This window comes from Primulina eburnea, chromosome 12 (assembly GCF_022965805.1).
Source record: "Primulina eburnea isolate SZY01 chromosome 12, ASM2296580v1, whole genome shotgun sequence".
Taxonomy (NCBI): Eukaryota; Viridiplantae; Streptophyta; class Magnoliopsida; order Lamiales; family Gesneriaceae; genus Primulina; species Primulina eburnea.
Genome location: NC_133112.1, coordinates 8,279,838 through 8,424,016, shown reverse-complemented (window position 1 = coordinate 8,424,016; position 144,179 = coordinate 8,279,838). Strand labels below are relative to the sequence as shown.

Below are 144,179 nucleotides of genomic sequence, written 5' to 3'. Positions count from 1 at the left end.
GACATAGTATATTGATATATTAGGAAAAATGTCAAAAGTATGACTTATGAACTGAAATTCAATCATTAGAGAAAATTAAAAGATAGGTCAACTGAAATCTTAACAATTTGTTGTTTATTATTGTGATTTAAGTTATTTATATTGTGTGTCGACTTATTTTATTTGACTTTCAATTTAGTTTGACTTGCTGGTTTGGTATGCTGATCTTGGTTTGGCGGTTTTACCTATTGACCTGCTGGTTCTGCCGATGTCTGCTACATTTTATCTCAAAGATATTAATTTTCTTATAGGTATGAATTTCGTCGACCCGTCTCAATAATATAGACTATTGCACAAGATACCTGCTCTTTAAAAATGTATTAAAATGTATTACATAAATTTATAGACAACAAAATGATAAAATTCAGGAGATTAGTATAATTATTTTAAATTTTTGGACAATTATCGGCGATATTATTATTCAAAGTTCAGACACAAAAAAATAAGGATAAATATGTTAACATTAAAAGATTTATATTTCCTAACTCGTCAATTTTTTTATTAGATTATTTTTAACATAAATTCGGTCCTCAAACAAAAAAATTTGACTACGACATTGTTCGGCACTACTAGAACAAAAAGTCAAAAACAAATTTTAAAGAAACTAACATTTTAAGTCTCCTAACTTGTAGCGTTGGTACACTAACATATTACTTTTTTCGATTTCTTTTTCATCGGAATGCTGACATGACGTCAGAAAATGCTGACATTGTTAGAGTAGATGTCCTGCAAGTCAACGGTTGGTTAGAGAATTTATTGACTCAAGTCAAATAAACAATATTTATTTTAATATAATTTAACTTTTAATGGTTTCGTTATACTTTATCTGTATACCCATGCAATCAGCATAGATAAAGTCCTTGATTATGCTTTAATACAAATGAATCGTAATTCAATGTTGAAACTCATTTGTAAACACTGCATATTCTAAATTCGTTCCTAGTCGATTCAGCTGCCTAAAACAGGGATAAAGGTCGCTTGAGCTCGAGAATAGCATATGTGATGTTGTGTACTGCGTTTCTTGGTAAGGGCATGGAGATGTCCAAACACGCAGATGTGTAGCCATATGATGATTATACCGAACAACCCTCTCTCGGACTTTCCAAGTGGTTATCATTCATCGAGAAGATAAGTTCGTGGTTATGATTGTACACCATTAGTCCTTACGATCCGGTACAACACTGAGGCTCTATATGATAGGGCTGTCCTTTGACTCGTTTACCGGCTCCAGGAGAGTCATCAGGTGGCGAGGTTGGGTACAGTTGCGACACATATAGGAGCCAGTGAATTGTAGTCGGGGATTCACAGCTCACCTATGGGTGTGGATATCCTGTGTGATCTGATGAAATAATAGTGCATGGAATCTCTGGCTAGAGTATGAGATGTACGTTAGAGAAGGAGTTCTCAAATAGTACATGCGATGCCACTATTATAGTTATCACATAGTTATCGAATTAATATGCAACACTCGATGGACCAATGGTTGCAGATTCGATCGGGATATATGAGATGAAGGGACCGTACTGTACGTTAATCATAATCGACTGGTTCTTGCAGGAACTATCAGTGATACCTAGGGGATCATGGGGCGATGCTACTAGACGCTCTTACCATGATCCGATGGGTGCAATCAAAAATGAGTTCTGACATTCTTGATCAAGGTGTTGATGGAAAAAATGGGGTTAACTAGGGTAAGCCCGAATAAAGGATTATGTCTTGAATCACAAAGAGTTGTGAACCCACGGCTAGCTGTATCCCTGAACCATTGAGGGTCACACAAGCACTGGATCGTCTGTTCCCGTTGAGAAAATAAATTCAAGAAGTTGAATTTATAATTAAATGAGTTGAATTTATGATAATTAAATTTTGAGAGAATAAATTCAAGGAGTTGAATTTATATTATATAGTAAATTCAAAGATTTGAATTTATAATAATTAAATTTTGAGAGAATAAATTCAAGGAGTTGAATTTATAACATTTGAGAATTTAATTTATTAAACTCAAAAGTTGAGTTTATTAAATATGAAATTTTGGAGGTGATAAAATTCAAGGAGTTGAATTCGCAGTTTAAATTAAAATGTTGAATTTATAATTAATTTAATTTATTAAACTCAAAATTTAGGTTTATTAAATATTAAATTAAATATGATGGGAGGTATGTTTAATGGGCTTGTAAGAGTACAAGTCAAACATATTAAATGATTAAAGTTAGAAAAACATTAGCTCTGATACCACTGTTGGATCTTGGTTTTCTATACGCCCAAACGCAGCGGAAGTTTTAAAATTTTATTTATTTTGACAATCAAAATATGTTTTGCTTTGGGCGCTCGTATAATTTTAATATATTCAATAATTTGTTTCTAACCACAGAAGAAAATTTTTCAGAAAATTTATGCACCATAAAAATTATTTTTTCCAAAAAAAAAAATTTCGGACCGCGCAGGGCCCTGCGCGCACAAACGCGCACTGTGCGCGCACGGAGCGGCGGAGCGTCCGCACGGTGTGCGCGCAGGCCTACCACTGCCCAAAACGTTCGAGCATCGGGCATGCTCGGGCAGCGGGCGGGCACCGAGGGCGGCTGCCCGGGATCGTCTCGGGATGCGTGTTGAATGGTGGGTTTGAATTATTTGGGCTCAGGGTGCAATTTTCTGATTTTTCAAAGTTTTGGGTAAAATTGATATTTTTTTAAATTGGTTCAATTTTTCTTTTTGAAAATTAATTTTTGGAAAATTAATAATTAACTTGTGAAATAAATAATTAGAATATGATTTTAATTATTTATGATAAAAATGAGTTTTATAAGAAATCAACTATTATTGATTTAATTGGAAATTAAATAAAGTAGTTTATTTAATTTATTAAATTCTTTAATAATTGTGGTGGTTAGTGATAAAATTATTAGATATATGATTAATGAATTAATTAAATTGTTTAATTAAATTGATGTTAATATTTGATATTAAATGCATGAAGGATGAACGAGAGCCTTGACCAATGTCTTAGGTGTATGTTAGGATATTTTACTGTTTTATTCGTTTTTTTAATATTTGATATTATTAAAGTGGGCCTGGTTTATGGCCCGTTTCCACCTCATGAGATGTATCCATTATGTGTCATGGCTATTTAAATGTAATTATTAGAAATAGTGGGAGATCAAGACTGGAAGATGGTAGGCCCAATGAACGAGATGAAGACATGTAAAATATTGAAAGCTCTTGTGATAGGTGCATTTGCATCCCTGCATTCACCTAGGTTTTGGACATGGATCCATGTATGGCTCACATGGATCTAATAGTGTTGGCGATCGATCATCCTTATTTATTGTTAAATGTCATATTATGATATATGTGATATATAGTAGTATGCATGTATGTATATTAGTATAAAATATAGTTGCATGAATCCGGAAAACATACAAACTTGTGGCACGCGATTTTTAAATTAAAATGATGAGACAATTTTAAAATTAAAATCCCTCAATTTGAATAAGATTCAAAATTTATATCAAACCGAAAAAGTAAAAATTAAAAGAGTTTAATTTTTCCTTGACTTCCATCAACCGTGGTTGCATGTTGATCGCTACCCACGGACAGTGTCTGGCTCATATTATTGGGGAGGCATGTACGCCGGAAAGCTGTGACTTCCACCGGACATATGATGTGAATTGAGTGGAACTCCCATGACTTCGGCTCATATTATTGGGGAAACTCATGGCGACCGTCCACTACAATATTGATGGGTTGGTTTGATACGTGAAAATAAACGGCGTCATATTATTAGGCCCTTATTAAACGTGAGGCAAAACACGCGGAGGTTGCATAAGGATGCAATTGGACTCTACCTTTTAGAAATTATAATTGGCTGATATTATTCGGGATTATAATTGGCTAATTGGACTCTACGTGCCTATTAAGGAAATACGATTTCCTTTTTTCATCAGAGGGTGGTGGAAATGTCAAAATAGTGGGAGGGAATTTATAAAATAAAATCCATATTTTATATTTTAAAATAATCAGCAACCATTATTCTGTTTTCATATCATTATATTTTTGATTTCATCACGTAATCAATTTTTATTATTAACAAGCTAACCAAACATAATTTTCAAGACTGGTTGGAAAAATTGTTCTGAATTCAGAGAAAATAGCATACACACTAATGTCAGTACTGTTGAACTGACAAAGCATGCAAGATGGTAGGACCATAGTATGCAAACTAAAGTGTAACATGCTCGCTTTTATGTCAAATGAACTGTAGGGACAGATTGAGGAAATGTTAAATGCTGCTGACATTCGAATACACATGCAAGAGTTGCATGGTGCCTGAAACTCGTACAGTGATGCACACCACTTTTAAAAGCTCATGACTACACGTATGCAAGACAAGGCTTTGGCCCATGAGCGTGGTGTATATATGACTGGACTTATTGAGAAAGTGGTGGGCCTGTAATATGTGATTCCTAACGAGTTACTAGATAACATCAATTTGTTATCTTTATCTTCCTCATTTGACGGGGATATGGTGAACTTCAATTTGAATAAGATAGATGATAGCCTTGAAGAGGTAGTCAATACGCTTATAACTTATGAGATCACCATAAAACAGGGAATTGTTGTTTTTCTAATGGGCCTCTCGTCAGACGAAAAATGACCCACAAGATAAGGGAAAGAAATGTTCTTCCCCTCACAAGAAAAGCAATCCCAATAAGAGGCAAACTCTGATGGACACTTAAAAGGCCTACATAAGTCAGAAAATATTTCACTGCAAGAAGTCCGAACATAAGAAATTGTATGCACTAGAAATGTTCTGGAAATGATAAGTGAATGTCAAAGTAAACATGATTTCAACAACAAACAAAAGAAAGTTAGATGATCCAAATCCGCACAAATATGGCACGCTATACTAGGTCATATTTCTCAAAGAAGGATGCACAATCTAATGGGAGAATGAATGTTTGACTTGTCAGACATAAATTCTCTACATACTTGTAAATCATGTCTACAAGGAAAAGTGACAAAGACTCCATTCAATGGAAACGTGGAACGTGCATGGTCTACTGGATTTGATCCATGCAGACGTTTGTGGCCCGCTAAATGTTAGTACAAAATATGGGCAATCCTAATTCGTTATCCTTACTGATGACCATTCGAGGTATGTGTGTGTTTATTTGATAAAACACAAATTTGAAGCATTTGAAAAGTTCAAAGAATTCAGATCTGAAGTAGAAAATCAGCTGGAAAGAAGTATTAAGACACTTCGATCTGATCGAGGTGGAGAATAATTAAGTGCTGAATTTTGGGTTATATAAAAGAGAATGGGATTCTTTCACAGTGGACTCCACCAGCAACACCACAATTGAATGGTGTTTTCTGAACGTCGTAATCAAACCTTGTTGGACATGGTTCGATCTATGATGGGATTTACTGAATTGCCTACATCGTTTTGGGGCTTTGCGCTTGAAACTGCGGCAATGTTGTTGAATAATGTCCATACTAAAGTAGTGGATAAAACACCATATGAGATATGGATGAGAAAAACTTCCAAATATTCTTACGAGAGAATATGAGGATGTCATGCTTACGTGAAGCAGACAGTGAGAGACAAATTGGATAGTAGATCCATTTTGTGCTACTTTGTAGGATATCCAAAAAATTCTGTTGGATATCATTTCTATCATCCCAATGAAGCAAAAGTGTTTGTTTCAAGAAATTCCACCTTTTTGGAAAGGGAATTTCTATTAGATAGAAAATGCAAGATGGTAGAACTTGAAGAAATTCAAGATACTCCCTCAACTATAGTTGTTGAACCTACTCCCCAACAACCAGTAATTGAAGTACAAGCTCCTAGAAGGTCTGATAGGGTTATTAGACCACCTGCAAGATATACGCTTCTTCATGAACAAGGCCATGTTGAGTCTTGTGTTGGATGTGATCCAATGAATTTCAAATAAGCAATATCTGATACTGATTCAACCAAATGGCTTGAAGCCATGCAGTCAGAAATGAACTCTATGTATTCAAACCAAGTCTGGACATTGGTGGATCAACCTGATGGAATCATTCCCATAGGGTGCAAATGGATCTACAAAAGAAAGCTTGGGGCGGATAGGAAGGTAGTGACCTTCAAAGTAAGATTGGTTGCAAAATGTTATACTCAAAGACAAGGAGTTGACTATGAGGAAACTTTTTTCACCAGTTACTATGTTTAAGTTCATTAGAATACTATTAGCCATAGCAGCATGGTATGACTATGAGATATGACAAATGGATGTAAAGACTGCATTCCTCAATGGAGACATCAAAGAAATTTATATGTCTCAAACTGAGGGATACACATCAGTAGGAAGTGAGCATAAAGTATGCAAACTTCAGAGATCAATATATGGTCTCAAGCAGGCATCAAGGAGTTGGAACCTCAGATTTGATAGCACTATCAAAAGGTTTGGTTTTGCTAAGAATCCTGAGGAACCGTGCGTGTACAAGAAAGTTAGTGGGAGTGCAGCGACATTCCTATTAATTTATGTTGATGATATCCTGCACATTAGGAATGATGTAGGATTATTGCAATCAACTAAAGTATTGTTAGCAAATAAATTCTCCATGAAAAACACGGGTGAAACATCCTATGTATTGAGAATACAAATCTATAGAGATAGATCAAAAGGATGTTAGGACTCATCCAAGTCACTTATATCGATACCATTCTGAAGCGATTCTCTATGGAAGAGTCCAAGAGAAGATACTTACCAATGTGTCATGGTGTTACTCTATCTAAAGCTATGTGTCCCAAAACTGATGAAGAGATAGAGATGATGACACGTATTCCATATGCGTCATCTATTGGTAGTATTATGTATGGTATGATATCGACTCGTCCTGATGTAGCTTACGCTTTGAGTGTTACAAGCAGATATCAGGCGAACCCTGGTCCAATGCATTGGAAGGCCATGAAAGATATTCTTAAGTACTTGAGAAGGACTAAGAACTTGTTCATGGTCTATGGGGGTGGAGAATTGAAATTGGAAGGCTACACAGATTCTAGCTTCCAATGTGACGTAGATGATTCGAAATCGTCCTCTGGTATTGTATTCATGCTAAATGGTGCGGCTGTCTCTTGGAAAAGTTCCAAGCAAGACACCGTTTCGGATTCCACCATTGAAGGTGAATACATTGTTGCATATGATGCAGCCAAAGAGGCCGTTTGGATGAGGAATTTTGTCCAAGTGTTGGGCGTTATTCCTAATGGAGTTGATCCAGTCCCCATTGCGCAAGCAAAGGAACCAAGGTCTTATCAGCGATCCAAATATGTACTGAGGAAGTTCCACATCATACGGGACATTGTGGGAAGAGGAGACATATCAGTCGAAAGAGTCTCCTATGCAGATAATGTTGTTGATCCACTTACATAGCCCATGCCAGGACCATTGTTTCAGAAACATTGCGAAGCAATGAGTTTAAAGTTAAGGGTATTTGGCTCTAGGGCAAGTGGGAGATTGTTAGAGTAGATGCCCTGCAAGCCAACGGTTGACTAGGGAATTTATTGACTCAAGTGAAATAAACAATCTTTATTTTAATATAATTTAACTTTTAATTGCATCGTTATACTTTATCTGTATACCCATGCAATCATCATAGATAAAATCCTTGATTATACTTTAATACAAATGAATCGTAACTCGATGTTGAAACTCATTTGTAAACACAGCTTATTCTAAATTCGTTCCTAGTCGATTCAGCCGCCTAAAACAGGGATAAGGTCGCTTGAGCTCGAGACTAGCATCTGTGATGTTGTGTACTGCATTTCTTGGTAAGGGCATGGAGATGTCCAAACATGCAGATGGGTAGTCATATGATGATTATACCGAACAACCCTCTCTCGGACTTTCCAAGTTGTTATCATTCATCGAGAGGATAAGTTCGTGGTTATGATTGTACACCATTAGTCCTTACGACCCGGGACAACACTGAGGCTCTATATGCTAGGGGTGTCCTTTGACTCGTTTACCGGATCCAGGAGAGTCATCAGGTGGCGAGGTTGGGTACAGTTGCAATACATATAGAAGCCAGTGAATTGTAGTCGGGGATTCACCGCTCACCTACGTGTGTGGATATCCTGTGTGATCTGATGAAATAATAGTGCATGGAATCTTTTGCTAGAGTACGAGATGTACGTTAGAGAATGAGTTCTCAAATAGTACATGCGATTCCACTATTATAGTTATCACATAGTTATCGAATTAATATGCAACCCTCGAATGAATCAATGGTTGCAGATTCGATCGGGATATATGAGATGAAGGGACCGTACTATACGTTAATCATAATCGACTGGTTCTTGCAGGCACTATCAGTGATACCTAGGGGATCATGGGGCGATGCTACTAGACGCTCTTACCATGATCCGATGGGTGCAATCAGAAATGAGTTCTGACATTCTTGATCAAGGTGTTGATGAAAAGAATGTGGTTAACTAGGGTAAGCCCGAATAAAGAATTATGTCCTGAATCACAAAGAGTTGTGAATCCACGGCTAGCTGTATCTCTGAACCATTGAGGGTCACACAAGCACTAGATCGTTTGTTCCCGTTGAGAGAATAAATTCAAGAAGTTGAATTTATATTATATAGTAAATTCAAGGAGTTGAATTTATATTATATAGTAAATTGATGGAGTTGAATTTATAATAATTAAATTTTGAGAGAATAAATTCAAGGAGTTGAATTTATAATATTTGAGAATTTAATTTATTAAACTCAAAAGTTGAGTTTATTAAATATGAAATTTTTGAAGTGATAAAATTCAAGGAGTTGAATTTTAAACTCAAAAGTTGGGTTTATTAAATATTAAATTAAATATGATGGGAGGTATGTTTAATGGACTTGTAGGAGTACAAGTCCAACATATTAAATGATTAAAGTTCTTAATGGACTTTAATATAATTAATTAAACTAATTTGACTAGTCCATTTAATTTACAAAACCCATTAAATTTAATTTAGGAACCTAAATCCATAATTATGGAATTTAGGTTAAAACATTTTTAACATATAAAAAAAAAGAGTAGCCTCCAATTGATACAAATGGGATTTTCGAGAATCTCAAATGACAATCCCTCATATTTTCGGCCATATGCTTTTGAATAAAAAAAATAATTTGAGCCGTCTCTCATATTTTGATCTCAACGTTAAAATCTCTTCTAGTTTTTCTAGTGCAAATCAGAAGAGGAACAAACGTTCTAGTCGTGGACCTGATTAGAAGATTAAAGAAGGAGTTCCTTGAAGAAAGTTCGTAGGGATTCATCAAGAGCTAGATCCGCCTTTACCGGATCAGTTGGTGCCACGTGATTTATTCACCAAAGGTATAAGTTTTAAACATCCTATGTATGTTTATGTTAAAATTATACGAGCGCCCAAAGCAAAACATATATTGATTGTCAAAATAAATAAAATTTTAAAACTTCCGCTGCATTTGGACGTATAGAAAACCAAGATCCAACAGACATAGCACCCAAAATTGTTGTTGTAGCGTCAAATATTGTTGACTTTTATAATGTCATGTCAACACTCTGATAAAAAATGACTAAGATTGAAAAAATATAAGATAGTGGATTAAAATTGTGAATTGAATTATAACACAACCAAAAAAGAAAAATGTACAAGTTAAATGACCAAAAATGTTATTTTCTGAATTCTTTACTTCTGCTTCCAAAACGAGCACTATTGTGCCACTCTCTTAACATATATAAAGAACAAGAGCTTTGTTCGGAACTCATTCAACCACTTTGATAGTTTGAGGACGACAACATTTAATCATTGTAGGATAATAAATGATTTTACAAAAATCAGACAACAAATTTCTTAAAAAAATAGACTAATATCTATACTTATATCGGAGATCCCAATATCTACTGTCATGCAATCAACCTATAAAAAAATATATACATATGCACGTGCACGCACACACAGACATATATGCTACAAATTAACGTTCAATATTTACAGTAAGTGGAGAACGAATACGCATATTGTGAGGATTGATCCGACGATAAGTTTCATGAAATAAATTATTGGAATGTTGTGTTTAGCAGTAAAGAATATATTCCTTTATTCAACTTGCATGAAATATTTTATTAATTGGTGGGAACGTAATCCAAAAGTTTCAAATTATTGATGTGAACGTAATCCAAAAGTTTGTGAATTTTGAATGGATCGGTATTAAATCCATTGATGGGGTAATGTCACCATTGATTATCTCAACATGCATATATGAACTTTTCTACTTGGGATTTTTGCTTTATATATATTCCATTTACAAAACGCCAAACTTCAACATGCTTTTTAAAATGAGATATATCATTTCCAAATATATATATTGATATAAATTACAGGAGAGTGAACACTTTTTCTTCTTATATTTTATCTACTGTTTCACACACGATGTATGTGTTGAATGAAATGTATGTTAGGATAATTTTGATGCTTAATGAATGAAAATTAAGCAAATTAATCAATATTTTTTATTGGAAAAATTCGAAAGGAAAAACTAAGCTTAATGAACAAATATTAAGTTCGCTGGTTCTGAATTAAATTCGAAACGAGTTCATCAAATGTTGAAAGAACTTCAAATGAGTAGTCAGAACATGTAAATGACGGAAAAAAAAGTCGATCGTGAACAGTAGCAGGCGCGCTCATACGGGCGGGCCTGCACACGCTTGCCACATGTGCACGGAGCTGCGCGCATGTGCGTGCGGTTGCCGAGAGATCTCGGCAGGTCTCGGCAGCGCGCGCGCAGGGGAGCCTGCACGCGCCTCTTCGTGGTTTTCGTGTCCCTTCGGATTTTCTGGTATTTATTTATTTCCATGACATTGTTTGATGATTGTGGATAGTTACAATGGCCAAGGGACACCACTATGAATGAAAGATCATGTCTTTTCATATTAACACTACAAAAAAAATTGTTTCTAGAAGCGGTTTTTGAGGAGCACTTCTAAAACCGTTCGTGCAAACTGAACAACAAAATCGGTTTTACTTAAACCGTTTCTATTTCCTTACTTTTAGGAGTGGTCGCATAACCATTTCAGTTGCGCAATTTTTAGTACTGATTTGTATCAACCGCTGCTATATATTGCTCCTATTGATTTAGTTATTAGAACAATTCTGGAAAATACTGTCATTGAATATTTTTAACAGTGGTTTCACAAAACCGTTATTGTGGATTGGCGATATATCTCTAATATTTAGCGACGGTTTTTGTTAAAACCGTCGATAAAAATAGCGACGATTAAACATAAACCATCGCAATTTTAAATCTGCGACGGTTTTATTTATTACCGTCGCTATATTTAGCGACGGTAATACCAAACCGTCGATACATTTAGCGACAGGTAAAATCAAACGTCGCATGTATTTACTTAGCGACTATTTTGCTAAACCTGTCGCTAATATTAGCGATGGTTCTATCATAGCTATCGCTAAATATAGCGACTGTCACCAGAAAAACCGTCGCAAAATTTAAATTTCGAAAAATCCGCCACAAATAGCGACAGTTTGGCATTGTTAGTCGCTAATAGCGACGGTAAAACCATTAACTGTCGCAAAATTTTCTATAAATACACCCCTTCTGATCCATTATCTTACACTACTTCACAATACTTACCATTTTCCTCTCTTACACATTTTTACCACTTCACAACACATAATTTTTTTTTTTTCACGATTTTAGTTTGGATTCAATGTAAATTTTTCTTTTTAATTTTTGGTAAATTTTTAAGTGTTAGTTAAGATCAGAAATTTTGTTATCATAGTAATTTTGCAAGTTTTTTTAGATTTATTAATTTTTTTTATTTTACCGAAATATTAGCGACGGAAATCATGATATAACGGTCACTACAGTTGCGACGGAATTTATGAGTCGCTAATTTTAGCGACGGTTATTGATTCCGTCGCTAAAGTTGTAGACGACTGTTTTTTAATCCGTCACTAAGTAGCGACGGTTATAATAAATATGTCTCTAATTTTGTAGGCGACGATTTCTATTAAACAACGAAAACAAAACCGTAATGAATAATAGTACGAGCATTATCAAACCGCACCTAAAATAAACAATAGAAGCGGTTCTTCAACTTGTACCACCGGTTGACAAAACCGCTTCTGTAAGATATAAGGTCATCAATAAGAGGAGCGATTTTGCAACCGGTGGTACAAGTGCTGAAGCGGTTAAAACCGATCTTAAAATTGAAAAAAATCGCTTCTGTAGGAGTATTTTTTTGTAGTGTAAAAACATTATATGGTTGATTTATTGAAAAATCAAAAACACATATACAAACATATCATTTTGCATATTGTTTTCTTCCTTCTTTAACAAGGGAGAGTTCATTCATTTCCTTGTGATAGAACTTGAATATTTGAGTGCTCACTATTCAAGAGTTGTAGTCGTATCTTAGGAGAAGATTGCCACAAACCTTAAGCACATTGTGAGGGGTAAATTTTTCTTAAGGAAAAATCGTTCAACATTTGCCTCTATAAACCATTTTCATTGTTTACTTCTTGCTTTTCCTCTCAAATTTGAACACCACAAACAACAATCTTAAGAGGAATTTGGTTTTTTAATCATTTGCAAGAAGAATCTCAATGGCATCATCATCTACAACACCACATGGAATCGTTGCACCAGGAGAGAAACCAGAAAAGTTTTCTGGTGCAGATTTCAAAAGATGGCAACAAAAGATGCTTTGCTATCTCACAACCTTTAGTTTGTCAAGGTTCTTGAAGGAGGATCCTCCCACCGTTGCTGAAAATGAGACAAACATCAGCATGAAGGCCGCTTTGGGTGCATGGAACCAAAGTGATTTCTTGTGCAAGAACTACGTCCTAAATGGACTTGACAATGCATTTTACAATGTGTATTGTCAAGTCAAGACCGCCAAGGAACTTTGGGATATGCTTGATAAGAAATACAGTATGGAGAATGCGGGCTTGAAGAAGTTTATTGTTGGGAGATTTTTGGATTACAATATGGTGGACTCAAAGTCCGTAATGAGCCGAGTGCAAGAATTACAACTTCTTTTACACGAGATTCATGCGGAAGGAATGAGTCTAAGCGAATCCTTCCAAGTTGCTGCTTTGATCGAGAAACTCCCTCCATTGTGGAAGTACTTCAAGAATTATTTGAAGCATAAAAGGAAGGAGATGGGATTGGAGGATCTCATTGTGAGATTGAAGATAGAAGAGGACAACAAGAGCACCGAGGCCAAGACAAGTAAAATGGTAGCAAGGGTGAACATTGTTGATTCGAGTTTCAAAGGGACAAAAAGAAAGTTTGAAAAGCAACCACAACAAGGCCAACAATCACCAAATAAGAAGAAGTTCAAAGGCACTTTTTATAACTGCGAAAAACAGAATCACATGGCTAAGGATTGTAGGAAGCCAAAGAAGGGAAATCCTCAAGCCAACGTAGTTCAAGAAAGGTCGGTACCATTTGATTTTTCTGAACTTGATTTATGTGCAGTTATTTTGGAAGCAGACTTGGTGGAAAATCCCAACGAGTGGTGGTGTGATACCCTTGTCCCACACCTGAAAAATTAAAGATTTAAAATGAGTTTATAAAGGAATACAATGGACTTCTATAGCAACTTTGGTTAATCATTTTCGTAAAGCGAGGACGAATACGAAGTAGTTGCTATAGGGGCCCATTGTGCAGTTACGTAGGCGCGGGCACAGGCTTGGGGCGACACAGAATGGTATCAGAGCCGGTCACCGGCATGGGACACCGAGAAATAAGTGCTATGCGGGACAACGTGCTACGTGCATGGGAGCCACCTCTTGAACCTACGGGACAAAGTGCTACATGACGGGAGCCACCTCTTGAACCTGTAGGAGCCACCTCTAGATTCTCGGTGCTGGTGGATCGAATGGTCAGGCCACGACGAGGACGTCGCGTTCTAAAGAAGGGGTGATTGTGATACCCTTGTCCCACATCTGAAAAATTAAAGATGTAAAATGAGTTTATAAAGGGCTACAATGGAATTCTATAGCAACTTGGGTTAATCATTTTCGTAAAGCGAGGACGAATACGAAGTAGTTGCTATAGGGGCCCATTGTGCAGTTATGCAGGCGCGGGCACGGGCTCGGGGCGTGATAGGTGGGTTGATACTGGAGCAACTCGACACATATATTCCAACAAGGGGATGTTCTCCACATACACTCCATCGACCGGGAGAAAACAATACATGGGGAACTCCACTACATTTGAGGTGGTGGGCACCGGAAATGTGGTACTGAAGATGATATCGGGTTTGGAAGTAACCCTTGTTGATGCACTTCATGTATCAGACATAAGAAAGAACCTCGTGTCGGGTCTCTGTTGGTCAAACACGGTTTTAGACTAGTATTTGAGTCTAACAATGTTTTATTGACAAAGAATGGTCATTTTATTGGAAAAGTATATCTCGATGAGAACTTTTTCAAGTTGAATGTAATGGCTATAAGCCAAAATGTTGTTGAAAATAATAAAGACAAAAGTTCTATTTACTTGCTTGAGTGTTCTCATTTATGGCATGTTCGTTTAGGACACGTAATTTTAATACCTTGCAACATTTAATGAAACTTGAATTATTGCCTAAACACAACGTCGATCCAACACACAAATACGAGATATGTGTTGAAACAAAAATGACCAAAGCACCTTACCACTCGATTGAAAGTTGTAAAACTCCTTTAGAACTAATACACACCAATCTTGGTGATTTAAAGTTTGTGCCAACTAGGGGAGGGAAAAGATACTACATGACATTCATTGATGATAATACAAGGTACTGTTACGTATATCTTTTGAGGTCGAAAGATGAAGCTCTTGAAGCATTCAAATGTTATAAGACCGAAGTTGTGAATCAACTAGATAAACAAATAAAGAGGGTTCAAAGCGATAGAGAGGGCGAACACAGAGCACCGTTTGATGAATTCTGCACATCTGTGGGTATAATTCATGAAACGACTGCTCTTTTTTCACCACAATCAAATGGCATTACCAAAAGTTAGAATCGAACTCTGAAAGATATGATGAATGCTATGTTAATAAGTTCAGGACTACCCCAAAACTTGTGGGGGAAGCAATACTATCGGCTAATCACATCCTGAACAAGATACCCCACAAGAAAAATGACAAGTTACCTTATGAATTGTGGAAAGGTCGTAAGCCTTCCTACAAGTACCTTAAAGTGGAGGGGTGTCTAGCTAAGGTTGAAATACCAAAGCCTAAACAAGAGCGAATTGGACCAAAAATGGTCGACTGCATATTCATCAGATATGTACATAATAGTAGTGCCTATAGGTTTATAGTGCATAAATCTGAAAATTCAGAAATGAATACGGGCATGACAATTGAGTCAAGAAATGCAGTATTTTTTGAAAATATATTTCCTTGTAAAAAAAGGAAAAAAAATAGTTCTCGCAAGCGAAAACTTGATACAGAGCATGCAGGTCAAGTACCTACACATGAGCCAACTCTAAATGAAAATGTTATACCATTGGAAGGCTCTTCAAATGAGTAAAAGCCAGGAAGAAGCAAAAGAGATAGAATATCAAAGTCCTTTGGTCCAAACTTCCATACTTTTATGTTGGAGAATGAACCAAAGGACATACAAGATGCTCTGGCTAGCCCTGATGCCGGCCCCCTATTGGAAAGAAGCCATCAACTTTGAAATGGATTCTATTTTGCAAACCATACTTGGGAACTGGTGGATCTTCCACCAGGTACCAAGTCATTGAGATACAAATGGATATTGAAAAATAAAATGATTGTTGATGGAAGTATTGAAAAATACAAAGCCAGGCTTGTGGCCAAAGGCTATAGACAAAGAGAAGGTCATGATTTCTTCGACACGTATTCACCAGTTTCAAGAATAACATCCATTTGTGTGCTCATTGCTATTGCAGATTTGCATAACCTTGAGATACATCAAATGTATGTCAAAACGGCATTCTTAAATGGTGAACTTGAAGAGGAAATATATATGGAGCAACCTGAAGGCTTCATAGTTAAAGGATAAGAAAGAAAGGTATGTCGTTTAATTAAGTCACTATACGGACTTAAACAAGCTCCCAAACAATGGCACAAAAAATTTGACAAGATAGTATTGTCAAATGGGTTTAAGACTAATGAGTGTGACAAGTGTGTTTACATTAAAGACACTTGAGAATCTTATATGATAGTATGTCTATATGTGGATGACATGCTAATAATGGGGAATAGCCAAAATTTGATAAGGGTACAAAGAAAATATTGACAAAACATTTTGATATGAAATATATGGGTATTCCTGATGTAATTCTAGGGTTAAAATCTTTAGAACTCCAGAAGCAATAATCCTATCTCAGTCTCATTATGTAAAAACAGTGTTGAAGAATTTTAACGCTTATGACTCTACCCCAGTAAAAACGCATGTAGATATGAATTTCCATTTGACGAAAAATCGTGGAGACCCAGTTTCCCAACTGGAATACTCCAGAATTATTGGAAGCCTTATGTACATCACTAACTGTACTAGACCTAACATCGGTTGTGCAGTTAACAAGTTAAGTCGGTTTACAAGTAATCCTACTGATGCACACTGGAAGGCGTTGACAAGGGTGCTTTGATATTTAAAGCACACCTCAGAATATGGACTAAATTACACAAGGTATCCTGCAGTACTTGAAGGATACTGTGATGCAAATTGGATTTCTGACACCAAGGACTCCAAATCCACCAGCGGCTATGTATTTAGCATTGTTGGAGGAGCAGTCTCTTGGAGGTCACTTTCATTTCTATATCTACTATGGAATAGGAGTTCATAGCGCTAGATAAAGCTGCAGAAGAAACTGAATGGCTTCGCAAGTTTCTAGAGAACATTCAATGTTGGACAAGTACAGTACCAACCATCTTGATACATTGTGACAGTCAGTCGACAATTACAAGGGCACGAAACAGTATGTACAATGGCAAGTCTCGACACATTCGTCAAAGACATAATACTGTGCGACAGTTGATCTCTAATGGAGTTATATCAATTGATTATATTAAATCAAAGGATAAGTTAGTGGATCCGCTTATAAAAGCATTAAATAGAGATCAAATGTATTGTCTGTCAAAAGGAATGAGTTTAAAACATACCAAATAAAGTTTTCATATTGGCAAACCAACCTTGTTGATTGGAGATCCCAAGATCTTGGTTCAATGGGACAACTAAGTTATGAAAACTTGAGGAATCACTCCTCATTTCTAAGACGATGAGTGAAGTTGCCTACAAAGGTAGTGAGGTTAAGTATTGTACTTTTAATGATTTCATAGCTTGCAAAAGCGGTGTATGTAGGATACCCTTTTACAAGGAGATCACTTATATATGTGTGAGGACGGGCCGCCTCAATGAGTATGAAGCCAAGATGTGTTCCATGGCCAAAACGGACACAACCAATAAAACAAAATGGAAGTGGAAGAAAGGTTATCTTGTGGGTACAGTTGTCTGGGTTTATATGAACTGCCAAGAAGTTCAAGACATCAAGTTCACTTCGTGGCCTAGTAAATCCGATTGTATTCCAATAGGGAAGGTTCAAAGCCAAAAGCCACCTCTCTTAATGCGATAATTTTTTGTATATACTCTCTCTTATGCATCACAAGCATTCATGAATTAATTTAATTCATGTGGGGCATTGTTGGATAATTTTGATGCTTAATGAATAAAAATTAAGCAAATTTATCAATGTGTTTGATTGGAAAAATTCGAAAAGAAAAACGAAGCTTAATGAACGAATATTAATTTCGGTAGATCTGAATTAAACTCGAAACGAGTTCATCAAATGTCGAAAGAACTTCAAACGAGTAGTCAGAACATGTAAGAGATGAAAAAAAATCAATCGTGGACAGTAGCAGGCGCACGCAGCCGAGTGCGCTCGGTAGCGTGCAGAGGGGCGCCTGCACGTGCTCCTTCGTGGTTTTCGTGTCCTTTCGGATTTTTTTGGTATTTTTTCATTTCCTTGGCATTGTTTGATGATTGTGGTCAGTTAAAATGACCAAGGGACACCATTATGAATGAAAGATGACGTTTTTTCACATTAAAAACATTAAATGGTTGATTTATTGAAAAATCAAAAACACATATACAAACATATCATTTTGCATATTGTCTTCTTCCTTCTTCAACAAGAGAGAGTTCATTCATTTTCTTGTGATAGAACTTGAATATTTGAGTGCTCATTATTCAAGAGTTGTAGTTGTATCTTGGAAGAAGATTGCCACAAACCTTAAGCACATTGTGAGGAACAAATTCTTCTTAAGGAAAAAGTATTCAACACTTGCCTCTACAAACCATTTTCATTGTTTTCTTCTTACTTTTCTTCTCAAATTTAAATACCACAAACAACAATGTATGTGTATGTGTGTTGTTAATTACAAACTAAACTGACATGAATTAAGTTAAATTGATAAATACAGATCACCCAAGAATTTTATTTAAATGAACTGGCAAGGCTATTGTTAAAAGTTCATCAAGCCATATCAAACATGTGATAATCAACTACAATGATACAAGATGAGACGAACAAACAAATCATAATGTCTAATTAAAATGATATAATGGTATTCCCTGAATACAAATAATGGTTATCTCTGTGAAAAATTTGGTTGTTATCCTAAAAACAGAATAAATGACCTGTTGATTATTCCTTTCAGCTATTTTATAAGAAATTTAAATTGACCATTATTATTTTCGCAAATACGACAATAACATGTGGCACCTTCTGTGTAATTGTATGGCATCCAATACATCTGTGAATCTCGTATCTATTTATTAACATTGGGGACCAACACCTATAAAAAAAGATGCAACAGAATTGAAGAACAAGGTTGTTACATTGATTATTATTAAGCATTATCTATCTCACCATCTCTGAAAAGTTTCATATTCAAGCTTTAATCGTACACGCTGAATTTTTTTTATCAAACCATCTTAAGGATAACTTTGTGCACAATCTGTTCTTACTTATCATTTGTATGCACATACTTACCTGTTTAGTGAAAATCATTGTAACTATCAGACGTTTGTTTCTGAACATATTGAAATTTTTTGAAGTAGTTTCTATAAGTTTCATCTTATTAGAGCTGATGAACCGAGCTGAAGTGCATTTTTACAAAGAGTTGTACCGGTCTATTTAATAACAATCAAGCTAAAGATACTTAAAATCCAGTCTCATTCAATGAATGATACAAATCCACTTGGGCCATTACACAGGTGGAGCAAGAATCATCCACCTAAGCTAGTAATAGGTAACCCTTATGCTCCGTTAAGAACTAGGAAATAAATCATTGATGAATTTTTATATACTGCTTTCATTTCTCAAATTGAACTTGAGAATATTGATGAAGTCTTAGCTAATTCTAATTGGATAAATTCTATGCAAGAAGAATTAAATCAATCTGATAGAAACAAAATTTGACATTTAGTTCCTAGACTATCGGATCGGTCTGTTATAGGTACCATATGGGTTTATAGAAATAAACTAGATGAAAATGGTACTATCATTAGACACAAGACTAGATTAGTAGCACAATGATTCAGACAAGAAGAAGGAACATATTTTGATGAAACTTTTTCACCTATAGCCATATTAAAAACTATCAGCTTCTTGCCTATGCTCCATTTAAAGATTTTAAAGTATAACATAAGGATGTTAAATCTGCATTTCTGAATCGCCTACTTAATGAGGAAGTATATGTAGAATTTTTTCCTGGATTTGTGAATCATATATTACCTGATTATATATTTAAATTAGTTAAAGCTATGTATGATCTGAAGCAATCCCATCGAGCTTGGTATGACACATTATATAAGTTTCTGATTGATCATGGTTTAATTGTCAGCATAGTTGACAAGACATTTTATTTCATGAAAGGTGATCGTACTCTACTAATTCAAATTTATGCTGATGATATTATTTTTGGGTCAACTAACTCCAAACTAATATGAAATTTTTTATAAACTGTTGGAGGATGAGTTTGAAATGAGTGTGATAGATAAGCTGACATTTTTTCTTGGATTACAAGTCAAACAGCTCAATAATGTAACCTTTATCAATCAAGTTAAATATACCAAACATCTTATCAAAAAGTTTGGTATGAAAAACTATTCTGAAGCTTCCACTCCTATGAGTTCTTCAATCAAATTAGATAAGGATGAAAGTTTACCATCAGTTGAGATATCTATATTTAGAGGTCTGATTGGATCACTGTTATACATAACTGCTAGCAGGCCAAACATCATGCTTGTTGTCTGCATATGTGCTAGATTTTAAGAAAATTCTAAGCACTCACATTATGTTATTACTAAAGGAATATATAAATATCTTAAGAGTATTCAAAATCTTGGACTTTGGTATCCAAAAGATTCTGTTTTCAATTTTATAGGTTATTCAGATGCAAACTATGTTGATTGTAAGATAGACAAAAGGAGCACAAGAAGAACATGTCAATTATTGGTAGATAGACTGATATCATGGTTCAGCAAGAAGCAGACTTCCAGTGTAACATCAAGAGCTGAAGAAGAATACCTAGCTGCTGGAAGTTGCTTTGGATTCAACAACATCTCGGACACTATGGTGTTCAAGCTAATGAATCTCTAATCTTTTGTGACAATACAAGTGCTATAGCAATTACTTACAATCTAGTATTGCACTCAAGAACAAAGAACATTGAGATCAGACATCATTTCATAAGAGATCGTGTCATAAAGAAGATATCAGACTAGAGCATGTTTAAAAAAATTTGCAAGTGGCTCATATCTTCAAAAAGCCTTTACTCGAGACTAAGTTTTCTCATTTTGGAAATATACTTTGATTTGCTGATTTAATGGGGAATTTTAGATTGAGCTTGTAAGATAATGGACAAAAATTTTTATCTGAGCTGAATGTCAGCTCATATTTAAAATCAATTTGATCTTATCCAATAGCTCTGAAATGATCACACCCGACACAAAACAATATATGTCACGAACGGTCGCATTCTCGACACATTTATTTCAAAATGTGTTTATGCATATATTTACTTACCCCCTTAATTGTATGGCTCATTATTTTATCTTTATAAATTTTCAAAATTCTCCACAAACATGCTAACACATGTTTGTCTTCTACGCAACCGTGTATATGCTCATGCATTTTCACCAACTCAGATACAATATTCAAATTATGTTCTCTATAATCTTTTACATTTTTAATCTTTTTCACTCACAAATCTTTAAGAAACATGAAGCAACTGGATTGAAAGGATTTTTAGGTTGTACAAGTTACATCTATGAAGAAGGTATTTCTCAATTTTTCGCCTCAACCAAGATTGAGAATGAAGTCATGGTTTGCACAATCAATGATCAGATATCTCCTTTGATAATAAGTTCTTCACTAAAACCTTCAACATGCCAATAAAAAGAATCACTGAATTCAACAGACTATCCTCCATTACCATTGAAGAAACGAAGATCAAATTATCTCTATCTGGAGTGCCTATCAAATCTTTTGGAAATAAGAAGGAAACGAAGATTGAGTAGAAACTCTTGAATGACATTGTGGAAAAATCATTCACTGCCAAGGCCGGATCGTTTGATGCCTTCATTTTCGAGAGACTCAATCTGATGATATCCATCACACCAGAAGTCAAGATCAACTGGGTTTTCTTCCTTTTCATTATTATGGTAGCAACAATATCTATGCCAGATAAACATTATTATGGTAGCAACAATATCTATGCCAGATAAACAACACCAAGGATATGTTGTGCCGATCTGTCGGGTACTAAAAGAAGAGAAGCTCAGATGGAACAGTACTCTGTTCTGTATGTTCATGAGGTACTCAATGAAAACTCTATCGTGACTTACAAGGACAAAAACATCATCATTAAAGAAGATCTGTTGCAATTGAAGCTGGAGAAAAAAAGAAGAATAAAATTCCAAAAAAACACCAGTTAAGATAAAATTGGTTGTTGAAGCTTCCAAGTAAGAAGAGACAGACTTAGATCGAAAACAGCTTCCATTAACTCAAGTGTTCTCACCTGCTCTTGAGAAGAAGAAGAGAACAAAGAGACTTAAGCTGATCAAGAACTTTAATGAACTTGATAGGATCAGTTCTAGGCACCTACGAGGTGCTTCAAACACAATATTCTCAATGAACTAAAATAGCTCATGTTCTAAGAATGTAAACACATATGAAGCAAATCGAGTTTGATTTTAAACCAAGTGGAAAATACTCGAAGTAATCCTTCGTTAAAAAATTTGATCAGTTTGAAGCTTTTAGCTTGTGTCAACTGATTAACTGAAATAAGGGGGATCAGTTCTTGTTTATATCAGTCCAGTTATGGTAAGAACTGAACTGATATGAACTCGAACAGATCAAATCAGTTTAAAACAATAGTTAAACAGTTAAATATACAAGATATGTTTATTGATGTTCGGAGACTTCAACTACTCCTACGTCACCCTTATACCACCTCAGGTAGGATCCACTTCAATATGTTTATTATATTCTCTGCAATCGAAACTCTCAAAAAGTTCGAGTATCTAATCGAGTTTGAAAAACATATTCTCGAATGTACTGAAACCAAAGTGATTTTAGAAGCCCTTACCAGACGAGAACTTTTAGAAATGATGATGAGCGAAAGTTCTTTGTGACTCGTGCTGACAAAACAATTAGAAAAATTTGATCTTCACAACACAACAACAAGAGATGATGCAACTGTCATTAGCCAACTGGAGATGGATGCACAAGGAATTTCAATGAATGTAAAGGTTCTATGCGAAGATTTAAAGTTTCCCCTTCCTTTACAATCACCAACCAGTAAAGCCAAATCATATCTGTTTTATTTGGAATGCCAAATGAAAAAACTTGATCAGGCAGAAGAACCAACTCCTTCCACTGAACAAACTATGTCTGATGTGAAGCTACCTCAGACAGAGATAGCTCAAAAATCCTTGAATGATCCTATACCATAACTTTCTGAAATAGTTCACAACAAGATGATGTTCAGACTGAAGAAATTCAAATGCCTTTGCACTTCTCTTAAGCTCTCCCTGAAGTTCCGTTAACCACAACAGCTGAAGTGCTTCAATCTTTGGACATCACAGTTGCTCTGGAACTGTCTCAAGTCATTGTCCCTCTGTCAACAGAATCAATCATTATCACTACTTTTACTTTACAACGAGATGCAACAGTGGAGCCTGCATTTGATCCATCCTCACCAATTGAAATGACCTCGATTTTTTTTCTCCTAATCATAAATCATAAATTCTAAAATACTAAATAAAATAACTTACCATTTCTAACAATCATAATAAATTAACATATAAAATCTCAAATGCATAAAATAAATCATAAATCTTCACTAACCAAAATCCTATATCGACCTTCACAAAGATCAACAAACAATAAAACAAAGCATAAAAATTATCTCTAATAAAATCACTAACATAAATTCTTAAAACATAAATCTATAGCTAGTGCGTAAACATAAAGGTCATCGGATGTGTACTGCTGTACTCGATTCACTCAATCGTCAGTACCTCCATAAAATAATCAAATCATGCATCATACAAACCTAGTGAGTCTAAAGACTCAGAATGTTCTAAATATGAATATCAAATAATACATATACATTCACATGCATTTAAAAATCATATTTTTATTTAAAATAATCTTTTGAACATAAATAAACCATTTAAATTCATTTAATCATAAATCGTAAAATCATTTTAAAATAACTTTAAGCATAAATAAATCCTTCAAAAATAATTTAAAATAAGCTTTGAGCATAAATAAATCATTTTAAAAATAACTTTAATCATCATCATGAATCGTATATCATAAAATCATTTTTATCATAAGCTTTCAATTATATATCATTTTGGGTGAAGTTTGATCCTTGAAAGTGACTAGCTTTTATCCTTCGGTCGACTGATCAGTCTTTTACTCCAGATGGCCATGGGGTATGCACTAGACTCCACCATGGAAGTACGATCGTTCGGGTTCTCTCGGGAGCCTTCTACCATATACGGGCTTCCTCTAGGGGCTTTTTCTCGTAAATGGACTCCTTCGGGGGCTTTTTCCCCTCACGACATCCCTATAAAATTGTAAGTTCATCGTTCTTTCTTAAAACGGATCCCCCAAAAATCAAATATCATATGTCATAGTCAATTCACATCCCTCAAAATAATTTTCCTTTCTTTAAAAATCATAAATAACATACTTTCCAAAAATAGCATTTTAAACAGTAGAAATTGCACAGCGTAATAATAAATCATAAAATAACATATTTTAAGCAAAATCACATTTTAAATCATAAAATATCATTTAACATGCATTATGATTCTTCGGGATGCTGCCAAGCGTTCACGTATTTTCCTAAGTGTAAAATTACTGTTTTTTCCCTGGACGTAAAATTTCTTGATTTTATCTTTTTTCTCATTTTTAATGACATGGAATTATTCTAAATAATTATTTAAGCTTAAATACAATTTTTCATAATTTTATAAAGCTTAAAACAAGGCTTTTCAATTAATTCTTTCATTAACGTTTAGTGTGATGATTAAATCCCGGATAAATTCAAAACTCATTATTTTGCTCCCAAATTTAAAAAAAAAACGTTTTTATTATTTATCCTACCCTTGGGAGCCATGAACTGCACCCGTGGACTCATGGTTCTAATTTTACTTCGTAATAATTCGAAATTGACCCTTGATCGAACCACCCAAGCCATCTCCCAATTTACTCGAGCCATGGTCGAGCCACCTCAAGCCAAACCCGAGCCAACCCACCTAGTCACCCTCCTGACCAAGCCCATACCATGGAACCTAACCCTAGCTCGCTCACTCCTGGACAGAAGACCCGAAACTGCTCATGCTTGCTACTCATGCCTATAGACTCCTAGCCAACCTAGGACATTTCCAGTCGAGCCACCACCGAGCCACCTGACCATAACCATCCCTGTACCACGCCCAGACCCAACCCAGAGCAGCCCAGACCATGGAACCCGCTCAATGAACCCCCTGGATCAGAAGACAAAAGCTGCGTGTTTCACCCTTCATGCGCTTCTGGAGTTGTAGCCTAACTAGGACTCTACCACAACAGCAGCCATCGAGCCCATCGCACCCCAGCCATCCTTAGACCTCGCCCAGACCCAACCTAACCAAGCCCAAGCCCCTGAACCCAAGTAGCGAGCCACCTGAACACGCAGCAGCCTACGCACCCCCTCCCTTGCACTCCCTCACGCCCTCTCAAGCCAGCGGCCAGCCCATCCACTCCTGCCCCTTTCACAGCCCTTGCCCATCATCCTTAGACCCTATAGGACCTACCTAGCTCGCCCAAACCCCAGCAACGAGCCCCCTTTTCCTGCTGTCACATACACGAGCATGGGGGAGAGTCCCTCTTCACGTGGACTCTTCCCCAGCCCAAAGCTCGAACCCTAGTCGACCTAGTACCCTTCCCAGGACCTAACCATGACCCCTAGGACCCAACCTCTAGACCTGATCGAGCCACCTGCCCCCATGCATAAGAACCGAGCCCTTGAATTTGCAAACCCAACAACAAACCCACGGCTCCTTCATGATAAATTCCTATGGTTTCGAGCTTGCTATTCCTTCAATATCATATTTTGTTCATGTTTCCTTCATATTTTTATCATGTATTGGCAGCGTGTCCGTCAGATTCAAAAAAAAAGTTTTTCATAATAGCGCAAAATCGTCGTGTTTTTGAAAATATACGATCTACCGTAAAAATAATTCAACAATCATATTTTTCATGCATAAACAATTAAACACACACATATTGATTTTTATGATGTTTAAAAGGGTTTAGGAAACGTGCCTTTGCGTTAATAACGCTCAAATATACGATCTTCGGCGAGGGTGTGATGTTGAACGACCGGACGACGAAGAATACAAGCTTTTCTTTCCTCCTATTTTCGAAATTATTGAAGGTGTGTGCAAGGTCTTACACGGCTGTTTGGTGGCTGAATTGGCGTGATAAAAGACCTAGGTTTAGTTATTTATAGATTTAATTTTATAGGGCTTTGATTTTGCGATTGCAAGCTTAAGGGTAATTGGGCCTACTTAAATAATTAAATTGGGCTCAATAACACTTAATTAATTAAATAATAAAAGTTTATAAAATAAGTTTACATAAAATAATATTTTTTATCTTTTAAAACTCCTTATTTGCCCAAAACCCACTTTCCGGGAAAAATTGAGCTTGACTCGTAAAATAATTCGACCTCCAACATTTTTAGGAAAATTAAATCATTTTTAAATCATATTAGGAAGCCTTGCCATTAATTAAATAAAAATACATATTCTTGTCTTGGTCGTCCCCGGTCTCTTTTCTCCTGCCTATTATCGAATATTCGGGTAAAATCCTTAATTTCATGTAATCATGTCATATTATCATTTAATCATGCCCTTACATATTTAATCATATAATAAATATCATGCTAGCATTTAAAATCAATTAAATAAAACAATTAAGCAATTAAAACAATTTTGCATGCATGCGATTTACGTAGGTAAGTTTTTCGAACGTTACACTAATTACACCAAAGGACACCGAAACAAAAATAGAACAAAACAGAACAACAAAATATTAATTCTCCTCCTTTGATGCCATCTATCGAATATTTGATCTAAAATATGTTCCAAGCTCATCCTCCTCCATCCCCATACAAGCTTCAAGCTAACCATGATGTTCAACATATCAAGTATATCAGTGTGGAACATCAGTTTGAATATCAAATATATCAACACAATCATATTGATCATACTATATTGCAGACTGAACCATGTCCAACCTCTTTGATTCAGTCGCCACCACAAATCAACTTCATAGAATAGGAAAATATCTCTCAAAATACCCTGTGAAATCGACATTATTAATAAATCTTGTCAAATATTCATAATGAGATAGCTAGACTGCGAATGGATCAAATGGCCACTTCAATGGATCTTGAACTGTTCAAGACTAAGATAAATGCTCAGTTCCCTGAAATTCTTTGACTTGTGAATCAACATCTTTGACAAGTACATGATTTCAAAACAATCTATCGGAGATCCAATGCTGATATAGTCTTCATGATTGAGAGAAAAAAAAGTTGAGCTAACATGACATATGGAAACTATTATCAAACAAATTTCTGAAGTTGTTGACTACCTTCAAAGAGAGAAGAATGATGTCAAAAAATGGCGGAAAACCCAAAGAAATAGAAAATCTAAGCCCTATGCCTCCTCGTCTCAGCAAAAGAAACTCCTGGTGGAAGTTTTGGTGATGATCATCATAGCAGCTCAAGTGGCGGATACAAACCAAGTCACACTTCTCATCAATCATTCAACATGAGATTGAAATTTATTTTTGTCTTTGTTTGTTTTTTATTTATCATTATTGCGCATTATCATCTTAATTTATAAAAAGTCCGGTTTCTGATAAAATTCAGTTTCTATTAATATTTGCAAAACAACTCAGTTTTGACATCACTATTAAAATTGTTAAGATAAAATTTGAACTTATGTTTTGGTGATTAAAAACTAAATCGATTTGACTTCAGCTAAATTGACAAATGCAGATCGCCCAAGAAGTTTATTGAACTGAACTGACAATACTATCACTAAAAAATCATCAAGCCAAATCAAACATATGCTGATCAACTACAATGATACAATTTGAGATTGACAGAAAAACTGTGATGTCTAATTAAACTGATTTGATGACATTCTCTGTAGACAAATAATAGTTATCTCTGTGAAAGATTTGTTTGTTATCGGCAAGGAAAGAATAAAGGATCTATTGGTTACACGTTTCATCTAGTGTCTAAGAAATTTATATTGACGGTTACTATTTTCGAAAACACAACAAGGACACATTGCACCTTCCGTGTAATTGTCGAGCATCCATTACATCTGCGAGTATCATCTCTATTTATTAATGTTGGGGACCAACACCTACAAAAATTGATGCATCATAATTGAAGAAAAAGACTATTTTACTAATTAGTATTGAGCATTATCTATCTCAGCATCTCTGAAAAGCTTCATATTGAAGCTGGTATTGCACACACTCAAAAGTTTCTTATCACATCACCTTAAGGATCACTTTGTGCACATTTTGTTTTCAATTATCATTTGTATACACAAAGTTAGCTGTTTCGTGAGAATCATTGTAACTGTCAGTTGTTTGTTTCTGAACATATTGAAATTTGTTGAAGTAGTTGCTAGGAGTTTCAGCTCATTAGGATTGATGAACCGAGCTGAAGTTGATTTTTACAAAGAGTTGTACTGATTAAATCTTCTAGTTAAATCCACATGGAAAGAGAAGAATGAGAGACATAGAAGTTTAGTTTTCGAACTTATATAAACAAATCATCGCCCTTATTTATTTGCAATCATTTATTTTATGATATATAATCTGATATGATTATTTAATATTCACTTTGTATTTTAAGTTGTTTCCGCACTGATCTGTTTAGTTGCTCTTATACTTAATTTTGATTGAAAAATCAACTTGAGCTTCTCACTAAGCTTGAGTTATCTCATCTGTCAGTTTAATTTTAAAAAATTTATTCACCCTCTGAACTAATTATTTTATCCTAACATGTGAGTATATAAATTGTAATATTTTGTTAATCAAGAAGTTAGCCTACAATTTAATGAAGAATAAAATCGAGAATCACTATTTTGTATATATATTCTTCCCTCAAGAAGACGCCAAAGTTCAATTAAAGTGGTCGATATTTTCTTATAATCAGGTATAATGTTCAAATTATTCAACTCCATCAAAGAACGAAAAATATGTGCTCCGATCAAAGATTAAGGATCCGCCCTTAATTAATCATTTTTAACGTAATGTGTTAATTAATATTCAAGAAGAGCGAAGAATTTAAACTTGTAAATAAATAAAGAAATAAAAAAAAAACACAAAACAACTAAATTTCAAGCAAATTGCGTAATTAAAATTTAAAATAAAAAATTATATATCTCGTTTTTTTTAAATGGACATTGTATATCTTTGAATATATATAACTTTCGATCGTGGTTGGAGGATGATTTTCTTTATGCAAAAGATAAAGAAAAAGATAAAGCTACTGCCCGACCGCAAACCCATCAACCAATAGAAATTGACAGAGATGGAGTGGCATAAACCCACGCCTGACGCCTGTATCTTATACGGCGCCCGAAGTATGAAAGCGTAGTTTTGTGTACTCGTCCCCACCACGCACGTCGAGTTCCCTCATTGGTTTTGCATGCATGCATGTAACTAGTGGATCCTAATGGCTTAATTACAATGATATCAAAATGGATTACAGGCTATTCTCAAATATATGCAATTTATCAAATCTTAAATTTCAGACAAATATCACGTTTGAGATCGCGGTATACTAGATATATATTGTAGAAAAGTATTTTAAAAATATCGATATTATTTGATAAAATATATTTGGTTGGACTCTTAAACCAATTATTTGTGTCGATCTAGAACGATATGATTTGTGTTGGTGAAGATTTCTTCATAACACCTTCACGGGATTTGCAATTTAAAGATAACAAGACTCAAGAAACTATCTTAGCAAATTCGAAGTCAATGCAAGAGAGAACTCTTTGTCTTTATGACGAATTTGCCCCGTACTTGGTATTCACAAGATATGACAATCGTCTCCCAAGATACAAAAACTTTCAACTTTTAACTGTAGTACTACAAATCACGAGTTTTAGAACCAGAAAATAAAACAAACTCTCTTTTTAGAAGAAAAAAAGAAGTTCAATATGAATGCAAAATGTTCTTCCTCTCTTTGATCCTCTAAAAGTTCATATTATTTTGTCTCTTAATTAGTATGTTAATCTTGTCACAAATCTCAAAAATATGATCAAAATACTTTTTGGTGACAAAGATCTATGAAAACTCGCAACACTTGTCAAACAGCGCTGCCAGGCACTTAGGCGCCACTTTACGTGCACCTAAGCGCTTTCCTCATGGCCTTGGAAAATTATAGGGCACAAATGGGAGCTTAGGCGCCTCCCCTACGACTCTGATTGTTTCAATCCGCATTTGGGGGGCTGAGGAGCCCCTTCCAGATGCCTCAGCTCCTCCCCTGATTCATGGAACAATATGTCTTGAGTTTTTTATGCTTCTTAACTTAATTTCCATTCATTAAGTTTTAAATTTATCCAAAAATCCTCCACATTAATGAAATTAATTAATGCATGAATATACGTGATGTTAAAAGAGAGTTTACATGGAAAATCATCACATCAGGAGAGGTAGATTTTTGTTTTGAATCTTTCTTACTAAAATACTATCGGATTTACTAATCCACAAAATGAACATAATGTCTTGAACTTTTTCGCAGTTTGTGTAAAACAAGACAACGGTACCTATACGACAAATTTTGTATCATTTTTTTGGTTTTCGGTTGGTTATGTTTTGTCCGTGGAACAAATCTTGACTCCATAAGTGTTCCAATGAGGTACCTCGACCTCACACTTACATAGGTGGTCTCCCGTTTGAAGAGTATCCAACCACACTCCGCCATTTACAAGTAAAGGAACCATTAGAAGTAAGAACAACACTTTTCGTCCTAGAAATGAGAAAAGAGTAATTCTCAAATGCTAACACAAGTTCTCATATTTTAGTTGTCCAATTAAACCAAATTCTTGGGATTTCCCATCAAGGTTGTGTTGCTACTATGAAAACTTTTTTTTTTAAATTTTAAACTCATTCCTCTTGACAGGCTATAGAATTGTTCTACATCAAAAGATTTTTACTACGGATCCGTCTAGTTATCTTATGATTTCACTCAATAAAAATTGATAATACTATTGGAGATCAAGTTTGGCATGGTATTCTGTATTTGTACACTTCCAAGCCTATCATCATTCATTTAATTTTCTTCGTATTTTAACATGATACTTCTACATTAAATATGTAATCTCATACTTCGAGTTATTTATAGGATTTTATGACATTTTTGAAGTTACACAAACTTTGAAATGTATATAGTGCTATTAAACTTGAATTCTAAGCATTAAAACTTATAAATCCAATTAAATAAAACAATTAATTTTTTTTCAAGCTTGGTTTAAACGTAATTGCTTAAAAATTCGAAATAACTCTCTAATATAATTTTAAAATTTTTAAACACAACTTAGAAAATCCAAACTCAAGAGTTTATATCTTATAAATTTTGGATTTTAGCGCGAAAGCTTGTAAGAATCACATGTAAAAAATTAAATTAGAACGGAAAAAGAAAGAAGTTGATGTAGTTCAATTACAGTTGTCAAAGGATTTCTCCCACAAATTTGAGTAAGCATACTTTATCAATTTTAGGCGACAAAACTTAGAAATTCAAATTCAATATTTTATATCTTGTTAAGTTTGAATTTGAGTGCAATTGTTTAAAGAATTTAAAATCAGAAGTTATTATAAATCCAAATTCAAGATTTGACTATCTTGCTAAATTTGGATTTAAGAATGATTGTTTAAAAAACTTAAAACTATATCAAATTCTAAGCAATATGAACTTATAATCTGAATTCAAGATTTCATATCTTGTTAAGTATAGATGTAATGCCCAAGAATTTGATTACCGTAATCTGAGATGATTTATTGATTATGAATGGATATGAGTATAGTTGGACCGTTCCGAGACCAAATTAGTGAAAACATATGAGTTATGTGATTTTCGGGCAGAACCTGTGGCGCCCGAGCGGTAGAATGTTACCGCCCGAGCGCCAATGGATAACTAGCCAAATAATCGAACAGAGTGTTCGGCGCCCGAGCAGTAAAGATTAACCGCCCGAGCGCCGACTGAAGTTCATGAAAAAAAAAACACGTTTCTCTAGCCATGCAAGTGGATGTATTTATATATATATATATATATATATATTTATATATATATATATATTTATATATATATATATATACACACATACGAATATAGTCTTCAAAAGAAAAGAAACGAGAAGAACAATCGAGAAAAGGTTTCTGGAAAAGGGTTGAAAATCCTTACGCCTTTTGTGAGAAATCCGTCCGTCTGATTTTGAATCCGACTTCGGTATCGAGTTCCTATCGACGTAGGCTATAACTGGGCGTAAGTTTTACTACGTTTTGACATGCTTTGAAATTATGATATTGTCAGAATTGAATGGAACTCATATATGTTGTTCTTGACATATTAGACATCATAGAATCGAAGTCAGATTAAGAAACAGACTGATTATGGAATTGTTATGATTTTCGGAATAGTTTTGGAGTCGACTTGATATCAGAATGTAATTATCATCGATTATGAGGTGTTAGAATTGATATCTGACTGATATGATATGGCTGGATATATTGAGATTATATTGTTATGATATTGAAACAGAATTTGATTAAATTCTGATTATATCCAGTATTGGTTGAGTGGTATATTGATATTGTACCCTCGATATTGTTATTGTCAGATTGAGTATTGACAGACTTTGTATTCGAGACTTCGACAGAGTCAGAATAACAGAAAGAAAGGTATAAATTAATGCTGTGTCGGGATTGCACAACTCGAGTGAGGTTTGACTCGAGTTTCCCTAAATCACATACTTAATTTATTACATTGATATTTGTAATTGATAAGATTGATGTTTGTTGTCTATTGATTTATAGCTCTGCATGTATTGACTACTGAGTCGTTTAGTCACCGGCTGATTCGCCTAGTTACCGGCTGATTCGCATGGTTATTGGCTGATTCTTCTAGTTATTGACTGATTCGTCTAAACTTTGGCTGATTCGCTTAATTACTGGCTGATTCGTCTAGTTATTGGCTGATTCGCTTAATTCTTGACTGATTCGTCAATTCTGCGGCTGTTTCGCCCAGACACTGGATATATGAATTATATCGATGTCGTGTAGGAATTGATTCATTCTTATCGACTGAGACTCGATATAATTATCAATATCCAGACATCGGGATCCCTAGGTTAGAGTTTGAGTCGAGTCTGAGACGACGCGTTGTTTGAGTCGAGTCTGAGTCTGAGTATGATTCATTGCGTGATATTGAATTATGTGTCTGATTTGATACATGTTATAAATATTTGTTATTATGCTTTTATATATGTTTTTATATGAATGCATGTATACATTGTTTATACTGGGATTTATTCTCACAGGAGTTATCCGGCTGTTGTCTTGTTTTGTATGTGTGCATGACAACAGGTGGGGCTGGATCAAGGTCAAGAAGAGGATGAGAGAAGATTAGATAGCGTGGAGATCCGGGCTTTGAAGCAACATAGGATTCAGCACTGACTTGTAGTTGAACCTAGTTGGATTATTGTAGATCATACAATAATTGTATGTCATGTTTAATATGTAATTTGAATTTAATTACATTACGTTCCCGCTGTGTATTTTAGAAAAAAATTTAGACCTTGTTTTACAATTGATTAATTAGTCCCAATGATGATTAAGAACATGATTAGCGTCCGGGTCCCCACAACAGGTGGTATCAGAGCGATAGATCCTTTAGATTGAGATAGAAGAAGCTAGTGAGCGGGGTAGATTGAATTTTCTTTCCTTGCTTTTGAATGCTAGCATGACTTACTGCTTTGACATACATGTTACTTGATTTATCTGATTTGATATAGTAATATGTATTATTGAGAACGAATCTGAACCGATTCTCGATCAGCAGTAAGATGATCGGAGGAGAGAATGAATTGAAACAGGTTTGTTGGATTGGGTTACTAATCCTAGTGATATTCAGATATGCCTCCCAGAAGAATACCAGAACAGGGTAGTACATCGAATCCTCCAATGGATGTAACACCGACTCCAATGGAAACCTTGCTGAAGAGGTTTCAGTCATTCAAACCACCCACTCTGAAGGGTACCGAGACATCGGTCGAGTGTGAGAGTTGGTTAGGTAATATTGAGATGCTGTTTGATTCACTGGAGTACAGTGATGAGCGCCGAATTAAATTGATTGGGCACCAGTTGCTTGATGTTGCAAAAAGCTGGTGGATTACGATGAAGAGCGCCTTGGAGCAACGAGGTACGATTATTACTTGGGATGTATTTAAAACTGAGTTTTATCAAAGATTTTTCCCAGTATCGTACAGGAAAGACAAGGGGGCGGAGTTTGTCAATTTGGGACAGGGTCGACATTGAAGAATATGTGACCAAGTTCTCTACCTTGTTGAAGTTTGCTCCTCATGTGTCTGAAAATGACGAAGCCGTTGCTGATCAGTTCATCAATGGCTTGAATCCCAATATTTTTACATTGGTGAACACAGGGCGACCGAATAATTTTGCTGATGCCATGAATAGAGCAAAGGGCGCTGAAGCGGGCCTGATAAGGCATAGAGGAGCTGAATTTGTTCTTCCAGTGTCGAGACCACAGCAGCCATCTCCCCGATTCGAGAGTGGCAGTAGCAGTGGTGGAAGGAAAGATTTTCTGAAGGCTAGAGGAAAGCAGTTTAAGAAGCCTGGTGGCAGTTCTTCTAGCTCTAGTGGTTCTCAGCAGAGTTATACCGGCGTTTACTGCGGAAATTGCGGAGGGAGACATTCCACTGAACAATGCCAAGGAGTACTTGGTAGTTGCCACTTCTGCAAACAACAGGGACATTTCGCCAGAGTATGTCCACAGAGGGGTTCCCAAGGATCCCAGGGAGCCGAATCATCTGGATCAGCAGCACAGTGGAGTAGACGATCAGCGGTTGTCCCTTCATTTCAGCCAGCACCATCTCAGTCACAGCAGAGTCCAGGAGGAAGCCAGACAGTTGGCCAGCCTCCTAGACAGCAGGCCAGAGTATTTGCTTTGACCGAGGAGCAGGCTCAGGAAGCACCAGATGATGATATTGCAGGTAACTGATTTGTTTGATTATCCTGCATATGTATTGAGTGATGCTGGTGCTTCACCTACTTTTATTTTTGAAAGATTTGCATTGATGCATGCATTATTTGTTGAGTCTCTATTTACTGTAGTAGTTGTTTCTTTCCTTTGGGAAAAGATCTTGTATCAGTGATTTCTGTTAGATCTTGTATACTACAGTAGGATGAGAATGATATCGAGTTAGATCGTGTGGTAGCTTGTGTTGTGCTAGTTTTCTATGATTTTGGAACTGCATTATTGATATTGATATGCTGACCAAGTACAGAGCTACCATAGATTAGTTCCAGAAAATGGTGAGAATCAAACCTGAGATGGTCAAGGGATGGATATTGTACGATAAGGACTCTAGATTAAGAATTCCTTTAATATTCATACTAGCTATGACTCGATTATCACAGAAAGGAGCAGAGTGACTCCTTATGTATTCAGTTGATTTACGGAAGTTGAGTCTATCATTGGCTGATTTACCAATGATAAGAAAATTCTTGATGTTTTCTCAGATAAGACTTCAGATTTGATTCCAATCAGAGAGATTGATTTTAGTCTTGATTTGATATTAGAAACTGTTGATATGGTAAATCCTGATTGAGACAGATTGTGTTCAGGGATTGTTATATCTGAAAATGAGGTATTTGTTGATTTTAGCAGAATTAAACCGTAATTAATTGGCCGAGGTGGATATCAGTGTCAGATATTTGCAGTTTTATGAGTTTAACAGATCAGTACCGATGAGTAATGTTTTTGAATCTGATTGAATCTTGCTGTTGTTCTGAATTCGTGTTTGTGTCAGGTAAGTAATACGGTATTGTATGTTAATAACTGATTTGCTTGTACCGATATTTCGAATGTGAAATGACAAAGATTGTCAGAAAGATGCAATACTTGATTCAGTAAGCATCCTGATAGCAGAAAATGTTTTGATAGAAACAGATGAGATTAGATATGGCAGAGTTTGGACTGAAATGTCAGAACTACAAACAGATAAAGATAGAAAAAGAGAAACCAAGAGATGGGTTATATAACTTGTCGGTTCCTGAATGGAAATGAGATTACATTTCCAGGGATATCGTGATGAAGTTACTACATTCCTCTCGGAATTGAGTATTGATTGAGTTAGGAATGACAGACTGACCCAGTCTGCGAGTGCTAAACTGTACATGAAGATGTACAAATATGATATATTACTGAGATTCTGTCAGAAAAGTGATTAGATTTCACGGAGTGTGGAGAGTTGAGTATATTAGACCGTGATTTTGGTTGATTTTGCACGTGGGACAGAATGTACCATAAGAGTTAGATACTAGATTATATCTGAATACGGAATAGTATTCACTATCTGATGGACAGTCAGAGTGGATTATCCAAATTTCGGAGAATATGCTGAAAGCTATAATGTTTGATTTTAACACTGAATGGCATGATTTATTGTCATTTTGTGGGTTTTCGTACAACAACAACTATTAAATGAGTATGGAGATAACTCATTTCGAAGCGGTGTACGGAAAGATATATAGATTTTCTCTGTATTGAAATGATATCTCTGAAGTTCTTGAGATTGGATCTGAAAAAATCAGAGATATGACTGAAAAGATGAAGCTAATTCAGAAGAAAATGAAAACAGCGCATACTAGACAGACTGGACTATGCCAACGTCGGACGATGACTGTTGGTATCTGAGACCAAAGATCGAATATAGCTTGATTGAGATAAACAGACTTAATAACAGTTCATAGTGTTGAGCTGTTACGAATTGTTAGTCGGGTATATACAGATGTTGTATAACCAGTATTGCGAGATTGATTTGATCAGAGCTATTTTTGGAAATAGAATTTTATATAAGATTGAGATTTCAGAATAGATTCATTGAGATGAGTTTTGATTTAAACTCTATATACATTTCTTCTGATATATCTGAATTGATTACTTACGAGTTCGAGAACGAACTCAGATCTAAGAGGGGGAGAAATGTAATGCCCAAGAATTTGATTACCGTAATCTGAGATGATTTATTGATTATGAATGGATATGAGTATAGTTGGACCGTTCCGAGACCAAATTAGTGAAAACATATGAGTTATGTGATTTTCGAGCAGAACCTGTGGCGCCCGAGCGGTAGAATGTTACCGCCCGAGCGCCATATATATATATATATATACACACATACGAATATAGTCTTCAGAAGAAAAGAAACGAGAAGAACAATCGAGAAAAGGTTTCTGGAAAAGGGTTGAAAATCCTTACGCCTTTTGTGAGAAATCCGTCCGTCTGATTTTGAATCCGACTTCGGTATCGTGTTCCTATCGACGTAGGCTATAACTGGGCGTAAGTTTTACTACGTTTTGACATGCTTTGAAATTATGATATTGTCAGAATTGAATGGAACTCATATATGTTGTTCTTGACATATTAGACATCATAGAATCGAAGTCAGATTAAGAAACAGACTGATTATGGAATTGTTATGATTTTCGGAATAGTTTTGGAGTCGACTTGATATCAGAATGTAATTATCATCGATTATGAGGTGTTAGAATTGATATCTGACTGATATGATATGGCTGGATATATTGAGATTATACTGTTATGATATTGAAACAGAATTTGATTAAATTCTGATTATATCCAGTATTGGTTGAGTGGTATATTGATATTGTACCCTCGATATTGTTATTGTCAGATTGAGTATTGACAGACTTTGTGTTCGAGACTTCGACAGAGTCAGAATAACAGAAAGAAAGGTATAAATTAATGCTGTGTCGGGATTGCACAACTCGAGTGAAGTTTGACTCGAGTTTCCCTAAATCACATACTTAATTTATTACATTGATATTTGTAATTGATGAGATTGATGTTTGTTGTCTATTGATTTATAGCTCTGCATGTATTGACTACTGAGTCGTTTAGTCACCGACTGATTCGCCTAGTCACCGGCTGATTCGCCTGGTTATTGGCTGATTCTTCTAGTTATTGACTGATTCGTCTAAACTTTGGCTGATTCGCTTAATTACTGGCTGATTCGTCTAGTTATTGGATGATTCGCTTAATTCTTGACTGATTCGTCAATTCTGCGGCTGTTTCGCCCAGACACTGGATATATGAATTATATCGATGCCGTGTAGGAATTGATTCATTCTTATCGACTGAGACTCGATATAATTATCAATATCCAGACATCGGGATCCCTAGGTTAGAGTTTGAGTCGAGTCTGAGACGACGCGTTGTTTGAGTCGAGTCTGAGTCTGAGTATGATTCATTGCGTGATATTGAATTATGTGTCTGATTTGATACATGTTATAAATATTTGTTATTATGCTTTTATATATGTTTTTATATGAATGCATGTATACATTGTTTATACTGGGATTTATTCTCACCGGAGTTATCCGGCTGTTGTCTTGTTTTGTATGTGTGCATGACAACAGGTGGGGCTGGATCAAGGTCAAGAAGAGGATGAGAGAAGATTAGATAGCGTGGAGATCCGGGCTTTGAAGCAACATAGGATTCAGCACTGACTTGTAGTTGAACCTAGTTGGATTATTGTAGATCATACAATAATTGTATTTTATGTTTAATATGTAATTTGAATTTAATTACATTACGTTCCCGCTGTGTATTTTAGAAAAAAATTTAGACCTTGTTTTACAATTGATTAATTAGTCCCAATGATGATTAAGAACATGATTAGCGTCCGGGTCCCCACAACAGGTGGTATCAGAGCGATAGATCCTTTAGATTGAGATAGAAGAAGCTAGTGAGCGGGGTAGATTGAATTTTCTTTCCTTGCTTTTGAATGCTAGCATGACTTACTGCTTTGACATACATGTTACTTGATTTATCTGATTTGATATAGTAATATGTATTATGGAGAACGAATCTGAACCGATTCTCGATCAGCAGTAAGATGATCGGAGGAGAGAATGAATTGAAACAGGTTTGTTGGATTGGGTTACTAATCCTAGTGATATTCAGATATGCCTCCCAGAAGAATACCAGAACAGGGTAGTACATCGAATCCTCCAATGGATATAACACCGACTCCAATGGAAACCTTGCTGAAGAGGTTTCAGTCATTCAAACCACCCACTCTGAAGGGTACCGAGACATCGGTCGAGTGTGAGAGTTGGTTAGGTAATATTGAGATGCTGTTTGATTCACTGGAGTACAGTGATGAGCGCCGAATTAAATTGATTGGGCACCAGTTGCTTGATGTTGCAAAAAGCTGGTGGATTACGATGAAGAGCGCCTTGGAGCAACGAGGTACGATTATTACTTGGGATGTATTTAAAACTGAGTTTTATCAAAGATTTTTCCCAGTATCGTACAGGAAAGACAAGGGGGCGGAGTTTGCCAATTTGAGACAGGGTTAATTGAACATTGAAGAATATGTGACCAAGTTCTCTACCTTGTTGAAGTTTGCTCCTCATGTGTCAGAAAATGACGAAGCCGTTGCTGATCAGTTCATCAATGGCTTGAATCCCGATATTTTTACATTGGTGAACACAGGGCGACCGAATAATTTTGCTGATGCCATGAATAGAGCAAAGGGCGCTGAAGCGGGCCTGATAAGGCAGAGAGGAGCTGAATTTGTTCTTCCAGTGTCGAGACCACAGCAGCCATCTCCCCGATTCGAGAGTGGCAGTAGCAGTGGTGGAAGGAAAGATTTTCTGAAGGCTAGAGGAAAGCAGTTTAAGAAGCCTGGTGGCAGTTCTTCTAGCTCTAGTGGTTCTCAGCAGAGTTATACCGGCGTTTACTGCGAAAATTGCGGAGGGAGACATTCCACTGAACAATGCCAAGGAGTACTTGGTAGTTGCCACTTCTGCAAACCACAGGGACATTTCGCCAGAGTATGTCCACAGAGGGGTTCCCAAGGATCCCAGGGAGCCGAATCATTTGGATCAGCAGCACAGTGGAGTAGACGATCAGCGGTTGTCCCTTCATTTCAGCCAGCACCATCTCAGTCATAGCAGAGTCCAGGAGGAAGCCAGACAGTTGGCCAGCCTCCTAGACAGCAGGCCAGAGTATTTGCTTTGACCGAGGAGCAGGCTCAGGAAGCACCAGATGATGATATTGCAGGTAACTGATTTGTTTGATTATCCTGCATATGTATTGAGTGATGCTGGTGCTTCACCTACTTTTATTTTTGAAAGATTTGCATTGATGCATGCATTATTTGTTGAGTCTCTATTTACTGTAGTAGTTGTTTCTTTCCTTTGGGAAAAGATCTTGTATCAGTGATTTCTGTTAGATCTTGTATACTACAGTAGGATGAGAATGATATCGAGTTAGATCGTGTGGTAGCTTGTGTTGTGCTAGTTTTCTATGATTTTGGAACTGCATTATTGATATTGATATGCTGACCAAGTACAGAGCTACCATAGATTAGTTCCAGAAAATGGTGAGAATCAAACCTGAGATGGTCAAGGGATGGATATTGTACGATAAGGACTCTAGATTAAGAATTCTTTTAATATTCATACTAGCTATGACTCGATTATCACAGAAAGGAGCAGAGTGACTCCTTATGTATTCAGTTGATTTACGGAAGTTGAGTCTATCATTGGCTGATTTACCAATGATAAGAAAATTCTTGATGTTTTCTCGGATAAGACTTCAGATTTGATTCCAATCAGAGAGATTGATTTTAGTCTTGATTTGATATTAGAAACTGTTGATATGGTAAATCCTGATTGAGACAGATTGTGTTCAGGGATTGTTATATCTGAAAATGAGGTATCTGTTGATTTTAGCAGAATTAAACCGTAATTAATTGGCCGAGGTGGATATCAGTGTCAGATATTTGCAGTTTTATGAGTTTAACAGATCAGTACCGATGAGTGATGTTTTTGAATCTGATTGAATCTTGTTGTTGTTCTGAATTCGTGTTTGTGTCAGGTAAGTAATACGGTATTGTATGTTAATAACTGATTTGCTTGTACCGATATTTCGAATGTGAAATGACAAAGATTGTCAGAAAGATGCAATACTTGATTCAGTAAGCATCCTGATAGCAGAAAATGTTTTGATAGAAACAGATGAGATTAGATATGGCAGAGTTTGGACTGAAATGTCGGAACTACAAACAGATAAAGATAGAAAAAGAGAAACCAAGAGATGGGTTATATAACTTGTCGGTTCCTGAATGGAAATGAGATTACATTCCCAGGGATATCGTGATGAAGTTACTACATTCCTCTCGGAATTGAGTATTGATTGAGTTAGGAATGACAGACTGACCCAGTCTGCGAGTGCTAAACTGTACATGAAGATGTACAAATATGATATATTACTGAGATTCTGTCAGAAAAGTGATTAGATTTCACGGAGTGTGGAGAGTTGAGTATATTAGACCGGGATTTTGGTTTATTTTGCACGTGGGACAGAATGTACCATAAGAGTTAGATACTAGATTATATCTGAATACGGAATAGTATTCACTATCTGATGGACAGTCAGAGTGGATTATCCAAATTTCGGAGAATATGCTGAAAGCTATAATGTTTGATTTTAACACTGAATGGCATGATTTATTGTCATTGTGGGTTTTCGTACAACAACAACTATTAAATGAGTATGGAGATAACTCATATCGAAGCGGTGTACGGAAAGATATATAGATTTTCTCTGTATTGAAATGATATCTCTGAAGTTCTTGAGATTGGATCTGAAAAAATCAGAGATATGACTGAAAAGATGAAGCTAATTCAGAAGAAAATGAAAACAGCGCATACTAGACAGACTGACTATGCCAACGTCGGACGATGACTGTTGGTATCTGAGACCAAAGATCGAATATAGCTTGATTGAGATAAACAGACTTAATAACAGTTGATAGTGTTGAGCTGTTACGAATTGTTAGTCGGGTATATACAGATGTTGTATAACCAGTATTGCGAGATTGATTTGATCAGAGCTATTTTTCGAAATAGAATTTGATATAAGATTGAGATTTCAGAATAGATTCATTGAGATGAGTTTTGATTTAAACTCTATATACATTTCTTCTGATATATCTGAATTGATTACTTACGAGTTCGAGGACGAACTCAGATCTAAGAGGGGGAGAAATGTAATGCCCAAGAATTTGATTACCGTAATCTGAGATGATTTATTGATTATGAATGGATATGAGTATAGTTGGACCGTTCCGAGACCAAATTAGTGAAAACATATGAGTTATGTGATTTTCGGGCAGAACCTGTGGCACCCGAGCAGTAGAATGTTACCGCCCGAGCGCCAATGTGTGATAAGGAAATGCTCGGACAGAAAGTATGGCGCCCGAGCGGTAGAATATTACCGCCCGAGCGCCAATGGATAACTAGCCAAATAACCGAACAGAGTGTTCGGCGCCCGAGCGGTAAAGATTAACCGCCCGAGCGCCGACTGAAGTTCATGAAAAAGAAACACGTTTCTCTAGCCATGCAAGTGGATGTATATATATATATATATATATATATATATATATATATATATATATATATATGTATATATATATATATACACACATACGAATATAGTCTTCAGAAGAAAAGAAACGAGAAGAACAATCGAGAAAAGGTTTCTGGAAAAGGGTTGAAAATCCTTACGCCTTTTGTGAGAAATCCGTCCGTCTGATTTTGAATCCGACTTCGGTATCGTGTTCCTATCGACGTAGGCTATAACTGGGCGTAAGTTTTACTACGTTTTGACATGCTTTGAAATTATGATATTGTCAGAATTGAATGGAACTCATATATGTTGTTCTTGACATATTAGACATCATAGAATCGAAGTCAGATTAAGAAACAGACTGATTATGGAATTGTTATGATTTTCGGAATAGTTTTGGAGTCGACTTGATATCAGAATGTAATTATCATCGATTATGAGGTGTTAGAATTGATATCTGACTGATATGATATGGCTGGATATATTGAGATTATACTGTTATGATATTGAAACAGAATTTGATTAAATTCTGATTATATCCAGTATTGGTTGAGTGGTATATTGATATTGTACCCTCGATATTGTTATTGTCAGATTGAGTATTGACAGACTTTGTGTTCGAGACTTCGACAGAGTCAGAATAACAGAAAGAAAAGTATAAATTAATGCTGTGTCGGGATTGCACAACTCGAGTGACGTTTGACTCGAGTTTCCCTAAATCACATACTTAATTTATTACATTGATATTTGTAATTGATGAGATTGATGTTTGTTGTCTATTGATTTATAGCTCTGCATGTATTGACTACTGAGTCGTTTAGTCACCGGCTGATTCGCCTAGTCATCGGCTGATTCGCCTGGTTATTGGCTGATTCTTCTAGTTATTGACTGATTCGTCTAAACTTTGGCTGATTCGCTTAATTACTGGCTGATTCGTCTAGTTATTGGCTGATTCGCTTAATTCTTGACTGATTCGTCAATTCTGCGGCTGTTTCGCCCAGACACTGGATATATGAATTATATCGATGCCGTGTAGGAATTGATTCATTCTTATCGACTGAGACTCGATATAATTATCAATATCCAGACATCGGGATCCCTAGGTTAGAGTTTGAGTCGAGTCTGAGACGACGCGTTGTTTGAGTCGAGTCTGAGTCTGAGTATGATTCATTGCGTGATATTGAATTATGTGTCTGATTTGATACATGTTATAAATATTTGTTATTATGCTTTTATATATGTTTTTATATGAATGCATGTATACATTGTTTATACTGGGATTTATTCTCACCGGAGTTATCCGGCTGTTGTCTTGTTTTGTATGTGTGCATGACAACAGGTGGGGCTGGATCAAGGTCAAGAAGAGGATGAGAGAAGATTAGATAGCGTGGAGATCCGGGCTTTGAAGCAACATAGGATTCAGCACTGACTTGTAGTTGAACCTAGTTGGATTATTGTAGATCATACAATAATTGTATGTTATGTTTAATATGTAATTTGAATTTAATTACATTACGTTCCCGCTGTGTATTTTAGAAAAAAATTTAGACCTTGTTTTACAATTGATTAATTAGTCCCAATGATGATTAAGAACATGATTAGCGTCCGGGTCCCCACAATAGACCTAATCGTTCTTACTTAAAGAATTCAAACCTTATACATTATTCTCAAATTTGTACATTTGAATTCATGATTTCATATATTATAAATCTGAATTCAAGATTTCATATCTTGTTAAGAACTTATACCAAAGTTTTTCAAATTTTAATTGTTTTAACTTAGAACCTAAATTCAAGATTTTAATATATTCAAATTTATATTTAAGCGTATTTGCTTATAAAATTTAAAACTTGAATCCCGATTTATTCAAAATTTAATTTTAAACATAAAAGCTTATAAAACTTAATTCAAGATTTAATATCTTGCAGGTTTGAAGTTTTAAGTGTACAGAATTTGAAACATTCAACTAGAATCAAACAACAGAGAGTACGACAATTTGTCACAACATATATAATAAGTTCTATATAATCTATACATCATTCTCATGTCAAATAAACATCTCATATCTTATATTATCATCAATAAATATATGTGATGAAATATTATTTTCTCACATTTAAGGAGCCATATAACTATAAATTGATTGATACCATTTATATTCCAATGCATATCCTATTAGATGTTGTAAAATTTTAGACATATGATTGATTATATTTTTCAATCCATACTCTAAATTTAAGATCTCGAATCTCATTTCTATTTTTTGTTTCTTTAGTTTCGAAAATTTTCTTAAAAGAAACACACAAAGTATTGAATTTTTTAGCCAAGAAATTAACTACTTAATGGACTTGTCTATATTCATATGTTTAGCATAATCCTCGTAATTAATAATTTACAAAATTTGCATATTGCAGAGAAAAATCAATATATTTCTAATTATTTAATCAAAAAATTGGAAAGTAAAAAAATGAAAAGATTATAACTAAAAGACGCAATGAAAATTTTCAAAACATGATATTTGAAATTCAATTATACACAAGTCGTCATATTTTCTGAGACTGCAATATTTGAAGTCGTTCATAGTCAACACATCTTCAAATTGCAAACCATAATTGAATAACAATAACAAATTTTGTCTTAAGATTATTGGTGAGGATTTCTTCAGAACATGGGATCTAGCAACCTAAAAAGATAACAAAACTCAAGAAATTATATTAGCAAATTCGAAATCGAAGTAAGAGATAACTATTTGTCTTTATGAAGAATTTGTCCCGCAAATGGTGCTCATGAGATATGACAATCGTCTATCAATATACAACGACTTCCAACTTGTAATAATAGCACTACAAATCACGATTTTCATAATCAAGAAATTAAGCAAATTCTTTTTTAGAATAAAGAATAATATGAATGCAAAATGCTCTTATTATATTTATTACGCTTTAAATTTATCCAACAATACCCCAACATAAATGAAATTAATGCATAAACGCACGTGCCATTAAAAAAGAGTTTACAGGGAAAATCATCGCATCGTGAGAGGTAGATTTTGGCTTTGAATCTTATTTAGTAGAATATTATAGGATTTATTAAGTTACGAAGTGAACATGGTGTCTTGCACTTAAAACTAGATAACATTACTTACACAACAACTTTCCTATCATTTTTTTTTTGGTTTTTCGGCTGTGTCCGTTTTGTCCATGGAACACATCTTATCTTCATAAGTGTTTAGGTGAGGCGACTCGTCCTCAGACTTACATAAGTGGTCTCCCTTTGAAGAGTATGCTACTATACTTTGCCTTTTACAAGCAAATGGACAATTAAAAGTACAAAATTATCTTCACCACATTTATAAGAACAACACTTTCTGCCCTAGGAATGAGAAAAAATTAATTCTCAAATTCTACCACAAGTTCTCAAATTTAATTATTTCATAGAACCAAGATCTTGAGATTTCCATTAGAAAAGGATTGGGTTGCCACTATGAAAATTTTATCATGTAGATTTTAAGTTCAATTCTCTTGAAAATCTATATACTTGATCTTTATCCAAAGTTTTTTATTACGGATCTGTCAAGCTATTTTATGATTTCACTCAATAAAAATTGATAACATTACTCAAGATCAAGTTTAGCATGAACTTACGTATTTGACTAGACATCCAGATCTATCGTCATTAATTTAATTTTCATGTCGTATTTTAACATGGTATCTCTACATTAAATACGTGACCCCCAAACTTCGGGTTATTTATAGGACTTTATGAAATTTTAAATTTACACAAACTTTTAAATGTATAGAATGCTATTAAACTTAAATTAATATCATTAAAACTTATAAATCATAATCCAAGAATTGAATTTTTTCCAACTTAAATTTAACCACAATTGCTTAAAGAATTCTAAACAACTCTTTAGCATAATTCTAAAGTTTGAATTTTAAGCATACAGCTTAAAAAAATTCAAACTCAAGAGTTTAAATCTAGTAAATATTATATTTTAAGCGCGAAAGCTTGTAAAATTCGCATGTTGTATTAATTTTTTTAAAAAAAAAACAGAAAGGAGAATTATATAAGTCAATCACAATTATCAAAGGCTTTTCCCCACAAATTTGTGTAAACGTAACTTTATCAATTCTAAGCGATATAACTTAGAAATCCATATTTAAGATTTCATATCTTATTAAATTTACATTTGAGTGCACTTGCTTAAATAATTTAAAGTATTCTAAGTTTTTATAAACTTAAAAATCCAAATCAAGATTCCAGTATCTTGCTAAATTTATATTTAAGCTTGATTGTTTAAATACCTTAAACTTCATCAAATTGTAAACAATATGAACTTATAAATCTGAATTAAAGATTTTATATATTGCTAAGTTTGGATTTTATGGTTCTTAAATTCAAATCTTATATATTATTCTCAAATTTATGACATAATATTATCTAGGTCCATCACTTCCTTTGTCATCGGATTGGTATTGTATTTTGATTAAAGTCAAATGATTGTGGTTGATTAGTCAAGTCTACGCTATTGTACTTAGTAATAGGTCGCTGATCGAATGATGACATCATGTCGGTACCATTTCAGTTATTTTATTTAAATAAATCTAAACTTCTCCCTTTATGGAAGTGGCCAACTCCTCCAAGTGGAATTAGGGTTCCCACCACCACTTCACATCTTTTTTTAAAATTATATATATTTTTTATTCGATGTTTTTAAAAAAATTACTGGAAATATATGAATTAAACAATATCTGATACACGCTTCAAAAAAATTATATTTGAAAATTTATATGCTTTTACTCTTCTAAACTTAGGAGATAAATTAATTGCTAGATAATTATTACTTGTAAACACGATATTTTAACTTGTATACATCACTCATACGTGATTAGGTTATAAAATGAACTTGTAAAAAATTGTCTGGAATCCGAGTTCAATAATTACGGCCTAGAGAGTGTTCGAACCGTAATCCTTGACCTTGTTATAAATTTAAAATATTAGAGTTGTACATTTACCACCAGCCAAGGACGGAGCCACATGTATGTCCTCCTGGGTTGTAGTTCTATTTTTAATTTTTTTAGATTTAGATTGAGATTCTAGCTCTACTTATATTTAGCTCAAGTAACGCAAGTAGAAAAACTAAAATTTTTATATTTAGCTCAGACAACCAAAGTAGAAAAAGAAAGACAGAACTCATAAAAATTCAGATTTTAGCCCAAAATATCTAAGAAGTTAATTGACATATATTATTTTATATTTTGTTAAGAAAAGTTCTGGACCTTTTAGTATCAGATTTATGACTACAATACTAAAATACAAATTATAATTTTTGATAAAACAACGAACATTCTCTAGAATGAATGATCCAAATGTGAGAATGATGTGGGCGTACGTACATTTACTCTATATATGTGTGTGTTATGACTTATTACAGTATTTCATAAAACACACATGTTTCATATGTCCATAAAATCAGAAGAAAAAAATATCGTTGACATAGTAAATTTTAATAATTTTATTTCACTATTTTTTAACAGAACATTTACACCTAAATTCGAGGAGAAAATTTTACCGATGTCGTAAATTTGTTCAGTACCATCAAGCCTGGCTTTATATTGATTTCATACAAAATTTCCACTATATAAGAAAATCTAAAGAACAATTATCCTAGTCCACAGCCCGTACGTGAGTCTAATATTAACATATAGATTCATATATCTAACATTTGACTGAAGTTCTATCAAATATGAGAGATATAAATCATATTGTTATTTATATATATTGTTTAATCATTCACATATCAAACATTTTTATTATCTCATTCTACGAGCCAAACGACGTAATAGGTAAATGTTAGAAATGTTCCACAACTGAGGTTCAATCTTCTACGGCAAAAACTTGTGTGAGACGGTCTCACGGGTCGTATTTGTGAGACGGATCTCTTATTTGGGTCACCAATGAAAAAGTATTACTTTTTATGTTCAGAGTATTATTTTTTATTGTGAATATGGGTAGGGTTACCCGTCTCACAGATTATGATCCGTGAAACGATCTCACATAAGACTCACTCATCTTCTACATGTTATGTTCATACTTGGTCAACTGGTTGGAGTGGGCATGATATTTATAGGCCCAAACCTGCTATTTGGGCAGATCCATGGTAATATTTATATGGGCTTTTGTGTAACTGATTGGGCCTAAGTGACTCGATTTCGTAAGGAAATATCAGATTGTTAAGGTCTTTATTGTGAACATTTTTCTTTGTTTATTTTTCTAAAATAATCTCCACTCTTTTTAATTTTGAATAAATTAAGGAGAGGTCGTTAATATGCATATACTTTACGTATATCAAACAATTTACTATTTTATTTATAATTTAATTTCTTCTGACTATCATTTTCATTTATAAATTTTCTATTTTCATAATTTGGATGTTAAAACATTAATGATTTATTCATTATTTTATACGCCACACTTGAAATAAATTTCTAGTTTATATTATACAAAAAATCAACATCCTTATCATATATTGGCATAAAATTCTTCCAATATAAAAATACATCAGCGTCAAAACATCAAAACTGGACATATTAAAATAGGTTAGAGAGATGGACCGACCTGTCTTTTGTGATCGATCGGGAAATTATTAATGAAAGCCGCCTCTTGTTTAGGTAGCAAGCACAATTAGATGGACGGATTAGAAAATCAATCTAACCTACTTATTTTATCACATGAGGTGTGGCGGTACATCGACTTAATCCATTTTGACATTATTGATCAAAATTCAATAAAAATAAATAAAAAAAATAAAGAGTGTACAAAAATTTTTGAGTAGGATTCAATCATTCCAAAATATTATCTCCAAAGATAAATCGCATTATAAAATAATGATGTAGATGATTGAAATCGTGCTATCCATGAGCTTAGTTTATGTGCCCACCGATGTATCTGACGATACGGGCCTCGGTAATACGACGTCGGAGAGCAAGGACAACACAGGAAATTCACTGGGAAAAAAATCTAGGCTCTCAATCCCAATCTCTAACATCGCACAACTGAGATTTCACTGCCCCTCAACTCCGAGGCGAGACCCGAGGAGTTTCCTTTGATTGCTCACGCTTTAAGTCTTTTTTCAGATCTTCCTGTGAATCGAGCTTTTGCTTCCATCAGGTAACAGAATCGTCAAGTTTATTTGGTGATCATATGAATTATTTCGAACTTCGATGATTGAGCGATAACGAAGTTGAGAATTGTTGTTTTTTATTTTGTGGTCAACTTGTTTGATTTATTGTGTAAGTTCTTGTTTTTGTTTTAAAATTCCAGTGTACCCGATGATTTGGGGGCTGTTTTTTGTTGTCGATCTGTCTGTTCGTGTCATTGCTTGATTTTTCTTCCACGTGATTGAACCTTTGAATCACTTTTCATATTCCAACTCATACCAGGTCATACCTTGTATAGAGTGTTGAGATTCGTGTACTCTCGTATCCAGACGCAGTTGAAGTTTTAAAAAAATTTAAATCTTGACATTCAAGATATTGTTTGAGCACGAATTGAATAAACATACATATGATAGTCAAAACTTTTACCGTATTGAATTTTTCACTTCGCTCCAACTACGCCAATACAAGTTAATGGAGCTTTTGTTGTAAATCTCACGCAAGTTCTTCAAATCTTCTTTCTTCAATTTTCGAATCAGGTCCACGACTAGAAGATTAGTTCTTCTTCCAAATAGCACTAGAATATTTGGAAGAACTTTCAACGTTGGATAACAAAATTTGAGAGATGGCTCAACCCTCTTTTTCCAAGAGGGTGGCCGAAAATTGGAGAGGAGAGGGGGGAGGATTTCTCGAAAATATGGTGTGTTATGAGGCTAGGTTTTGAGTCTCCTACTTAAACCAAGCCTTCATGACGTAATTACCATAATATAATATTGGGTATCTTAATTAATATTAAGCGGCTTGATTAATTAATTGGGCTAATCCAACTAGTTTAATCAATTAATAAAGGTCCATCAAGAACTTTAATTATTTAGTATGTTGGACTTGTACTCCTACAAGCCTATTAAACATAGTCTCCACTATATTTAATTTAATATTTAATAAACACAACCTTTTGAGTTTAATAAATTAAATTATCATATTTTACAAATTCAGCACATTTGAATTTATTCTCTCCAAATTAAATATCATAAATTCAACTCTTTGAATTTATTCACTAAAATTTGATTATCATAAATTCAACTCCTTGAATTTACTATTTTATATAAATTCAACTCTTTTAATTTATTTTCTCTCCACGGGAACAAATGATCCAGTGCTTGTGTGATCCTCAATGGTTCAGGGATACAGCTAGTCGTTGGTTCACAACTCTTTGTGATTCAGGACATAATCCTTTATCCGAACTTACCATAATTTGCCACATTCTATGTATCAACAATTGATCATGAGAATGTCAGAAATCATACCTCTGATTAAACACTCAAATCATGATAAGAGCGTCTAGTAGAATCGTCCCATGATATCACTGATAGTGTCTGCAAGAACCAGTCGGTTATGATTAACGTATATCTCGATTGAATCTGCAACATTGGTTCATCGAGGGTTGCATAAGAATTCGATAACTGTGTGACACATATTTGAGAATAAATAGTGGCATCATATGTACAATTGGAGAACTCCTTCCCTAATGTATATCTCATACTCTGACTAGAGATTTCATGCACTATTATTTCATCATATCACACAAGATATCCACACCCATAGGTGAGCAGTGAATTCTAGACTACAATGCAGTGGCTCCTTAATGTGTCGCAACTGTACCCAATCTCACCACTGATGACCCTCCTGAGTCGGTAAACGAGTCAAAGCACAGCCCTAGCATATAGAGCCTCAGTGTTGTCCCAAGTCGTAAGGACTAATGTGTACAATCACAACCATAGACTTATCCTCTCAATGAATGATAACCACTTGGAAAGTCCTAAGGAGGGCAGTTCGGTATAATCATCATATGACTACCCATCTGCGTGTTTGGACATCTCTTGCCCTAACCAAGAAACGCGGTACACAACATCACAGATGCTAGTCTCGAGCTCAAGCGATCTTTATCCATGTTTTAGGCGGTTGAATCGACTAGGAATGAATTTAGATTATACAATATTTACAAATGAGTTCCAACATCGAATTACGATTCATTTGTATTAAAATATAATCAAAGTCTTTATCTATGTTGATCAAATGAGCATACGGATAAAGAAATAACGAATCATGAATGAATGCATTTTTTAAAACTGAAGATTGTTAATTACAATTGAGTCAATAAATTCTCTAGCCAACAGTTGGTTTACAGGGCATCTACTCTAACATAGAGTCATGACAAGTGTCGTATTGCCGTTTCTTTTTTCCTCCTCCTAAAATATTATGTCGTCTCTGTTTCTTAAATTGGGGTGTAAAAATGGTGACGCGAAGTTGAGATATACGTGGGTTTCTTGACGCTGAGATCAACTATATTTATCTATGTGTCATGATTGGATTAGCTGTATATGTTTATTTTGTTTTGGAGTTCGATTTATGCTTGCTGTCCGCTGTTAAAGGAAAGTAAAATGACCCAAAAAACGAGAATAGGCCCAACGAGTATAAAATGTACTTCAAGTATCACAGTCAATGTGCAGGTGTCCTGTGTATGATTTTTGTTACTATCGCTCTTTATCAATCTTGCGTACATACCTCAGTGCTTGTTTTTGTTTGTTTCCTTCACAACAGTCATGGCTGGAATGGCACCTGAAGGTTCCCAATTTGATGCTCGTCAATATGATACCAAAATGAATGAAATGTAATCTCTCTATCATGCCTTCATTCGGTGTTCTGAAAGAGCATTCTTTTGATAGAAACAATTTATCTTTGATTTCTCCTTTCTCTAGCCTTGTGTAGTCTTATTTTTTCATCATCTGTTTTTTATTTCAGACTTGGAGCTGAGGGTGAGGAGTTCTTCACTAGTTACGATGAAGTGTATGACAGTTTTGATGCTATGGGCCTGCAGGAAAATCTCCTTAGGGGCATCTATGCCTATGGTATATTTTAACCATATAATTGTGTGCCTTAATTCTTCATTTTATTGTTATGTATTTCATGATGGAACTAAATTCCCCTGCAATCTTAATATTGCTTATGTTTCTGATTGGTGTTTCGTCTCTTTCTTTACTGACCTATGCAAAAAATAAGGTTTCTGTTATACCATTGTTACTAGTTTATCCCTCTGTTGCAAGATTTCTAAATGTACGTTTGTCCCTCACTCTATAATTTGGAATTATGATTTGCTTTGTTTATATATCCGGCTTCCTTGTTCTGTTATTTAGATGTTGAAGACCCTATTTTGTACTGTTTTGAAGGTTTTGAGAAGCCCTCTGCAATTCAACAAAGAGGTATTGTTCCCTTCTGCAAGGGGGTTGATGTGATTCAACAGGCCCAGTCTGGAACAGGAAAGACAGCAACTTTCTGCTCTGGAATTCTGCAGCAGCTAGACTACAATGTTGTTGAGTGCCAGGCTTTGGTTCTAGCACCAACTCGTGAGCTTGCACAGCAAATCGAGAAGGTTATGCGAGCGCTTGGTGATTATCTTGGTGTTAAGGTTCATGCTTGTGTTGGAGGTACCATTGTTCGTGAAGATCAACGTATTCTGTCCAGCGGGGTTCATGTTGTGGTTGGTACTCCTGGACGTGTGTTTGACATGTTGAGAAGGCAGTCTCTTCGCCCTGATTACATCAAGATGTTTGTGTTGGATGAAGCAGATGAAATGCTGTCTAGAGGTTTTAAGGATCAGGTATGTTAAATTGCCTGTATGTAGTGATTCGAAACTTTATTTTGGGCTATCAACCATTTTATTGTTCATAGTTGAGCATGATGTGATATTTAGTCATAATTTTGTCGGTGGAGATGAGTGTCATTTTTTATTTAAAGCCAAGGTTGTTTTTTTCAGATATACGATATCTTTCAGTTGCTGCCTCCTAAGATTCAAGTTGGTGTATTTTCCGCTACTATGCCTCCAGAAGCTCTTGAAATTACAAGAAAATTTATGAATAAGCCAGTTCGAATTCTTGTGAAGCGTGATGAACTAACACTTGAGGGCATCAAGCAGTTTTACGTTAACGTCGACAAAGAGGAATGGAAGCTCGAAACTCTCTGTGATCTTTATGAAACATTAGCCATTACTCAGAGTGTCATCTTTGTTAACACCAGGCGTAAGGTCGACTGGCTCACAGACAAAATGCGCGGCCGAGATCACACAGTCTCTGCCACTCATGGTGACATGGACCAAAACACGAGAGACATCATTATGCGTGAATTCAGATCAGGCTCTTCGCGTGTACTCATCACCACAGATCTTTTAGCACGTGGGATTGATGTGCAGCAGGTCTCTCTGGTCATTAACTACGATTTGCCTACTCAGCCTGAGAATTACCTTCATCGTATTGGGCGAAGTGGCCGTTTCGGGAGGAAGGGTGTTGCTATCAATTTCGTTACTAAAGACGATGAACGAATGTTATTCGACATTCAGAAGTTCTATAACGTGGTTGTTGAGGAGCTTCCCGCCAATGTGGCTGATCTCCTCTAATTGCGTTTTTGGTCGACTGAGGTTAAGTTCATTTTTCGTACCTATTAAAGAGAGAATCAACTCTGGTTTTTAAATCCCTCCATGTGACATTGGCCCATAAATATGTCCCAAAGTTATTACAAACAGGCGACCTTGTAACCTCATGCGAGGTGTTGATGTCATCACCTTAATTGCTTTTATTATCTTGTTTTCATATTTTTTTTAGATTAAAATTAAAATGTAATGTATGTGTGATCGAAAGATTTTGTCTTTTGATATGCAGCAGGGACGATGATGCGTGGCCCAATTTGTTGAGAACTTTAGGTTTGCTTTGAGTATTGTAATTGTCCAAAAGAACTTGAAATTCCTCAAGTCTTAAAGTTGGATATTGAAACTACGTGCCTGGTGATGTTCCACCAATTGGTATACTTTTGTAATATGTGTTGATGTGTTTTTGCACTATCTATCAAACTAGCTACGTTAGGCACTTTGTCACTATCTGTTACTATTTATTAAGCAAGATGATCATAGAGATATTGTATTGTCTTTTGGTATGGCGAAAAAATAAATTACAAAATTATCTAGTCGGCAAGACGCATAGTTTTTTAACGAAAAGGGAATGCTTCTTCACCATCTGACGTCGAAGGTTCTCGGGTAAGCTAGAAAACAAAGTAAGCCATTTTGAGAAAAGGGAACATGGTCCAGTAGGCTAAGATCAGGATGGATTTATTCTATGGTATAGTAAATGGCGAAGAAGAGCATCACCTGGTGGTACAGATGGTTTTGTAGATGAGATTTTCATTCCCCACAAAAAACCAATTAGCACAGTTGTGATGATAAAGGATGACCCGAAAGAAAAAGAAAGCGAGAGATTATTGAGTGAACTAGAGACATTATGTCAAAGATAAAAAAGAGTTGGATTAACTTTTGCCAAGATTAAGAAAAAAAAAAAGAAAAATGATTGACAAGGGCTAAAATCCCGTTAAGGCTCGGTACAATTTCATAATTTTTTATGTGATGTTCGAAATCGTCTTTGTTATATCTTGTTCTATTGGATTCATCTATTTCAAATTTCAAATTATACGAATAAAGAAGGGGCGAGAAATATCTCATAAATCACTTTCTTCTCACCAATATGGGCAAAATGAACCCTAATATCTCTTATCTCTTACTATTTATTTCCTAAAATACCCTCGCTCTGCCTCTCCACGTTTTCTCACAGTTCCCACCTACTCGGATTAAATTCTTCCCTCCCAACTCTTCTTCTCTCATACATCGGTTTCACTTCAAACAAAACCAAGTTTCTCTCAAATCAAATCTATCGTTTATTTGAAAAAAAAAATCCTGAGAACAGATTTTCTGAAACAGAACGCCGCAAATCTTTCATGGTTGTTGCTTACTCTTCCGTTTCCACAACAAACCAACCCCACGCTTTATTTATTTTTCTCACACTACTTAAAGCAGCACAGAATTTGGGTTTCGGGAAATTCAATTATTCTGGGTTTCAACCACCAAACTATCGTTGACAGTGAGGTTATCACCTCTCACACCGCAAATTGGATTCAGGTATCCGATGATTTTTCTCGATTACAAAAAATTTATATTATTTATCGTAGAATTAATTCGCAGATTAAAATATCTACATATATGTCGATAAACTTCAAATTTTTATTTTTATATGTATTCGAAGCCCCCCTGTTTTTTTTTTGGGGGATCGAGTCTGTGAATTATTGGAGAGCAATAAAGGTGATGCATATACGCTTCTCTTAATCGATTCATCTATTTGTATCACATGGCTTAAAATATTTATGAGCATTTGTGAATTATATGTATTCGAAGCCCCCTTTTTTTTGGGGTATGGAGTCTGTGAATTATTGAAGAGCATTAAAGATGATGCATATACGCTTCTCTTAATCGATTCATCTATTTGTATCACATGGCTTATAATATTTATGAGCATTTGTTGTTTATGTGCATTTCTTTATTCTGTTTTTTGCCGACCTTCGGATTTCGAGATAAAATTTGCTGCAAAAACCATATACATTATAATTCATATTGAACAGATTGTGACCCTCCAATTTACCCAGTATGCTACTGTGGTTGTATCGGTAGTCATGGTTGGTTGCCATGTACATTTTGTGGATCATGTTACAACTGGTGGTTAACTTTGCAATCCTCCGGTGATTCAATGGAGGAGCTAAGATTATGAAGTTGGGGAGAGGTCCAAAGCTTAAACTTCCATAAGTCTAATAAAAATAAGTACAATATATTTTAAAATCAGTACCTTCACAATTTACAAGTGATCAAATTTTGTTGAGATTATTATTTGTTACTGTTGTTTTCTCTTGACACCCTTACTGAATATCTCCATGTTCTTTTATTCTGGAATTTTAAAGAATGACAAAATATAGCAATAACATGAGCTCCGAAAGAGATGAACTAGCTAAGATGGCCAGTTGGGTCATCGCTTTGAATTTTTGATTGTTTATATTTGGAAAATTTAAATTTATCGTTGATTTTTTTCCTTTTCAGAAAAACTTTTCTGTTATTGTGATTTATTCCCTTTGGGTGGAATTTGATAATTTATTTCTAATTTTACTGCTGCTATTTCTGGTAGGTTACAGTTGTTGTTGCATCCGGATTTGTGCGTGACGTTGGTGCGGATAAAGTAGCCTTTAAGTTCAGCAGGCCAAAGTCAATAGAATTTGGGGGTAATTATTCATTTCAGTCCATTACAAGGCCGGATGTAAATGTGGATCTTTTTCTCAGGTTACCCAAAGTACTTTTTTCGTACCTTAAAAAAAACATGAGTTAGCACTGAAGTTTTAAAAAATTAGAATATTGACTTGGCTTTAGCTATGAAAACATTGTTTATTGATTAAATACAAATATGTGTCTCGATTTTTATTTGATGAGATACAATGAGATTTTTTTTTTTAATTTGGGTTTAACTTATCCTTTTAACTGCTATGCCAATCGGATCCCAATGCCCATCAGTTTCTATTGCGATTGAAATCACAATTAATATTCATTCTGTAAACATTGAACGACCTTTGCTCAAATTATAGCATGTTGAAACACATGTACAGATTTTTTTAATTTAAATGATTTTTTTCTCAATGACTTATTGGTTAACTGTGTGAAAAGTATTTGGAGAGTATAGTTTTTTTGGTTATGTTGCAACTAATGATTGTCATTGGTCTCTTTTTCTTCCTCTTTTACATATCTGAAGTTTATTTAGATTGAATTTATTTGATTCTGTCGTGTTTTTAGTTTTAACCACCATTGAAGTCATTTATATGATAGTCAATGGCTGATGGAAATGTTGTTTGGATTTTATATATATCAATGTACATCATTTGTATGCTTTTCAAGTGACTCATTTGTTGATTTAGATGATCCATTTCTCAAATTTTCCTTCGAACTATTAAATATCGAATTCGTATTTTATTTCCATGTGATCGTCACTTTTTTTTTCATAAATGAATAATCATTTATCACTTATTTGTTGGTAAAGAATGAGAAATATAGCCATAACATTAACTCTAAAAAATAATATAACTTTCTGTAATATTTTGTTTCAAAAATATTTAAACTATATTATCTCCTTATAATGTTTTTTACATATATATACATCTTTTACTATCTATTAAAGTTAAGCCCATTATAAAAATTGTTTGGTGTCTTTGGTCTGTTTTTTGTTTATCCAAAAATGCCCCTCCATCTCCTTTGACTTTCTCCCCCACGTTCCTATCTCCTTCCATCATATCCAACGCATACATCGGTTGCGTTGAAAACTGAAAATCAGATTCTCTCAAATCAAATCCGTATCTCAGATTTCACCCGCAGATCTATAGTGGTTGTTGCTTCCTCCTCCACGCTTTGTTTATTTTTCTCCCACTACTTAAAGCGTCATTGAACAGGATGACTTCGACGGTCTTCCTCGATACTTCGAGCAATTGATTGACACGCTCGACTCCAGCCATCCTCTCCTTAGTGTCCTTCCAGCACGTCAACTCGCGCTCCTCCTCCATAGCGGCGGTGGTTTGGCTTACGGTGATTTCAATTTCTTCTCTCTTTAAATTAATTTTAGTTTGATTACTGCTGTATCACCTCGGACACCGTTTAGGTCTTCATCAATACTTCGAGCAATTGGTTGAGACGCTCGACGCCAGCAATCCTCTCCATAGTCGCCTTCGAACGCCCCAACTCCAGCGCATCCTCCATAGTGGCGGTGGTTTGGCTGCAACACCCTACGGTGAGTTCCATTTTTTCCATCTTGAAATTTATTTTATTCTCATCACTGTGTAACGGCATATTATTTATCGTGTTTTATTTGCTTCACTGTATGTGTGTTGATGTGATAATACTCATATATTCATGCTAATACTCATATATTCAATGACATCAAAATTGTTTATTTTTTTTTACATTTTATACGTGTGCAAAGTAGCCAGTAAGAAATTAGGATGCGAGGCACTTCAATGAAATTGAGAGAGAACCCATTCTGTACATTGATAACAGGAGCCAATCGCCATCCTCAGGCAAATTCAGTTTGTCCCTCGATTTTCCCCTACATCGTCACGTCCACACATAGCTATCGACGCATAATCAGGTAATTCTTTCAATCCTAATTCCCTTTTCTCTTCTTTTATTTTGTTTGTTGGACCACTGGTTGATAGAGTGAATCATTTGCCTGCTTTTCATGTTTGTATGTTATGGCTGGACTGTTTGTATGTTTTGGCCAGCATTTTCTTGCTGCAAATTGAAACCTTTTTGGCTTTTACTATCTTGACGTAGATTTTTAAAAAGTTAAAAATATAGCTTTTAAATTTTACAGATAGTAAAATTTGTAGCCGAATGGTTCTGTAGGGATAAATGGACAAGTTGCAAGTTTATTTTTTTCCCATTTTATACGTGTGCAAAGTAGCCAGTAAGAAATTAGGATACGAGGTACTTCAATAAAATTGTGAGACAACCCATTATGTACATTGATAACAGGAGCCAACCGCCATCCTCAGGCAAATTCGGTACGTCCCTCGATTTTCCCCTACATCGTCACGTCCACACATCGCTATCGACGCATAATCAGGTAATTCTTTCAATCCTAATTCCCTTTTCTCTTCTTTTATTTTGTTTCTTGGACCACTGTTTCATATAGTGGATCATTTGCCTGCTTTTCATGTTTGTACAATATGGCTGCACTGTTTGTATGTTATGGCCCAGCATTTTCTTGCTGCAAACTAAAAACTTTTTGGCTTTTACTATCTTGAAGTAGATTTTTTAAAACTTCCAAAATATGGCTTTTAAATTTCACATATAGTAAAATTTGTAACATAATGGTTCTGTAGGGATAAATGGACAAGTTGCAAAAAGGGACAAATACTATCTTTCTTTTTGTTTTTTTCGGGGTTGGGCTTTTCTTCGAAGATGTGATGTTAAATAACGTGAAAAGATGTGGAGCTATGAATCCTGTTCTAAATGCAATGAAATCCCTCTAAAGCCGAGTTGATCTAGCCATCACCCATGTAATGTGTGAGAGTAAGGCAGCCAAGAAAAAGACATGAAGCTGTATACACTAATTTACTAGAGGAAATGTAAATACACACATTTAAGTATTCTCAAGGATTGCCTTATCACAGAGGAATTAGATGCAATGTTTTTATGTCATCTCATGTTGATTCGTTCTTCAAACAAGATAATCAAGTTTTGTAATTTTGTATAGACGTCTTTGAAATTATTTATGCTCATGAGAATTTAAACTTATTTAACTTCAAAATGATCATTTGGTTGTCTCAAAACACACTTTTTCTTCTGTCATACGTTGTCATATTACCCCATCTTAAAACTAACAAATTTTAATGTTTTATTTATACTATCTGAGCTTTACCACTTTTATTGCAAAACTGCAAGTGAAACAATGATCAAACACTACATCACAACTAACAAATTTTACAATTTTATTTATATTTCTCTTGCAGATATCTAAACATTGAAAAATGGAATCCGCAAGTTCAGGAGAACATAGCCCAAACAACCATGTGAATAACATGTTTTCTATCCAAAATGAGTCTCCGCAGGTATGCTATTTTTTCCATTCAAATTCAAAAAACATTTTAAATATATATCGTGGAAAATTATAAACAAACTACAAAAAAATTTTATTTTAACAATAAAAATAATCATTAAACATTCCATTCTCGCTTTTGTTCTGAAATGTATTCCACTTTTAATATTTTATTTTAATATGTACATTAACTATTGGTCTATAATTTTATATATATAGGACATGACAAATTCTAACTCCAGCTCTTACATCAACGAAAGGCGACAAATGCTAACTCATAACGAACGTGAAAGGATACATTCGATGAACCAACAACGACGACAATCTTACCTTGCTCGACGTCGATCAAATTACCAAATTAGAAGAATGGAATTTAATTCCTCCATTTCTACTTCAAACCAGCATGGTATGATAAGTAGATCAAAAAATATTTACATGGTTTATAAGTGATACTTTTAATGTGTGCTAGATGCGATAAACACTTACAAAATACATATATTTTAAACAGATCAACAAATAAATTGGAGATTGGCTCAACGTACCAGACGACGATCAATGAATGAGGATGCAAGGAACATGGAATTGGCTCGCCGTCGTGCAAATTATCGAAGGAGACAAGACCATGAAAGATCATCAATCCCAGATGAGTCTAACCTTGGTAATAATGATTTTGATGCACCAATTACAATGAATCAAGAATCAACCCATAACATCGTTGAAAATCGTAAGTATCTTTTACAATATTTGGAATTTATATCCACAATTAAATGTTAAACAATACTTTCTGGGCAAAACAATCATTTACTAACTTTGATGTATTGTACAAAACACCCAAAATATTTCTAATTCTAAAATACTACTACAAATTTTAAAAAAGCTCCACATTTATTGTTCATGACAGTTGTTGATGTGACTACAGTGCGACAAACCTGTCGCTCAGAGCCAATATCTTTTAATATTTTGCTATCAAATTACGAGCGTGGAAGTTCTAGCACGTGTCTACCAAGGCCAGATTCTGTTCATCAAGGTGTTCTACTATAATTGATTGAATATATATGTTTTACACCTTTATCCATTATCAATTGTTTCAAAAAAAAAAATTAATCAAAATATGTTGGATTAATTGGTATTAATTCGCTAATTAATAGTTTCACCAAATACTCACCATCACAAGATCCCCTTCAAATGTTTCAAAAGTTGATTTAAAAATTAACTAGGAAGCATCTTACATTAAAAAATTTATATTTTAAAACATGTAAATATAATTCAAACATATTGTACATTTTTTAATGTCTTATTTTCATAGTTTTGTACAACAAAATTAAATTTATTTAAAATAATTACTCATACTTTTCATAAATTCATATAAATAAAAAAAATATTATTTCAGAATATGGAAAATTTTTCAAACATAAACTAGAAAATAAATGACTTTTTTATCAGAGCATCTATGCATTTCATAAATTCAATTAACATATATGAGAGAAACGATTATTCTGGAATTTTGCAATATGCAATATACATCGTCATATATTTGGAAAATAGATTAATTTTAAAAACAAAGTTTACAAATAGTTTATAATAATAATTTTCCACTACATAACTTACTTCCAGCAACAACTATTTTTAAAATTTTTAGTTTGAATATTAATCTGCGAATTTTTGCAGGAAACATTTTCAATGAAAACAATGTGATTACTAACATACAACGATATCCACGTCCACGTCGATATCGTAACCTAGCAAGAAATTTCAGTGAAAGTGAGAGAAATTATCGGTGGCAATTGTCTGACCCAAGAATTTGTATACATTGCCAAGCTCTACTGTTTCATGGTGAAACATCACAATTCTGCTGTAGAAATGGAAACACAAATTTGGATGCTATCTCTTCTCCCATTGAATTGCAAGAGTTGTATGCTGCAGATAACGAGGAAGGCAGACATTTTCGGCGGTTAATAAGGGCATACAATCATGTTTTCTCTTTTACATCGATGGGAGTCAATATAGATGAGTCCTTAACAACCGGTACACATGGAATTTACACATTTCGTGCCCAGGGATCAATATATCACTCGATTGGAAGTCTTCTACCAAAGGAGTTATGTAGGCCACGGTACATGCAGATGTGGATTGTAGACACAGATCATGATATAGACAACAGACTTCATGAAAATCCAGAACTAAGGCGAGAATTGCTGCTTAAGATACAAAACATTCTTGATCAACACAATCCATTTGTGCACGTGTTTCGACAAATTGGCAAATGTCAAGACATACCTAACTGTAGGCTCATCATCAGGCAGCAAAAACCTAATGCACATCAATATAGTTTACCTACAACATCTCAAGTTGCAGCCGTCATTGTTGACAACGAGTGTGCAGAAACTTTGAGCAACCGAGATATTACCATACAAGGAATCGGTGGAAACCTTATCAGCATTTAAGATGTAGTTGGCTATTATGATCCTTTACAATATTCCCTCCTTCTGCCATATGGTACATATGGTTGGGACTTAAATAGCCGAAATATCAATGGTACTCGATTAACATGCTTAAATTAATATGCGTATATGCTACAGGTTAGTGAAAAAAATATTTTACTTTATTCATTTTTTTTAATAATTAGAAAAATTTTAAACTTAAATTTACATCAATTCTCATATAGTGTTAGTTATCTTCTTAACCAGATACGAGAAAATTCACCATCTTTGATTCTTAGAGGAGGTCGTCTACTTCAACAATATGTGGTTGACAATTACGTAAAGATTGAAACACAGAGACTACGATGGATACGTTCAAATCAACGCGATATACGTTCAGAACTTTACCAAGGATTGCAAGATTGTTTACATGGAGGTGAAAATCATGCAGGTACGATAACTTAATGATTTGAATATTGTACAATAACTTAATGATTTGATTATTATTTTCACATATATGTTACAATTCACATCTTATACATATCTATCAAATACATTATACAGGAAATATTGGTACCAGAATTGTTTTGCCATCATCTTTCGGTGGTAGCCCACGTGATATGTACCAACGATATCAAGATGCCATGACTTTGGTACAAACATATGGAAAACCAGATTTAATGCTTACAATGACATGCAATCCGAATTGGAATGAGATAAAAAAATCAACTATTTCCTGGGCAATCACCTCAAGACCGTCCGGATTTGATTACGAGGATATTTCGGTCAAAATTTGAGGAATTTAAGAAAGACATTGTGGATAGAGGGGTTTTAGGTAAGGTCCGTTCTTATTCGTACGTCATTGAGTATCAGAAAAGAGGGCTTCCTCACGTTCATATGTTGGTCATATTTGAAAATAATGACAAGTTGTCTACTCCCGACCACTTTGACTCAATTGTACGTGCTGAAATACCTTCACAAACAGAAGAACCCAACCTACACAAAGCAGTTGTCCACCATATGATACATGGGCCCTGTGGATCAATCAATCCTAATTGTCCATGCATGGTAAATGGTAAATGCAAGAAGAACTTTCCAAAGCCATTTGTGGAATACACATCTCGAGGAAATGATTCATACCCTTTGTATCGAAGACGTGAAGGTGTCCAAGTTTCAATTCCCAACAATGACGATGTTTTCATTGATAATGGTTGGGTTGTCCCGTACAATCCCTGGCTTTTATTAAAATATGATTGTCATATTAATGTTGAAGTATGTGGAGGGATTAAGTGTGTCAAGTACATATATAAGTACATCCATAAAGGTCCTGATCGGGTTGCACTAGAGTTACGAAATGGACAAAATTGTGATGAAATCCAACAGTACGTGGATGGAAGATGGATTTCTGCACCCGAGGCATTGTGGCGAATTTTCTCATTTGAGTTCAGTAGGATGTATCCTTCAGTCATTAGGTTACAAATACATACACCGAACCAACATTTGATTTATTTTGACCCCCAACAACGCGTAAGTGATCTACTTGCAGATGATGAGAATTCTAAGACTATGCTTACAGAATTTTTCAAATTAAATTGTGAATCTGACTTGACTGAAAAGTATTTATATCGAGAATTTCCACAATTTTACACATGGATAAAATCTGGGAAAAAATGGATTCGTCGAAGAAGCAACAATAAAGTGGTTGGAAGAGTATATGTGGTGTCGCCATCTGAAGGTGAGAGGTTTTATCTTCGTATCCTTTTAAATCATGTCAGGGGCCCGACATCTTTTGAAGATCTGATGACTGTGAATGGGGTAACGTATTCAACATTTAAGGAGTCTGCTCAAATGCGCGGACTTCTTAAACAAGATGATTATGTAATACAATGTCTGCAAGAAGCACGATCTGTTAGAATGCCATCTTCATTGAGAAGGTTATTTGTATCGATACTGGTGTTCTGTCAACCAACAACAGTTCGAGAACTCTGGGATGAGTTCCATCCTAGCATGTGTGAAGATTATGGCAGAGAAATTTCATCAAGTAACTTTATCATCAATAAGTTATTGGTTGAGATACGAAGGTTGTTGCATCAGTACAAAATGAACCTTGATGATTTTGATTTGCCATCAATAAGTGCTGAGTTTTTAGAAGACGCACCACTACCGAGAATAATTGAGGATGAGCTTTTTTATCATATTTCTGATGATGATTTGAGATCTATTGAACGTTTGAATGCTCAACAGAGGATTGCATTTGACACCATCATAGAAAGTATTACGCATAACCAATCAAAACTTTTCTTCATTGATGGTCCTGGAGGCACTGGTAAGACTTTTTTATACCGCTCAATGTTGGCACATTTAAGAAAAATGGGTAAAATAATAATTGCGGTAGCAACATCTGGAATAGCTGCGACATTGTTGCCAGGTGGAAGAACTGCACATTCACGTTTTCAAATTCCACTTAGACCAACCGCATCAACTCTTTGCAAAATAAAAAAACAGACAGAACTTGCAGATCTAATAAGACGTGCATCAGCTATAGTATGGGACGAGGCTCCAATGGCAAATCGATATGCTTTTGAATCTGTCAGTAAGAGTTTCCAAGATATTATGGAAAATCAAATACCATTTGGAGGGGAAACAATGGTTTTTGGTGGCGATTTTCGACAAGTGTTACCCGTTGTTAAACGAGGGTCAAAGGCAGAACAAATTGCTGCAAGTATTTCAAGGTCAACATTTTGGAATTGCGTAAAGATAATACACCTTCAACGAAATATGAGATCTGCTCAAGATATTGAGTTCTCGCAATTTCTCTTGCGCGTAGGTGATGGATTGCAACATACTGTAAATCGTGATTTCATAAAATTACCAGATTCAATTATCATACCATGGGAAGGTGAACAATCAATTCAGATGTTGATTGATTCTGTTTTTCCTAATATGATAAATCATGTTAATGATGAAAAGTATATGGTTGATAGAGCAATCATCACACCAAAAAATGTTGATGTGGACAATATTAATCAAATGCTCATTCTCAAGTTTCCTGGAGAGGAAAAAGAGTATACCTCTTGGGATAGTGTAGAAGACGACAATCACAACCTTTTTCAAGAAGAATTTTTGAATTCCCTTAGTCCAAGTGGTTTGCCACCCCATAAAATCATATTGAAAGTAGGAAGTCCTGTCATGCTCTTGAGAAATGTTGCACCTGAACTTGGTCTATGCAATGGAACGAGATTGATATGTCGCATTCTTGGGAGAAATTTTATAGATGCTGAGATCATAACAGGTCCTCACAAGGGTAACAGATACTTTCTACATAGAATGCCCTTGAAAAGTGAAGATAATTCTGGATTACCATTTGAGTTGACACGTCGACAATTTCCCATAAGGCTTAGTTTTGCTCTGACAATAAACAAAGCACAAGGTCAAACAATCCCAAATATTGGCATATTTTTGCGTAACCATGTGTTCAGCCACGGTCAGTTATATGTGGCACTTTCGAGAGGAGTCTCACAAAATTCTACAAAAATTTTGGTAAAAGACGGGAATTTAGAGCGTCAACATGGTGTATTCACAAGAAACGTGGTTTTCAAAGAGGTATTGCTACCTAATAGAGAATGATAAAGTGTAAGTAATTCAACTCTCTTTATTGTAAATTTTTTAAAATAAATTATGTACAAATATTTACAGTAATCGTTAAATACATGATATATGTTACAGGATTTCAGAGGAGGAAGAAACTTACCATGATGGTGATACACAATATCTTTGTCCCAGAGGATTGGTCCTTTACGTTCTTTGAAGGACTTAACAGGCATCCAGACTCTATTTTAAAGTACAAAACTGTAACCAAGCTTGGTTGTGGAAATGGATGGATATCCATAGCTATTGCTGAAAAATGGTCACACCTGAAGGTAAGGATTCTTTGATGATACACTACCTGTTTTTATAATACCCAAGTCTTTTCATATAACTTTTCTCCAATTAAGGCACAATGGTTTTTATCTTATATTTTCTGGAAACTTGATAACTATGGCAAATGAGGTTCCTTAACTGGGTACAATGATGTGGCAGGTATATGGGCTTGATATTAATCCAAGACCAGTAAAAATCTCTTGGATAAATCTATATTTTAATTCTTTAGACGAGAATGGCCAACCTATTTATGAAGGGCAGAAAAAAACTTTACTTGATCGGGTGGAGTTTCATGAAATTGATTTGCTATCCTATTGTAGAGATAAACATTTAGAACTTGACCGAATTGTTGGATGCATACGACAGGTATTTGATTTAGTGAACTCTTGCCGCATATTTTTGCCGCTGAACCTTTTTCATAAGGTCATTTAACACTATTTGAAAAGTTCATATACTGATAAAAATGACCATGGATGGACTCTTCACACGTTTCCTAATGTTTAGCATTTGGAATTTATGCAGTTTCTAAACCCCAATCCAGATGCAATGTCCAAAATGATTACATAAAATGCAAGCGACGAATTCTTGCATTCTCTTAGCAACTACTGCGCCCTCCAGGTTGTCTTATGCTTCAACTTAATACTCTTATCCACCGTTGTGGGTTTTAGACTCCTAACTAGAATCTAAATGCTCTATGCTATTGTATAAAGTTACCTTTACATTATTAATATCAATATTTTTGGAAATGAATTGGAATGGTGAATGCAGTCTGATAATTTCTCAGAATAGGCATTATTTTTATTCACGAATTGAGTTTGTTCGAGAATCTGGTAATTTATTTTTTTGGATCCGGTTTTAAAGTTTGCTACTTTTTCAATATAATGTTGTGTGTGAAGCTATGGCGTAAATTATGGCTCCTTGGTTTGTGGTTTTGAATTGTCGAAGCAGCTGATTTTTCATTTCAAATTCCGGCTATATTTTAATTCTTTAGACGAGAATGGCCAACCTATTTATGAAGGGCAGAAAAAAACTTTACTTGATCGGGTGGAGTTTCATAAATTTGATTTGCTATCCTATTGTAGAGATAAACATTTAGAACTTGACCGAATTGTTGGATGCATACGACAGGTATTTGATTTAGTGAACTCTTTTGATCTATTTTTTTCCTATTCCTTTTGGGATCAAAACCTACTAATTCAACCTTGAATTGTCTTTTTCGGAGACAAAATGTTTCCTTCATGTGTTTATATTAAAAAAATTGGATCTTTATCCGAGCAAATGTAAAAGAGGCTAATGCCAAGAACCATGTGAGTTTAAACTATATTATTCTTTCTTCTTATGCCTGATTTCTTAAGAAAAAGAATTTGTTTGTTTAAAATCGTGTCAATGCAGGGATTCCCAAGCAGCGTGACTCCTGATTATGCCCCCTTTCAATTATGGGACTCTTTGCAGGTTGGAAATTAACTGACTTCCTTCTTTTCCAAGTTTGGTGACTTACCTTTCAAACTGCCAAGAGTGATTTATGGTTTGTTCTTTTATAGGACCTTTCAACTTACATGAGAACAATGCTATCTACCCAGGTGAGATATGCAACGGATTGAGATTAAGACTTAAGATTTATGTTGTGCCTTAACCCATTGACTATTGGTCTATAATTTTATGCAGGACATGACAAATTCTAACTCCAACTCTTACATCTTGGATTAACATATTAGTATGATTTTATCATGGTTTCATGAGTTTAGCGTATAATTTGTGTAACTTTCTGTCTTTTTATTTTTACTTAATATGTTTTTTATGGCTTGAAGGCTTTGGACATGACATGTATTTGGTAATTTTTATGACATTGATTTGCTAATGCATAAAAGAGATTTACAATTTTTTCTTTAGACTAAACATGGTTTCTTGAGTTTAAAATATAATTAGTGTAATTTTCTGTCTTTTTATTGTTATATTAGAGGGTTTTTTTTATTGCTTGAATGCTTTGGATGAGACATGTTTTTAGTAATTTTTATGACATTGATTTGCTAATGCATGTTTTAAACATAGAATTTTTACTTTATACTAAACTTAGTTTCATGAGTTTAGCGCATAATTCGTGTAATTTTTTGTCTCTTTGTTTTTTTTATGAGTTTTTTTATGGCTTGCAACCTTTGGATCTGACATGTTTTTGGTAAGTTTGATGACATTGATTTGCTAATACATATTTTAAATGTTCAATTTTTTTATTTTAAATATATATTCATGATACAAAAAATTACGGTGCATGATGTTATAGTATCATAAATGTTTAATATATTAGGCTCATATATTCATGACACACGCAACGCGTGTGCCTCGGTTGCTAGTTTTTATTACTTGCGTATCTGCTTGATCCGCTTGTTTTTATTAAGTATGAGATGCCTTTTTGCCATGGAAGCTGCTTTTCTTGATCGCAGGTAGGCATGCTTATCGGTTCCATCAAACCGATTTCGGACCGGTTCCTACCGGTTCTGGGTCCGATGAGATCGGAACCGATTCCTAATCGATTCCGGTTCCAGGTTGAAATATTTGGAACCAATCCAAACCCAAGATCGGTTCGACTATTAATAACCCAGTTCCGGTTCGGGTCGAACCAGTTCCGAATTCTAATTTATTATATTTTAATATATAATTAAAATTAGTAATATTAATGGCCAATTTTTTTTATTTAGTATTTTGATGGTAAATAATTGTGATTACATACATAAATAAAAAAAACTATAACAAAATAACTTATACATTTATTTTTACAATTGAACATCTAAAATTCATCACGATTTACCAAAATATATTTTGAATACTTTGGATCTTCGTCGGAGCTTGAGCTTTGAAATTCGTCGATCGCTTCAGCGATCCTATTTTTTTCTGCTGCAAACAGATTTTGTAAGCATGTTAGCATGCTAAGTGTCTCTGGCTTTAAATTAGTTCTTTGTTCACCGATGATTCTTCCACATACTGAAAATGCTGATTTATAAGCAACACTTAAACTTTGAATGGCTAGGACATCTCTTGCAATTGTCACTAACAATAGATATATATTGGCTTAGGAAAATTTGGATCTCATTGTAATTTGTCGTTGTCACTGATTTTCCTTTGAACTTTTGTCATTTTAAAAATTGAAAAAAGTTTAGTGCTCCACTTTTTCCTTTCTCTGTGGGTGTCTCCTCCAGCTATCGACTTGGTTCACATTGTTCAATAGCATACAAGTCAAACAATTTTTGAAGAGAACGCATTTGAAACGTTAACTACTCGTTTTGCTTAAAAAGTACTAGAAATTTTTTTCTTTTTTTTTTTAAAAAAAATTCCCTCGCTCGGCTGAACACATGCAAAATGAATAAAGTATTTTTGACATCATTTTTAAAATAAAACAACCAACTAATATTTGAAAATCAAAGGAAATAGTTCAAATCGTAAAATAAATAGTTCAAATCGTAAAATCATCCAACATCTTACCAAACCTATAAGCATTATTTGAAAAGTACAGCACATACTATCAACCTCTAAAAAACCACTCAAAGCATAAATAAAAGTCGTAAAAAATCTTTAACATAAATAATAAACTAGTGTGGAAAGCTAGCGTTGGTCCTCGGGTTATGTGCACCTTCAGTCCATCAAAGTCAACCATCAATACCTCCATTATCATTATTATCATAATCACCTGCATCAATCACACCTATTGAGTCTAAAAACTCAACACACCATAATCTTGATAACAAGCAATACATATACATAACACATGCAACAGTGAAAATACTTGCATGTAAAATAACATTTTTGTGAAGATGCATAAACTTTAGACATAAACATTTTCATAAACACTTTCATATCAACATAAACATATCCATATTCATCATATGCATATTCCATATTCATTATTCATATTCATATACGTATTTCATTTTCCTTTCGTTCAATTCAGATCGTTAATTATGACTTTCGTATTCATATTAAAGGTCGATTGATCCATCTATATGTAACCACAGTAGTGGGCGGCGGGGATATCAGCGACACTCTCACCCGTCAATTGAGCTTTGGCCTTACATATTAACCATATCATCGTATTCGTATTAGTCACAGTTACTTCACTTTCTTCAACATTTCATATTCTCATCATTTAATAAAAATTAAACATGCATATAATGTTTTACTTTTAAACCAAGCATGCAACATATCTTTTAAATGTTCATATTAAATCATAAAAATCCATAAACATTTTAACATATTAAATCATAAAAATCCTTAAGCATTTAAAATAAAATTTTTATTATAAACCAGCATTCAGGACACTGCCATGACGTTTACTAATTTCTGTGTAAAATTATCGTTTTACCCCTAGACGTAAAATTTCACGTTTTTGACATTTTCTTAATTTCATTGACTCTAAAATATCCCAAATAATTATTTAAGCTTAAATTAAATTTATCACAATTTTATTTAGCTTCAATTCTAGGCTTTTCAATTATTCCTTGATTATTCATTTTTAATGTGTTTTAATTCCGATTTATTTCAAACTTTAATATAAAATTCTTAAATTAAAAACTTAGACTATTTATATTATTTTAGCCCTCGTGAACCATGACTCGACCACTTGATCCATGTTTCGAATTAAATCAAAGGAAGGAACCCTACTCGAACCATCTAGCCTACACCTTGAGCCATGTTCGTTTTTCCATGATCCAAGCTAGAACCACCCTGAGCCGAACCCTGATCAGCCCCTCTAGGAACCTCCTGGACCTTTATAACTAAAGGACTTGACCCCAAGCATAAAACTGAAGGCAAAAGGACAGGACCAACTCTCGGCTGAGAAACCCACATGCCCTAGGACTCTTCGAATCGCTTTCCAGGACCCTAACAAGAGGACCAGCCCCTGACCCAGCCCCTCGTGCACCCTCCTAAGCCCCTAAAAACTTAACCTAGCCCAGCCCAGAGCCCCGTGGCAGAGCCTAATCTCCCTGCACGGCTGCGCTCGCACATGGAATGCCTTCTCGGGTTGGAGTCCTAGCTTGCTAGGACTCCTTCCCAGCCCCGGTGCTTGCCTCCTAGTGTGGCTAGGACTCCTTCCTTGACTCAAGCACGGACCTAGCCCAGCCATGGTTGCAATTGAGCCATGCCATGCAATGATTTCCCTTGAACCCGAGCCCCATGATACACAAACACATTTTTTCAGTTTCCAGCCTCTATCCTGTCTCGTGCAACCTGTTTGTACGTGCGTGTTCTATGGCCTTAAAATTGTGTAAAAAAATCCCATATCACTTCCTAATCATGGCAGCCCCTTAGGTACACGTAATTCATGATTTTTGAATCAAAAACATGTTTTAAAAATCACATATGATGCATATCCGAAAATATAACAAGGTGCAAGTTGTTTTCATGCAATTCCATAAATAATTACATAATATAGTGTGATGATGATTAAAGGAAACAATATGGCGTGCCTTTGCATTTTTAACACATGATTACACGTTGACGATTGAAGAACGACGATGGGAAGAACCTTGGCTTGAAAAAATTTGAAGAGCTCGAAACTTTCCTCTTACTCTTGATGGTGTGTGCCGTGAATTTATGAAAAAAAGGAGTTTGGATTTGTTGGGGAAGGGGTGCGTGAGTTGCAAAAAGTTATGGGGTAGGTTTGAGTTTTAAATAGTTAATTAAAACACTAACAATAGCTTAGACCCATTAGGAAAGTTAATTAGGTCTAATAAGTCTATTATTGCTAATTAAAATTATTTTGTTTAATAAAGTTTGTAAATTTATTAGCCGGGTTTGCTAAAAAGTTCGCATTTTTGTTGAAAAACCAACGCCGATAAAAAATTATGTCCCGGCGTATAAAATCACATCAAAACTCCTTATTTTCAAAAATAAGAAAAATCATCAATTATATTTTAAATAATTAAAAACAATTATTTAATAAAAACATTATCCATTTTTCATCCTTCGATCTCTGTTCCTCGATCGCAACTCGAATAATCCTTAAAAATACATTTTAATGCATATAAGTAGAAAACCTACTAAAACATCATAATAACATATCACATAATTAATTTAACAATTAAAATCAATTAATTAACTATTTTTCATATTCACTAGATTTGCATGCAGTTGGATACGTCGTCTTAATTTTGAACCTTACAGCATTATTGATTTCTTTTGATCGTCAACATTCTTCTCCAAAAATTTAGATTAATATTCAAAAAACATGTCTAACTCACCTTGACTTTGACTATGATCAAGTAATATTGTTATACCATGCACAATTGGATTTTCTCCTAATATTTTAAAATTTTGTTTTCCATATTTGAAACAAAGTCATGCATAACAACATCACCACGAAATTCAATAAATCTATAAAGCATAATGAAAATTAATGGTAGAAACATGGTTGAAGTATGATAGTTAATACCAGAAAATTTTTCGGTCGCTTCTTCAAAAATTTCTAACAAAAAAACACATTTACTCAAAATATTCTAATCATCATCAATCAATATTAAAGACTCTATCGAAATATTACTTTAATATGAAGTAACTAAATCTTGAAACAAAACAAAGTGTAAAGCAAATGATATAAAGAATTACATCTAGTTTCAACAGGGGAGTAAATTTTTAAAATTTAATCACATTTGTTTCGACTAGTGTTTTCCAATCACGTCCATGTTTTCTTTCAAGTAATAATTTTCAGCATACTTTGAATTTTTCTATTACAATAGCCATTTGTTCATCACATGCATATTTTACACATAAGTTAATAATATGATCACATGCACATCTAACATGAAGCACATCTAAAATTGGTTTTAATGAATCTTTAAGAATATGTGCATTTTTAGATGTGAAATGATTGAGGAGTTGCTTACATGGCTCAGGCTCTAATTCTGAAGACAGAGAATGGATCTGTTGTTCACAAAGAGAGTTCTCTAATAGCACTTCTATCTTGTTTCCTCCTGAAATTTGCTGTATTTTCTTATACTTCACAAAGAGTACCTATACTTTTTTAAAAAAGTATACATTGATTATACTTTTATACTTTCACTGATTATTAATAATGAGATGGTCAATCATGTCTATATTTACAATGAAAAATAATACTTTTAGCGTAAAAAATATTAGTTTTTATGAGTGACTCAAATAAAATATATGTATCATAAAATTGACATACGAGATCATTTCACACGAGTTTTTGTGCAAAACAAAACAAAACCCAAAGCTGAAATTGCATTTTTTCATTTTAAAAAAGGTAATACCATAGATTGACTTGTTGGATGGCCTCCAATAGATCTCATTAAGAATTCAAAGGGCCCATACATTTGATATGCTCGTATTGACGGTGAAAGGAACAAGTTTTCAAATGTTTGCCTCATTATTCACTCATTATTCATTAATGTCAACCTAACCTGAGTTTTGTGATGCAAATGAACCACTACTTGAAAGTGGTCACATTCGAATCCTACCCCCTATCTTCCAAATGTATGGGAGACGTCGAGCGTTGTCTGGCCCGGTCGCCACTCTCAAGGTATTTGAGGACAACATATTGGTTAGAGAGTTCCTTGAATCCAAGGGCCATGGTAGAGTTCTTGTAGTAGATGGTGGGGGCAGCATGAATTGTGCTTTGGTTGGAGGAAATCTAGGCCAATTAGCTCAAAATAATGGTTGGTCTGGAATAGTCGTCAATGGTTGTATCCGAGATGTGGATGAGATCAATGGTTGTGATACTGGGGTTAGAGCATTGGCATCACATCCCAAAAAATCAAAGAAAAGAGGCGTCGGTGAGAGGCACATCCCGATTCATATCAAGGGGACGGAAATGCATGACGGAGAGTGGTTGTACGCAGATAGTGATGGTATTCTCATTCTCCCGTAAAGTTCCTAACCATTGCCGCAAGCACTATTACCTTACACCAGGCATATGCTTACATTTTTAGCATATTATACTCGGGTGCTTTCCATTGGTGATCAGTCATGCTCGGACCCTGAATCTGCTGTGGTGAACAGCGATTTGAGCCTTTTCTAAAGAATAGACGCAAGACACATTCAACTCAGTTTTAAATGAAGATTCTGAATGGATTAATGATTTTACAATAATCAGTCCAAATATCCTAGCACATCAACGTACGAGAACAGCTCAAAAGTCATCCTTCGTAAGCACCTTGGACAGATATAACCCACAATCTAGGTTCCATAAATGTTACAAGAACACAATCTTTTTCCACCAAATCCGATCCACAAGACCACAACACAAAACAGAATGCAATGGCTAGTAGTGGCAAAATACATTTTGCGTAAAGGAAAAATACCTCAAGCAGGTGTATGATACAAGATATATTTGTTTTGAGCACTCGTATGATTTTTATAATCAAAACATTCATAGGATGTTAGAAGTTATACATTTGGTGAAAAATTCACAAGGCTCTAACTATTCCGGAGTTAGCAGATATAGCCCTTGATGAATTCCCTACGAACGCTCTTCAAAAACTCCTTTCGCCAATTCTTCTATCAAGTCCACGACTAGAAGATTTGAACCTCTTCCAAGTTCCAACTAGCACTATAATATTTGGAAGAAGTTTTTACGTTGAGATAAAAAATTCAAGAGGCCCAGGTTTTTAGGTCTCTCACTTAAATAAAACCTCCATGGCCTAATTAACATAATATAATAATTGGATCTGTTTAATTAACAATAATGAGCTTGATTAATTAATTGGACTAGTTGGTAATTGGACTAGTCCAACTAGTTTAATTAATTAATCAAAGTCCATTAAAAATTTAATTATTTAGTATGTTGTACTTGTACTCCTATAAGCCCATTTAAACATACTTTTTATTATATTTAATAAACTCAACTTTTAAGTTTAATAATTTAAATTCACAAATAATATAAATTCAACTCCTTGAATTTATTCTCCTCAAATGTTAGAAGTTCATAAATTCAACTTCTTGAATTTATTATCTCATAAATTCAAATCCTTGAATTTATTTTCTAAAAATTTAATTAGAAAACCCCTCGTGCAATAGATATTCGAGTAATTTTTATACAAATACTTGAATAATGCCCTTTATTCATGATATGCACAGCCATTAAATTACATGAATTTTTAAATTACATGATTATTCAAGTATTTGTATACAAATACTTCAATAATGCCCTTTATTGTAGCGCTCGCCAACGCCCTGATTATTCAAGTATTATTCAAGCCACGTGCAATAGGAATCCAGATGTGCCCACTGAGGAAAAGTTATTGTACAATCAAAGGTACAATAAAGGACATTGGCAAAGCTTGAAGACAAAATGTTCCAGCATAAATGTCGGAAAAGTCGAGACACGAATCTCAAGGAACACATTCAAGCTGCAACGGATACCATTATTGAGTCTCACTGTGATCAGTTTTTCGTCTATAAATAGAAGATCAATGAAGACCAATATAGCATGAGAAAAAGAAGAGTGTGGAAAAATAATAGAGAAGTCACGCTTATTGCATATCAGCTTACAAGAAGCAATGAGCCCAGAGAGAACACTTCATCGTGTTATCAGCTTAGAATAGAAGCACAATTCCCTCAGTGTGTGAGAACACATTCGTGTTGTAATAAAAAAATCAGTTCTCACACACACACACACACACACTCTCCACCACTCAATATAGTCTTGCACAAAGATAATAAACTTGTTTATGTAGTCTTTGACACACATACGTTAAATAAGTATTGGCTGGAAGGTGTTGTCTTCAGTCTAGTATAGTAGTTCAGTTAGGCAGTTGAGTAAATCCTAAGCTGAGTAGGTTTGTACAAATCAGTTGTATATATCAAAGTCTTCAAGTGGATATTACCTGAGATGGTAGAAGGGGTGACGTAGGAGCAGTTGAAGTCTCCGAACATCCATAAACATATATTGTGTATTTAATTGTTAACTACTGTTTTCAAACTCATTTGATCAGGTAGAGCATCCATTAGTTCAGTTTTCACCATAACTGAATTGATATATGTCACAACTGATTCTTTTTATTTTCAGTTATTCAGTTACACATGATATAAAATATATCAATGTTTCTTAACGAATACTTGAGTGTTTTCCGCTTGATTTAATATCAAACTTGATTTAATTCATCAGTATAAACATTCTTAGAACACGAGCTATTACACCTCTTAGAGAATATTGTGTTTGAAGCACCTCAAGGTGCCTAGCACACGATCTTTCATATTGCCTACATTTTTATATATTGTATGTGTGAAAAAATATTTATTATATATTTATATCATAAATTTTCATAATTTAATATTTATCTTGAATATTTTTTATTTTTTAAACAATTGTTTATTTGATTTAGTAAATATACTTTGTTTTTCTACAATTAGACTTTCAAATTTAAATCATATATCTGAGGTAGATTTTGTTATTATGTGTTTAAATTAAAATATATTTTTTAAATTTTATTTAATTTTTTTAAAAATAAAAATAAAAATCGGGGTGTTTCAGTTTCGGTTCGGGTTGAGAGTTTTCGGGTTGAATAATTTTTGAATATTACTATTGCTCAACCTGACCCAATCCACCTTAATTGACACTCATATCTCAAACGACAACTCAAAATAGCTTTCTATTTATTTTTTTAATTCATTTATCATAATTGCAGTGTAGTCTTTCATTATTTCTTATTATTATATTTTAATCCCTATTTAATTTAAAATTTTTTTATGCTGAGATTATATCTTATCATCTTGGTGGTTGATTAATTTGGAGGCACCAAAAAACGTTGTCTAACTAAAAGTCCAGACGGTGGACGACCATACACTACCGCTGTCGTCAGCAAGGATTTTTTGAACACTGTTTTTGAGTCATATGTATTTTAATAAAATTAGGACTCGGATCACCTACAAGTGGGGTAAGCACAACAAATGATGATGTGCTTATATGGCATATTTTTTTTAATTCTTCTTTTTTTTTTCCACTTTTCTCCTTCTCTTTTTCTCTTTTGTTTTCTCTTCATTTTTCTCCATTTTTTCCTCTTCCACAAACATTATTCACACAGTTTTATATGAAATAATATAAACATTTTAATTCTTTTATGTTAAATTAATAATTTTGCAATTCCGTGCACCTATCAACTTTCTCTTTGGTGATATCGAAAATTTTTTAGTGTTTGAAATCTTAAGCCAAAAAATATTAATTCTTTTATGGTAAAATTGATTTTATAATATTTATTCTTATAATGTAGGCACAATTTGATCATACTCACCATTCTCTTGAAAATCATGGATTTCAATGGAGATATATCTAATAATACTCTTGAGTAGTTTTTTATTTAAAGAATAGCCGATTAACATTGTTGAAATGAAGAACATAAGTAGGCAAATTAATTTATATTCATCCTAAAATTGGCCACACTTTGAACATCTCATGTTTCGATAATCCTATGCAAATGATTTATTTGTGCATTTATTCTTTTAGTCATGGTGTACGAAGATGATGTTCTATGTACTTGACGTCTATTATTGCGAGTAATCTCATACTATGTCGTACTAAAATATGTACTATAAAAATGGTACGAATCATCATTAGGTGCAATAGGACAAAGAGTCTAATATAACGACGTCTACTGTTCATTTTGCATGCTCACTTCCAAATATAACAAAATTAAGAAAGAACCTATCTATTAAGAGATTTCTTCATGAGAAGCATACAATTGACGGCTAGGTGGAAAAATCAAAATTTCGGAAAATAAAATGAGGAAGCATATAATTTACGGGATGTAAGTAAAGAGCTGATATTTTGAGTTGACAATTTGAAGTTACTGTTATTGACCTGCAGTCAGTTAATTCAGAGTTTTTCTAATTGCTCCTTAGTAGAAGTTTTCTCTCTTTTTTTACTTTTAATATTACTTATTTTGCATAATTTAGGTACATAAACTTTTAAATGATATGTAATAAAATTGAGTTCGGGTAAGTACATGTGCTACGCTACCCATACACATTGTCATCCTTAATCATGTTTCAGAGTATCAATTTAAGATAAAAATAATATATATAGAAGTAATGCATCTATTTTGGTAATAGAACTTTTTCAAATATATCTTCTATAGGCTTAAAAAATGTTATTAAAAAATTTTTGCTGCTTAATCCTATCTATACTTTATAATTTAATTCGGGACTCCTGTACTAACAATTTCTAATCGATTTGGTGAAACTTTATTTAAATTATAATTATATGTTTATTATATAACTGTGTATTGAAGAATTTTTTTTCCTAAAATATTCTTTCGATCTTTTTCAATATTTAATCATATATTTATCTTTATTTTTAAATTAAATCTTATCTTGATTTATATTTTAAATTTTTAGATGAGGAAAACCTTTAATTTGAAAATAACAAAAGTTATCATATTTAGATAATTATTTCAATGATATAAATTAACACACAAGTTGTTAAGTACATGACGGTGTAATTTTATAATACGATCGTTCCGAGTTTCCAATTTTACGACTTTCTAATTCAACTGCGCATTGGGCCTTCCTGAATCGCTTAGCCTGGTACCTCCCAGAGGTACGTATGAGGCATGTATGTAGCTAGGGTGCTTTGAAGCAGTGGCAGTGATTTAATCCTCGACAGAAATGTCATTAATAATAATAATTAAATAAACTACCCATAAAGTTACGAATTCATTTAATTGGATAAATCTAATTAATAATATTTCAATTTAACATTAATTGTGACGAATTTCATACTTTAATCATTCCTTCAAAATTAAATGAATCTATCGTCAAAACAAAAGTTGAAATGGGTGCCCTAATGATATAAATCTCTTCAACAAAATCTTTCACATCAAACAAAATCTTTTATTTATCGATAAACAAGCATGACTCGAAATTTGAACTTTGTTGCAACTTTCACCTTTTATCGCTTAAGAAAAATACTACAAAAAAATTGTATTTCGGTTCCATTCAAGTGAGTGAATTACAGAGGAAACACAAGAACTTAACAATAATTGGTGCGAGAAACTGATCGAAGGCGTGTAATTATTATGAACAATGAATTTTGGAAAACCAAATAAAAACTACAATTCAATCAAAGTCAAACATTAATACTTTCAAGAATCTACGGTCCTGATAGCCACCGCTTTGCAGATGGGGCAGAAGTTCTTCAGAGTAAGCCATGTTTTTATGCACTCCACGTGATATCTATGCCTGCAATCCAGCGTCGCAATCCGACCGCTGCTCAAGTCATCTTGACACACGACGCAGATTTCTTCGTCGCCGCCGCTCGTCTCTGAATTCCTCGTCTCCAAGAACTTGGAAACTGTGTGTTGATCTGTCAAGCCATTGCTGGTGCTTGGAGCCTGCGGACTGGCTTCCGGGGGCGAACGTAGAGGATGATCATTAAGAATCCATGTGTCGTCTTCGAAAACCCCCGTTGGAAGACTTCCCGACGGCTGGAAGGGAGCGCCGCGGCTAGTTTGTCTGATAGTCGCATGGCCCCCGTGCGTGTGGCTGTAAGAGAAGGGGTCGCGAATGATCACAGGAACAACCCAAATAGAGTCCACGCTCGCGATGGGAATGGGAAGCAAGAAACCATAATTCCCTCCGTAGACATATTGCATCTCCTGCGGCTGAGAAAATCTAGAGAAAACATGGTGATACTCCATTGCTATCAAGTTTTCGAATGTTTTCTGATAAGATGATGTTGTATATATAGACAACAAATACACGCGAATTTCCTTGTAAAATCATGGGTTCTTAGTTATTTTTGGTAATAAAATCTTGGGTTAATAAATATCTTAACGGTCATTTGAGATATTAACAGATAAAACATCAAGATTGTAAAATACAGAATCTTCCGATAAATTATTTTTGAAAAACATTTTTTAAACTATATATATTTAATAAAAATACTATTCTTAACACATGAAAAATTTAAATGCTCTCGAATATTAAAAATTCGATTGAGATCAGTTTGTCACCCTCTCGTGGATATATAAATCATATTACAGTAAAATTTCGATAAATGGATTAATATGTTTAGATAATTATTAATTTAGGTTATTGATAAAATGATAAATTTATATAAACATCGTCTCAAAAATTATTATTTATTAATTTATCATGAAAAAGAGTATTTTAAAAATATTATTAAATTATCAATTATTAATTTATAAATGCTTTACTGAATAGACTAATAAAATCCATGCCGATATACTACCAACTTAAATAACATAAATATATTAAAAATAATTTCCATCGTTCATATAATTTATTTATTAAATTAAAAAAAATTATTTAATACCTTCTTACGAATCAATTTTATGAGACAAATCTCCTAAACGACTCGATCCATGAAAATATATTGTTTTTATGTTAAAATTATTATTTTTTCCTCAAGATATGGAGACCAAGTCAATTCATCTCACCAGCATATATTGTTTTTATGTTAAAATTATTATTTTTTCCTCAAGGTATTGACCAAGTCAATTCATCTCACGAGCATAAATCTGTAAGACTATATCACATGAGACCTTAAAAACTTTTACTTCTTTCTATCTCGATTTCGTTACTATCATATGAGTAAAGTAACTCCCTTTTCACTTCAAAAAACATATTATAATCCTCAATAACAGTAACTTCAAATTGTCAACTCAAAATATCAGCTCTTTACTTACATCCCGTAAATTTTATGCTTCCTCATTTTATTTTCCGAAAATTTGATTTTTCCACCTAGCCGTCAATTGTATGCTTCTCATGAAGAAATCTCTTAATAGATAGGTTCTTTCTTAATTTTGTTATATTTGGAAGTAAGCATGCAAAATGAACAGTAAACGTCGTTACATTAGACTCTTTGTCCTATTGCACCTAATGATGATTCGTCCCATTTTTATAGTACATATTTTAGTACGACATAGTATGAGATTACTCACAAGAGCACGACGTCAAGTACATAGAACATCATCTTCGTACACCATGACTAAAAGAATAAATGCACAAATAAATAATTTGCATAGGATTATCGAAACATGAGATGTTCAAAGTGTGGCCAATTTGAGGACGAATATAAATTAATTTGCCTCCCCTATGCTAAATTAATATTGACTAACATTGAATTAAATAGCACCATATTTATTAACCAAGAACTCACAATATTTTCTATTCCCTCCGTCAAGTGATAAATAGAAATGTATTACCTATTACCGATTTTAATATGTCTATTCAAAATCATGTAACACGTAATAAATGCACACAAGGTCCTATAATGGATTCGCCAAAGTTATACGTCACCGGTTCCGAACTCTAATTTACTATATTTTAATATATAATTAAAATTAGTAATATTAATGGAAAATTTTTTTTATTTAGTATTTTGATTGCAAACAATTGTGATTACATTAAAAAAAAAAAACAACAACAACAACAACTAAAACAAAATAACTTATACATTTATTTTTACAATTGAACATCTAAAATTTATCACGATTTATTAAAATATATTTTGAATACTCTGAATCTTCGTTGGAGCTTGAGCTTTGAAATTCGTCGATCGCTCCAGCGGTCCTATTCTTTTTTTCTGCCGCAAACCAATTTTTTGTAGGCATGTTAGCATGCTAAGTGTCTCTGGCTTTAAATTAGTTTTTTGTTCAACGATGATTTTTCCACATACTGAAAATGTTGATTCAGAAGCAACACTTGAACTTTGAACGGCTAGGACATCTCTTTCAATTGTCGCTAACACTGGATACAGTTGAAAATTACTTTCCACCAATATAAAACATCAAAATTTTCTGTAGTCTCAATATATTGGCTTAGGAAAATATGGATCCCATGTTGTCACTAATTTTCCTTTGAACTTTTGTCGTTTTAAACTTTGAAAAAAGTTTAGTGCTCCACTTTTGCCTTTTTCAGTGGGTGTCTCCTCCGACTGTCGACCTGGTTCACATTGTTCACTAGCATACAAGTCAAACAATTTTTGAAGAGAACAAATTGTTGACTTATTTTGATAGTCAACATTCTTCTCCTAAAATTTAGAGTAATATTGAAAAAACATGTCTAACCCACCTTGACTTTGACTAGGATCAAGTAATGTTGTTATAACATGCATAATTAGGATTTTCTCCCAATATTTTAAAAATTTGTTTTCCATATTTGAAACAAAGTCATGCATAACAACATCACCACGAAAGTCAATAAATCTATAAAGCATATTGAAAATTAAAAGTAGAAACATGGTTGAAGTATGATCGTTAATATCAGAAAATTTTTCAGTTACTTCTTTAAAAATTTCTAACAAAAAACACATTTACTCAAAATATTCCGATCATCATCAGTCAATATTAAAGACTCTACTGAAATACTTTTGTAATATGGAGTAACTAAATCTTGAAAACATAACAAAGTGTGAATCAAATTATATAAAGAATTCCATCTAGTTTCAATAGGGAGAGGAAATTTTTTAAATTTAATCTCATTTGTTTCGACTAGTGTTTTCCAATCACATCCATGTTTTCTTTCACGTAATAATTTCTGCGTAATTTGAATTTTTATATTACAATAGTCATTTGTTCATCATATGCACATTTTACACATAAGTTAATAATATGACATGCACATCTAACATGAAGCAAACTACCATCTAAAATTTGTTTTAATGAATCTTTAAGATATATAATCGCAAGAGTATTGGCGCTAGCATCATCTAATGTGATCGACATTATTTTATTTTGTATCTCATAAATATTAACAACATTTAACACATATCTAGCTATAGTGTATGTGTTGTGTGTTGATTCTAACGCTAAAATTATTTTTTGCATAGTCCAAGTTTCATCTATACAATGACATGTAACAGCAAGATAAGATTCATATTTCAAATTAGTCTAAATATCAGTTGTTAAACTAACTGCACAAGAAATGTTTAAAAGATGTGATATTATTATTTCTTTATATTCCTTATACATATCAAAACAATATTTCTTAAGTGTGTCTAGAAATATTATGAAAATCAGGTTGAATAGTACTAGTAAATTCAACAAACCTTCTTATTCAGCTATTATAAAATGTTGTCAACATTTCGTAATAAATTTAACGATAGTTTTTTGAGATATTTCTTTTGTAATAGTGAAAGCTTTACTAGATCGAAGATTAATTTGATGTTGAGTTGTTTCTCTACTGAATGGTTGTAGAGTATCAGAGTCAAGCTTATGTACCTTGACTAAATATTTTTTCAAAGTGTCGGAACCACCACCGGAACCACCACTTGTTTTATAAGAATATCTATCCGGCGGACGACGATGATTGAAAATTCCCACCACCTTCGTTGGGAAGTTCCGCAACATGAAAAGTCTTCAAAATTGGGAATGTAGGCAAAATCTTCAGCAAAATCTAAATTGCGGTTTGAAGACGACGTCATTGAAAATATATTTTGTTAATATGTATAATGAATAATATCAAATAACAATTGTATAGAAAACATATTAACAATTAGAGATTGAGTGCAAAGAAATAGAATGAGATTGTTGAGTGAATTAGGATGGAAAACAAGCACATATTTTTAGTGATGAAAAAAATTACAATTTTACCCCAAAAATAATTGCTATTAGGGGCCAAATTGCAATTATTTAGAAAAAAATCCTTTTCATTTTTTTAGCCAACGGATATAATATCTTGCATTTTTTTCGTTTTTTATTATTATTTTTAAAAAAACTCGAACCAAAACTGGATCCGGATCCAGTTCAGATTTTCGGATCCGGTTCCCGAACCAGAACCTAATTTGGTCTTTTTTTTTAATTGAACCGATCCACCTTATTTATAGGGGTGTCAAAATGCGACACGACCCGTCAACCCTATACGACCCAACACGAAAAAAATCAGGTTCGGATTGGGGTTTTTCGGGTTCGGGTTGGGTGGATTCGGGTTAGTGCCATGTTAAGCGGGTTTTGGGTTGGGTTGGGTTGGGTTGGGTCGCGGGTCAACCCGCAAACTTTTTTTTTGAAAATATTACCTATATTTTATATATTGTATGTTTGAACAAAATTTATTGAATATTTATATGATAAATTTTCATCATTTAATATTTATTTTGTATTTTTTAACAATTTTTTATTTGATTTAATAAATATACTTTTAATTTTCTACGATTAAACTTTCAAATTTAAATCGAAAATTTTGTTATTATGTGTTTAAATTAAAATATTATTTTTTATTTTTTTGAATTTTTTTCATTAATTTTTTTAAAAGTGGGGAAAAGTTTCGTTTATATTTCCTTAGGTTGTGATAAAAATTGGTTCGCACATTTCCCTTCATTCAAAATGACTCTGAAGGAACAGGAGCCTCAAAACGAAAACATTAAAAGAAGTAGATTACCAGTCATTAGTTGATTCTATTACAAGAAATGGGAAAGACTGACCAATCTCAACTGTATAACCAAAGCAGTAATTCCCACTTACCTCTCAAAATTATTAAACAATTGCCAGACCACAATTCTTAACAATCATCAACAATGACCATTGTCTTATGTTACATCCCACAGTTCACACACTAAGTACTGTTGAAGCAAATGGCACAACTTGCAAGTTAGTGCACTAAGGTTCATACCAAGTCAGGCTTCCCATGATCAAATATTTACCGGGAAGGCTTCCAGCAGATGGTGCCAAATAAGTGATTTTCTTACTGCACAGAGAATTCCAAAAGAGGTCACATCAGCAGGGTGAATTGTGAAAGAAATTTGTTGACGACGAAGGTTTAAGTCCAAACCTTTCAAAGTTTATGTCAGTGATCCAGATGAATCCAGCAACATTACTGAGAAGAGGAGAAAAAAGGATCACAAGAGAAAAAAACAATGACTTGCCAAGATTAAATTGGTATAGAGATGTGAGTCAGGCAAATATGATGTGTATTTGACTATTTGTCCACCCCCATGAAATAATGAAATGAGGTGCACTTAAAAATAGAAGATTTTTTAAAAATGGCACCAAACAGGAACAATAAACTTCGAAGGGGAATTAATTTTAAGTTCTCAAATAATTTTAAATCTATCACAGCAAGAAAATAATTCAGAAAATCCTAGTTTGAATCAACAATTAACAATTTAACATTCTCTCAGATGTCTTTTTTTGGGCCAACTTGTAAAAGAGTTGAATAAAAGAGAAGCTGCCTATACCTTGAAATAATTTCAGCTGGTTCTGTTGCAAATGACACAGCTAGAATTAAGTGGAGCAAATCCTGGTTAACAGTAACAGGTATCAATCTTGTAGGGTCTGCCGAAGGCTCTGCGCCAATGGGCAGAGCAGAACGCGGGGCCTGTGGTCCACCACCAATGCGGTATATTATTAAATCACTGAAATTTGCAACACTAGAATGTGGGGAAAGATCATTAGCAAGACCATAGAAATATTCCTGCAATCAGGCAAAGCAAAAAATATATTAATACATGTATCAGAATTGAAAACAATAGCTGGAAGGCAATGTCTCTTCATAGTCAACAAGTCTGCATGAACATAAACACAACAAAGACTAAAAACATTGCATACACGTATTCTGTAAGCCCTGGACTTTTGACGAACTTTTGCATTCCTAGAGACAACACCACCAGACTTCTGAAGTTTCACCACATCTATGTTAGCCTTATTTTTATAAACATCTCTTAGCAAGCTCCAAAGCTTTTCCTGCCATAGTTCATGTGCAAGCAAGAAAAAGACAATTATCATGAATTAAGATCCATGTTTCTCATGAATAAATAGGCATCCACTTACATCCAAATAAACACCTGCCTCTCCTTTCACCATTCACTTAAATACATATATGAAAAAAGAAATCTTCAAAGAGGCCATTTTTAAAGGGCTGCCATTAACCCCGTATAATATAGTACCTGACCCAGAACGAGAACAACTGTGGCATTCAATGTATCAATTGCATGCAACAGCAACTGCCAAAAGGGGTATAAGACAGAAACTGTAAGTTGGGATGATGACAAAGAATCTCTTTTAATAGCCAACAGGTCATATAAAACTCAAATACCTCATACCCAACACCTTCAATCCATCCCATGGTATTAATAACCATGCCTGAAGCTCTAGATTCAAGATTTCCTGTAAACTGTCTCTCCAAAGTTTGAGCAAGCTCTTTCACCAAAACCTTGTAAAGATCAACATTGACACTGAAAAACACGAAGTTGGAAGGAAGGTAAACTCAAAGGTAATAAAAGAAGTAAATAATGGTCACAAACAAGCAGCGAATGGTGTATGCATGCAACGCCGGGTACAGTTGATTAGTATTAAAATATAAAACGAGGAATGCTCAGCACAAACCACTCTGTTACCTGGGAGTAACATGCCCATGGAAGTACACGAGTGGCATATCAAAAGGGATTCCTTCAACTGGATCGATAGGCAGTTCAACTGGAGTTGCAGCTATGCATCCAGGTATCGTTATAGATCCCTGGCCTGTGTCTAAATCTACAAAAGTCGGTTTCCATCCCTGTTTAGCAGCCCAACTCAATAACATCCTTGATAAGGTGCTCTTTCCAGAATCCGTAGGTCCAACAACAATAACCCTTGGCCCCTGAATAAAGTGACTGGAGAGTGACTTCAAAATACGAATGGGCCAATAGCCACTTTTAGAAGTTTCAGAATAATGAGTATTTGATAACATTTGTTAGCAAAAGGAATAGAAAACAACTATTAATGACAGATGAAGATGTAGATAAAAATCACCCACCATAAAATTAATCAATTTGCACAATACATCCAACTCAAACCAAACAACTGCAGAAGGCAGACAAATTTGAATTTTGGTAAAATATTTGCTCACCAATCACTTTTTCTCCATAAAAGTATCTTGAACTTAGAAGACGAAGATTTTGCAAGCCTGATTTCATGTGAATGGAAACTGATCTATGGAGATTATGTGTAAAGCAAACTATGAGCGCCAGCTTTCATTGGGGATCTAATTTTAATGCTCTGAAAAAGCTGGAAGGATGCATACAGTTTAAGCTAATAAAAAAACCAAAAATTGCTATTGAGTACCAGCAAGAGAAATACGAGCAAAAATTGCTAGTAGGAAAAGGTAGCTTAAAATGAAGCACACTATCCTTGTTAGTAGGTCTATCTATTAACTGATGGTACCTGAGAAGTATCAGAATCACTGGGTGCAGCTTTGGCACGATTTCTTCGAGCATCCAGCACAGCATGCACATTGACGTAACTGATCATAGGTGTCTAAAGAAGAAATAGGAAACCGAGAATTCTTCTTAGAGAGTAGCAAAGGAGGAACATATACTTATGAAATTCCAGATAAACATGTGATCAAGAAAGACATCGTAGACATACCTCATCAGCTGTATAATCAGTTTCGGTAGAACCATCCAATTCAATTGTTGCACCATACCAAGAAAAAATCTGGTGTACAATAAAACTATAAGCCAGAATCACAATATGCCATTTGCTAGTAAACATGAACTATCCACCAACTAGGAAACTTAATTTCAGTAAGGAAATGCTAAGGATTGTGCAGAGAAACTTTCTGAGAGATATTCAAGACAAGAATGTAGCTTTGAATGCTAGTATTCTTCCTACTAAATTCTAAGTTCAGACGGAGAATTATTGGCTCAAACAAGTGAATTGAAAATCTATTGATCAAATTAAATGATGAGTATTGCTAAATTACAGCAAACTTGAGCCTCGGCGGATAGTTTAACCAAATCCCCGGCGGAATTTCGGTCCCAAATATCTCTGCGGTGCCGCTGCTCAATCGGAGGCGAAGAGGCGCGTCGGGGCCGACTTCAACTCTTAGCTCACATTCTTTGTCCAGCTTCACCTGTCTCATCGTTGTTGAAACACCTGGTGCCCCAGTCGTAGCCACGGTGGCGCCGCCGTACGACATTCCGATGCTGCTTGATTTCTAGCAAACAAGTGTGTACACACTCGTAGAGAACGAAATCGAACAGACCCAAACCAGAATCGTGAACTGCTGATTGTTAGGGCCTTAGGGGAATGAGTTTCAGGCCCAATTAATGTTTGGCCCAGGAAAACTGGCTAAATTATTTGGGCTTTATTTTTTAACAAAGCCAGGCTTGGATAATAATAGCTCGTTCAGTATAAACCCAATAACAGCCCATTTTAGCGTGCAGCAGTGAATCTTGGAGCAATGACCAGGGATCGAGTCTCGCAAGCGACAGTGTGGGAGTTAAATTTCCTCCAATGAAGGGGAGCTCCTTGTGCGCGGCGTAGCATAAGGTCTAGCTGCTGCTGGTTGGCTGAGTCACCGTGATTAACCTCCTCTCACAATCCTGTCGGACCGACGGTGAAGGGCGTCTAAGACGAGCGATTTCACCTTTGGAGCAATATTTATTATTATTAGTATTTAAAATAATCTGATATCTATTTTTCCTTTCATAATAATAAAACATAAAATTTACAAGAATATTATCGACTTATAAATTCATATTTTCATTACTAAATATTTGTTTCAAGCTAAAAATATTTATATTAGATAAATTTTTATCATAGACATCTAAATTTAACTTACATGATTATATTTATTAAATATTTTAAAAAAAATTATACAATATTTTGATTTAGCTGCTTTTCTAAAATACGAATTCTGATAGAGTAAGGTTCCTAGTAATTTTCCCCAATTTTTCTCAAGCAAAAACTACTCAAAGCTTGTGTTTATTTGATTGCAATTTGCAACTTTACATGCACAATTTTGCTAATTTTGAATGTGAAAAAGAAAGTTAAATAAATTTTGCGAATTTGTATGAATAAATGTAGTTACTTATAACGAAAATGAAATTTTATTAGAAGTTGAATTATCATGCACGAAGTATTTCATGCGATTAAATAGAGTCGTCTTTATTAGGCCTGCCTAAACATTATTACTCGTAGGGCGCCATCAGAATTCATTTCATTCAAGAAAATAAAATGCTAATCCAATTTAAAACTTAAAAGTCAAAAACCTATTATGAGATTGTCTCGCATGTCAAATTTGTGAGACGAGTCTCTTATCCGACTTGATCCACGAATTTTATTTTTTTTAATGTCAAAATATTATTTTTCATTCCAACTATGAACCGAGTCGACCTGTTTCATGGATATAAATATTTGAATTATCTCACAAAAGACCTGCTTAAACATATTAGTGTTATATTTGGGCTAGCCTTTATATATAAATATTATTTTGATATGCTGCCCATCAATCGTGTATATTTTTGTGTTCATCAATGAGATGACACTCATCCATCGGATATGATGATCTTATCAAAATTATATATTTAGTATGTTAGCATCACATAATCGATAGACACAAATATGAGCATGGTTGGTGGATAACATAACAAAACCATATATATATATATATATATATATATATATATATATATATATATATATATATATATATATATATATATATAGTTTTGATATCCTACACACCTATCGTATATATTTTTGTGAGCACCGATATAAAATAATATTTTTTTTAATAAATTAAATCGAAACGAGAACGGATTGTTATATTAAACGTGTCAACTCGACTTGTATCATCGAATCTAGAAATTAGACGATCTCAGAGTTATAGTAATAATATTTATATAAAACAGATATGCGAATAATCCCCCAAGACTGAGGGGAGATCTCTGGCTCCAACAATCCCAGAAAATTTTTCGTCTCTCGGTGATACCCCATGGAAGACAGGCCCATCTTACGGCCCCATTATGGAAGACAGGCCCAGTAAAGGCCCTATTCTCCCTGGCTCATCCCTAGCCCAAGTGGAAAATAAGCCCACCAAGGGCCCTAGCCCAAATGGAAGACAGGCCCACTAAGGGCCCAGGTATTCTCCTATAAATACCAGGTTTGGGTGTTCAGTTTATTCATTCACTATATTGTTTTCAGCAGCACCCTTAGCTGCTCCCCCCATATATCCTCAGTCACTGACTTGAGCGTCGGAGGGGCTACGCCAGGACACCCTCCTGGCCCCCTCTTAACGATCTTCTTTGTTATTTCAGGCTCAGGGTAATTTCCAAACCCGCGTCTGGATTAGTGACACTTGCTGGGAGCGGACCCTAAATTTCCCGTGAGTATCACTTGGCGCCGTCTGTGGGAACAATCTGAGTTGAGACGTAGAGATGGTAGGCAAGAGAGGAAGCAGAAGAGTTAACTCAGCGTCATCGCGTCCTCAGAGGGGACCCGAACCGTCTCATGTTGAGGCGAGGCAGGAACAACCTCGTCAAGAGACAAGAACTGAGCAGCCCCGTCACGAGACGAGGGTTGAGCAAACCCGTCCTAATGAGAACGTGGGAAACTTGACCTTGGAACAGTTGGGCCAATTCATCGCCCGTACAGTAGATGAGGCCATGAGGAGGAACCAAGAGTCTATGAGTGCTGGGGAACGGGCTCATCGTCAGGAGCGTGAGGAAAATGTTGAAGTCCACCAGAGCAGGGTTGAAGAGACGCAACCACCTCAGAGTGGAGAAATTAGTGAGATGGGGGAGATGTGGAAGGAGATACAGAGATTGAGGGAGCAGGTGGGAAGCAGGGCGCCGGTACCCAAGAGAGGAAGCCCTTTTTCACTAGCCATCTTGGAGGAAGGGCTCCCTCCGAATTTCCGACAATCAAACGTTGGAGAGTATGACGGACATACAGACCCTGAGGAACACTTGGGGAGATTTGAGAATGCGGCTCTGTTGCACCAATATTCGGACGGAGTCAGGTGCAGGGTGTTTCTGGGCACGTTGGTGAGGTCAGCCCAGCAATGGTTTAATACCCTGCAGCCCAACTCCATACGGTCGTTCGAAGATTTCTCTGCAGCCTTCTTGCACCGATTTGCCAGCAGCAAGAGGCATCAAAAGAACTATTTGAGTCTATTTGTGATGAAACAACAAGAGGCTGAAACATTGCGGTACTTTGTCCAGCGCTTCAACACTGCAGCACTAGAAATACCAGCGGCTACCCCGGACATCATGATAAGCGCCTTTACCCAAGGGCTGAGGGGGGGAGAATTCTTCAAATCGCTGGTCAAGAAGCCTCCGTCGAGCTATGATGACTTGTTAGCTCGGGCGGAGAAATATGTAAACTTGGAGGATGCTCAACGATACAGGAGGATGGAAAACCGGCCCGGAGGAAGTAGGGTGGAGGGAGCCGAGAGAGGTGGAAAGAAGAGGGGTGCAGGGGAAAGAGATGAGGACAGAACCAAAGGTAGAGGACAATTCTCATCACATGTTCCTATGAATAGGAGTCGGGATAAGGTGATGGAGGTGAGGGAGTCGGGGGAGAGAGGGGAGAAGTCGCAGAGGGTTGAGAGCAATGCTCGACCTCCGCCGCAGGGTAGACAAGAAGGATCCTCGTCCAGGAGTGAACTGAGATCTCGCCCATCTTCTAGGCGGGGTCGAGGCCCTCCATGGATACATCAAAGGATCGAAGAGCCGAGAAGAGAAGGGCGGGGTCAGGATGCTCCTCGGGAACCTGTCGAACCGAGGAGGAGAGCAGATGGAGATAACCACCCCACAAGAGGAATGATTCATATGATCTCGGGGGGTGCTACTGATGGGGATTCCGGGCGAGCGCGGAAGGCGCATGGGAGGAGGTTGGAGAATTTTGAAATATCGAGGAGTGCGAACTTACCCCAGGATCCTGTCATCAGTTTTGGACCGGATGACCTCCGAGGCGTTGTGGCTCCTCATAATGATGCCTTGGTGGTGACAGCCACCGTTGCCAATTACGATGTGGCACGAATTTTTATTGATAATGGAAGCTCTGTTAATATCCTGTTCAAGAGCACCCTGGATCAGATGAATGTGGATGGATTTGAGTTCGAGCCGATCTCCACTCCTCTATATGGATTTGCAGGACATGCCATCCCGCCGCTCGGTCAAATTGTCCTTCCTCTATCTTTGGGACATGAGCCTCGGCGGGTAACGAAGATGACAACCTTTACTGTGGTGGACACCCCATCCGCTTACAATGGAATTCTTGGGCGACCAGCCCTCAAGGATTTCAGAGCTGTAGCGTCCACCTATCATCAGAAGTTGAAGTTTCCTGTAGGGAGGGAGGTTGGAGTCTTATGTGGGGACCAGAAAGTCGCTCGTCGATGTTATGAGGGGATAGTGAAAGAAGAGGGGAAGAGGGCACGTGTGGAGGTCAATATGATTAGAAGGGGGCGAAGTGGGTTGCCCGTGGTAAGGAGGGAGGTTCATGAGGTGATGGATGAGAAGCCGGAGATCGTGACATTGGGGCCTGACAAGAAAACTCTAAGAATAGCCCCTGACCTTGACCCAGAGGTAAGGGAAAAACTTATTACTTGTTTACAAGCTAATCTCAACAGGTTCGCTTGGTCTGCCCAAGAGCTCACAGGGACGAGTCCAGAGGTAGCAGAACATCGGTTAAACATCTTACCGAATTCTCGTCCCGTGAAACAGAAGAAAAGACACTTCGGGCCCGAGAAAGATATAGTTATAAAAAAGGAGGTGGGAGAGTTGCTCAGTGCCGGGCACATTCGAGAGGTACAATTTCCTACTTGGCTCTCGAATGTCGTTCTTGTTCCGAAAAGTTCAGGAAAATGGAGGATGTGTGTGGACTTCAGAGATCTCAACAAGGCATGTCCTAAAGATTGTTATCCCTTGCCGCGGATAGATCAGTTGGTGGACTCCACAGCCGGACATCAGTATTTGTGCATGCTGGATGCTTATCAGGGGTACCATCAAATCCCCTTGGCCATGGAGGATCAAGATAAAGTAAGTTTCATTACCTCTGAAGGAACTTTCTGTTACGTGGTCATGCCCTTCGGACTCAAAAATGCTGGAGCCACGTATCAGCGGTTGATGGATAAAGTCTTTTCTAAGCAGGTGGGGAGGAATGTGGAAGTGTATGTGGATGACATCATGGTAAAGTCTAAGGATTCGACCCTGCTCATACCTGACCTAGTGGAGACATTTTCCACCCTCAGGTCATATGGGATGAAGCTGAACCCTCAAAAGTGTATATTTGGGGTGAAGAGTGGGAAGTTTCTGGGCTATATGGTGACAGAGAGGGGGATTGAGGCTAACCCCGAGAAAGTTCAAGCCATCCAGAGTATGGTCTCCCCTCGGGGGCCCAAAGATGTTCAGCAGTTGACAGGGAGGATTGCTGCGCTGGCACGTTTTATCTCAAGGTCCGCCCACAGGAGCTTACCTTTCTTCCGGACCTTGCGAAAAGCAAAAAAATTTGAATGGGGGCCGGATTGTGAGAAGGCTTTCACAGAATTGAAGGAGTACCTGGCCGAGCTTCCCGTCCTGGCCAAACCGGCAACGGGTGAGCCTTTATGGGTATATTTATCTGCCACTGAAGGGGCTGTGAGTTCAGTCCTTGTTAAGCTGGATAGATCGGTTCAGCAGCCGGTGTATTATGTTTCGCATGCTCTCAAAGGAGCCGAGATCCGATACTCCGGGTTGGAAAAATTGGCTTTGGCTTTGGTAATGACAGCCAGACGCTTGAGGCCTTACTTCTTATCTCATCCGATTGTGGTGCTCACGAACAGCCCATTGGGCAGAATTCTAACTCATTCGGATATGTCTGGCCGCTTGATCAAGTGGACCACTGAGCTAGGGGAGTATGACATCCAGTATGAGCCAAGAACATCTATCAAAGCACAAGCCTTAGCTGATTTTCTAGCTGAGACTGTGCATCTTGAAAATGAGGACCCTTGGAAAGTATATGTTGATGGTTCATCTTCTAAAGAGGGGAGCGGGGTAGGAGTGGTACTGATTTCACCAGCTGGGGAGGAAGTGAAGTTGGCAGTTAGGTTGGACTTTCGAGCATCCAACAATGAGGCAGAATATGAGGCTGTGTTGGCGGGACTGCGAGCAGCCAGAAATGTAGGAGCTACCCGGGTACTTATTTTTTCTGACTCACAGTTGGTAGCGCAACAGATGAAGGGAATGTATGATGTGAAAGATGAGAAACTTATTGAGTATGCTCAAGAAGTGGACAGAGTCAGAGAGAAATTCACGGAGATTACATTTGAACAGATTCCCAGGAAAGAAAATGAGAAGGCAGACACTCTAGCCAAAATGGCTGGGACAATGGGGAGTTGGAAGACTAGAGATGTGGTATTTCAAATTGAACTCACACCTCAAACGAGTTCACCCGCAGTTGAACAGGAGGAGGAGGATTGGAGAACCGCAATAACTGATTATTTGAAAGAAGGAAAGCTTCCCGATGACCCTCGCGAAGCTCGTAAGTTGAAGATGAAATGTTCACGTTATGTGATGGTCGGAGATGTGTTGTTTAAAACATCTTTTGCAGGACCGCTTCTTCGATGTTTGAGTTATACCGAGGCTGATTATGTGCTCCGAGAGGTTCACGAGGGATGTTGTGGAAATCATCTAGGGGCTTATGCATTGGCGAGGAAAGTGATGCTCGCCGGTTATTCTTGGCCCTCGATACTGTATGATGCTCAAGAGTTAGTGATGTCTTGTGATAGTTGTCAACGTCATGCCCGATTGCATCACCGGCCAGCGGCCATGATGAAGACTGTCACGGCCGCATGTCCTTTTGACCAGTGGGGAATGGATATTGTGGGACCTTTTCCTACAGCTCCTGCTCAGAAGAAATTTCTTTTGGTAGCGGTTGACTATTTCTCCAAATGGGTGGAGGCAGAACCGTTGGCCAGAATCACTGAGAATGACGTCATGAAGTTCTTGTGGAAGAATATAGTATGCAGATACGGGGTACCCAGGAGACTGATATCCGATAATGGGAGACAGTTCCAAGGGGCCAAGATCCAAGCTTGGTGTAAGGAGATGAAGATCCAACAGGTCTTTACCTCTGTAGCTTACCCGCAGAGTAATGGCCAGGTAGAGGTGACTAATCGGACGCTGGTGCAGGGTCTGAAAGTTCGACTGGGCAAAGCTAAAGGCAATTGGGTGGATGAGCTACCAAGTGTCTTATGGGCATACCGAACCACTCCGAGAGAAGGAACCAAAGAAACTCCTTTCGGTTTGGTTTATGGTACTGAAGCAGTGCTCCCGGCTGAGGTCGGGTTGGAATCGGCAAGGGTGATGCTTTATGACGAGGATAATGGTGCGAGACGTGCTACTGACCTTGATCTGTTGGAGGGAAAGAGAGAGTCTGCCAGCATTCAACTGGAAGCCTATAAGAACCGCATTGCACAGTCTTATAATCGGAGAGTCGTGCAGAGAAACTTTCAAGTGGGTGATTTGGTCCTAAGGAAGGTGCAAGAAGAGCAGAGGGGAAAACTGGACCCAAAGTGGGAGGGTCCCTTCAAGGTGGTCGAGAGACTGAGCTCTGGAGCCTATTACTTGGAGAATACGCAAGGCAAAGCTTTGAAAAGGCCTTGGAATGCTTATCACCTCAGAAAATATTATTCTTGATTCTGTCATTGATGTATTTTATTTCCTGAATTTTCCTATGTAATCTATTGGAATTCAATAAAATCAAGTTCTTCCCTTTAGTTCATGAATGTTGTTATATTGTGAGAGTGATAAAATAATTCTATTTTCCTACTAAGGCATCGCCTAGTAGAGGGGTTCGAGGGTGGAAGTGTTGAATCTTTATTTTCCTACTAAGGCATCGCCTAGTAGAGGAGTTAGAGGGTGAGAGTGTTGATTTTTATTTTCCTGCTAAGGTGTCACCTAGCAGAGGAGTTAGAGGGTTGGGGCGTTGAATTTCTATTTTTCCTGCTAAGGTGTCACCTAGCAGAGGAGTTAGAGGGTTGGGGCGTTGAATTTCTATTTTTCCTGCTAAGGTGTCACCTAGCAGAGGAGTTAGAGGGTGAGAGTGTTGATTTTTATTTTCCTGCTAAGGTGTCACCTAGCAGAGGAGTTAGAGGGTGAGGGTGTGGATTTTTATTTTCCTACTAAGGCATCACCTAGTAGAGGAGTTAGAGGGTGAAGGTGTTAAATTTTATTTTCCTGCTAAGGTGTCACCTGGCGGGGGAGTTAGAGTGTGTTGATTTTATTTTCCTGCTCAGGTGTCACCTAGCAGAGGAGTTAGAGTGTGGTGACGTTAAAATTTTATTTTCCTGTTGGGATGTCACTTAGCAGATGAGTTAGAGGGTGGAGATTTTATTTGCCCTAGCGGGTTAATAGTATCAGAGACAAACTCATGAGAAGCAGTAAATTCAAATGCAAAATACCCAAGGTTGCATAAACAAAACGAGTTCGTACATGTCAAAAGTGCGCAAAAGGAAATAGCCAAATGTAAACGTCCCAAAAGTCGCATAATCCTATGGAAAATAAAATAATGCAGAAAATAACATAAATAAAGGAGCTCAATCTAGGAATCGGGGGGGAGACTCGATATGAAGCTCTCGAAGTCGATAAAGTCAGTAGGGGCGCCTGGCGGAGGATATCCCTGAGCATGGAAAAGGCCGACTGCACCCTCGAAGCCCACCCCCAGGTAGTGAAAAGCTTTCGGGCCACAGATCTCGACAAATTCTTCGGATTTGAGAAATTCCTCTTTGAAGGAGGAAACTTCTGCAGCGTGTCGCACCTTGGCATCTTCGAGCTCAGCTTGTGAATCCTTTAAATCTGTCTTTAACTTCTGGATGTCTTTAGCTTGGTCTTCTGTCAGTCGCTGGAGCTCGTGTTTCTCTTTCAGAAGCTCTTGTTTTTCCTTCAGAAACTCGTCACCCCGAGCTTGGGACTCCGAAAGCTCCTTAGCGTGTGTCGCTTTCATCTCATCGATAGTAGCTTGGAGCTGTTCACTAAGAGCCATGCCCTCGCGCAAGTCTTGGCAAGCAGTAGATCGAGTGGCGTTGGCACGCTCCACCAACTCCCCTATGTACATCATGCCCTGGATAAATAGACAAGAGTGAAAAGATGACAAGTAAATCATACATGTATTAGACATTAATCTAAAGAATAGAAAGAGAAATATACCTCAGTGATGCTGCTGCATGTCCGGCGAGTGAGGTCAGACCACCCCAGTGAATTAATGAATGTTGCATCCGCTTCGGAAGGAAGCTGATACATTATCTTTTGAGCCAGCTGAGTAGGACCTCGCCCCACAATGGCTGTAGCTGATGTGTATAGAGGATGTACCCCTGATGCAGGAGGGGGCTCCTCATCGGACTCAGATCCTTCTGGAGAAGAGACCGACACTACTGAGATCTCTGAAATCTTGCGTTTACCATGATGGGGGACTGACGGGCTACAACAGACACCTTTTGTTTACCGGACGGAGGAGGGGACTTGGTGCGAGGAGGTGGAGAGGAGGCTCGCTTTGGGGCAGAGGAGGAGGAGCCCGTCTTCTTCTTCTTCACAGCAGCAGTAGGGGAGCTAGCGGACTTCTGCGCAGTAGTAGAGCAGGAACCTGTTTTCTTTTTCTCAGCGACAGAACAATCTCTTTTTGTGCCCGCCGTGACTGTCGGGGTAATGGACTTCTGGGGTGCTGATGAGGAACCCCCGGCCTTTGTCTTGGAGAGCTCACGGAGAAATAGGGCGTTCATGACTCTAGTACCTGCAAGCAGAGACAAAGAACCAAATGAGAATGTTATCAAGTAACATAATAAACGAAAGAAAAACAAGAAGTATGAAAGGGCGAGAATATCTACCAGCATCCTCCTTCAGCTTAATTTTCGCGGGACTTAACCCGACGTGGCACAGGAGATCTTCAGATAGAAGTTGGGGGATGCTAAAGCATCGGTCTCCTAATACACTCATTATGTGTAGATAATCCTTATCTTTCTTATAATCCTTTGAAAGCTCAGGCTTAGTGAAGTTAGGGCACCAATCAGTGGAACAAGTCAGTTCTTCCGGTGGCTGGATAAAGAAAAAGTATTTTTTCCAGTCCTTCACATGACTAGGAGCCCCATCGAAAAGCTTGCGGTTAGACCGGGAAATCACATAGAAGGGTCCCTCTTTTGACTTGGCTAAGACAAGGAAGTAGGAGAAGGTAGTGCAACTTAAAGGAAGATCTAAAGCCCGGAATAACACGATGAGGCAGCATATTGAGCGGAGAGCATTGGGAGTGAGTAAACCTAAATGCATCTTATAATAATTGCTCAGCTTCTGAAGGAAATCATCTAGTGGAAAGCGCAGACCTGCATCGAAATGGTGCTGGAAGAATGTGTAACAACCCTTGGGAGCTAAATAGGGACGGTCGTCGGGGGTAGGAATTATGATCTGGTGAGAAGAGGGAATATGCCACATAGTCCTAATTTTGGGTTCGCTACCGAAAGGGATGTGGGATGACAGATGACCATACCACAAGTTGTCTGCATTAGATATGTTCATTTGTTGGGTTACATGGCGAATCTCCTTACCAGGGCGGCTATGAGTGACGACTTCTACCTCAGGGGTAAATTCAGGATCTTCTAAGGAATTCCTAGACTCGCTAGACCTCTTGGAACCGCTCGCGGAAGTAGACTCAGAATTACTCGCGGAAGTAGACTCAGAACCGCTCGCGGAAGTAGACTCAGAATTACTCGCGGAATCAGACTCGGAATTGCTCGAAGAACTAAACTCGGCAGCATAGGAAGACATTTTCTAAGGACAACTGAGCAAATAAAAAAGAATACTAACCCCGACGTAGCGTGGAAAGGTACACAAGGGACAAGACCGAGAGCTGCTGGGCGAGACGCGTGCGGGGCGAGCGCTCTTGGGCGAGACTCGGGCGCGGTGGGGCGAGAGCGCTCGGGCGCTGCTGGGCGAGGCTCGGGCGCTGCTGGGCGAGACTCGGGCGCTGTGGGGCGAGAGCGCTCGGGCGCTGTGGGCGAGACGCGGGCGTGCGGGGCGAGAGCTGCTGGGCGGGACTCGGGCGTGTGGGGCGAGAGCTGTTGGGCGAGACGCCGAGCGCTCTTGGGCGAGACTCGGGCGCGGTGGGGCGAGAGCGCTCGGGCGCTGCTGGGCGAGACTCGGGCGCTGTGGGGCGAGAGCGCTCGGGCGCTGTGGGCGAGACGCGGGCGTGTGAGGCGAGGGCTGGAGGGCGAGGCGCTGGGCGGTGGTTGGGCGAGAGTGTGGGCGAGACTGGGTGTTGGGGCGAGGCGCTGGGCGGTGGTTGGGCGAGAGTTTGGGCGAGATGCTGGGGCAGGAGGGCGAGGCACTGGGCGGTGGTTGGGCGAGAGTTTGGGCGAGACTGCGATCTCTCGGCGGGGCTGTGAGGCGAAGGTGAGGCGCTGTTGGGCGAGATGCTGGGGCAGGAGGGCGAGGCGATGGGCGGTGGTTGGCGAGACTGGGTGTTTGGGCGAGGCGTTGGGCGGTGGTGGGGCGAGAGTGATGGGCGGTGGTCGGCGAGGGTGATGTCGCGCGAGGGCAAGGGCGGAACTAGGTGCAGCCGAGCGAAGACGCGTGGTTACTAGGCGAAGAAAATTTGTAGAATGAAGCGTGAAGGGAATTCTGAGGGGGAATAGTAGTAATAAAGTGAGAGAGAAGTCATATTTATAAAGAAAGCCAAGGACCAAATCTTTTCTTCCTGAACAGGATTGCGATTTGATATCTTTCACTTGGAGCAGGATTGCGATTTGATATCTTTCCTTTCAGAGCAAGATTGCGATATGATTTAATTTGCGATATGATTTAATTTGCTTCCAAATTTTTGGAGACTGACGAGAACGGCAGAAAGAAAATGCACGCCCTCACCCTTGCGAGTGGTTGTTTCTGAAAAAATTATGGGGGCGTTGCCCCCACACCCCCACGACCTGACCGGGCAGGTCGATCCCCGTGTTAGCGGTGAACATCATTCGTTAACGGCAAACAAAATTAATTTTTCTGTCACGGTCCGTCCTCATCGCCGATAAACCAAGGACAACACAACTAATCGAACTTTGAACCTACGATTCAGTTCGACTTGGGAGGGGGAGACTGGTGATACCCCATGGAAGACAGGCCCATCTTACGGCCCCATTATGGAAGACAGGCCCAGTAAAGGCCCTATTCTCCCTGGCTCATCCCTAGCCCAAGTGGAAAATAAGCCCACCAAGGGCCCTAGCCCAAATGGAAGACAGACCCACTAAGGGCCCAGGTATTCTCCTATAAATACCAGGTTTGGGTGTTCAGTTTATTCATTCACTATATTGTTTTCAGCAGCACCCTTAGCTGCTCCCCCCATATATCCTCAGTCACTGACTTGAGCGTCGGAAGGGCTACGCCAGGACACCCTCCTGGCCCCCTCTTAACGATCTTCTTTGTTATTTCAGGCTCAGGGTAATTTCCAAACCCACGTCTGGATTAGTGACACTTGCTGGGAGCGGACCCTAAATTTCCCGTGAGTATCACTCAGGAAATCATATAAGCCTTGCACTCACAGAGAAAAAGTAAAACCGTACAAGAGTTTACTGTTTATAGTATTAAAGAAACACACGCACGCGGTCTATCGCACGCGGTGTTGAGTGATAGATATGTGGGAATGTGTTTTCTTAACGGTGGTCGCCACTGCGGGAAACAACATCGGCAAGGTCCTACAGAAAAAGGGCACTCTCATTCTCCCACCTCTGTCATTCAAGCTCAAGGTATTTGGTTTTGTTTTCTTGGATTTTTGTTTGCATGTATTTGGTGTTAATTTGTGGGATTTGATAATGGCCTTTGTTTTATGTGAATCTTGGGCACATTTAATCTCTCTGTTTTTGTTAATGTGATTAGTTATTGCTTTGACCCTTCAAAGGTTTTTGTTTTTTTTCTTCAAGGAGGGCTTGAAAGGTTGTCTCTTTCTGGCTGGTTGCACTTATATTCTATTTATCATGGTCCGACTTCGTGTTTAATTCTCTGTAGTCGGGGTGATTTGTTTCCTCAAGATCGGTCTACTTCTTTATGGGAAATCTTGGATGACTTTGTTTTGATCTGTTCAGGTATAGATTTTGATGAGTAAGCTCACGCTATATATTGGGAAAGATATGGGGTTTGTAGCCAATCGATTATTTTTCTCTGGGCTTAAATTCTAAGTTTGAGTCGCAACGAGTGAACTAGCTCAATCTAAATATAGGACTCAGAGTGTTCCATGCTGTGATCCTTTGCCAAATCGTATTCGAATTCTTTTTAAGCTTATGCACACTGGTTTATGGATTTGTGGTACTCGTCAATGACTCTGAAAATAACAAGTCTTGTTGGTCAAATAGAGTAGTATGTCGCAAAGTCTCTGGTTTCTTTTAAGTAGGAAAAGGATAACTTGGAAAGAAATTCGTATCTAATTAGAATGCGGCAGTTTCTGCGTGAGGAGATAACAGAAAGCAAGTATACATTTGTATGCTTTGATTCGATGAGCAGACTACCTAGGTGTTACCAGGGGTTACTTAGTAATATGATTAGCAGCATTTTTGGACTGTGAATCAGGTGTCATAAATTCCATTCTCAAGGTGTTAAGCTGTTTTTTTTTTGTCAATGCTAGAAATTGAATTCTCATGTTGGCAATTGTAAACAGTGTGGAAGCCATATATCTCTACAATAGTGCTATATTGTCCACTTTGGGCAAAAACCCTCGTAGATTTGTTTTTGGATTTTACCCAAAAGACATCATACAAATGTAGATATCATCCGACTTATAAGCTCATGGTCTTCCTCGTATATTTTCAATATGGGACTTTGGTTGTATTTTCAACAATCTTCCCCTCAAACAAAAGGACGGTCATTCTCTCATGGTCCCAGCATCCCCTCAATCCCATCCGTCCAACCTTTCGACAACTCCTCTCCACTGCGTTGGGAGCGTATAGCTTACGTGAAACACTTGGAGCACCGTCTGCCTCAATCTCATCACATATTTATTGAGAGTCCACTTGAACAATCCTCTCCTCTCGAGCTAGTTTTTGGGGTTGAGTTAGGTCCAAATCTCAATATTAACATAGTATCAAAGCCAGGTTCCACCATTATGTGTTGGACTATTCATAGTTGGGCCACCCATTATGCCCATAGTTAGGTCATTTGTAAACTTCACGCTCTATATGTTCATTCTTGGGCGTGAGAGGGTGTGTTAGTTGTTCCACATCAGTTAGATAAATTCCTAGGAAGTTGCATATATGGACTTGGACAAACCTCTCATCTTGAGCTAGTTTTTAGGGTTGAGGTAGGTCTGAGTCTCAATCTTAATTCTTAACAAGCCCTCATCTCCTTTGTTTGAGTATCCGAGTATTTCACTCTCATAGTTTGATCTCATCATGGCTCTGATACCATTTGTTGTATAATGTAAGCCACATATCTCCACAATTGTATGATATTATCTATTTTGGGCATAAATCCTCGTAAATTTTTTTTTAACTTTACCCAAAAGACCTCATACCAATATCCTCCAACTTATAAGCTTATGGTCTTCCTCATGTATTTCTAATGTGAGACTTTGATTGCATTCTCAACAAGTAGTTTTCATTTGCATGTTGGCCCTTGTTGATGCTTCTTATTGCAAAATAAAATGTGCTTCGACTATATGTTTCTTGCCCTTTATCCTTCTGGCTCTCATTATTCATCTTCTCCTTGTTTTTTCCTTCTATTGGCATAACGTTAACAACATCGTTAGTCTCTACCTTGGAGGGGAGAAATATGAATTTTCAGCTGTATATAAAACTAAAATTGAAGCATGTGTGCCAAAATGTTTACATTTTTGCAGGTGATAAGGACGTATGTTTCCAATAAACCTTGGGTTGTTGGGTTTCTCATGGATGTTCTTGGAGCGTTCTTGATGCTACTGGCACTATCTCAAGCACCTGTATGTGCTACGCTTTATATGACATTAATTGCGTTCACTATTAATTAATGTGCTCTCTTATTGGCCATCATATTGATTGGATTCAGAAAATTTGTGTGTGACAGGTATCAGTTATTCAACCTATTTCTGGTTGCGGACTTGCTATCCTCTCAGTTTTTTCTCATTTTTATTTGAAGGAGATGATGAATGCAATTGACTGGATTGGAATCACATTGGCCTGCATTGGAACTATAGGTAGTGTAAGTTCATTGGGACGCGGACTTCTCATGTACTTGTATTAATTTTGGTATCTCATTGTATATTTGCAATGTGAGTTCCTTATTTCCAGACACTCGGTGTCAGACTCAAGAATTCCATGTAGAGGGGAACGACTCAGAGGAATGTTTAGAAGAAAATGTACTTGTGAAATTTTATATTATTTTTTTCCGCTTGCGGGGTGGTGGTTGCGGCCTGGGCAGGCGCTGCACCTTCCTTGCCCCATTGCGTATCCCATGATTACAAGAGAAATTCCCTAAATATGTTTCTACTCGGCCTTTCTCTGGTTTTATATTAGTTCATCTTGTGGTGCAGGAATCGGTGTGGGAGGAGAGGAGCAAAAGGCATCTTCAATCTCAGTTTTTCATTTACCATGGCTGGCATTTGTGGTTGCGATCTCGTTTGTAAGTATCGTACCTTATATGAATTTCTGAACCACATTTGAATACTTGATATTTTAAAAAGATTATGCTAATTATTGTGATTCAGTTAGAGCGGTTTCCTACAAATTCACTATCCAAATATACACACCTATTTATAAATGTGGTGGTTGCATTAAAAATCATGGGAGAATAGTAAGACTTGTCGCTCTTTGGGTATATGTGTTAACGTAGCCTTGTGGATGAGCCATGTAATTTTCTTCATTGTCTCCTTCTTTCACTTTGCTCTTTGTACTCAAAATTTAGAAATACCTTGTTGGATGTTATAAAAATAGTGCAATTTAATAGGGTCATGCAATTTGTTGTTCATCGATTCAAACTATAGTTGTGTAGTGCAAGAGTTTATGATATGAACATATAAGTGCCTATTTAATATAATTTATTGATGGTAGTATGATATCGTTGCTTTGTTATGTTTCTTTGATCCTTCTCTAAGAAGAAAAATAATTTGAAATCGTATGATAAAAGTTATTCTGGGATAATTTCCTTAAACTTTTAGTTGCCTTTGAATTGAAGGATTTGAGGGGATTTGATTTCAAATCTACATCTCAAATCCATTGTTGTATGCACTTGGATCAAAATTGTAATGAAATATTTGAATACATATTTGTTTTAATTGCAAATTCACTCTCTAACCTAATCATTTGAAATCCAAATCTTTAAAATCCACAAATCCAAATCTTTTGGTCCAAACACAACTTTAATGTTTTGATAAAGAATAGGTACTTCTTAATGGGTGGCTTCGTGTGTACAGACGCCAAAGAAGAGAACAAGAATTGGTATGTTTTGAATATTTCTGCTGGTAACGCTACAATATCGTAGTGACAAACACGAGCTGTCTCAAGAACTTGATTTATGTCCTGTCGCATTTTGCTACACAGATGCAATATGAAGTCATCGAGGAAATAATATATGGCTTGGAATCCGGCAGTTTATTCGGGTATATGGTTACTCCCTGACTGTAGAACAAGTGTACTCGTATTCTTGTTTTTTCTCTCTCACAGAAGTTATTTTCAGGATTGCATCAGTCGTATCAAAGATGGGATTTGTGTTTGTGGAGCAGGAATTTTCCAAGTTAATGCTTCCCATCTGCATTTCAATTGGCATTTTCTGCAGCGCGTCTGGATTTGTCGTCCAGGTAATGTAAAAGTTGATTTGATCGAGTGTTCGCGTGGCTTTATATTTGGACAAAATCATTGTGAGACAAAGTTGTTAGATTTTGGTGCCTGTGCTTCCAAGATCACAATGTCATGTAACCGTTTCGAACAGACCCGTGGTTTGAAGAATGGGAGGGCAATTGTCGTATCTACTTGTGCAGCGGTTGCTTCAATCGTGACCGGTGTACTCGCTGGTATTCTTGTTTTAGGGGAACGATTGCCTTCAGCACCAGTAGCTCGTTTCTTGCTTCTAATTGGATGGTACCAATCTACAATTTTCTTTCCTTACCCTTTCCATCTGTTTAATATATTCGCAGCCATTAACCATTTTGTTTACCAAAATGTATTCGTGTTCCTTTTCATATCTCCCAACATAATCATTAATTTTAACTCAGTTTTTCATTAGCTTCCAAAATATTTAATATTATGTTGTATTCTGATTTAAAATAACATGTTCCAAATCACAAATTTATTTCTATGTTATGACCAGACAGTAGAATCACCGGAAATGGAAATTCTTTAGCTTTATCTGGTTATTTACAAACGCAGGTTATTCATCATAATCGGTGTAATCCTACTGGTAACATCAACGAGACTGATACAACACCTTCCGAGGCCACGGCGATCTCTTGCACGTAGCGGCATGGAACATAATTTTGGCACGCGTATATGGGACACAAATCCGAGTGCTGTTATACAAGCCAGCACGCTGCATCACTTACTATCGCCTACCTCGAAAACAAAAGCTTGATCATATTCAAGAAAAGAAATGCTAACATCATGGGATGACTCGAGGATCTTCCGAATGTGAATACTTCGGTGGCCCTATAGCTTATACTTGATCGATTCTTTGACAGTATACAGTTCCTTGCATGATTTGTTCGGATTATCCTATGTTGGATAAGTCTATAACAGAACTGCCATACAATATGTGTTTGACAAATATTAGCATGTTTAAAACATGTGTCGAAATGAATCGAGTCGTTCAGCTACAAATGCATATACGTCTGTGAATCACGATCACGCATGCAAATGATAAATGTAAATATTGGAATTTTCGAATTTTTGATCTCCTTGGCATGTTTTATGCATTTTCGAAGAACACGTAAATAGAACAACATACTACAATCCTGCGGATTCAACTGGATGTGAGTGGGTGCGGTGTTGCGTCGGAGCCATAAATATCTGAATTTTAGCAATTTCGGCATGATACAGTATCACCCTATGATAATGTATCACCACAATTCAAGCTTGTGTTTTCCACTTACTATGTTGGAAAGATATATTACCAACTCAATGTTACAGTCTTAAAACTTGTTAACAGTATCCTTTCATGCAAAACATGAAAGGAAACAGATATCATGCAATAAATCATGAATTGCTCCCACGGGAATATAATGCCTACCACAAACAAGATTTTCATTATTATTTTCTTACAGATGTGTAACTACCCAATTGCTCCATTTTCCAGCTTTCGTGCGGGGCTACATGGTCGTTGTAAGGAGCGAATTGCTGCGAAATTCCAAAGCGCCAAAATTAATTCTAACAGAAGCATCAGTGATGCAAATAACTTGAGAGTGTTATATACAGTTCAAATTTGAGTACCTCCATCTTAGTTAAAAGCTCGTTGGCAGTAGGAGCAGAAATAACTATGTGCCGAGCACCTGGTTTTATGAAGCCTTCTTCAACACCTTTGTCGAATAAATTGAGCAACAAGTCATAGTAACCATCTACATTTAGCAAACCAACCTGTACAAAAGCAACACATATCAACAAGTAATAAAAAATTCACTCGTTTTCTTTGAATAAAGATAGATGCATCACCGGTTTTTTATGAATTCCGAGTTGTGCCCATGTTATCATTTCCATAGTCTCTTCCATGGTTCCGTATCCTCCTAGAAATTTCAAGATGCAGACACAGACACACATGTTTATAAATAATATTTCTTAAAAAACAAAACAAATTTACTGGGAAAAAAGATATTTATGCTTTCTTTTATTGTACATTTACCAGGGAGGGAAATGAATGCTTCAGCCTCTTTAGCCATTTCAGCTTTACGCTCGTGCATATCTGAAACGATTCTCACATCTCCAACGGTTCCGCCGGATATCTGTCAATATAACTCAAATACAGTACCTCATCAGGAAATAAATAGAGAAATAAAAAGTACAAATACAATAAGGTCCCCTATGAGGATTTGGAATATCAAACTGGATAGTTAAATAGACAATGGTGCAAGATTGCAAGTCTTATTCAATTTGCAACATAGCCTCTGTATGACTTGGTCTAAATAAAGCCAGACAACCCTCAGAGTCCCAAAACTTGACCAGAAAGTCCTAGCAATCTTGATTGCTCAGTGAAATATCGGACAAACAAAACAAACATGTTAGTACAAAGTCCATTACAAAGAAGCTGTAAAATCTAATGCAAATATACCTCAAAGGGAACTAGAGCTTTGGGAATAACTCTGCATAACAAAAAACCGGGTCAAGGATTTCTTACAGCATAGAAGATCATGCGCGTTTTAAGTCATTTTTCCTAGAAAACTTACCCAAGAACATGGCAACCACCATCAAAGACGCTTTGAGAAATTAACCCCATCAGCCCGACACTTCCACCACCATACACCAAGTCTATCTTCCTATTTACCTGCAACCACGAACCATTCAAAGAGTACACAACTCTTTCACATAACAAGCATATAATCAAATGGAACAGCATGAAGATCATTTAATACATTTCAAGCTTGGACTCTACATTTTTTCTTAAAAAAACATGAGAATCCCAATGCCACAACGAAGGAAAACCACTTGTATAAACAAATATAATTCTTGAGAAACACATCAAGAGTCATTGAAAAGCTCTAATCAATAAAGTACAAGAATCCCATTCTTCCTAAAGAAAAAATTCATCCCAAAAGTCAAAACCTTGACTGAAAACCAAGGAAAATTAGCAAGTCAATTGCAGCCAACAAATATTAAGATTCAACAAAAAGAGAGAATCTTTTTTTCCCCATGAAAGGTAAAAGGCACCAACCAGTTCATTTCCCAAGTCATTAGCAGCATCACTAAAGACTTTCCTGTGTCCAGGCTGACTTCCACAAAATACACAAATTTTCTTGAACTTGCTACCCATGCTGTCCATTCAATCCACAGTAATTCACACTAATCAATTCAATCACCCCTCTTACAGTCACTAAAATCAAATATAAATCGATGATAATTCAATCTTCACAAGTAAATTATAATGACACTTCACAAAAAATGAACAAAAAGATCGAAGGGTCGGGACGAATTAACATAAAGACAATATGAGCATCTCTTGATTCAATGAAAAATATCAGTTTGGATCACAAAAATCAATAGACATTCAGATTTTGCGGCAGTTTTTGCCAGTGTGTGTGTGTGTTTTTCCGCAGACTCGCATATATTGATACATATGATTGAAGGAAAATAGAGAAGCGGCCAGAAAAGGAAAGCCAGAAGCTCTCTCATTGGTCATTTTATACCCGCTTGTACACATGTGTTTCATTATTTCAGGTTGTATTTATTTATATTTATAAATTAAAATATATATTGGATCGTCCCAAGAACTCCATTTTTCTTAACGAAAACTTTTATTAAACGATATCACAGCTTAATTTTGTGAGACAGATCTCGAATTTACACGAATTATAGAATTTTATATCAAAATATTATTTTTTTTATTTTTTTAATTGTAAATATGGATCAGATCGACTTTTTTCATATGTTTATATTATTTATTTCACATCTAATTTTCTTCTCTTACTATGTATAACTTTCATTTCGTTTTCCAATTATTTTTTCATGAAAATTGTTTTTATTTAATATAATTTACAAATGATTGGTTTCACATATTTTATGAATGTGTAATATGTTATATTGAACTTATAGTTCTATTCATTTATATTTAATTTTGATACAATATTTACAGATTATAATTATATATTTTACTTTTAAAATAGTAAATTTTGTTCAATTATATTTGTGTAAATACAAACAAAAAAAAATGTTGTTCGTTTGTACCTGTGTACCTGTTTCAGCCAATGTAACAAGGGTTAATTAGGGAAATATCCCTCTGACACGTCTTTTCTTGTGCTTCAGAATTCAGACCCCACCACACAAATTTTCTTATGTTTTATTTTTGTCTCAACTCCCTATGAGTTTATGCCTACCTAAATACCACAATACCCTCACATATGTTTGTAAGAAAGGTAGGGCACGCAAAAAGACCCGAATCTCGTCTTTAAAAAAATCCGACCCGGACCGATTAATGTATGGACAGAGATCGGGAAAGTAATGTATCCGATTCTCGAGCCGACCTCATTTTTTTAAAAAAATATTATAATATTATTAACACATTAGGTTAAAAGATTGTCATTTTAAATAAAATAATATTGGGTCAAATCTCATATAGAAATTGATTACCATATTTAGAAATTTAGCACATAGATACAATTTTAAGGTGTAAATTAAATTGTTAATTAATTCATCCAAATAAAAAAATCACATATATAAATATTATAATTCAAATAAATTATACAAAATAAAAAATAAATTATCGTTATTTTCTCATTTCAGCCTAAATTTAGAAGAGTAGAAGAACCACGTTGTTTTTCCCACCTTCTATGTATCGCGATATCCTCTCTCTATACGAGAGGATCCCGAACCTTCGGGTCTCGATATTATTAGGTACGAGATTGAGAGGAAAAAAAAAATAATTTTGACTCTTATCGGGATGAAAATCGGGTAGAGGATTACGGGACGGTCTCGACCCGATTCCACCCATATATGAATGTACGGTGGGGGCTCTGAAAAAACTTAATGATCGATCGACATTTTTGGATCTTGAAAGACTAATCATTTCTCAGTAATTGACAAACAAAATGGGGAAATAAGGGTTGTTTTACGATGAGAGATTCAGAAGAAAAAATCGAAAAAAGTTAGGAAGGAGAAGAGATCGATCAATAGTTATTGTGTGTCTGTCTAATTGGAGTGTATTAGTTCTAGACTTTTAATTATTTTTATGGAGTTTATAAGTCTAGAGGTAGTCAATTTAAAATTTTATATGCTCTATAAAAGTTGTGGTATTCAATGTGAACTTTTGTAGAATTTTAAAAAGTCATGTGATATTAAAACTTGACTTTTAAAAACTCTACAAAAGTCTATAGGTATTCAAAATGTCAATAGACTTTTAATGACTCCATGAAATTCTATTAAGTACAAAATTAAAGTATAAGGTACCACAATAAAATGTCAAAAAAGTTTTTAATTCAACTTAATAATTTGAATGTTATTTTAATTGAAAAATCTCTCAAATTCACATACTCAATACAAACACTAAATTTTCATTATTTTCTCATCCACATATTTTTTCTTTTATTTGTACTTTTTAAAAACATATTTTTTTTATTGCTAACAATAGTTTAAGATCAACATTATTGAGATCGTTCATTTTATTTTTAGAATTTCAATCATAAAATATGTGTGTGTGTGTGTATAATGTGTGTGATTAATACATAAATTTTAGAATTTTATCAACACACATATATAAGAATAACTATAATAAATTAAATATATTAAAGTCAATTCTTTTGCTATTTTTTCTCTCTATCCTTTTGTTTGGAAGAATGGAAGTTTTTCTTATTGGTTAGTAAAATTTGTAAATCCAGAATTTGTCCTCTCTTAATAAATTTGCAAGTTTTCCTAAATTTTTTTTATAAATTTACACTAATTACAAATATCTTAACATACTTATTATTTATTTTCAGGAACAAATAATTGTCGTGTTTATTTTTTTTTGTTTGACATATTGTCAAAAACAAAATTGATATATTTTTATACAAAATTTATTTATTTAAAATGAATGAAATTATTTTCAATTTGGTTATTTATTAATATTGGAAATTATTATTATTTATTTAAAAATATTAATTATTTAAATAAACATGTTGAATTGACTTGAATAATTGAAGTTTAATTGCAATAAATTTAGTACTGACTTATTTGTTGTCTTTCGTAAAATCAGCATGTAAAAAATATTATATTGAGATAGAGAAATATTTGAAATAAATAAAATTTATCCACGTTCAATTATTAGTTCAAATAAATTAAAAAAATTGGAATAATAAATTATAAAATAAATAAGTTCTATGAAAAAGTTTAAAAATATCAATAAAAGTCATACAAAATAAATCTACAAGACTCTGTGAAATTTTTTAGAAATCTGTGAAATTCGATAGAAATCTATGAACATTATAAAAATTTATTATTTAAAAAAGTCAGCAAATATCTGAAATGAATACATTCTCCTAAAGTTACTAGGATGCTTTTGTCATTCATTGAATTTGTTGTAGGGTTTTGAGCCTATTTTTGTTGTTTTCAAAACAAAAACCCATCTTTTGGATTTTGCTAAAGAAGAATACGAGTTTTGTTTTTTGTTCGATTGTTTAAAAATTCTGTAAAATTATATTTTGTAGAAAGTTTTCGTCTGTGCAAATAGATAATTTCACTTTTTAAAACCATACTTAAAATATTTGATACATATCATGCAAAACTTAGTATCATGTAAACGTATCTTAGTATTAATTATACCTAAATAGGTGAAGATAGTGATTTTTTTTAAAAAAATTTAGTATCAATGAAACTTTTAGGACTATGATTGCATAATCGGGCACTCCATTCAAAACGCGAGTAGATAAATATTAGACATAAGTTTGCAAAATTTTATGCCAGAGAATATGATACTATAACACGACTTCATTTATGCTAATCACCCGAACATCAAATATATTTTCAAACAAAATATGGATATCAAATAGGCCAAACCATGTATCTGATATCTCAATTTAGATACATTATAGGTTAAATTAAGTATTTATTTGTTCGATGGTTAGTGGGAAACATGTTTTTTTGTACTAAATCACATGAATAATTCATCATAATATAGCTTCAAAAGGAACTCTAATAGGACTTCATTTAGTGACCAATCGAACATCAAGTGTGTTTTCAAACAAAAAATGGGTAATCGAATAAGCCAAATCAGGTTTTTGATATCCCAACTATGTACGTTAAATTTAGTACTTACTCGTATTTGATAGTAAAAAATCTGTTTTTTTTTTTTGTATTAAATCACATTAATACTTCATCATAATACATCTTCAATAGAAACTCCAACATTACTTCATTTATGATGACCACTTAAACATCATATGTATTTTCAAACAAAATATGGGTATAAAATAGGTCAAATCATGTATCCAATATCTCAATTAAGATACCTTATAGGTTAAATTAAGTATTTACTCATCTTACGTGGTTAGTGGGAAACATTTTTTTAAATTAAATCACATGAATACTTCATCCTCATGCATCTTTAATGAAAACTCCAACAATACATCGTTTATGGTGACCACTCGAACATCAAATGTATTTTCAAACAAAATATGAGTATCAAATGAGTCAAACATGTATTTGATATCTCAATTTAGATGCTTTGTCGGTTAAATTAAATACTTATTCTTATTCGATGGTGAGTGAGGAACATGTTTATTTTTTGTATTAAAGCACATGAATACTTTATCCTTTGCATATTCAATGAAACATCCAATTTGACTACATTTATAGTGACCACTCAAATATCAAATGTATTTTCATACAATATAAGGCATAATTTGTTACACATGATAGGATAAACATGTGATATATAATATAATGATAGGTTAAGGATAAATAAGATATAGGATATTATATTTAATGTTTGGTATGATTTTAATAAGAGTGATTAAATTTATATATTAGATTGTAATGACAAAATTAACCTTATCACAATAAATTTTATAATTTTAAATTTGTTGCTTGCGTTCATATTTCTTATTTGTTCATGTGTCGACAGTGTTTGCATGATTTATTTTTATTTTATCTAATTTTATATATTATATAATATGATAATTGAGCCCTTAATTTTGTGAGCCAAGTCAAATATAAATTTTTAAGGTTAATCGAGTGATACTAATAATTTTATTGAGATTCATACAAATCATTTATATAATTATCTCGAATTCATTTATATATTTATCATATTATATAATATATAAAAATAAATAAAAATATTTATTTAATTTTAATCTACTTACAAGTAAAATGAGAGAACAATAGGGTTTATGATTTTTATATACTGAGGGCAATTAAGTCATTTGTGGTGTTTTTATCATTAGACTAAAATTATCACATCTCATAAAAGGGATACTTTATCCCTATATAAAATTATTTATCACGGGCTCATGACAATATCACGAGCTTTCTAAAAATGTACCAAACATGGGATAAGAGATGATTATTTATCAATCCCTCTCTTATCACATGTACCAAAATATAACTAAGAGTATTAAAAAGGCCAAATCAAGTATCTAGTATCCTATTTTAAGTATTTTTATGTTAAAGTAAGTAATTACTCGTATTCAATGGTGAGCGTGGAAACATTTTTTAAAATGTATTAAATCACATCAATAGAAATCACAGTCTTCAAATGTAAATTGAATGCGAAAAAAAATCGAGTTTCGAAAGTTTAATATCAATTAATCTCAAAATTGGGTACCATTTGGGGCAAATTAAATACCGAGAGCCTAAAATTGAGTATATTTTCAAATTAATTACTTTAATTACATGAAAAAATATAGCATTAGTGTCTATAGAAATGAATGGCTCCAAATGATTAAAATCAATTGAGAAGGAGAAAAACGCATAAAAGACGTAATTCATCAAATCAATTAATAAACACATAAAAGACATGAAATGTGAACGAAATAGTCAAATTTGAAGTATAAACTAAAAGAGTGAGTCTCATGTGAGACCGTCTCACGGATCTTAATCTGTGAGACGGGTCAACCCTACCCATATTCACAATAAAATGTAATATTTTTAGCATAAAAAGTAATACTTATTCATGGATGACCCAAACAAGAGATCCGTCTCACAAATACGCCCCGTGAGACCGTCTCACACAAGTTTTTGCCAAACTAAAAATAAACGCTTAACATTTGAGCGATTATATATGCAAAATGGTTGTTATATTTTTTAATTTTGAGTTATGACTTTCGAAATTACTGAAAACACTACGGAGATTCACCTTGAATCGCTCTTTTTGAAGCCAGAAAAAAAATAATGGATCAGCCGACGGATTTTCTCAAAGGAGGGTCAGATTGATTTGAGCTTTATGAAGGGACCATGAATTGATTGGGTATGATTTAATTATTGGGGTGGAGATGTTTATATTTAATATTTGTATCTAAATAATATAAAATTAAAAAGGTAAAATACGGTAAACAGATAGTTGAAAGGAAAATTTAAGCTTTGTCGGATATCAATGTACAAAAATATTATATAAAGCTTGAAGGTAAAAATTTGTGTGAGATGGTCTCACCGGTCGTATTTTGTGATACGGGTTTTTATTTGGGTCATCCATGAAAAAATATTACTTTTTATGCTAAGAATATTATTTTTTATTGTTAATATAGATAGGATTGACCCGTCTCACATATAGAGGTTCGTGAGACTGTCTCACAAGAAACCTACTCAAGATTGAATCCTAATTAAAACATAGGCAGGTGGATGGATTTCTCCGAAATTTACCAGAGAACCATATTTCAACATTCTTTTAAATACATAGTTTTTACGCATTTAATCAAAATATTTTTTTTTAAAAAAAAACAAATATGTATTTAAAGAAGTTCATCTAGTTGGGCTAATCGAAAGATGCTATTTTTTGGTAATAAATTTTTTTATTATCTTTCTTTTTAACATATTTAAATAAATGTGTAGTTATTCAGTTTTTTAACGACCAGAAAATTGTAATGTAGAATAGAAATATGAAATATCCATAGGTAAAAACTTGTGTGAGACGGTCTCACGGGTTGTATTTGTGAGACGGATCTCTTATTTGGGTCATCCATGAAAAAGTATTATTTTTTTAGCACAGAGTATTACTTTTTATTATGAATATGAGTAGGGTTGACCCGTCTCACAGATTAAGATCCGTGAGACGGTCTCACATGAGACTCACTCATATCCATAAGCAATTTTTTTTGCTAATGATCCCTTGTTTGCTCCTTTAAGCCATTGATTCTCGAATATTTTTAATTTAAATATTTCAAAAAAATATTGATTGATAATGGTTCACGTGAGACATCTTTTTTTTTTAAAAAAAAATCCCATTTTCATTTTTATTTTTATTGATAAGTCCAGACCTGATGAAAATATTGAAATAATAAAAAAATCTAACATGTTAGAATAATGTCGATGATATTTGTTAGGATATCATCTCCGATTCATTGATATTTTTTGGTATTTTGTAAATACGAAATAGGTAAAATATTCTTTTAGGTGGTACAAAGAAATTGAAATAATGAATATAAATAGGAGTGGGTCTCATGTGAGACCGTGTCACGGATCATAATCTGTGAGACAAGTCAACCCTACCCATATTCACAATAAAAAGTAATACTCTTAGCATAAAAAGTAATACTTTTTCAAGGGTGACCCAAATAAGAGATCCGTCTCACAAATACGACCCGTGAGACCGTCTCACACAAGTTTTTGTCTATAAACAGTCCAAAAATAGAAATATAATATTTAAACATTTCACCAGATTTACGCTTTAGTTCATACAGTTAATGTGTAGAAATTATTCGACCCTTTTGGCAAAAATTTATGTGAGACGGTCTCACATGTGGTATTTTGTGAGACAGATATATTATTTGGATCATGCATGAAATAGTATTACTTTTTATTGTGAATATCGGTAGGGTTGACCCGTCTCACAGATAAAGATTCGTGAAATCGTCTCAAAAGAAACATACTCCCGACTTTTTCCTAATTCTAAAATTGTCTAAAATTTTATATCTTTTAATTCAGTCCCTTTCAAGAAAAATTATTTGTTCGCCACAAAAATTTGTGCGAGCGTGCCAGGTACCAAATGTACTAGATGATTGAAACATAAACAAAATCTAACTTCTAAAAGTAAGTGATTGGGTGCCTCAACTTCTAGCCTTCTCGATTTGACGCCGAAAACTAAAGATTTAAATGAATGAAACAAGTAAAATCGAATAGGCAAAGGACAATATAATCAACTTTGCCATCTCTTTCCATAACTTTACGGTTAATTACTCTACGTGCAATCAAGGCCCAAGACATGGTCACATTTTAACTGCCATATCGGGTCCAATTTTTCATACCCGTCCGAATATGGGACGGGTCATGTGTTCTATAATACCCGTCCTATATATGTAGATATAAATATTTTAGGGTTTTAGTTTTATCAATTTTCATTTTTTTTAGTAGCTCACCTCAACCATAACGATCTTAGCTATTCTTATGTCAATTGTTGCATTTAAATATGCTTTTAGCAATAGTGGAAGAATAGTTGGTCCTCATCTTAGTAGACTTAAATATTGCCTACTCACTTATTTTATATTGATCTGTTTAAATTATGTTATGACTTATTTTTGGGGATGTCAAGATTTTTTTAGAGAGCTAGTAACTCTTTTTTATGTAATTTTTTATCTCGTGAAAATACTTTGTTTGTTATTATTAAGTGTGGTCGAAAACATGAATTAATTTTCCACAATGTTGTATTTAGAGGCTTGTTTGTTTCATAATTTAGTCATGTGAGAAGAAATATTAATTTTTTATTTAAAAAAAAAATTCGGGTCTCACGGGTCTACCCGGCCCCGTTTCGTATTCGAGGTGGGGTGGGTCCGAAGAATATTTAACCGGGGTGGGGCGAGTAATGAGTCAAAGTTTTTTTCATGGGGAGGGTCTCGGGTTTAGCCAAACCCGCCCCATACCCACCCCATTGACATCTCTATTGAATTTTCATATATAATTTTCAATTATAGAAAATAATCTTACTAAATCTCATTTTATTTTATTTAATTTGTAGAATATTATAATGAATCAAGAACTTTGAAAACAAATTGCATGCAATACATAATATTCATTTATTATATTACACACACAAGTTGTGTGAGCGATCGCTGGTCATAAAAAAGAAAGGCTCTTCACAATAACCGTTGTTTGGGATAGGTGTTCCTCATCTGAGCTTCATCGACTGTTTGAAAAGGGAAATTTTAATTGTGCTAGAGAAGGTTGAATCTATGTCATACCTCTATTTTGTTTTAATACAACATATTCAACTGAACATTTTATAAACTCGCACATTTTATTTTTAATTCAGATGATCAATTGAATATGTGTTAAATCATAGGTAGAGTTTTAATCTACTTGTGAAATAGACTAATCTCCTAAAGAGTTCGTTAACATTAAGAAATAACAAACGGGTCAAATAGGTCGCCCACGATGGCTGACCCGACACAAAATATCGTTGGAGGGGATGGTTATTTCCAAAAAAATAACTTCTCAACTTCCATTATAATACGACAATAATATATTCATAGTATTGAAAGAAAATGGTTGAGAGACATTTCCTTGGTTCTGAAAAATATACCATAATTTTTTTAAGCATTTGGATTGTATAAATCGACTCCTTTTCGTTCATAATTGGCGCTGGATCATCGAAAAGTCATTATTTCGGAAGAAAGGTTACTAAATCAATTAAAAAATATTCTAAATCGAATTATGTTTATTTAATTTTTATGCGATATTCGTGTTAGTTTTTATCAAAGCATGTGTTGTTGCCAGGGACGTAGGCAGAAATTTTTTTGACCTAGGGCTGAATGACTCGATAAACAATAGTGACATTAATTAGATATAAGTTATTACTCTACGGTTTTTCAACGAATAAAACTCGTCGATTATTGAATCAGTATCTATCATTGCACTAAATTTTCTTTCAATGTAGATAATCATATAATCTGCCAATAACTCTTCTTTCAACTTATTCCAGAGTGAGGTCTTAAGAAATTTCATAGCCGATAATGATCGTTCAGTTGTTGCAGTAAAAACATGAAGCGTTAAAACAAGACAAATCTAATCTTTAAGAAAATGCACCAGAGCCGCGAGGCAAGCATACTAGGGCAGAAGATTTTCCCCATCATAGTGCCCCAGGAGAAATTTTCTGCTCGAAACTCACGTTGGGGCGGAAAAATAGAAAATCCACTAAAAATATACGTCATAAGGAAGTTAATCTCCAGCTCTATACATAGCAAAAATCTAATCTTCTATGACTTCATCACTACTTAGCTGAAAAATAACTACAAAATCAATCAAGCCATAGTTTGAATCTTTCTGTAATAAATAGGGTAAACTAATTAAGTAGCAAAAAACAATCATTTCACCTCGTGCAAACTCAATCGAGGCCCTCTCCCGCACAAGTTTTTTCAAATCTCTTACCAGAAATTCCTTTCAAATTCTCACCCTTACAACTTTTTTCACCTCGAGGCCCTTGCTTACAAAAGTACATTTGTCGATAGAATAATTTCTCTTATGATTAAATGTGTTGAAAATAATTTTAGTGGGCTAAGTTAGTAAATATAATTATTTTATAGACTGGATAAAACTTTAATGTAGGCTAAAATTACATATATACTATAATTACTAATAATTTTTTTTTGATCCAAGGCTGGAGTCCACCCCAACCTTTGGGGTGGCTTCGTCCCTGTTAGTTGCTTACTAGATTTCGATGAATTTAAATATGTTTGTTTGAAGTTTCTGCATGCGTTGTTTAACGCATGTTGAAACTGTTGTTCAAAATAAATCGTATAGAAAAAACAGAACAGATAGCTATGTGTAAAACCAGCAAATCAGTAAAGTGAATGAAGACAGTAGTTGTTGAGGATCGAAGTTGAGTTTAGAGGGGGGGTGAATAAACTGAAAGAGGATCGGTTACGGTGGCCGGAAACGCAACGGAAGCACAAAAAAATTTCGATTTTAGCATATAAATTTCGGCCACCATGAGTTTGTGTAGGAAATACAATAAAACACCAAAATGACATTAATAGTGTGTTTAGAAATAGTTACCTATCAACCTCTTAAGGTTGATGATGGCTCCAACTTAGTTGATATACAACTAAGCTCTTGATGGCAAGACAATCTACAAGCTTCACCTTGTTCTTGAATCTTTCCTTCAAAATTAGGCCCACCACTAGCAAACTAGAACCCCTCTTATTTTGCACTAAAAAAATAAAAGGATTTTTCAAAGAGAAGTATTTTTCTTCCTCAACACTTGAAGAGAAAAATTGAGAGAAAACTTGATAGAATTATGCTATGGAGAATTCGGCCATCTTGCTTGAAAGAAGAGGGAAGGGAGACTTGTCTTGGACTTGCAAAAAGTAGAGACAAAAGTAGCATGCCAAGCCTTGATAGTTGCAAAAGTTGTCTCCAACCCTTCACCTCCCATGCATGCATATTATATGGTTTATTATCAAAATAAAAACCATGGACTAAATTTAATTATCTCAAACATATTTGAGACTAATTAAACATTACTTGAATTTACCCAAATCCCACTAGTTAAATAATTAATTTACATTGAGCTCTACAAGACTCAATATAATTTAATTAATTCAACACTTGAATTAATTTAATTATTTGGACTCTACTAGGTCCACTAGTGTTTAATTAATTCAACACTTGAATTAATTTAATTTAGTCCATAATAATGTTTATGAAAATCACAATTTTCAAATACATTATTCAATTGGCCAACTTTTAATTTAGGAACACTTCCATAAATTAAAATTTACATTTCTCTCATAGAAGTCATACTTCTATTTTTCTTTACACTTATAAACTCATTTATAAGTCGTTCAACACATTGAACTATTTTTACTTCTCAACGGGATCCAGAAAGCCAGCACTTGTGTGGCCCTCAATGGTTCATTGATACAACTAGCCGTGAGTTCACATCTCCATGTGATTCGGACTAAACATGTCCTTATATGAGCATACCCCAATTGCTCCATTCTTACTTATCAACTCTTTGATAACAAGAACGTCAGAACTCAAGTCTGATAGCACCCAACGAATCATGTTAAACGCCTAGCAACATCGCTTACATGATTCCCTAGGTATCAAATGATAGTGCCTGCAAGAACCATTCAATTATGGTTAGCGTACAGTACGGTCCCTTCAACTCATATATCCCGACCGATTCGACAACAATTGGTTTATCGAGAGTTGTCAATGAATCGATACTATGTGTCATGCCGTAGTTGCATCGATGGTGTAATCTATGAAACCCCTTTCATAATTACCACCATACTCTGATCAGAGATTTCAATCTACATACACATGAGAACACATAGGATATCCATACTCGAAGGTAAGCGGTGAATCCCCGACTACAATGCATCGACTCCTATACGTTTCGACAGAACACCCAACCTTGCCACCTGATGACCCCATGAGAGTCGGTAAACAAGCCAAAGTGTAATTCTAGCACATAGAGTCTCAATGTTGTCCCGGGTCATAAGGACTAATGGTGTACAACCATAAACTAGGACTATTCCACTCGATAAGTGAGAACCACTTGGAGAGTCCTTTTATGGAGGGTTGTTCAGTGCACTCTACAAGGAGCACCTATCTGCATGTTCGGACATCACAATGTCCCCTACCAATGAAACATGGTACTCACATCGCAGATACTAGTCTCTAACTCGAGCGGCCTATATCCTTCTTAGTGGCGGCTGAATCGACTAGGAACCGTTTAGAATATACAGTATTCCAAATATGAGTTTCATGATACTCATCATATGAGCATCTCATATTCTTTCTACTATTTGTATATTCAAGGACTTTATCTATGCAACTAGCATGGGTATACAGATAAAGATGTGCCAAAACAATAATTTCAAATATAATTAAAATAAAGATCGTTTATACATAGAGTTTCATTGTGCACACTCGGCCAACACTTGGCTCGACGGGCACCTACTCTAACATAAACTCTACTCGTTTTTCGTATGGATGAAGTACTAGAATCCTGTTAAGGATAGTAGTCGATCTTGTGAGAATACTTTCACCTGATTACAGTAGAATGTGCGGAAATAATCTGATGAAGTAGTTGAAAAACAATAAAGCAGTAGACAGCAGTTGTTTATGGAAGTTCGAAGATAAACTCTTCTACGTCTCCCTTTCTTCTGTTTCCAGAAGGTATAACTAAAAGACTTTGGATATTACAGTACAACACTTGTACACACCCACTTCAGAAGGACTTACACCTCAGCCTACTGAAACTCTTAGTTTCTCAACTTACAAAAATGCGGAACACAAAGTTCTGAAAAGACTCTTTTTAGATTACAGACTCTTCTGATAAAATATTGATGCAGTAAAGATTGTGAAGAGTGTAAGAATTAGTAGCACAAGATGATCTTTAACAAGATCAGATATAAGCTATGAAGCGTGTGCTACTTTTCTTTGTGTTGAACTTTTTAACAACGCTCAAGGACGACTGATATTTTTCTGATAAGAGAGTAGCTTTGTTCCTTGAAAAATGATATTATGCGAAGTGTCGTGTCGAACAAGGATTTGATCCAAGTATATATAATCGACTGAGTTCAACGTTCATAATCAGAGAAGTCTTCAGATAACTGATACAATCAGCTTTATTACCGAAATAGGTTCCTGCAGAAAAGCTATAAAACAATCAGTCTTCTTTTATACTCAATTTGGTAATATGCATTAAATGACTCCGTATAGTATTTAATGCTGCAATTAATGCTGGTACTAGGAACACTTTAACGGTAACAATTAAGATAGCAACGTTAGAAAGAGTTCTCTACTGGTTTGTATAGTTATCCATTTTTCTACTGGTTTAGTTTTACTAGAGCAGCAGCTACTGATAAGCTATCTAGTTGTTCTGGTCTGCTGGTCTACTGGTTTTAGTTAACATCGCCACAATAAAATTCATATCTAACAATTTCCCCCTTTGTGGTGATGCCAAAACCTAAACAGTAGAAAGATATAAAATAAACAGATAATCATTTAAATAAACGGATAATGATAATAACGTATCAAGGTAAACAAATTAATCGGTTCCAATGTCCCTGTAAATGATTTCTTCATTTTGAGGTTCTTGATCTCTTCTGTTGGAAGGTTCAGCCTCATCTTCTGTTTGCCTAACTCCTTCTTGATCTCTTCTATCTTCCCCTTTTTTGGCATCAGCGGCTACTACATGGGTAAAGAGATCATTTAGTATTCCGGAAATATTTTGAATGCCATCGGTTAGCATCTCTAGATAAGGAGTCTGAGAGGAGATGCGATTATCTAAGGCAGTAATAGATTGATTTTGAGAGTCAATCTTGGCATCCAAAAGTTCCACAGAAGTAGAGAGCGATCGAAAAAGATCGTCATGCTCAGTGATTCGAGTAAGTATATCAGTTTGAGCAAGTAGGAGGGCGTTGTAAGTTCTTGATACAGCTTGTCTGAAGATGGAGGCTTCAACATACATCTTGTCCTGTTGTCTCCTTAGTGAGATAGATGTGTTTACCCATGCGCTCTCGGAAAGATTGAGAACCACTGAATTCCACAAGGTTTTCACAAGACATACGCTTCACCAATTCAGAGATGTTGAGGAGGTCGTTTCGTAGACAGCGAATCTGTTGTTCGAGATTGAAAACATCTGATTCCGGTGAAGGAGTTCGGTCAAGAATGCGTTGTTTGATCTCAGAAAGACGAGAAGTCGTCGCAGTCACAACAGGGAGGGAGACAGTCAGCGCAGTAGAGACAAAAGGAGCATCTAACAGAGCAGTAAAAGGAACAGGGTCTATAGTGCTTTCTGCTGGAAATGCAGAAACAGTAGACTCAACAGCAACCAGAGGCGGAGTAGCATCTTCAGTAGGGATAGCCAGATCAGAAGCTAAAACTTCTTCCATAGGTACAATTGCAGTCTGTGTAACTGAAGATGCTTCAATAGAAGGTGCAGAGGGTGGTTCCAGAAGAACGATCATTTCTGCTTGATGTTCAGCAGAAAACAATTCTAAGTTCGGCAGTAGGGAAGTAGTGTCTGGTTCTGCGACTTGTTGTCCTGGGGTAGGAGATCCAGAAGCTGGCAACTCCAAGGAGGCAGAGACAGCAGGGACAATAGATTCAATGACTTCCTCAACTGAAGCCAGTTCATGCACAGATAGAAGCGATGAGGACTGAATGGGCCGAGTCGGAGATGTAGGAGTACTAAGAACAGCAGCCTTTGGGGAGGCGGTAGTCCTTTCCTCAACTGTCTGATTTTGTTGAAAGCTCGGGACAATGCCAATATGATAAACTGTAGGCTCTCCAAAGCCTTGTTCTTGAGCAAGAAGTTGCTCATTCATCTGCTGAAGTCTATCAGAAAGAATCAAAATAACATGTTGATCCTGAGCAGCAGTAGGAGCGGCAGGATCAAAATTCGATTGAATAACTTGCAACACTGATTCTAATTTCTGACACTTGATTTGATCGAGGATGAAGTTCCTTATGCCCAAGGCCTCGATAACAATCTTCGTTTTTGCCAGCTGAAAAGTTCTCCTTTCGGCAGTCATCATCTTGCTGTAATTTCCTTTGGTTTTGAAGTAGTCAAAAGAATGGAACAATCGGAGAGCATGCCATTCATCAAAGAATTTTATCTCCTCGTTTGCAGAGGTCTCAATTTCTGCTAGATGAAGGTCAACGTCTGTAGTAACAGTGGTCTTGTGACCAAAAGTAGGTGATTCTGCCATCATTTTCTCTTTTCCTTTGTCAGTAGATGAAATGGGCGCAATAGGGCGGAAAGCAGAAGACCCGCTTGCTGGTTCCCGAATAACAACGCCAGATGATGGCTTAAAAGCAGAAACAGAAGAGGGTGCTGATATGGACGCAGTAACGAGAGCAGTGGAAGAAACAGTCGAGCGAACAGAAGGAGCCGCTTCTGGAAAGACCTGTCGAATAGGTACTTTCTAAATCTCAGATAGTGCTGCTGTCTTTTTCAATTTATCGAAGGTGCCAGCCTTGATCAGAATAGCTTTGGCCACAATATCGGCCAGAATCTGATACTCTATCTTCAGTAATTTCTTATGGCAGGAAGGAGACACTTCTTCTCCAGATGCGGAGAAAGAGGTGAGAGCAACAGACATATCTGTTTTTGAAATATCAGAGAGTTCAGAAATACCCGAAAGTGGAAGGAGGAAGGTTGCTCCTAGATGGGCGGCATCAATGGAGATAGAAGCATCTCCTTGGGTATGAACAATCCTTCCTTCATGGACTGTTGCTTTGGCGTAAAATTCCAGGAGAGCATTTTTGTAGATAATTGCTGGTGCTTCCAGGAATTTTCGGAGTCCTGATTTCTCAATGTCCTGAAACATTCTTAGAAGATTTTCATCCTTAATGGTGAGAACAGAGGCAAAGTTAATCTGATAAGCATTGAGAGTATATGCGCCAGCCATTTCTGTATGCAGATGAAAGCAGAAAACTTTGCAGTAGTTAGTTATGATATAGAGAAAGCAGTAGCTAAATAACGATAGATATGAAACAGTAAAGATGAAAATGTGAAGTATGAGAAAGATATACAGCCGTCAAATGAACACAAAGACACGTGTCAGTATGTTCTTGGTTGAGTGTTTGAAAAGTTTTGCAGAAATTGTCAGAAAGACGAATGATTTTGAAAATTTTGAAAAAGAGCGGGCTGTCCAGGCGGTTATTAAAGAAAATCAGAAAAGGATTTGTCATTTTATGATAACGTCTACTGGAAGTTTCAGAGTGCTGAAGTAAATGAGCACTTTGTCAAAACCAGCAGACAAGTAGTTTTATCGAGAAGACAAATATCCTATCTGTTTTCTGAAAAGGCGTCAAACTCTCAGTCTGACTAAGATACTGTTCCCCCTCGGTAAATGCAATTAATAAGTAGTCATAATTGTGACAAGTGACTCTTGGCCATCTCTCAATCTGAGCCGTTGAAGATGAACAGTCGCAATCGTGTGATTCACAAGAGTCTTTGTTCCCCTTATAAATACCTGCAAATCTTGATCGAAGGTAAGTAAAACCAATGAAAATTCAAGTAAAAAGAGAGTTAGAGCTAGATTCAGGAGATGAGGCAAAATTGTTCAGAGAGAGGTTTGAGGGTTTCAAAGATGTCGTAAAGATTCTTGAAATACTCTCCTTGAGTTGTAGTTTCCACAGTTATGCAAATCTTTTGCTATGGTTGAGTTTGAAATATTGCATCGATTTCTTCCAGAAGCATGCTAATGCGATAAGAGAGTGCTGGAGGATTGATGATGATGAAATCCTCTCTGATGCCTTGTAGGGCATCTAAAAATTACATTAGTGCTGGCAAGACCTAAGCTTGCTAGATTCTTTCTAGGCCTTTCTCTTTCGAAGAAGACCATCTTTTTCCTGTTGAAGTACTTTGCAAGCAAATGTCAGAAAGTTCCTCTATCAGAAGACAAGCACTACATGTAACGCTACTGGTTAAATAGCAAAGAAGATCTACTGTTTTTCATTACGCATTGTGTAGAGTACTGAAATGGTTTCTAATAAAATTTCAGTTTTGCTTATCTGACTTTTTCTCTTCTGCTTTTCTGCAAAAACTTACTGTTAGTTAAATGCAATAATCAATTAAATACTAAAAGAAGTTAAACTAGAATAACAGAGGATGACTAAGTTAAATCTATTAAACCAAGAGAATTACGAAAGTAAGAAAACTTATTTTCTGGTAAGGGTTTCGTGAAGATATCTGCTGTTTGTTGATCAGTAGAAACATATTCCAGACGAATGTTCTTCTTCTGCACATGATCTCTAATAAAGTGATGTCTGATTTCTATGTGCTTCGTTCTGGAATGAAGTACTGGATTTTGTGTGATTGCAATTGCACTGGTATTGTCACAGAATATAGGTGATTCGGAGGCTTGAATCCCATAATCTCTTAATTGTTGTTGAATCCACAGTATCTGAGAGCAGCAGCTTCCAGCAGCCAGATATTCTGCTTCTGCAGTAGATGTGGCTATGGACGTCTGTTTCTTGCTAAACCAGGATATCAGCCTATCTCCAAGAAATTGACAAAAACCACTTGTGCTTTTTCGGTCTGGTTTGCAACCTGCATAATCAGCATCTGAATATCCAATAAGATTTAACGATGAATCATTGGGATACCATAAGCCGACGTTTTGAGTTCCTTTCAAGTACTTCAAAATACGCTTAGCAGCAATATAATGAGATTGTTTGGGGTTAGATTGAAATCGAGCACAAATGCAAACAGCAAACATGATATCTGGTCTACTGGCAGTTAAATATAATAAGGAGCCAATAAGACCTCGATACTGAGTTACCTCTACTGGAATACCACTTTCATCTTTATCAAGCTTAATAGATGAGCTCATTGGAGTAGAAGCATCAGAGCATGCTTCCATTCCAAACTTTTTCAGAAGCTCCTTGGTGTACTTGGCTTGATTTATAAAGATTCCTGTTTCTGATTGCTTGATTTGCAATCCTAGGAAGAATGTTAATTCTCCCATCATGCTCATTTCGAATTTATCCTGCATCAATTTTCCAAACTTTGCACATAATTTGGGGTTAGTTGACCCAAAAATAATGTCATCAACATAGATCTGTACTAAGAGAGTGTGCTTATTCTTGACTAAAGTAAATAAAGTTTTATCTACTGCTCCGATGGTAAAATCATGATCAATAAGAAATTGTGATAAAGTGTCATACCAAGCTCTAGGTGCCTGTTTTAGACCATATAATGCTTTGTGTAATTTAAATACATGATGCGGAGAGAAATGATCGATAAAACCTGGAGGTTGTTCGACATAAACTTCTTCTTGTAAGAGACCATTTAGAAAAGCACTTTTCACATCCATCTGATATACTTTAAAGTTCTTGAAAGCAGCAAAGGCTAAGAATATTCTGATTGCTTCGAGCCTTGCTACTGGTGCGTAAGTCTCATCAAAGTCTATGCCTTCTTCTTGTCTGAAGCCTTGAGCTACCAATCTAGCTTTATTTCTCACCACTGTGCCTTCTTCATTGAGTTTGTTTCTAAATACCCATCGAGTTCCAATGACAGCTTGATGAGATGGTCTAGGTACTAGAAACCAAACATCATTACGTTTGAATTGATTCAGTTCTTCTTGCATGGCTTCAATCCAACCGGGATCCAGAAGAGCTTCTTCAATCTTCTTTGGTTCATCCTAAGATATAAAAGCAGCATGCATATATTCATTAAGCATTTGCCTTCTGGTTCTCAACGGCGCTGCTGGATTACCAATAACCAATGATGGAGGATGAGATTTTCTCCAGATAAACGGATTGGAATGAGCATCTTCTTGATTTGGTATGTTAAGATTGTCTTCCACAGAACCAGTAGTAGGTTCTTGAACATCTTATGCTGGTATTGGTAGATCCAACGTCTGAACTTCTGGTTCCACTATATCTGGTTCTGGATTTTGAAGATCCTTGGTATTAGCTTCTACATCATCTTCATTGTCAATTTCCAAGTGAATCCTGTCTAACCTGTTACTTAAATCAGATGTGTTAGAAATTTCAGCACTGCTGTCTTCATCGAAGACAACATGAATCGATTCTTCAACATTAAGAGTTCTATTGTTGAAGATTCTAAAGGCTCTGCTTACAGCAGAGTAGCCAAGAAATATTCCAGCATCTGATTTAGAATCAAATGCAGTCAAATGATTTTTCTCATTATTCAGTACAAAACATTTGCAACCAAACACATGAAAATGAGATACATTGGGCTTCTTCCCTTTCCATATTTCATACGGAGTCTGGTTGTGTCTTTTGTTGACCATTGATCTGTTTTGCGTGTAACAAGCAGTATTGATTGCTTCAGCCCAGAAGCGCTGAGAAATATCTGCATCTGCTAGCATTGTTCTAGCTGCTTCTTTTAGAGTTCTATTTCTCCTCTCAGCTACTCCGTTTTGTTGAGGAGTTCTGGCAGCTGAATATTCATGATGAATCCCCTGCTCATTCAAATATAACTCAAGATACTTGTTAGTGAATTCAGTGCCCCTGTCACTTCTGATTTTAATAATGGTACTAGATTTTTCATTTTGAATCCTTTTCAGAAGCTTGATCAAAAGACAACCGGTTTGATCTTTTCCTGCAAGAAATATTACCCAAGTGAATCTGGAAAAATCATCAATAACAACAAGAGTATATTTCATTCCCCCTAAGCTCATGATGGGGATAAGACCAAATAGATCCATATGCAGTAGTTCCAGACATCTTGAAGTTGATTTGCTATCTTTAGTCTTGAAGCTGGATCTTATCTGTTTCCCAAGCTGACAAGCAGAACAAACGTGATTTTTAACAAAATTAATGTCAGATAATCCATCGACTATATTCTGCTTCTTGAGATAATTGATTGACTTGAAATTCAGATGATTCAGTTTCTTGTGCCATAGCCAGTGTTTATTGCTAAGAGAAGCAACTAAGCATGTAGGATTGTTGACATGATTTGAGTTCCAAGAGACTCTGTAAGTATTGCCTTCTCTCTTTCCTGTTAACACAGTAGTTCCAGCAGAATCTCTAACTATGCAAGAATACTTTTGAAAAGCCACGGAATACCCATTATCGCATAGTTGGCTAATGCTGATAAGATTGTAATAAACATTGTCAACTAACAACACATCATTAATAATTATATTACCATGGATAATCTTACCCTTACCCATGGTTTTACCTTTTGAGTTATCTCCAAAAGTTATCTTTGGTCCAGTACAGCTCACTATTTCGGAAAGTAAGTTTCTTTGTCCAGTCATGTGTCTGGAACAACCACTGTCCAGATACCATGTAGAGTTACTGATTTCTGTTTCCTTCTTCTGTTCCTGCAAACACAAATTTTAGTAACTGGTACCCAAATCTATTTGGGTCCAAGCCTTATCAGTCCTTTGGGAACCCACATTTGTACAATTCTTGGTAACTTTGTACTTCGGGTATCCAAAGATGTGTGTGCAACAGAGGGTCTGTTATTTCTAACAGTATGCATACCAAAATGTTGTTCTTCCCTTCTGTTTCTGTTTTCCAGTCTGTATCTCTTCTGAACAGGTTTAGAGTTGTAGTACTGGTAGTTCTTAACCTTCATGGGATGTTGTCTTCCAGAGTCGAATTCTTTTCTGAATCTAGAACTCTGGTCAACTTTTTCCTTAGGTTTAACGTAACCCAGACCATAGTGTATTCTTCTGTTCGTCAGATTTACATTCCTTTCCACTGAAGCAGTAGGTACTTCTGGTTCTTGTACCACACTGGATTTCACAAAGTGAATGTATTTCGCTTTGCACATATCCAGTGTTGGCTTAGTATTCGTTTCAGAAGTGCTTTCATTATTACAAAAACCGAGACCACTCCTATCTCCTGACTGTTTTTGTAACTCTTGCATCTTTTCCAATGAAACAGAAGACTTGTTCCAAACATTTACCAGTAGCGACAACTTCTGGTTTTCAGAAAGCACCTTCTGGTAATCTGCTTTGGCTCTTTCATTCTCAGTTATTAATTTACTCATCTTAACTTATAAATCATTGCAGCTGTCTACTTGCAAGCAAGTTAACTTACTGTTCTGATTCTTTAAGTTCTGATTTTCAATCTTAACTTCTTCAAACGATTGAGAAAGTCTAGAATACTCTTTTACCATTTCATGCAGTGCATCAATCAAGTCATTTCGTGTAAATTCACTAGAGTCAAAATCAAATACCTCTTCAGATGTCGAGGTTGAGTCATTGTCTGCCATTAGACATTTTACTTCTTCTGCATCACTGTCACTGGAATGACTTTCTGAGTCAGATGACTCAGAACTAGAGTCCGCCCATTTAGATTTGCTTTCTTCGGCAATCATCGCTTTTCGATCTCTTCTGGACTTTTTGTCATTCCTCTTGTAATCCTTTCTCTTTTGATCATCCTTCTTTGGTTTAGGACAATCAGCAATGAAGTGACCTATCTTTCCACAGTTGAAGCATCCCATATCACCGGATGGTGAATCTTTCTTGAAATTTCGATTGAGACCCTGATAGGTTCGATGGTTCTTCTTCATGAACCTGGAGAATTTCTTTACAAATAAGGACATAGCATCACTACTGATTTGTTCAGCAGTCTTCTCCATAGCATTATCAATGATCACAGCAGGTAAAGCCTGAGGTACAACTGCAGCAACAGTAGAAGAGGTAGAGGCAGTAGTAGTAAAAGCAGTAGCAGTAGCAGCAAGGGCCTTGGTGGGTAAGTTTGAAGGCTCTTCTCCACTTCTTACTTCCAATTCGAATTCGTAGGCCTTTAGATCTGCAAATAAGTCGTGCAGTTCCAATTTGTTCAAATCTTTGGATACTCTCATAGCCATTGTTTTAACATCCCATTCTCTGGGTAAGGCTCTCATCACCTTGAGGGCTATTTCTCTGTTGCTATGCTATTTACCCAGAGCAGCTAGCTCATTGACCAAGCTACTGAATCTTTCATCAAACTCATTTAGAGTTTCACCAGATCTCATTTTCAGATTTTCAAACTTCTGCATTGCTACAGACAGTTTATTTTCTTTTGTTTGCTCATTTCCTTCACATATCTGGATGAGCTTTTCCCAAATATCCTTTGCAGTAGAACACATTTTTATCTTGCTGAAAGTGTTCTTGTCAAGAGTTTTATACAATATATCATTCGCCACATTATCAAGATTGGCTTTTTTCTTATCTTCACTGGTCCATTCACTTCTTGATTTTTCGACCATCTGTGGTGCACCGTCAGTAACAGCAACAGCTGTGTTAGGCTTTAAGATTTTCAGTGGACCATCTGTGATGACGTACCACATGTCATCATCTTGTGCTGCAAGATGAGCTTGCATTCTTATCTTCCAGTCGTCAAAATCTTCCTTAGAGAACATAGGGATCTTGATGAAGTGTTCCATTTGTTGTAGTTTTTCACAAACAAGAATAACCTGCTCTGATACCAATTGTTGAGGATCGAAGTTGAGATTAGAGGGGGGGTGAATAAACTCTACTCGTTTTTCGTATGGATGAAGTACTAGAATCCTGTTAAGGATAGTAGTCGATCTTGTGAGAATACTTTCACCTGATTACAGTAGAATGTGCGGAAATAATCTGATGAAGTAGTTGAAAAACAATAGAGCAGTAGACAGCAGTTGTTTATGGAAGTTCGAAGATAAACTCTTCTACGTATCCCCTTCTTCTGTTTCCATAAGGTATAACTAAAAGACTTTGGATATTACAGTACAACACTTGTACACACCCACTTCAGAAGGACTTATACCTCAGCCTACTGAAACTCTTAGTTTCTCAACTTACAAAAATGCGGAACACAAAGTTCTGAAAAGACTCTTTTCAGATTACAGACTCTTCTGATAAAATATTGATGCAGTAAAGATTGTGAAGAGTGTAAGAATTAGTAGCACAAGATGATCTTTAACAAGATCAGATATAAGCTATGAAGCGTGTGCTACTTTTCTTTGTGTTGAACTTTTTAACAACGCTCAAGGACGACTGATATTTTTCTGATAAGAGAGTAGCTTTGTTCCTTGAAAAATGATATTATGCGAAGTGTCGTGTCGAACAAGGATTTGATCCAAGTATATATAATCGACTGAGTTCAACGTTCATAATCAGAGAAATCTTCAGATAACTGATACAATCAGCTTTATTACCGAAATAGGTTCCTGCAGAAAAGCTATAAAACAATCAGTCTTGTATTATACTCAATTTGGTAATATGCATTAAATGACTCCGTATAGTATTTAATGCTGCAATTGATGCTGGTACTAGGAACACTTTAACGGTAACAATTAAGATAGCAACGTTAGAAAGCGTTCTCTACTGGTTTGTATAGTTATCCATTTTTCTACTGGTTTAATTTTACTAGAGCAGCAGCTACTGATAAGCTATCTAGTTGTTTTGGTCTGCTGGTCTACTAGTTTTAGTTAACATCGCCACAATAAAATTCATATCTAACAGTAGTATAATGCTTAATTAAATCAAACCGAGGCCTGTAGCTTGTACAGTTTCCTTAAAACAGATTCGTCCCCTCCAGTATGTGCTCCGAGGATTCAGCGGACGTCTGTTTCCCATGATACAATGGGCAAACCAGCAGAGTTGCAGAACAAAGAATTATGCTAGAGAACAAAAGCAGTACCTGAACTTTATCAGTGAACGGAGCAGAAGCAGAACAAGCAGAAACAGTACTGTAGCAGCAGAAGCAGAAGCAGTACTGCAGCAGAACAAGCAGAAGCAGTACTGCAGCAGAACGGGCAGCAGTACTACTGTAGCAGAACAGAATTACTGTAGCAGAAGGAGCAGAAGAAATGTAGCAGTAGGAGAAAGTGGATTTTTCGGTCTCTTTTTCTGGCCTTGGCACACCTCCTATTTATACATACCTATACAAGACATACGAAAGGCCAAATGTTGTCATAAAGATGCCTTAAAGATGGTAGATGAATCATCAACAGTTGGGGAGATGAAGCACCAACAGTCATGCCACGCGAAAGGTCTCAAGGGCATATGAAAGGTCTCAATTGAAAAAAATTAACAAAAGATGGCATAGAATGCTAGGCGATTTTTACCTTGATAGGTCCACGCACCCATGTCGCGGTCGTACGCTTGCACACAAGTCAAGCCTTTCTTCCACTGCAAATCGTGTCCATGATTTGCACCCCTCTGCGCATGCGCGCGCGAGAGAGAGCATCTTGACCCATCATTGTCACTCCTCTATAAAGTGTAACACAATATAAACTTATCTACACCACTTCATTTTTCCAATGTGGGACAAACCCACATTTCCAAATTTCTATTCACTCACATGGAAAGCCCATAAGCCTAAAAGTCCACCTTTAATCCAACAGAAACCGTATATGCATTTTTCAGAAGTTTCTGCATATAATTATAAAACCGGATATGCATTTTGAGGAATGTTTTTTTTCTTATTAAAGAAAAAAAGAGATGTAGGAGAACAAAGAAGGAAAATACGTGAATCACGTACATTTGTTTGAATAAAACGTACATGAAAATGTTGCTTAAATGTACGGAAAAGAGAAATGTGTCTATTTCAAAATTCCATTTAATAGAGATTATATAGGCAGTAGCCTTAATTTTTCAGGTCAAGCTACATTTTGATCCAAAATATGAGTTGTGTTTAAATGCAAAAATCATTTTCCCATAAATTGAGAATGCGAGATTGCCAAAAGATAGTGGCCATAAACATTGGCAAGATGGTATATGGTGAAACTATTTTTTTTGGATAATTAGATTTTAAAAAAAAATTATAAATTATTTTGAATTTTATGCTCATTTGAGTTAATAATAAACTATTTTAAATTGAGCATAATCTAATTTAGAATATTTGAAAATAATTCATTTTGAATGTTAAATATTAAGGTTCGTTTTTTGTCTAATATAATATAACTCACAGTGTGATACCCCAGGAATGGGCCCACTACGCCAGGACACCCTCCTGGCCCCCTTCTAACTCATTAACTTGAGCGTCGGATGGGCTACGCCAGGACACCCTCCTGGCCCCCTTCTAATGGTCTTCTTCGTGATTTCAGGCTTAGGACAATTTCAAAATCCTGCGTCTGTACTAGTGACACTTACTGGAATCGGACCCTAAATTTCCCGTGAGAATCAGAGTGAATAAATCAAGCAAGAATTAAACACACTAAGATCATATGAAATTCTATCTGACTCACAGTGACAATAATAAGATTTTCTCTGATGCTGCCCACCACTTTGAACGTGAGTACGTATGAGTAGATTGGTGTTGTTAAGTCTATAAAAAGTGCCTTTGTGGTTGAATCTATTTCCAAAAAAGTTTCAGACTTTAAACGCTATAGGAACTTGAAAAAAAAAAAAACAAAAAGGGAAAATATATTACAGAAGGTTCCAAGAAGAACAATTTTAAGCCCCCATAAGAATAAGCTTAAGAGGTTTGGGAAGAAGAAATATAATATCAAAATAAAGTGCTACAATTGACAAGCATTTGGTCATTTCGCTCATGAGTTCCTTGAGCCTAAAAAGGTAGCACTAAATAAATTAATCGAATCTTATCGTATGTGGATTGTAGACTCAGGTGCAACAGACCATGTAACTAGTATCGTGAAGCTTTGTAGATTTCCGTTGAGTTCTTTGCGGCACATAGCATTTGCAAATTGGAGTTGCATGGTGGCCGAACTCTTATCCTACATGATGTCCTCTTTGCATTAGAAATTAGGGGTGTTCATCGGTCGGTTCGGTTCGGTTTTCGGTTTTTTCGGTTTTCGATTTTACAAATATATAATCCGATATCTGAACCATTTTTCTTCGGTTCGGTTCGGTTTTCTACCAAAATGATTCGGTTATTTCGGTCGGTTATTTCGGTTTTGATACAATTATTTAAATTAATAATATAAATATATTATAAAATATAATATGTTATTTTTTTAAATGATTTCTTAGTAAAATATTTAAATATAAACAACAATCAACTAAGTATTATTCAAAATAATTCTTCATTCACTAATATCATCTCAATAAATAATATAAAATAAAAATAACATCATTAATTTAATTAAATTTCGGTTTTTTCGGTCAGTTCGGTTTTGACATTTATAATCCGAAACCGAACCAAATTAATTTCGGTTTTAACATTTATATCCGAATTATAAAATTCGGTTTTCGGTTCGGTTCAATGTTCGGTTTTTTTGTTGGGGATAGTGCCATTAAAGCATTGTTATTAAATTATGTTTTTATTATTAATAAAAAACGACATTTATTATTGAACATATTTGCATGAAATATTATTGTCATGAATATCACAGTAAAATCCTTAGTTTATTGGATGTAACCATGATTTTAGTATATATAAAAGTTATATATACACGAGGATTAAAATTATGGATAATAAACTTAAATTAAGTCCGTGATGAAATTAATTAAAGTATGGGATCTTTAATTAAAACATCACTAATGCGGCCCATGAACATTATGAATGTGACTGTCTTATCCGGAACGTCGATGTAGAGACATCTAGATGGGGGCATTTATATATAATCAGATTATGTAGGACTAGGACCGATTTAATTAGATATTTCATAATAAATTCCGTTGTTAATATGAAATTCTATTTAAATCATAAGATGATCATATATGGACATATCTTAATCCTGATGTGATTATAAACTCCTATTCATTTTAATATGATTCTTAATTTGCTTGTTTAAAGTTTGCGATTGTGCATTCTTAATACTTGCATTTTAGATTTATATTTGAAATAAATGGCTGGGAATATGAGTTCACAAACATGGAATCCATTCCTTCTTGCGAGAAGTAGAAAGACGATTCCTTCATTTGTTAATTCTAGAACTGAGTGTTGGGCCCAACTAATTTATAATTAAGTTATAAATTAAACCACTCACTGGTGAATTAATGGTAAATGAAGATAAGAAGTAATTGAAGAGGTAAACGGAAAATTCCTAGCTTCAATTACGAATTGTCTATGGAGGATTAATCCATATGTAATGATTATATCAATGGACTGCTCAATTTTGTAGAGTAAATATTTCATAATGAAGAAGAGTGCAATTCCATATTTTTAGTGGAGTAATTATGGAATTAATAAATTAGAAAAAATTAATTAAAGAGTTTAATTATTTATATAATTTATTGGAGCTTCTAATTATGAGTCCATGGTCCCCGGTACGCCTTTCAAATTAATGACGGATTAAAAATGCAATTTAGAAATCATGTGTGGATATGGAAAAATGTTTCCATAACTCCAAGAGTTTGGAGATAAATATAATTGATTATGAGATATTAATTATATTAAATTATAATTATGAGATAATTATAAATTTGGATTATTATGGTAATATCCAAAAGTTGATTATAATATCTTTAATTTATTGTGAATAAATTATAGATATTATTTAATATCTAAAAATAAGTTAGAATGATATTTTAATATATTTTGAAAAGATCCTAGAAATCTTATATCTTTTAAATGAGCTTTAAAAGACTTAAATTTATAATATCAAATCAAGTGGGATTTTGTTTGGCCTTATCTTAGATTACATAATATAGGCCGATGGTTTTTTCTCAATGAGATTGAGATTTGGCTCTCTTGAGTTGAATATTATAAATAGATCCTAGTAGTCTTTTCTAAAAAAAAAAAAAGGATGGTACAACTTATTCTCTAATCTTTCAAGAGTTGAAAAGAGAGCAGAGAATAGAAATAAAAGTTTTGATTTCTAGCTTTTGTGTTTTTGAGTGTCCACCCACTACCGTCGATAGGAAGGATCGTACTGGAAGGCTGCGGTTTCTACACATTCGTGAAAAAGGAAAACTACAAGAGGTTAGTTTTCTAGTATTTTTTTTTATTATTTAAATTCATAGTTAATTTATATTCATATATTCGATTATAATTTGTGAAATTATATAATCGCTTCCGCTGTGTTTCGATTTGATCGAAATTATTTTTTAGCCGGAATTGTTCCGGAGGCTATATGATTTACAACATTTTTCGGTTTGGATTTTCGGTTTTATCCGAAGTTTGAACACCCCTACCAGAAATTCGACGAAATTTAGTGTATGCTGTTCTTCTAGGATTTTGATTTAGTTTGAACTTTAATAGTAATTCGGTTCTATCTATTATAACAATATTTATTATGCTTTCGGACATCTGAAGAATTGCTTCATAGTGTTGGACTGAGACTGACAAATGTTTAACTATTATGTTGATCGATGTGTTTCTTTAAGTTTTTGCTCATCTAGTAATGCAAATGTGGATGTTTATACTTGATACGCTGGATTAGGTCACATCGAAAAAGATTTGATGATTCGACTAATAAAAATGGGTCTATGATGTTCAATTTCTAAAGTTGATTTTTCGAATTGCGAGCATTGTCTTGTTGGTAAAGTAACACAAAAACCATTTTAAAAATCAATTAAGGCAAAAATTTTGTTGCTATTGATTCATTCATATATATGTGGTTCAATGAATGTGAATGCTAGACATAGAGCCTCTTATTTCATTACATTTATAAATAATTTAACTCGTTTTGGTCACATCTATTTGTTTTTGTAAGTCTGAATCATGGGAATGTATGAGACATTTTGCAATCGAAGTGGAAAATCAAATGAACAAGACAATAAAGGCCTTGAGAACTGATAGATGCCGTGAATATCTATCATATCAATTTAAAGATGTACGCAATGAAAATGACATAGTTACACAATAAACTATTTCTCACACACCGCAACAAAATGGTGTTGCTGAGAGACCAAATATAACATTGTTGCATGTGAAGAGGTCCATGATGGAGCAGGATAATTTAACAATTTTCTTTTTGGGAGATGGTTTATTAATTGGGCCAATATCTTGAATAAAATGCCTTCAAAGTCAGTTCTTTCCACACCACATAAATTTTGGACCGATAGAAAACCAAACATAAATAACCTTATATATTGAGGATCATCTTCTTATATTTTGCTACAAGTAAATATGGAAAGTTGGGTCCTCGACCAAATAAATGTATTTTTATTAGATACTCTATGTATTCAAAAGGGTTATGTGTTCATTGATGACCAAGATGATGGAATCATTACTAAAATTGAATCATGAAGTATAAAATTTCTGCTTAATGAGTTGCTTAAGAAACATGAAATAAAGGTAAGTGAACATTTATTTGAGTTATCGAATTAAGATAATGGTTTGTTTCCAAATGGATCGGCAAGACTTTGAAAAAGTATTACTTTTTAATCATGATAATTTATATGAGCTTCAACTTTGAAAAAGTTATAGGAAATGTATTTACAAACTTCACAATGATATAGGACAAAAACTTGTGTGAGACGGTCTCACGGGTTGTATTTGTGAGACGGATCTCTTATTTGGGTCATCCATGAAAAAGTATTACTTTTTAAGCTCAGAGTATTATTTTTTATTGTGAATATGGATAAGGTTGACCCGTCTCACAGATTAAGATCCGTGAGACGGTCTCACATTAGACACACTCATGATATAGAAGAACATACTTAAATAATATCTTCAGGAGATGATGAAGAAATCAAAAGCATATATGATTCTTTGTCTTGTCCTTCAAGAGAAAAATAGATAAATATAATTGAAGATTAAATGAATTCAATGAAATCAAACAAAGTTTGGGAACTGGTTAAACTTACACTTGGGCGTAAAACTATTGTGAACAAATGTGTTCTCAAAATTAAGCAAAAGTCTAATGGAACTATAAATATGTATAAGTTTCTAGATCTACACGTTCTACCTCGACAGCCCTTTGGTTTCTCCATGGATTTATTTCTAATAATGAGAATTAGATGTGGTGGAACGTGCTACGCGAGATCTGGAAGTTGTAACCATATATTGATAAGTGTTTTAATTCTATTATGATATTTCATTTTAACTGATCATAAAAATAAAAATTACACTTTAGACTCTACATATTAAAGGCTTATATCCTATCAGCTACGTTAAAGCACGTTTATAAAAAAAATAATCAATCACTTTAATTTGATTTTACTTTACTAGACAACTCACAATACATAATTATTCACATATAAGTTCGTATAACTTTAATTGATCTAACAATCTACTATTTGAGCTATATGTATAAATATGTTTCGTGAAAATAACATTATGTACTCAAAATTGTTGTCATTCCCGAAATATTTCTATAATCAATCCGAAATAACATTATGTACTCAAAATTGTTGTCATTCTCGAAATATTTCTATAATCAATCCGGTCGATCAATAATAGTAACATGGGATCAATGCAGTGTTCGCTACACTTATGGTCACTAGACCATCAATGCGATCATAAGATGCATATTTTCAACCGATACTATTTGAACATTATTGAGATCAAACTTTAACCATAATTAGAGCTAGTATAAGTAAACTGAAATTTATTTTTGCAAAAAATAACTTTAAATAACCATAATTGAAAATGTCTATAACAGAAAAAACATCTAAAATAACAAACTCCTACTAAAACTTAATATACCCAATTGACATAATACACATTGGTGGCACTTTTCCAATAAATGACACCTCCACCAAGGAGATATATATAACTTGATGTAGATTTCATACTATCTTGGCATCCAGCAAAATCAGAGTCAGTATATCCAATGATCTCAAGCTGATCCAACTTCCGATGTATGAGCACGTAATCTTTTGTTCTCTATAGTTACCGAAAAACACTTTTGAATACTTTCTAATCTTCTACTTCTTGATTACTTCGGTATCTATCCAACATTACTTTCAAATGAGAAAGTCTTGCAAGGACATGACATAAATCCAACGCATCAGACCATGAAATGAAAGGAGTTACAGGTTTTCAAGTATTAAAAACTTTTAAAAGTTCTCCTTGAACCTCTTTTCAATGTGAAAGTCTAGCCAGGTCTTGAGCTGATAAATGTTATTATGCTTTTTATTGTTGAAGAGTACTGATATCCTCATCGTATACCAGTTTTGCTTGATCATTGTTTAACTCGATAAGGTATATTATGACCTGTGGATATTACGCGACTTTATGCGCTTATATCACCCCTATCTGCTCATATTTATGTCCCAAGAACCTTTGCTCCACCAATGAACACAATATTCACATCTTTTATAATGAAATACTCATCGTTTTTCTTTACTTTGACTCTTTTCCATTCAACTTTCTAAATTTTTTCCACGTGCTGTCGACTCTTCACTTTTACCATGGACTTTAAACCTTTTATGTCCTCCTCCACCACCAACAAGATTCTGATATTTGTAAAAGTTACAAATCGATTTTTTAGCCCTTTTTGAATATTTTTAACGTGGTAAATTGAATCACAAACCAAGCAGCAACAGCAAGATCAAGTCGAGGCAAGGAAAATCCTTTCTCCGCAAGACGAAATTGTCCGTATAGTGCTATACGTCGCAGGCAATCGTCCCTAAGATACAACGACTTCACGTCGAGAATTTGCAACACTACAAATCTCGAAATCAGCGAACAAATATATGCCAAAGCTCTCAAGTAATTTTCGAAAATGATGCAGCAATATGAGAGAAGATGGAGCAAAAATTCAACAACCCTTGAATGTGATTTGAGGGACTATTTATAGATGATCAATGGTTGTGTTGAGGAGACATGTTTCTCCAGACCGGATGCTTCGAATAGACACCATTTTAGTCAAGGGATACATTGTTTGGGTGAAAAACTGAAGTCACCATAGCCAAGGGACGCACATGCTTTCAGGAACAGTGCCGCGCGCAGCATTCTGCCCTTGAGAGCTGCGCGCACAGCAAGGCGCGCGCGGCCGCGCGCCTTGCACTGTGTTCTCGTGCAGCAGGCAGTCGGGCGCGCGAGAAGCTGCGCGCCCTGTTCTGGCCGATGCTCGGACAGGCGCGCATCCGCGCGGGATGTGGCGCCCTTGCACGCGTACCTCTGCCCAAGTATATCAATTTGCGACTGAAAATTTATTCTTCAAATAAATTTGGTCCAAAAATATTAATACTTGTCAAAGACCGCACCGACCCGAGACGAGCCGAGCGCGCGCGTTCCATCGAGACGCAGCTTACTAGCGTCTTCCCCCTTCTAAAAACTTCTGGTACCCCTTAGGGCCCAAACCCCTATTCAAACTAGGAGTTTATAAGGGAGACATCATTTGGCTACTTTTCCAATGTGGGACAACTCCCACTTCCTTTACCCTTCAACAATACTTCATTCTTCATTTATCCAACAAACCTCCCACTATGAGTAAGATGCATCTTAACCCAGACAGAAAGGTAAATCGAAGGATGTACATAATGTGTGTGCACAATCGCTAGTGTGTGTGTATTCAAACTTACAACACAAAGCATGGTTTTGCCCCAAGAAAAGTTCTTTAATTTAGACACTTGGCCACGAGCATAAACTTATGTATGACATACAAAATCGATGACTGAACCATGAAATCTAAATGTTTGAGATGATTTGGTTCAAACACGACTGAACTAACTTTGACTTCAATAACGACTAAAAAGATAATGATACGCCTCATGAATACATCAAACTAATCATCTTGGTCAAAGTCTAAATATTTATGTTATAAAATGCATCCTTTTTCATTTATCACTATATAAAAAAAAATGAAATAAATTTAATTTCTATAACCTGAACGATGAAATTGTACAAGTTTTCTCACAATTTAATGTCCTAAGATGGATTGAAAAGGAACTATAACTTTCAATTTTGACTTTGATTTTGAATTGAAACAAAATCCCTTCCCTATTGGAGTGCATATTATTTAGAAAATTAGTTACCTTTATTTTGAAGAAATATATAAAATAAAAAAAGTGAAGACAAAAATAAATTTTGTGCACTAACTTTAGGATTTGTTTGTCTGCTTAAAAACGGTAGTGCCTTTCTAGGATCCATACAGTTAATTGGGTCCATTCCTGCGATTATAGCCAAACACAATCACTCCGGCGGGAATACAAGCATACAACCCCTTCCTATTTTTGAATTCAAATCTATTTTTTTATTGAATACTACAAAACAATCATTTTTTTATTATATAATTTATAAGTTGAAAAGCCAATCAAATTTATCAAAAATATCTAAATCAAGTACGAAAATTTTCGGCCATTGTAGCTACGTAAATCAGGTATGAGTAAGATTTTTCATGCGTTGTCGTATCGGTGTTTCGGCCGTTATGATTTTCAACAAAATATTTTCTTTGTGCGTCGGTAAAAAAGAACATGTTTTTGGGGGAAGAGATACTATTTCACCAATCGTTCGGCCGTTATATTCCATCGGGTTTATTTTTTCAAAATATTTTTCTGATCTATTATTTTCATGTTAAACACTTTACTAATTCCAACAGATCAGTATCAGATTTTGAAATTTTAAAATGATTATTATTTTTGTTCCGATCTTCCGAAAACAATATATATAAGTTCTCATGACAAATATATATTGATTATATTGTTATTAATGTGATGAAAAACTTAATTTCGTATTTGAGCTGATAGTTATTTATATATAATTTAAAATAAATTAAATATTTTTACAAAAAATTAAAATAATCACGAAAATAAAAATCATAATTAAATGAATTTATTAATGATAAATACACATAAAAGCAGTGTATCAATTTGCTGATTTATAAATGGTTCATGAACCAATTAAATCATTTACAAAAATTCATATATCAATTTATTAATTTAGCAATAGTTTGTGTACCAAAATGAATATTACTCTATTAATTATCCAAAAATTCTAATACAAGTTGTTTTTGGATTAATTATGATACTATTTAAAAATTTAAAATTGTTCATGTAATTAAATATTTTGAAATATTGCTTTTTATTTTTTAAAAAATAATTTCATATTTACAATCGAAAAATTTAAAATCTATGAATTTGAAAATCGTCTAAGAAAATATAACCAAATGATATATTCACCTAATTTTGTATCATTTACACTTCTTTCAAAATTTAACATCAAAACACAATCGAATGTAAAATGCATACTCCAATTTAACATATGAAAAAATATATCAGTAAATAAATTTAAATGATAATTATTACAGCTAATTAATATTATTTTTTATATGGGCCAATTGCCATATTATTATTATTATTATTATTATTATTATATAATCCATAAACAATTGTCGAGATTTTTCTGAATATTATAAAAGACAGAAATTTGTGTGAGAGTTTGACGAGTTGTGAGATTGATATTTTATTTGAGTTTTTAATGAAAAATATTATTTGTTGTTATGTTAAGAGTATTTTTGTGTGTGTTAATATCGGTAGGATGGACTCGTTTCACAATAAATAAAAATTCAAAGACAATTATACTTACTCGTTATAAAATTATGCATCCTACTTCTATTAAAACCTGTATTTCTCTATGCGTCGTTTTCCATTCTCCACCTTCATAAATTGAACAAACCTTCTCCTGCTCTTTTTTAGGATTTGGAGCTTTCTTATTTGCAGTGGTTTTCTCAAATGGGTGCTTCAGGGACATGTGTTAAAGCATTGGTAGGACTCAAGAAGCCTGCAAAAGATGACTACTATGTAAGATGAAGAACTCGGAGAGTGTTTTTCCTGGTTATTTTCTTGTTTTTAGTTCAAATTTGATCGTCCTATTTCACTTCATTCATAATCTTTATGTTGAATGTTTTGAAGGAAAAGTTGGGGGAGAAGAGCAGAAAATGGAGGCTATGGAGGAAGAGTTCTTTGGGGGATTTTGGTGTGAAAATTCTAAGAAGAAATGGGAGATTGGTTGGTGGAACAGAGTGTTCATTTGATTCTGTGTCATTGAATAATAATAACGATGCATTCACTTCCGCAGTGGCTGCTGTTGTGCGGGCTCCTCCTAAGGATTTTAAAGCTGTGAAGCAAGAATGGGCAGTGATGAGAATCCAAGCTGCATTTCGTGGCTTTTTGGTCGGTCTTCTCTTTTTCATGGTTTTAGTTTAATTCTTTATGCCTTGAGTTGAAGTTGAGTGAAAGATTATGATATGTGTTTATTCCTTTGATTTTATGGGGTCGGAAAATGAGTCATTTCAAATTTTGAATTGACAGTCTTAGTTGGTTTATCAAGTAGGTAAATTTTTGGCTCAAGATTTTGTGATTTGTGCTTATTTTGTTCGAAACTTGGTAATCTTTTGATGTTGAAGGCGTTCTTTTTTCCCACGTCGTAATCTCTTCTTGAACTATCGTTCTCAATATAAAGTTTCCAAATAACATGCTATTCTGGATTGACACCCGAAATCTTGAATTAGTCAATTGATTTCTTATTGTTGAGTGAACCAACCTTTTTAGGCAAGAAGAGCTTATAGGGCATTGAAAGGATTGGTGAGACTTCAAGCCATAGTTAGAGGCCGACAGGTCCGAAAACAAGCTGCTGTAACTCTTAGGTGCATGCAAGCTCTTGTTCGAGTTCAAGCTCGAATCAGAGCACGTAATGTACGTATGTCAGTCGAGGGATTGGCTGTGCAGATGATGCTGGATGAGCGGCGCAGCAAAGATGATATCTTGAAACAGGCTGAGGTAGCTTTCTTTGAATTATTATTTTTTCGACATTTTCATCCCGCATCAATTAGTTTTACACAAAAAGGAACAAATGCGAATTAGCTGTTCATTGAACCAATGGTATGGTGTAGAGTTCTAGGTAAAAAATATTAGTAGAGGCCATCCTCCATTGTAGGAAGAAATCAATGGGGGCTTTCTGACGATTAATTGGTTTTTTAATTGGATTTTTTCAGGATGGGTGGTGTGAAAGTAGAGGAACTCTTGAGGAGATTAAGGAAAAAATACAAATGAGGCAAGAGGGAGCTTTCAAGAGAGAAAGGGCAATTGCATACTCTCTTGCTCAAAAGGTATTATGTTGGTGAAAGAGTTGGATTAATCTTTGTTCTCTTTTTTGTGAGCACAAACCGCACGAGGGCGAGAGACGACTCAAATACGTTTTAATTAAA

General features: G+C 35.4%; 9 protein-coding genes and 1 pseudogene across 27 annotated transcripts in view; 7 read left to right on the top strand and 3 right to left on the bottom strand.

The window, feature by feature from the left end:
• Positions 1-49,312: 49,312 nt before the first annotated feature.
• On the top strand, positions 49,313-54,375 carry LOC140807080 (eukaryotic initiation factor 4A-14-like). 2 transcript variants are annotated; one of them, XM_073163753.1, is made up of 5 exons: positions 49,313-49,543; positions 52,132-52,201; positions 52,333-52,439; positions 52,758-53,188; positions 53,345-54,375. In XM_073163753.1, exons 2-5 carry the CDS (start codon positions 52,134-52,136, stop codon positions 53,978-53,980), a joined length of 1,242 nt encoding a protein of 413 aa, XP_073019854.1. In that variant the 5' UTR covers positions 49,313-49,543; positions 52,132-52,133; the 3' UTR covers positions 53,981-54,375. The 2 variants fall into 2 exon arrangements, with proteins under 2 accessions (XP_073019854.1, XP_073019855.1); XM_073163754.1 differs by having other exon boundaries at positions 49,326-49,568.
• A 794-nt stretch (positions 54,376-55,169) lies between these two features.
• Positions 55,170-62,589, top strand: LOC140807815 (uncharacterized). Of its 3 annotated transcripts, XM_073164782.1 has the most exons (11): positions 55,170-55,525; positions 56,577-56,728; positions 57,883-58,015; positions 58,089-58,217; positions 58,484-58,574; positions 58,961-59,051; positions 59,941-60,039; positions 60,246-60,432; positions 60,535-60,750; positions 60,928-61,053; positions 61,695-62,589. In XM_073164782.1, the coding sequence occupies exons 7-11, from the start codon at positions 59,959-59,961 to the stop codon at positions 62,468-62,470; spliced, it is 1,386 nt and encodes a 461-aa protein (XP_073020883.1). In that variant the 5' UTR covers positions 55,170-55,525; positions 56,577-56,728; positions 57,883-58,015; positions 58,089-58,217; positions 58,484-58,574; positions 58,961-59,051; positions 59,941-59,958; the 3' UTR covers positions 62,471-62,589. The 3 variants fall into 3 exon arrangements, with proteins under 3 accessions (XP_073020883.1, XP_073020882.1, XP_073020881.1); XM_073164781.1 differs by having other exon boundaries at positions 56,577-56,670; positions 57,883-58,217; XM_073164780.1 differs by having other exon boundaries at positions 56,577-56,738; positions 57,883-58,217.
• On the top strand, positions 62,487-68,199 carry LOC140807814 (methionine S-methyltransferase-like). 12 transcript variants are annotated; one of them, XR_012112768.1, is made up of 8 exons: positions 62,487-62,605; positions 62,714-62,897; positions 66,173-66,366; positions 66,734-66,790; positions 66,890-66,985; positions 67,760-67,819; positions 67,909-67,947; positions 68,033-68,065. XR_012112768.1 is itself a non-coding variant. In XM_073164778.1 (6 exons), the coding sequence occupies exons 1-6, from the start codon at positions 62,597-62,599 to the stop codon at positions 68,072-68,074; spliced, it is 528 nt and encodes a 175-aa protein (XP_073020879.1). In that variant the 5' UTR covers positions 62,487-62,596; the 3' UTR covers positions 68,075-68,199. The 12 variants fall into 12 exon arrangements, 3 of the variants coding, with proteins under 3 accessions (XP_073020879.1, XP_073020878.1, XP_073020880.1); XR_012112766.1 differs by having other exon boundaries at positions 66,527-66,790; positions 68,033-68,057; XR_012112767.1 differs by lacking the exon at positions 66,734-66,790 and adding an exon at positions 66,527-66,733 and having other exon boundaries at positions 68,033-68,055.
• Positions 68,200-73,763: 5,564 nt separating this feature from the next.
• LOC140807780 (putative 4-hydroxy-4-methyl-2-oxoglutarate aldolase 3) lies at positions 73,764-74,243 on the top strand (annotated as a pseudogene).
• A 10,434-nt stretch (positions 74,244-84,677) lies between these two features.
• Positions 84,678-88,293, bottom strand: LOC140807844 (protein CLP1 homolog). Its single transcript, XM_073164805.1, has 10 exons — positions 88,010-88,293; positions 87,673-87,741; positions 87,469-87,561; positions 86,664-86,905; positions 86,363-86,501; positions 86,214-86,270; positions 85,876-86,010; positions 85,506-85,741; positions 85,100-85,144; positions 84,678-85,015 (listed from the first exon to the last, which is right to left on the bottom strand). The coding sequence occupies exons 1-10, from the start codon at positions 88,223-88,225 to the stop codon at positions 84,928-84,930; spliced, it is 1,320 nt and encodes a 439-aa protein (XP_073020906.1). The 5' UTR covers positions 88,226-88,293; the 3' UTR covers positions 84,678-84,927.
• A 1,641-nt stretch (positions 88,294-89,934) lies between these two features.
• LOC140807087 (probable magnesium transporter NIPA9) lies at positions 89,935-105,824 on the top strand. Of its 4 annotated transcripts, none has more exons than XM_073163764.1 (10): positions 89,935-90,007; positions 100,548-100,786; positions 102,868-102,966; positions 103,143-103,200; positions 103,537-103,625; positions 104,384-104,440; positions 104,543-104,601; positions 104,679-104,799; positions 104,931-105,079; positions 105,368-105,824. In XM_073163764.1, the coding sequence occupies exons 2-10, from the start codon at positions 100,676-100,678 to the stop codon at positions 105,567-105,569; spliced, it is 945 nt and encodes a 314-aa protein (XP_073019865.1). In that variant the 5' UTR covers positions 89,935-90,007; positions 100,548-100,675; the 3' UTR covers positions 105,570-105,824. The 4 variants fall into 4 exon arrangements, with proteins under 4 accessions (XP_073019865.1, XP_073019864.1, XP_073019863.1 ...); XM_073163762.1 differs by having other exon boundaries at positions 89,937-90,007; positions 103,071-103,200; positions 105,368-105,822; XM_073163763.1 differs by lacking the exon at positions 104,384-104,440 and having other exon boundaries at positions 103,071-103,200.
• LOC140806618 (uncharacterized) lies at positions 90,468-95,708 on the top strand. Its single transcript, XM_073163176.1, has one exon. It carries the CDS (start codon positions 90,468-90,470, stop codon positions 95,706-95,708), a length of 5,241 nt encoding a protein of 1,746 aa, XP_073019277.1.
• Positions 96,355-99,673, bottom strand: LOC140806617 (uncharacterized). Its single transcript, XM_073163175.1, has 4 exons — positions 97,892-99,673; positions 97,513-97,797; positions 97,218-97,420; positions 96,355-97,131 (listed from the first exon to the last, which is right to left on the bottom strand). The coding sequence occupies exons 1-4, from the start codon at positions 98,820-98,822 to the stop codon at positions 96,613-96,615; spliced, it is 1,938 nt and encodes a 645-aa protein (XP_073019276.1). The 5' UTR covers positions 98,823-99,673; the 3' UTR covers positions 96,355-96,612.
• Positions 105,825-106,105: 281 nt separating the features above from the next.
• LOC140807088 (cytokinin riboside 5'-monophosphate phosphoribohydrolase LOG8-like) lies at positions 106,106-108,327 on the bottom strand. Its single transcript, XM_073163766.1, has 7 exons — positions 107,856-108,327; positions 107,371-107,468; positions 107,256-107,286; positions 106,830-106,929; positions 106,643-106,713; positions 106,424-106,567; positions 106,106-106,330 (listed from the first exon to the last, which is right to left on the bottom strand). Exons 1-7 carry the CDS (start codon positions 107,961-107,963, stop codon positions 106,244-106,246), a joined length of 639 nt encoding a protein of 212 aa, XP_073019867.1. The 5' UTR covers positions 107,964-108,327; the 3' UTR covers positions 106,106-106,243.
• A 34,273-nt stretch (positions 108,328-142,600) lies between these two features.
• Positions 142,601-144,179, top strand: part of LOC140807538 (protein IQ-DOMAIN 6-like) — a 2,354-nt gene continuing 775 nt past the window's right edge. For both annotated transcript variants that reach the window (XM_073164433.1, XM_073164432.1), the window contains exons 1-4: positions 142,601-142,773; positions 142,885-143,145; positions 143,524-143,751; positions 143,967-144,080. In XM_073164433.1, coding sequence (XP_073020534.1) covers positions 142,705-142,773; positions 142,885-143,145; positions 143,524-143,751; positions 143,967-144,080 — 672 coding nt within the window. In that variant the 5' untranslated portion in view covers positions 142,601-142,704. The remainder of the gene's footprint in view (positions 142,774-142,884; positions 143,146-143,523; positions 143,752-143,966; positions 144,081-144,179) is intronic.

Coding starts and splice junctions, on each gene's coding strand:
- LOC140807844 (XM_073164805.1), bottom strand. CDS start 88,225: ATGTCGTACGGCGGCGCCACCGTGGCTACGACTGGGGCACCAGGTGTT. Junction 87,742..88,009: donor CGCCGAGGCTCAAGTTTGCT/GTAATTTAGCAA, acceptor ATTGTACACCAG/ATTTTTTCTTGGTATGGTGC. Junction 86,011..86,213: donor TTGTTCTCGTTCTGGGTCAG/GTACTATATTAT, acceptor GAACTATGGCAG/GAAAAGCTTTGGAGCTTGCT.
- LOC140807815 (XM_073164781.1), top strand. CDS start 59,959: ATGGAATCCGCAAGTTCAGGAGAACATAGCCCAAACAACCATGTGAAT. Junction 60,751..60,927: donor CCATAACATCGTTGAAAATC/GTAAGTATCTTT, acceptor TGTTCATGACAG/TTGTTGATGTGACTACAGTG. Junction 61,054..61,694: donor GCCAGATTCTGTTCATCAAG/GTGTTCTACTAT, acceptor GAATTTTTGCAG/GAAACATTTTCAATGAAAAC.
- LOC140806617 (XM_073163175.1), bottom strand. CDS start 98,822: ATGTCTTCCTATGCTGCCGAGTTTAGTTCTTCGAGCAATTCCGAGTCT. Junction 97,421..97,512: donor CAAGTCCCCTCCTCCGTCCG/GTAAACAAAAGG, acceptor TCTCTTCTCCAG/AAGGATCTGAGTCCGATGAG. Junction 97,132..97,217: donor CATGCAGCAGCATCACTGAG/GTATATTTCTCT, acceptor CTATTTATCCAG/GGCATGATGTACATAGGGGA.
- LOC140807080 (XM_073163753.1), top strand. CDS start 52,134: ATGGCTGGAATGGCACCTGAAGGTTCCCAATTTGATGCTCGTCAATAT. Junction 52,202..52,332: donor GATACCAAAATGAATGAAAT/GTAATCTCTCTA, acceptor TTTTTATTTCAG/ACTTGGAGCTGAGGGTGAGG. Junction 52,440..52,757: donor TAGGGGCATCTATGCCTATG/GTATATTTTAAC, acceptor ACTGTTTTGAAG/GTTTTGAGAAGCCCTCTGCA.
- LOC140807087 (XM_073163762.1), top strand. CDS start 100,676: ATGTGGGAATGTGTTTTCTTAACGGTGGTCGCCACTGCGGGAAACAAC. Junction 103,626..104,383: donor TTGTGGTTGCGATCTCGTTT/GTAAGTATCGTA, acceptor GATAAAGAATAG/GTACTTCTTAATGGGTGGCT. Junction 104,441..104,542: donor AAAGAAGAGAACAAGAATTG/GTATGTTTTGAA, acceptor TTTGCTACACAG/ATGCAATATGAAGTCATCGA.
- LOC140806618 (XM_073163176.1), top strand. CDS start 90,468: ATGGTAGGCAAGAGAGGAAGCAGAAGAGTTAACTCAGCGTCATCGCGT.
- LOC140807088 (XM_073163766.1), bottom strand. CDS start 107,963: ATGGACAGCATGGGTAGCAAGTTCAAGAAAATTTGTGTATTTTGTGGA. Junction 106,714..106,829: donor AGCATTCATTTCCCTCCCTG/GTAAATGTACAA, acceptor TGAAATTTCTAG/GAGGATACGGAACCATGGAA. Junction 106,568..106,642: donor TCGGAATTCATAAAAAACCG/GTGATGCATCTA, acceptor GCTTTTGTACAG/GTTGGTTTGCTAAATGTAGA.
- LOC140807814 (XM_073164777.1), top strand. Junction 62,898..66,172: donor TGGAGGTGAAAATCATGCAG/GTACGATAACTT, acceptor TATATGTTACAG/GATTTCAGAGGAGGAAGAAA. Junction 66,367..66,526: donor AAAAATGGTCACACCTGAAG/GTAAGGATTCTT, acceptor ATGATGTGGCAG/GTATATGGGCTTGATATTAA.